General features: G+C 45.7%; 2 protein-coding genes across 2 annotated transcripts; both read left to right on the top strand.

Moving 5' to 3' along the window:
* Nucleotides 1–10943: 10943 nt before the first annotated feature.
* Nucleotides 10944–21337, top strand: TMEM121B (transmembrane protein 121B). Its single transcript, XM_069228072.1, has one exon. The coding sequence runs from the start codon at nt 11097–11099 to the stop codon at nt 12549–12551; it is 1455 nt and encodes a 484-aa protein (XP_069084173.1). The 5' UTR covers nt 10944–11096; the 3' UTR covers nt 12552–21337.
* Nucleotides 21338–39076: 17739 nt separating this feature from the next.
* On the top strand, nt 39077–134656 carry HDHD5 (haloacid dehalogenase like hydrolase domain containing 5). The gene is made up of 8 exons (XM_069228070.1): nt 39077–39339; nt 76903–77106; nt 80435–80547; nt 83108–83201; nt 95239–95272; nt 124770–124944; nt 131149–131337; nt 133396–134656. The coding sequence occupies exons 1-8, from the start codon at nt 39196–39198 to the stop codon at nt 133772–133774; spliced, it is 1332 nt and encodes a 443-aa protein (XP_069084171.1). The 5' UTR covers nt 39077–39195; the 3' UTR covers nt 133775–134656.
* Nucleotides 134657–134871: the final 215 nt, after the last annotated feature.

Here is a 134871-nt window from a genome sequence, read left to right as displayed (position 1 = left end):
AGTTATGTGTTGAACTCATTACATTTGTTGGTGGTTCCAAGACTGAGATCAAATGTCAGGCTGCTTTATTCTTTGAATATGGTGTTAGACTCGACAGCCTTAGGGTGGTCTTCCCCCCCCCAAAAAACTTTTTGCCTGCCTTGCCTCACATTTGCTGATCTGTTTTTGTTAGCCTTAAGACTCTGGGCACTTTACCACTGCTAACCAGTGCTAAAGTGAATGTGCTCACTCCTCTAAAACATGGTAATATTGGTGTACCCACTGTTGACATATTTAATTTACTTATAAGTACCTAGTAAAGTGCACTATATGTGCCCAGTGCCGTTACTTAAATTCAACTAGTGGGGGTGCAGCACTGATTGTGCAACCTTCTACGTAGCCCTTTAAACATGTCTCAGGCCTGCCACTGCAGAGCGTATATGTGCAGTTTCATTGCCATGTGGACTTGGCATATAAAACCCCTTGTCACGCCTTGACACCTCCCCCTTTGTTATTACACATAAGACAACTCTAAGGTAGCCTCCTCTGTTCCTCACATCAGATCTTCGACGTCTGTGCAGCCCTTCACAAAAGGTACTGTTTCTGTGGGACAAGATTGGTCCCTGTAGCTGGCCTCTGCTCCATTGTGGCCGGCCTGAACATTTGGAAAAACCCTGGTCTAGCACGACCAGGTAGCCCCAGTTGGCGCTTTTAAGCACTACAATTGCAAATATGCTTCCAAATTAATATCTCGACTTCTGCTTATTAGATTTGTGTTGGTTTGTTCATTAAATTAAGATCTATTTTTCTAATTTGGTGTGGATTATTTTTTTGGTGGTGTATTCACTGCTTTACTGTTGTAAGTGTTGCACAAATACTTTACACATTGCCTTCTTAATCTTCTGAGTTATGCCTGTCTGCTATATGCCAAGCTACCAGCGGGTGAGCACAGGCTAAGTTAGGGTGTGTATGTGACTTACCTTGACTAGGATTTTGGTCCCTACTAGGACAGGGTGCATACATCTGCCAATTGAAGACACAATTTTAAACCTGGCCTTGGATGTTATGGGGGGTGGAATTGAGACCCATACAACATAGGGAGGCATTTTAAATAAGATAATACAGAGAGGGCTTGAGAACAACTATCAGAAAATACCAAACCTCTTGAAGGGTAATCACTAAGTAATATTCTGATCTGTAACCCGCAGGTTTAAGAATGGTCCCTACTTTCTGCTCCTTAGGCACCAGCTATCTGCACTATGAGGTGCGGCGTTCATCCCTTTTCAGAAGAACCTTATTAAATAAACTCCAGCCAAAGGCCTGTGTGCCGCCACACAAAAACTGCACAATTCAGCAAGATGGTGAAAACTGACCAAACACAGTCCAAGGTAACCTGTGAAAATAAACTTCACAACACCAATTGTGAATTTGGAGGAATGTGAGGCTACCAAAAATCCAGATGTAAACACTGGTACATAAGCTAGATGTCCTCTAAGCCATCCAACTCGAAACAGTTTGCAGAAAAATGAATACCAAAATAGATGTGTTGACAATGCTACTCAGGCTCCAGTGCTTAATTTGTGTTTGTGGTTTCCGGTGCGGAGCACCAGCACTTATTTTTTAGGGCTGGCACTTATTCTTCTGCCTCAAGCATTTACTGCGAGCAAAAGACACATATGGGAAAGACGGAGGAAGAGAAAAACGAAAAAGCACCACAAATGGAGAAAGCTGCACGAGTGAGCTGAAGGGGCAGGGAGTGGCTTTAAATGGATTGAAGCGCCCCAATATGGCTTCAGGTTTACGCTGCCTCAGTATTCAGTGTTCCACATTTAATTGCTGCAGCCGAGTGTTTCAGAGGAGCACTTTGGGCACTGGCACGTTTTTATTTACAAATTAAACACTGTACTCAGCCAAATGAAAGATTGCATTAGCAAACATGCCACCAGATTAGACACTACTGACAGAGCGGCATTGAGCAAATCATGGAACACATCAGCATTGCTAACCTTCAAGGCAGTCTTCTCTGCCTTTTCCATAGGCCAAAACCTAAGAGGGTCACAGCAAAATTCATAGATGTCACCCTGATACTAGCCAAACACGCTATAGCAATGTGTTGAAATAGATCTCTTTCCCCCCCCCACCCCCCAGGTACGAGCTCAGGTGCTGGGCACAAGCAGAAGGTACTGCTCAATAAACATGCCCTCTGCAAGCAACCAAGTGCAGGTAATTGGGAAACTTTGTTGCAAACACCTTCAAAGCATACTGGAAGCAACGCTAGACCCTCTTAAATGCTCTACACATGACTCTAGTACACCCATCTTCTCGCCTTGTTGAATTGTCCACCCTCCCCCTCAAGACCTGTAAGAGGATCTCAAGGATTTGGCAATAATATAAGCCTCTTCCTGGTTTTAGCTCAGTTACTCAGACCCACCCCACCCACGTTATTCCTCACTCTTTTTGTTCCTTTGATTATGCCTTCCACGGATCATCCGTAATATAATGTATGCTTTATTCATTCATGCTTAATTTGAAACAGTGGTTGCAGGTTGGAGCCACCAGCACTCATGTTTGGGGACCAGAGCCTATTTTTTTCCACATCAGACATTTACTGAGAGCTACAGAGGGGGAAACACAGCAAAGGGAACGACCGAGGAACGGAAAGACAAAGCCTCAATGAATCTCAACAGAATATTAAAACTATGGTTGAAGTACTGGCTTTAGTTAAGGCCAAAAATGAAGATCTAGAAGCGAGGTCTCAGCTCATCAACCAATTATTGGAATTCTTGAATTCACAATATGTGAGCAATCATGCTTGTTGACCTGTTTGGAAGAAATCACGTTTCTGAAGCCTTGACATGAGCTCCTAGTTTGCTTGGCTCGCGTTTATCCTCACTTGATAACTGCAAGGCTGTTAAAATATTGAGACAGATATTGTCTTGCGCATGACCAGAGCAAAAGTAACAAACTGTGGAGTCCAAGAAGTGCAATGCGCCTTCTAAGAGGTGAAGAAACAAACCCAACTCTTAGCTGTGACATTTAAATATTCTATGCTGCGCCCTGCCATACTGAAGGTAGACCACAAAGGTAAATCGTTCTTTACATAAATCCTGCAGACTTTATCTGAAAGCATGTTGCCAAACTGATACAGCATCTCACGAAGGCAATGAGCTCTGATGCCACAACAGTTCATCAAAATGAGGCGCCCCCAGCTATAATGACTAATCAAACCTCATATTGCCTGAAACCTTGCTGGAGCTCCATAGATCTGAAAATCAAATAAACATGCCGTTTGATCAGGGATATCATTTTCTAGCACTGTTACTGGTACGCCTACTTTCGGGGGATGACTGCCTTCCCACATGGGTAGTCTATTAAATGTATTTACTAAGTTTGTTAGAATTGTTTGGTATTATGCACTGATAGTTCAGAATGTCAATGGGGAGGGGAGATGGGTTGTTTTGAATTAAACTTGCCTTCATTACTTGAACAGTGAGACAGGGAACACGTTGCAACAATGAAAAAGTGGGAATATGCAGGACAGGATGATGGGTACGTCAAACGATATTTATGGAGAGTATCACTTTCACTCCCCAAAAAGCACACACTTAAATAGTCATCAAGAAATGCCAGAAGGCTTAAAAATGAGAAAAGGCTATGCTAGTGCTGGGCCTCCTGGATAAAATGGATATTAGATTCCTTCAAGGGACACATTTCTCCTGAACCCCCTCTCCAGTTTGCTACGACCTTGGGCCGCTTTACTACTTCTCGTTCAGTGCTCATGCTTGTGGTGTAGCAGGCCTCATCTGGAAGACAGTCTGCTTCTCCCCGGACATCATACATGCAGACCCAAACAGTTGGTTTGTACTAATAAAGGTCGCACTGTAATGATGTCCCGCTCGCAATGACGTATGTATAAGCCCCAAATACAGACTCTACAGACTTATTGACTACATATATGCACTATATGGAAAACAAGAGTTCAGAAGTCTAGTTTGGGAAGGCGATTCTGTCTATGCCCCGGATGCTAGGCTGGATGTATCTAAAGCCCAGGCACACAGTCTCTCAGAGCGTCTTATGCCTTAATACAAATTATAGATATGATGTTGCGTGTGGACATTTAGAAGGAGCATAGTGGGATAAAATGATCATGCTCGTTCTACCTAGCAGAACACGGTTCCTGATGGTGCATGGATTAGTGGCTATGTCCCAAACATATAGTAAACTGGACTGCTAATATTGTTTATCTCCTGAGGTTCCCCTTAGGTGATTTCCCTGTGAGAAGCTAACATTGAGAGATGGATAAAGCTTTTGAGGACGAGCTGTATCTCCATTGTAAACATTGAGATTCTCCCTCCATCTATCTTCATTAAAAATGTTATGTAATTATATTTTACAAAGTTTGCAAAAAAAAAATCCTATGGCACTTAAAATGTGAAATGTTATGTTTATGTCACTCCAAATACTGATAGCCCTCCTTGACCAGTCTGCATGAAATCTGAAATGCAGACATTGATCTGAGCGCTTCAAGTGACTGCAAATTTTGAGCAGATTTGTCAAAGTTGCTGAAGTTGTTAAACAAAAGCACCATTCCTATCAAAGTTTCAGGCTATTCATTACAACAGTCGCTGTTGTCAACTTTATAATATTTGTCAGTTAGACGTCTCTACACTGCCAAAAGGTTGCATTTTCATTTACTCCAAGACCGTCGATATCTACCCACGAAATTCATAGCTGTTGACTGAGGCAAGCTGAATTAGCTGTATGAGTATAGCAAACACATAACACTACACCTTGTCCCCCTAAAAGCAGCCTGTGAAGATAAGAGATCTAAACAAGCATTTGAACTGCAATGGGTCTCACGTTCGCTGAAGTTAGAGCTATTAGCGTCTTCTTGCCACACAAACTGAAAATAAAAAGTAAAACAGTTGACATCAGGGGCTGGTTCAAAGCGCTGCCATGAGCACGCAGAGACAGACAAAAGGAACAAGCATTTGCAATGCAAGAACAGAAAAGGCATGAAGGAGAGTAAGGAATTGTTGGAAGGTGGGTCATTACCTGTGTGGCCTTCACAAGTAACGAGTCCGCACACGACCGCGACTGGGAACCAACCACCCTTGACTCTCATAGGGTAGGGTTGCAGAGCAGTCCAAGGCTTACTCAAGGGAGGTGGTGTGGGCACGCAAGCATGACTCTTAATAAATGAATGTCCAGTCTGTGCTTTTTCTTTTGATAAAGTAAAAGTACATTTATTATTCACACACACTACTCAATACTATTCAACAATCTACAAATATATACAAAGTGATAGAATCACTCTGGGCAAACAGTATGTAATCTCTCAGGTCTCCTTAAGGGAGAATATAATCCAACAATCCACATGTCAAAACAATCCCAGTGCCCCCCCTTTCGACATTTGAACATTTTGACAGTATTCAACACTACAGTGCAATGATGACACCTACATTTGGGATTAAATACTTTCATCTTGCCACGAGATGACTGTCAGTATCATTATTCAAATTAGCATAATCAGGGAACATAAGAGACCAAATTCTAGCATTTTAACCATCAAGATTACTTTTAGATTACTTTTGGATTACTCCTATTTAACCATATAAGAACAGTAGAATACATGGGGCCATGCCACCCTACACCTATGGCAGGCCCCCTTGCACGAACAGGAACAAAAGTTCACTGAAGCTTCTGCTTCAAATATCCATCCAACCCTTGAGGGGTTATCTCTCTGGTGTCCCACCATACCTAGGGTGGGGACACCAATAGATGTTGGGGGGAGGCTGCGCTTCTCCTGCAGCTCCCCCTGTCTCCTCGTACTCCATTGGTGGTGGCCCCCATCTCCCTGGGACCACCACAGGCGTTTTAGGGGCTCAATAAGCAGCCCCGGCCCCGTAAAGCATGCTGGGGCGGCTGCATAAATGATTAGCGGCTCTCCTGCTGTGTTGTGGAGAGCCGCTGTGCCCGTTTTCCTGCTGATTTCCTTCTTGGGGGTGCCGGTCCCACCGGACACCCCGCACCACAAAGCGCATCCCTCGTTGGAGGGCGGCCCAGGGAGCCCACCCCTGTCCGGCTCCCCGCACGGCCAGCAGTATTGGAGTCTGCCTGCTCCAGCGGGCAGACTCAGGGATGCTCGGGGGAGTGCAGCGGCACTCCCCCCCCCTTCCTCCTCACATCTTCGGGGCCCCGGGATGGGGTCCGGGGCCCCTCCTCCTTCTGGCGGGGAGCGCGACGGCGCTCCCCAGAGTCGTCCTCTTCTCGGGGCCCCAGGATGGGGTCCGGGGCCCCTCTCCTCCTTGGTGGGGAGCGCGACGGCGCTCCCCCAGACCCTCTTCTGTTCGGGGCCCCGGGATGGGGTCCGGGGCCCCTCTGGCCACATTCACGGGGAGCGCGACGGCGCTCCCCGACTTCCCTTCTGCTGGGGGTGCGCGACGGCGCCCCCCCCCATTACTCCTTTCTTCGCAGGGAGCGCAACGGCGCTCCCCGGCTTGTCTTCGCCGCCGGGGGCCCCGTGATGGGATCCGGGGTCCCCTTTCCACAGCAGCAGGGGGTGCGCGACAGCGCCCCCCCATTTAATGTCCAACATGGGACCAGGCTTCATGGGGCCCCGGGATGGGGTCTGGGGCCCCTTCTTCTTCAGAGAGGGGGTGTGCGACAACACTCCCCTGTTCTCCTCTTCTTCCTGGGCAGCCCCCAGGCCCTGGCCCACCCTGGGGGCACAGTCGCAAACAGCTGCGGAGCTCCACGCGCTTCGTAGCTGCTTTCCTAAAGGTCGCCATCCTTTGTCTGGTGATATCGCGGGCCCCCAGGGGCCGATTTTCATCATTCTTGTGTCATTCCGCTCCTGGTGACAAGCCCTTGCCACCAGGAGCACTCTCCTCAGGCCTCCTGGCCTGGAAGGGTCCCAGACCATCAGAGAGCCAGTCCCACTGACTCCTGCGCCAATCTTTCCTCTGGGTTCCCTCTTTTCCTTCTGGGCAGCGCGCTCTCCTTGCACTAGCCCAGTCCTTCCCCCAACTAGTCCTCTGGGTGGGTAAGGGGGCCAGCTTGCCTGGCCCTGGCATTCGCCTCGCTGGCCTGGGATCCTTCAGGGGCAGAGTCCCTGCCCCAAGGGCAGTCAGGAGGTTCTTCCTTCCAGTTGTCCATGACGCCCGTCTGCAATCCCAGTGTCCAGCAGTGAAACACAGCCAAGAGAGAGAGCTCTCCCCTGTGCAGGACCTTTTAAGTGGGGGCGGAAGTGTCCAGCAGGTCTGCACCTTCTGGCCTATCCAGATGTGCCACATCACTTCCTTGCCCCCGTCCCCTCCTTCTTGCACAGTCTTATGGGATAGCTCAAGATGGCATCCTCCAGGAGTTAGTTGCCACATGTGCTCTGAAAGTCTCAGCCCCTCCTACCTGACATTCCTCGCAGGGCTTCTCCAGCCTGCTCCTGGCACGGAATGACAGCTGGCTGATTGATGCAAGGCCCTGCTCCAGCAACTGGACAGAGCAGTAATTGGCCCTAATCCTGAGCTGAGGCAGAGAAAGATGACATCCCTGGATGACCCCTAAGTTGTACAACTATGCTCTTGTAACCTACTGCAACATTCGTTTCTTACAGGTTACAGTGTAGTTTGGTATGACTCTGGTCTCGGTGGACCCCAGACAACTGGAGTTGCACCCTAGGCCCTCCTTTCCCATTGACACTTAATGGTGTATCCCCCCAATGCAAATATCTCAAGCACCCTGACATTGGCATTGAACTGGGTGTCCCTACAGTGAAAAGACAGTAAGCACACTGACTCTCCCTCACATGTATACACCCCTCTCATGAGACCTACTCCAGGTCACCACCCACTCTGCATAGTTCCTCCTGCACCAGGACTACCTAAGCGCAGTTCTTGGGCTGCGCACACTAGGAATCCTCCTCCCACAGCCCTCACATGGGTGCACATCCATGCGAACACATGATCACATGTAACCTGCCCGGGGCCTCCTGCCCTTGCTGCGCCACAGCAGCCTTTCCTTAGCACGGCGGCACCGGCGGTAAACACGCGCAGTCCATTTTACTGTGCATGAGTCCCCTCATAGGAGGCTTCCTCACAGTAAAAAGTCAAAATACAGGTGGTCAAAAAGTGAAAAATCAGGGCAGACCTGATGGTCAGAACCGTCCTCTAACAGGAACGGAATAAACAAAGTCACACATGACTGCAGATGAAAGTAAGTAAGTAATAGACTAGAGCCCTGTTAACATAAACAGATTGGAGCCACTGAAACATCCAGCTCTCTGGTTAAATGCTATTAGCCTAGGAAAAAAGTAATCCCTAAACACATGCTACATAGGCACAAGTGGAAGCTTACAAGTACTAGGGCCATGCTCCAGGGGAGTGTACAACTGTGGAAAAGGTGGGACAAAGAGCAAGGATTGACCACTAGCAAGCAAGGATTTTTTAAGGACACTTAAACAAACCAGTAAAAAACCTGAGACCCCACAAAGAAGTATATGCTAAAGTATATACAAGAGGTCTTGAATGCTCGACCTAAAAATCAGGGTGCTCCCCTAGCTCACAGATTGTGTCATCAATCAATCAATCATGGGGTCTCAAGGTGCTGTCTTGCAATGATAAGCATGCTCAGGAGGAGCCCGTTTTAGAATTTTTCACTTTCTATGCAGAAAGCTGAAAATGTAAATTGGACAGTGTCTCCTTTGCTACATATTAATGAAATAATTCAGTCTTAAAAAAAAGACCTATCACTCCACGTTATATAGTTCAAGTGATCCCAGTTTGTACAAATAGTGCATTCAGTGATCATTTAAAAAAAAAACTGCTTCCTGATTCTGCCCGATTTACAGTGTTATTTTAAAATGTTTAATTGCCTTTAAATCTAATCATTTGTAAGGTACTCAAAGACAATAAATATATATTTTTAAACATGTTTTTTATTTTTTATATATTAAACTTGCATTAAAAAATATAATTGTCAGCTCATGTTCATCCACAGTGATGCAACAACTGACAAAAGTAAGTGGAAGATGTGAAAAAAGATATGAAATGTTCAAACAGCAGCTCATTAACCAACAGTAAGGGTGGTTTGAGAAAACAAGTGTGGGAAGGGGATGTCAGACATAATTAGGGGTCTCTCCCGTTACTGCTATTACCACTTTAAAATATATTAGACCATAAAGAACCAAAAGCACTTCAACATATATTATGGCAGAAAAGACTAAAATCCCATATTTCCCTTCAAATTTTTGAAACGCTTGTTTTTTATTTTTTTACATATGCATTTTATAGCCAGTCATGCCTCAATGCTATATTACCTAAGCCTGCTTGATAAGCGAGGTTTTAAATTCTAAATCTCCTATTCCAGCAACCTGACATTCGTGAGTGCCTTACTTGTGTCATAGTTGTATAATGTTAACACTTTGTGTACTAGAGCTCTGAGTATCAGCTGTATAAGAATACAGGGGAATCGACGGTCCGGCTGTTGCAGCTTTTGGAAGTACGATTCACTCAGCATGCCGGGCGCCTTTTCTCATATGAAAAGGGGCGATATTTGAGAATGTATAGAATGAGTATCCTCAATGAACTTTCTGGAGCACTAGCCGTAATTCCTGTTACGAAACTAATCGAATCCGCTAATTTTGTTCGCCTGTAGTTGTCTCCTCTGCAGGGAATGCTTTAAAATCTAAATATCCTGTTCCAGCTACATGGTGATCAGGTGTACTTCAGGTTTGTCATGAATACAGATTGTTGCCCCTCTGGTGCCTTGATTACAAACTCAGGGTTAAATTTGATCCCTGTGTAAAGAGTAATTTTCACATGGACTGGAGTCACAACTTTGTGTGATAATGATCATAATCTTGCGGTATCACCCTGGTGAATTCTAGCAGGCGGAACCTGCCGCAATTTATTGGGGGGATGGGGGGGGACAAAGCCTGGGGAAAAAAGGCAGACGTGCAATTCAGTTTTAAATGCTGGTGTTGCATTTTATGTCTCATGTCCAGATTGGAAAAAAAAACCACACAGAGGAAGTACTTATAACATGACAAATACCTCCCTCCGAGGTAATAGCAATATTATCCACGGGGAGAAAACTCCCAAGCAGTAATTGCCCAGGCCTGAGGCGAACTAGCCGAGAGTGACCTCCCCAAGACAATGGTTTCAAATAAGTAAAATGCATCATGGCGCCTCAGTCTGCCCCTTAATCTGACCAACCGCATAAACAATATTCAACAGAGGCAGTGGGAGGCGAGCATGACATGGAGTGAAGCTGAAACCGTACAAATGCAAAAGCATTCTAGTGTCCGGGATCTGCATGTGAATACAATATGTGTAGGTAGGGAACAAAAAAGTCAAATGGACTGGCTTGAGGAGCATGTAGAGGCGAAGCGGGAGTCAAATTGACAGCAAGACCTGCAATAAAGGGGAGCAGGGGCTTTCATGCGTGCACCGATCTACATGCATGCAACAGTATATCATTTGGGAATAAAAGCACTTTACATTTGGCGCCACGAATTTTGCCACTGCGACGATTGGGAAAACGGCTAAAGAATGGCAAATGTTTTCTACCTTTGCGTTAGCGCTGGGAAACCTCTGTGCCACGCACTTGTTACGCATGCAAATACACACTGGTAAATGCAAAGACGCTTCCAGTTGCATGCAGTTTAAACTGGGTTTTGAGCATCATCCCCTTTATCTTGGTAATGTCCATCTTCCCAAAGACATCTCCCTGCTCTCTGTCTCTCTTCCTCGTCTCTCTCCTCTCGCTCTGTCTCTCTTTGCTCCTGTATCCAGGCTACCGTGGTACCAGATTTTTCTTCTCTGGCTCACGATGCGTGTCCTTTTCTTCCTGTCGCAAGGGCTCCGTGCCTGGTTTTCATTCCCGATCCAGCACCGGCTTGACTTCTTTGAAGCCCCGCATACTCGAACCGGTGCCAGGTTTTGCTTTTCGCCGCTGGTCCTGTCAGCATCTCGGTGGATGCTGTCAAGCATCCCTGTCTCCGGCATCCTCCTCTCGCCAGTCTGGGTGCGCGGGGGCTCCTGCAGGGGCTGGAGTAGGGGGGCACGCGGACAGGGAGCCCCCGCAGCCCGCTCTCCTAGGCGGGGGGCGCAGCGAGGACCATGAACCGAGCGCCCCTCCATCAGCCTCAGCACCCGCGGCCCCCGTCTGTGGTGTCCGGCTCCTTCCAGCCCTCCTCCACGGCGGCTGCTGCGGCCATCCCCCCAGACCTCCAGCCCTTGTTCCTGCGCATCTCTTTCCGGAGGGGGTCGCACACTTCCAGCACCGGGGACCCGGCCGGGGGCGAGGAGGAGAAGCGGAGCCTGAGCCAGCCCCTGGTGCCCCCTCACACCCCAGCGCCGCCGCTTCCCTCCACGCCCGGCGCCTCCTCCAGCACCTCCACCTCCTGCAGCATGACGGCCGGGGAGTTCGGGCCAGGAGCCCCGCCGCTGTACGTGTCAGGCCGGGGCGGCCGCGGTGGTGGCCGTGCCGGGGGTCCTGGAGGGATGGCGGGGGCTGCAGCCTGCCGCAGCGGCTTATACAAGGCCCTGGCCCTGGTGCTGCTGCTGGCCCAAGGTGGCCTCCTGGACCTCTACCTCATCGCCGTCACCGACCTGTACTGGTGCTCCTGGGTGGCCACCGACCTGGTGGTGCTCATCGGATGGGGCATCTTTTTTGCCAAGAACAGTCGAGGCCTCAAGAAGAAGCAGCGGGAGAAGGAGGCAGCTGGGGAGAGCCTGGAGCTCCCACAACACAGCCCCTCTTCTCAGGACACCGAGGGCCCCTGCGAGGAGAAGGATCTGGGCCCCCGCCCGGGCAGCGAATGGGCCTACACCCACCTTGCTTGGTTGATCTACTCCATTGCCTTCACACCCAAGGTGGCGCTGCTGGTGGGAACGTCCCTGCTGGAGCAGGTGGAGCTCAGGATCCCCTTTGGAGGTGGAGGCCTGAGGGTCACTGTGGCCCTCTCTGCCCCCTTGCTCTACGCCCTGGTGCGATCCCTCAGCACGGAGGAGGACGCGGGGGCCTCTGCCTTGCACCAGCGAGCCCGGGCCTGCTTCCTGGGCACCTGCCTTGACTTGCTGGATGCTTTTGTGCTGATGGAACAGCTCCTCATGCCAGAAGCAGGGCCGCTCTCCCCACACCTCCGCTACACCCTGTTGGCCGTCTACTTTGTGGCCTTGGCCTCACCAGTACTCTGGCTCTATGAGCTCAACAAGGCCGCCTCCTCTTCCAAGAGGCTCCAGTGTGGGCGCTCGGTCCTGAGGTTCCTTGGCAGCGGGGCCCTGGTTGATGGACCTCTACTGGCGGTCCGCGGTTTCCTGTGCTTTGGTCCCCACCAGCAGCCTGTCTCTGTCTTCCTGCTTAAGAATGTCTTTTTCTTGAGCTGCCGGGGGCTGGAGGCCTTGGAGGGTTGTTGCTGCTGCTGCTGTGGCTGCTGTCGCGACAGCCGCTCCGCTAGGGGGCGGCCCCGGGCACCGCCCCACTGCACGGGTCACTTCAGCCACTGCATCTCTGAGAACGACATGGGCCCTCACGGCTATGTCAACACCCTGGCAGTTACTGCACAGAACTAGCCCTTTCTTGACACATCTGAGTCTCTTTAGTGGCTCTAAATTCTCTGCATCCTCTCAAAATTCCATGCAAACTGATCTCATCTTACAAATAACTTTCAAAACATCACGTGTCTTAGACAATGCCAGGTGAGGTAGGGTCTGCACATTTTCATTGAATGGGGGTCAGCGAACTGGAGACCTGAGGCCGGGTGGTCCTCTTGCTCTGGTTTCCATGAGCATGCACTCCATTTTGGCTTGAATTGTGACTTGTTTTGTGTTTTGTTCCTGTAAAAATCCCATTATTTCTCATGAATATGGCAACCACCATGGAATTTAAATGAGGGATACTTAAAGGTTTAGAGCAAGTCCTATTCCTCTGCGGAATGCATTCCAGCCTATTCGACTTTGAGGGGGACCGAGGCATGAAACACCCAAACAAGGCAATTTACAATAGTTTTACGGAGCTGCTTCCCTTAAGAATTTGTCTTTCTCAAAATAAATTGTAGATGACCTCAACTGCCTTTAACAAAACATTACCAGCACCATCTGGAGAATATCTGAAGCCAATGAAAAAATATAACATAGTAGCAGAAACGTGTCAATTAGTATGCTGATTTTACCAAACTAACCTGTAAGCAGATTCACTGAAGGGTTTTCCTTCTCAATATCGACTCCTCTGTGACTCGTATTTGAGAAAGCGTGCCATAGTTTTTTTGTTTTAAAACTCTTACTGAAAAAACACGTTGCACAATTTGCATATTTTCTTACTTATCAAATTTATAAACTACACTGAAAATACAGAGGCACAAAGCACTGTACAACTATTTGTGTATTTCCCCATTTCCATTTATTATTTATTTGCTGTTTAAGGGAGTTGCCCTAAGTAGTGGGTATGCTTAGGCATAGGCTCTGTGTCCCCTGTGTGTCACTGGGACTTAAGCTGCAACTCTGTATTGAAGCCTAACACAACTACAACGTGGTCATACCCTGACAGAGCTGCACCGTTCCCACTGGAGCAAGGTCAAGGTTTTGTTACTTGTGGTTCCACACATACGGGCCAACAAGCGGTTTTATGGAAGGCGGCCCCAGCAATAACTAATGGGTCAGGTTCATTCAAGGATTTCCCTTCATCGCTTTTTTGCTGCACCTTCAAATGCACCTCCAATCTGTTGGTCATTGGTTGCCACACCTGCAGAGTCACATAGCAACAATTTGGGTCTGCTTGAGGGGTAAACTTCGCCATCGCCCTAAAAGACATTTGACGCAGTGGATCACTGAAAGTGACACTGCTGAGAAGTACACAACTACCATAGTTAAACTCTTAGATATGTGCTGCCATCTGTTGCTATCGCTCATTTTAATTCTTTAAAGACATTAGCAAGTTCTTGCCAAATGAAGGCTACTGGTCTACAAGAAAGATAGACTATATGCCAACATGTGGTGGGAGGCTGAAAGGCCACTAGGTTTGTGACAGAATCACTTAATTGCAATTAACGTGCAACTAATGTGCTTACTGTCCTTTTGGCGACCTGCCAAGCTAATATTAAATCTACTGCAATACCTGCATGTCCCAGTATTGAAAACAATGTAACTATTTGCTGTGCAAGACCCAGAAAAAAAGAACTATTTAGCATGTTAACAGTGGGGTTTGCACGTCTAGCAAAATGTCAACATGTATTTCCCCTATGAATTTAAAACTTTTGAGTATTGCTAAATGATGTTGGCTGCTTCTTCAATTTTGGTGAGTGAACTAACGCTGGCAGTGCCAGTCCAGCACAGAGAGCAAACAAAGCCAGCTTGGTGGCAACTCCAGCCAGCTCTCCTGGTTTAGCATAATATTCCAGTGTGGATGTTTCCTTACAATCTCCTACAGTTGCATCTCTCAATGTGCAGTTCTGTGCTTTGAGCCTATAACTGAGAGTGGTGAAAGGAAACAAGTGTGGAATTTCCCCAATGACCAGAGTTAGGCTGCACCACATGCCAGGGAATAGTGCGAGCAATTAAACCTATGTATGTGACTACAAAGGGTTGTAGCTAATTATAATTTTTCTAGTTTTCCCTGAAAAATAAATAGCTTCCTGACACTGCCAATGTTAGCATGAATGGAAATATAGGATCACAGAAATAAAGAAATTTGCCTGGGATAAGCCAGTTGGTTCAATGGGAAAAATCTTGATTGGGACCTACGTCTGGGCACCAACTTGAATACTGAACAATATCGTTTCTCTGTTCCTGTTTCATCTCCGAGGTCAACAAACGTACCTGTTGTAGAGTGTGCTGTACAGTTTGTACAGTTTTACCTTAACTTCAAACACTATTTTACAGTCGTTCCTTGGAAGAAATAGTCATTTTAATAAGCAGCTTAGAGGTTTTGACATCACCAGCTGGCTTCTGTTTTAGCCACACAGGGCACAAGGTTTCCTGCCCTCAGGCTACACAAAATAAATAAAGAATAGACCAATGTTTTCAGGTTATGCTTTCGACCAGAAAAACACTTTCCAGTTTAATGTCTAGACCCTTGTTATTGGCCATGTGCACTCTCTACCCTCTGACAAATGAAATAAGAGGTACTGGCAGCCAAGCCGATTGTTTTATTGCTTGAAAATTTAGAGGCAGCAGGGCTGTGGTTAATATTCTCCAAGCCTTTTAAAACCCTACTTTTGAAGGCAGTATGTAAATGTTTCCAGAACACATTCTTTTCCGAACTGCACAATGAAATCCCACTGAGTGTTTTAAATGTACATGCACATAAAACATGTAACAGTGGTAATATTACTTTTTACTTTATTTCAGAGTTTTCCAGATGAATAATATTAGCCCTTAAGGACACCGAAACACTGTGCCGTATTTGAATATACTGTAAAATGACCATAAACCTATGGTAATATAGTCAGATAACTGATAAAAGCTACATTAAAGAACACAGCTGTTGAGAATGGCAGGGCTTTCATCCTTTTACAAAACGAGAACAATGGAATGTCAACAAGGAGTAGTTTCCAAGGGTGTTTGAAATTAAAATTCCGGTGGTAAAAATTGTACAAAGCCGAACACATCACAACTTAGGACATTTTGTGAAGTTTCTGAGCGTCATACAGCCTCACACGCAGGCAAATATTTTCCTATGTATTATTTTTTATTGCCTGAATCCTCACACAAAACGCAAGTCTGCATCGCCCTTCTACCACAAGACCAACTTTTTGTAGTACTTTTTCACCTAATTTTGCCAAACTCTCCCAACAAATTCCATTGCACTGAACACATGTAACCCCTTCTGTTTACGTTTTACTGATAAATGACTATTCACCAGCACAGTTTGTGCCAGCCACGTGCATTGCAACATTTTTCTTGACGTAGTTGCCAAGAGTTGAACATTGTGTGGTCCGAAATGACCAATGATAGGCCTGTGATTGGCAAGTCAACCACAGTGCAGATGTTTCATAAAAGAAACTGCTATTCACTGAGAAAACGCCTAAGTTACAGACATGTTGCTCATAAGTGGTCATGGGGAATGCTTCTTGGCTAAAGCACAGTGCAGGCAGCATTTTGTTCCCATTTCTCACATTCAAATTATTGTGTCAAAGCACGTCAACATCACACGTACACCCCTCCACTCCCTATAGGACCTATCATGTCTGTGATTCTTAAACATCTTTGAGTGAAGATTATCAATGGCAGCAAAGTTCTGTATTAAGTGGAGCAGCCTTTAGTTTGTGCTTATATTGGGAGGTTCTGCTTGGAACATTTGCATGTAAAATACAATTGGTCGGGGGTCTAGGCATAGCATGTGAAAACAGCCTGCAAAAACATATTCTCCAGAATATAAACTACAACAATCTCGACCTTTCATAGCGCCTCGCTACAGAAATATGATCAATTAACCAATCCTAATATGAACTTGTCACCAGTTATGATAGAACTACAATTAGAAAAGAGAGTTAAACTAATTCTGATATATTTGTGGAAGTGAATTTGGCTGCATTTATGAATTAAAGATAGCCATTTGTATGCAAGGTCTAGCTTTTGACAGAATATTTTGGAGTCTTTATTTTTGCAGTCTTTGTTTCACATGCAACTGACCAACATAGCTGTGGCTCCGGATACCCTCTCCTCCTCTTTGTATCCTGTCATCACCAATCCTGAATTGATTAGTATTTATTGCCCAATAGAGTCGATGGGTTATTCACGCTTTCTTTATTCATTGTAACAGTTTTATATTTGTTGAAAAAAGCTTTCTGAAATTCAGTCTTTAGGAGAAAAATATTAAGATGTGCTCTTGTCTGTCTGGAGAGCACTGAGGGAGGGTCTTGGGGAAGAGTAAAAAGTTATATATTGTAATGTTACCAGCAATGTATAGTATATTTCTACCACTAGTATGATCTAGCAACACTTTTGCTGCCCTTTGCACGTGGTTCTGGGATTCGATTTAGGGGTCAAGGCGGTTTCTGGCTTCATTGAGCTCTGACAGAAAAGTCGATATTGTGATGTAACAATAGCTGCTAAATGGTTTTTGTGTGGTAAAGCTGACTTTCAGCCAATCCTATCTTTTCAGCGAATAGGTCTAAGCATGCTGGGACATGTAGTTTCATTCCTCCCCCTCCCCCTTTTATAAGTGGGAGCCTACAACTGCCAGCATGCTTGGTGCACTGGCTGAAAGTCCTCCTCATGCTATCGGCTGAGTTGAAGGGTATGATTATACAATTTAATTTATACATAGTGCATAACTGTTGGTTTCTGGTCATAACAATGTGCCAAATTAAGTCTGTCCGGTGTTGACAAGTAGGATAGTGCATGGCCGCCACCCATCTGTTGGTGATTTCAAGAGGTCACGTGTGCCGCCCTCTTGAAATTCAAGGCTGAAAGACTTGCTTAAACATTTCAGAACTACCTGCGCAAGTACTGTTCCTGCTTGGATCCTCATTAGATTTCGAACATTTTCTGAATCATATTGTGACAGTATTATTAGGTGGGACAATTTGTACGAACTGTTTTCCACGGTGGGACACTACCTCTGTATTTACTCTGTGGCACGTGAAATTCTTCTGCTAAAGTGATGAGGAAATTCCGCCCGGGCGGCGCAGCTGCTGCCTTCAGGAAATGTTCAGATCAAACCATTTTATTTCATACTCGGGGGTGGGAAGGGGAGGATGGACACACTGTACTGTTCTGACGTAAACATGTTTGCCTGCCTGTTTTCTCCGCTGTGCAGAATTTGCATGCTACGGTACACGCTAGCCTCGGTGCTATTTTATACCCGCCCGTGACTGAAACAGCACTGTCGACCTGCAGGGTGCTGGGCCCCCGCCGCCGCCTTTGGGCAAGTCCCTGGAGCCACGTGCTGTCGCGCTCACACTCAGGAAGCCAGGCGACACTATTCTTTGTAACCATTTGTAGTGTGGACTACTTTGCGCACTCCTACAGAATAAGGGGTTGGTGCTACGACTACCCACCAATGGCTGCAATCACCCCACAAGGCGCCGGAAGAGGGGCATCCTTTGCCTTTACCCAGAAAAAAATCTTTGTCACTGTGATCCCTAGTTCATATGCTTCAGATACCGGTGCATGGTCACCTCTCCACCACTGGCTTTTTTAGAACATTGAAGAATCAGTGAAGAAATAATGGTACATATCTGCCTAGAGCCCTAGACTATGGTGCCAAGGCCTAGGGAGCCATACCACGTATGATGACATTTTATACCGACTGTCAGCCAGATATTCTTATTTAAGGTATGAAAGTTTAATATATATTAATATAGATATCTCACAGGACATTATTGTATTCCGTTGTCAGGCACAGAGCCTGACAATCAACTCAAGCATAGCACTGAACATAAGCACTCCTATATTCACCGAACAAGGCCACACCTTCAAAAGACCCCCCAAAACAGCCACTTCGTTGCGGCTTGTTGCACAGGTAGGCTTTGGGGCACACAAAACGCGCATTCAAAGCTAATAGTGGTGAGTTCAGTGCATCTACCATTTTGTCTTAGTCTCAAATTTGAGGTTAACATTCAAAGTTTGAAGACTTAGGTGTACAGGAAGAAGATGAAAATATATCAGTTTACATAAACTTATTTATAACAACACTTTCAGTGGTGCTTGGGGTTATTCCAGGAAAAAAGGGATGTTGTCTCCTTTTAATGGTAGACACTTTGCAAAGTGCTAAATTTGTACTTTATTATCAAACACACTCCTCAGTGGCCTTTAGCAATGTCCTACAGCAGAGGGTACCCTTATGGCTGCGCTTAAATGAAACACAACAGCAATAGCGGTACCGGGAAACAACACAAAAAGTATCTTTGCAATTATATATGGAACCGGTACAGCAACTGGCATGGTGAGATGTAATTGACTGTCAATGGTTATATTTCCTGGTAACCAAGCTTACACCATATTTTCTGTCTAGACAATGACCTTGGTAAGGTTCTCAATAGAAAGGGGTGGTCTGTGGCACATCCCTTGCACAAGAGATGTGCTATTTGTTAGTCATACTACACTTTTACCCACCTCTAGATGCTATTTAGTATGTGACTTAGTGGTCATGAAAGAACAAGGCTGGAAGCACTGAAAGCTTATTCTGCACAGCATGAGGAGGACACCACATTTTATCATTTAGGTGGTATGTTTGCAGAATCTTCGACAAACCAGGAAGCGTCATGCATGTTTGATCTCCCTTCTCTCATAAGTGTGGTCAGAAATGAAGACTCAGGCCTTCAGTAACTATGTGCAAACATATCTGGCAACCTGAGTGGTCAAGTGATTTATTTTTTAGAGATTGCTTTTTAACCACATTCATTTTCATTTTGTTATGACTAACCTTTGAAATGGCCAAAGGAGTGATTCTCGGGAGCCTGGGTTAGACAGCCTTGATTGGCTCACCAATGTTTTGGTCTACCCTTGAATAGTCTGTCTTAGGCTACTACTGTCTTAAAGTAGTTTTGATTGGTATTTGCATTTGATACACAGTCGTAAAAAGTGGAATTATCAGAAGTGAGGTATAGCTTATCTCTCCTCCCCCTTAAGCTGCTGTAATGTGCATGACAGTGGTTTTCAGCTAAGGACATGTCTCTTGAAGCAAGGAGCAGGTATTCCAATGTCTGGTATTTCAGAGGACCATGGACCATCCAGTGGGAAGCTGGGGTAACTGTGTGCTTCTGAAAGTTAGGTTGGGGAATGTGTTAGGGTGCTAGTGCACACAACACCACTCAGCTCATCAGGTAACATAAGCCAGACAGACATAGTATGATGTTAGTAGTGTGCATAACGCTTCACCGCCCACCAGTCTACACAAACCAGCCGGAGAATATCGTAAGATGTTCATGGTGCGTATAGCACCTCAGTGTCTATCGGTAAGCACAAGCCAGTCGTAGAAGATTGTCTGAAGTTAGTAGTGTTCGTAACACCTCAATGTCCAATCGTGAACAGAACCCAGACCAAGAACAATCTCTACTATTAGCAGTGGACATTACACTTCAGTGGCTAATGGTGGGCACAAGCCAGGCATAGAGCATTGCCTGATGCTAGTGATTCACATTGCACCTTGATGTTCACGTCTTAGCACAAGCCAGGCAAAAAAATGCACAGTCAATGATGATTTTTTTAAAAAAATCCCACCCAAATATTTTCAGGCATGACCATTTCTGACTCCAGTTAACAATTTAGCACGGAGGTGTCCATGTTGGCCCTTCAATGGCTAAAACTACTCCAGGTTTTCAGGATTGCCCTTTTCTACTTAGATTCTGTATGTGCATCATGCATGGATCCTGGCATGAGTTTAGCTCTTGGGGGCCAGAGAGGGACACATTAGTAGAGAAATTAGACTGTATCATCATGACAGGCTAAACTCGGCCATCAGATATATTTACAACCTAGGACCTAGTAACTAAGTGGTATTAAACACATTCAGCACAGCACATCCACAACCTGAACGACTCAAACCGGTCTCCCAGCAACTTACCAAAAAAATCACAGATGCAAAAAAAATGCTCCCAGTTGAAATAGGGGGTAAAGAGTTGATGACCTAAAGTGTGTCAGTCGAACTTCAAGAAGAGCTAAAAGCTAGGCCTTGTTGAATCCTTGTGCCACATTTTGACACTTATTCACAACTTGCCAACAAGCTTTCAACTTAAAGCAGGTTCCTCTGAAACCTGTTTGCTCACAGGAGGATCTCACGGTGAGAAAGTGTCAAATGTTTTCTAGCCGCTGTTGCACTATACCCTCTGGTGCTCCCACGTTGATCAATGCAATTATCCAAGGACTGTGGACTCTTACTACTCAAACATACAGAAGAATGGAAGCAAAACACTACTCGCAAAGAAAAAATAACCACCTAGCAAGATACATTTTGTACCTAGATGTGAATATTTATTTTATCTTTTACTGTTGATGTGCCATAGAAACATTCAAACGTTTAAATATCAAGTCTATGAACTGAAGGCAGGTTCCTATGACCTTTTCCTGTCGACAATCTTGACACTGTGTGTGCCTGTATTTGGAGAGCTGCAATGTTTTGGAGTATAAATATATATGCATACACTGAAAATAAGAGAGGACTTCTCTCTTCTTCCTTTAAAATGTGTTTGTGTTGTGCATGAATACCAAGGTGGAGAGCCGGGCCTGGGAGAAGCACTGAAACTTCTTGGCAGGCTTGCACTGATAAAAGTGTCTTTGTGTAAATTAATTCTTGACTTGCTTCTTATTTTAAGCTACAGATTTAAAAAAATGTTCTCTCTTTTGTGTACTGTGTTGCTGGTTCACATGGCTATGATAGTGCCTCATCACATGATGCTTTCACTTCCTGGGACCCTCTGGACACCCACTTGCAAGAACTACAGAGCTCTCAGGTTTTGCAGGTTGATGTATGAGTAGCAGATCTAGTTCAGGTTTTTTGCATTCTGGGAGTTGCAGTGACGTAGATCCTATCATAAAATTAGGCCTACAAGTCCCAGAATGAAAGGATATGACGTGGACTGGATGAGCTAATTTCACATGGACCCGAGAAACGTGAGAGCTCAGGGACCACCATTCAAGGGAAAGAGACGGACTGGGAATCCAAAGCAGCCCTGGCAAATCTTGTCAGACCAGCTCCCATATGGTGCATAGTGAGCCAGAAAAGCAAGAAAGCTTGACCACTTCAAGGGGACTTGAGGGCTGGGGGTCCCCCCCCCCCCCCCCCCCCAAGAAAATTTGGCGAAAAATTGCAAAAATGGTGCATTTTATAACATGTTCTAGTATATATTCAATTGTATTCGTTTTTAAACACAGTAAATGATGACTTTACAGCACACCAGGATGCAGTAATCTCTATTGGGGCTCTTCAGTGATTCCCCAGTGGCGGTTCCTCCTAAAGGGTGGAGGAGCGTTGCCCCGCCAGCTGCAAGCACAGCGGGTAAACACAAATTAATAAAATGGTCATTACAATTTTATTATGTCTGTGTGTTGTGGGCATGCTATTATAGTGTGAGTGTGATGGCAGAGGGCTAATTCCTGCGGATTGCAGGGCTACTGCTGCCACTTTAGAATGCACATTTCAGATTGGCCGGCTGTCTTGCGACGGCCAGCACAACATTTGCACTTCAGACCAGGCAATTCCAGCGCTGTGTAACAGCTGTGGGATTAAAGGCACAGGCCCCCAGCCTCAAACTGAGCGCTGGGTTAGCCTGCTCCAACCAGTCCTGGCACTTCTCTCATGCGGAAACTAGCCCCAGGATTGGTTGGATTCGCGTTGGCTTCTTTCTCTTTCCTGCACGTCACTCTCATGATCCGAGTAGAGGGGAGACACTGGCTGGAGGGCCAGCAGCATCTTGGTGAGTTTTTCAGCATCGCGCCCCACCATTTTTTAATGTTACAAGCCACCTCCGTGATTCCCTCACTGTCACATTTCAACATTGCCTCTCATTTCTCCATAACCCCTCTCTTACATGTATTTCATTTATTTTACAGCACCTCTCATACCAGTGTAGGGTGTCCGAGCACTTTACAGAGTCACATACAGAGACAATGAATCATACATGCGTAAATCAGTGTATAGAAAATGTTACATTAGACAGTGGGGACTACAAGGTGTAGGATTCACATGTCATTCATACTGGTAGGAATTTTTAAGAGTGCTTGGTTTGGGGAAACACAGACTCAGGATTCAGAACATAACACAGTGATTAGAGTTGACTTTACCAATAAGAACTGTATTTCCACTCAAACAAACCCTTTTTAGCAAACTTAGGATAATGAAATGCTGGGAAAAACATAACTTTCTAACCTGTATTGTGCAATTTTCATGCAGCTCTTTGATGGCAGTTCATAGCTCACTGTGCTAGGTTACTATTATAACTTATGAACTGCACAGTAACAAAAGGATCTTTGTAGCAAAAGCAGTATCCTACTGTGCTATGCACATAACATACTGTTTTGTGATCTGCATGGTACATGTTACTTGCAGCAGGCATATTAACCCTCTGTGCTACCTTAGATGAGTCAAAACAGCCAGTAGACAAAACTCCGATCTCTCCCCAGCAGGTACATTAATCATCAGAGTTATCTTGGCACCTTTATTGTTGCCTGAAAACTGTTGACTACACAAGGAACTCTGAGGTGCTTTTAAAACCATAAAACCGCCTCCAAGTTCCGGAAAACTATGTAACCTTGATTTCTCCACTTGTCATTGTCGATTTGCTTCCTGAACCTGAACCTGCCCCGCCATTGAATGCTATGCTTTGATTCCTGTATCTGCATGTATTCTTAAAGCTTTTGTTCCCTTGAGGCCTATACTAATGGACTGTAGTGTTATATGCACATAAAATTGGGTACTCTGTTTTGTATTGCCCTTCTTGAAAACTCATAAATAAAGTAAAAAAAAACACAAAACCAGCCCCCAGAAACAAAAGCGGCCCCCCACCATTCCAGCGGGAAATCAAATGAAATGTAGATTTATATAGCGCAACTTATCACTCGTGAGGGTCTCAAAGCGCTGCCCATGGGCACGGAGAGATTAAGGTGATCATTTTGACTTTGGCAGTTAAAACCGCCTACCGCCACGGTGACAGCCGCCAAAATACTGCCACTGTGGCTACCATCCGTCCACCATATTATGAGCACTGCCAGACTTCCGCCACAAGAAGGGCGGAAATCCGGCAGTGTTCATGTTGGCGGATGGTGGTAAGGTGGCACTGCTACCACCAGTACCGCCACGCCAGTAGAACGCCGCCAGCCATATCATGACCTGTGGCCTGGCCGTGCTCTGCTGGCGGTGCGCTGCTGGCGGTAGCAGCCCCCCCTTCTCTGGCGGAAGACCTCCTCGACAAAGGTAAGTTGGGCTTCCGACAGGGGAGGCGTTGGGAGGGTGTGGGGTGTGAGTGAGTGTGTGAATGCGTCTGTGTGTGTTCTGTTGTTTGCGTGGTTGTATGTGTGATTGAATGCGTGTAAGAATGGTGAAGTGAGTGCGTGTCTGCATGTCAGTGTAATTGTGTGTAAGAATGTGTGCGAGCATTCTTGAAGTATGCGTGTATGAATGTGTGTATGCCAGTGTGTGTATGAATGCATGTATGCCAGTGTGTGTATAAATGCGTGTATGCCAGTGTGAGTGATTGGGTGTATGCGTGCTGCGTGTCTGCAGGTGAGTGCGTGTATGGGGGAGGGTGGGTGAGTGAGAGGATCGGAGGGGGTGTGAGGTGTGTGTTTGGATCGGGTTTGGGGGGGTGTATGTGAATGTCAGGGTGTGGGGGCTTAGTGTGTGTATGGGGGGTGGGTCTTTGGATAGAGGGTTGTGGGGGGTGTCAGGTGTGTGTTGGGGGTGCTGCCTACCGGTGACAGGGAAGTAATTCCCTGTCACCGGTAGGGCCTACCGCTAAGGTTTTCGTGGCATTGCTAACGTCACGAAAACCATGGTGGTAGGCAGGCTCATAATGCTGCCGGTGGTACTGTGCCAGCCGCTGGGCTGGAGATTGATATCTCCGGCCCGGCAGCTGATACCGCCGTGGCGGTATGAGTGGAGAAGTGGCGGGTTGACTGCAGCCAACCCACCATTCTCATAATGTGGCGGTATGTACCGCCAGCCTGTTGGCGGTTCTGCCGCCACATTTACACTCACCGCCGGGGTCATAATGACCCCCTAAGTGATTTGCCCAAAATCACAGGACGTTACGCCAAGGCTTGAACCCAGACCTCCAGCTCCCGAGGCAGTCGCTCTGACCTCTGCATTACATCCTCTCCCTCCCATGCCTGATACGCCCAGTCCGGCCTTGCCAAAGGTATAGAAAGTCTCTCTTTCTCAGAAATTCTGCCAATGTGGAATATCACACTCTAAGAATACCAGTTCACTAGTGCAACTCACTTTTCGGTACAGAAGCAAACAGCTTTTATCCCTAACCTGCGCTTATTTTGTTTTATTTATTTAGTGTCAATAGCATTTCAAACAGAATTGTAAATAGAAACGTATGGAAGGACAAAAAAGGTATATAGCATGCTAGGCAGATTAGGTGGTTAACATTTACCAAAGTGAGTGACTGAGGAAAGGTGTGCTGTTGTGTGACAGATTAAAAGTTACAACAAAAAATGCAGTATACACGTGTAACTAAAAAGAAACAAAATGTGCAAAATAATCACTGGGGGAAGGTGCTCACTGTTTGCCTTCTCGTGGCACAGGAGGGGATTTAAGGATTGTTCTAAACTGGGGGCTGGAGGAGATGATCAATTGGTCCTAGTGAGACGCAGGGTGGAAATGCTCCTCAGCCACCAACCCACATTGTTGACCAGCTTGACACAATATAAGGATATTCAGCTAAATAAACCTGCTGCTCACTGTTGGGCAGGTCCAGAGTTCCGAATGACTGCTCAGGCTTGAAGATTTAGCCCAGTATTTCTTGAACTGCTCGATCTAGTGCTCATCAGGGAAAATGGTGGCCTTTGTGGAAGCGAAACCAAGGGTTCAGCACAGCAAAACCACCTGCAGTGCATGGTGGATATAAGCCTTCTGCCTTCATCTTCTGAACATGCACTATGGGAGAAGACGACTCTTACTGTCAGCATTTAGGTTGTGTAGCTGGAGGTGAGTTTCTGTTGGAGAATGAATGCGCTTGTCCTGGTATGGGCCCGTGTGGCTTCCTGCAGTGGTGAGGCATATGAGCTGTTGCCAAAGTTCCACTGCCTACCTTGGGATCAATATTTGTAAGGTATCTTCAGAGCTACTTACAAAGGGCAGATTATTTCTTCCCTTTTCCTCCTGTCCTATCCCAAGCAGAGCAAAGTACTGCCTTCACGGTCTTTGACAATGCATCAAATCCAGCTGTTTTAACCATCTGTCTAAATCCAATCCTGGTTCTTGCACATAGGAAGTATCCTAATCAGAAAAGGCACTGTGACTAACTTGCTTTATGCTCAGAACTACAAGAACATGCATGCAATATACCCTAAATGACTGTTAACTAATCCCTTATTACAGTAGCTGGTACAGGGAGACCAAGCATTTTGTGTGCTGCAGGTTTGATGTGAACAAGTTTGCTCACAGCTGGAGACACCAAGGTAGACATTCTGACCATGTTATTACAGATGCAAGTGGAGCTGGTTTGATGTATTTCCAAATAGCCTTCTCCAGTATTAATAGCTCAGTTTCTCATATTTGTTAAGAGAAATACGTAATTTTAAAGCATTTATGTATATGCTTACCAAAGATTAGAGTATCATTTGTCCCCTGAGATGTCATCTTTGAAATCAAACACACAAATATACATGTTAATTTGGGTTGAACGTTTTAATTTCCATAGCCAGTTTTATACAGCGATCAGGACTTCCTTCAAAACTGGAAAAGATAGCCACTGTCAGGAAATGTACAACTCCCAAAGCCTGCTTTATTTCCAAACTACGGTGATAGATTAGACCAACAATATAATGAACGATTGTGAAACAAATCATTCTCGGTTCTAGTTAACGATTTAACTACCTGCACTGATAGTGAGACTTGGTGGTTTGGGAACTCAGCTCCTGCTTAGAACACACTTGTTCACAGTTAAACCAGTTAAACCAGAGCCCCTCAATTAACTTATGGCTTGCACATTTGCTACATACATTTTGCTAGCAACTCCCCTTCCCGTCAAAAGTCATAGAGAAAATTATCAACAAACAACTGACCCAGTTTCGCAGCAACCACAGTACCGAAATCGCCCTCATCGTCACCACTGATGACATCAGGACCATACTTGACAACGGCGAAGCCGCAGCCCTCATCCTCCTGGACCTCTCAGCCGCATTCGACACTGTCTACCACCACACCCTATGCACACGCCTCAACAACACAGGAATCTGCGACCGAGCCCTGGGCTGGATCACCTCCTTCCTCACCGGCAGAACTCAGAGAGTTTGCCTCCCTCCATTCCGCTCTGAAGCCACCAGAATCATCTGCGGTGTACCCCAGGGATCGTCCCTCAGCCCGACCCTCTTTAATGTCTACATAGCTCCTCTCGCTAACATCGCCCGATCGCACCACCTCAACATCGTCTCATTCGCCGATGACTCCCAGCTGATTCTCTCCCTCACCAAGGACCCCGCCATCACCAAGACCAGCCTCCACAAAGGAATGAAGGCCATTGCCGAATGGATGAAGAACAGCTGCCTGAAACTGAATTCCGACAAGACTGAGGTCCTCATCTTCGGCTCCAGCCCCTCCACATGGGATGACTCCTGCAGGCCTACCACACTGGGAACCGCACCGACACCCACCGACCACACACACAACCTGGGATTTATCCTGGACTCATCACTATCGATGACCCAGCAAGTCAACGCCATCTCCTCCTCCTGCTTCAGCACCCTCCTCATGCTTTTTAAGATCTACAAATAGATCCCCACTGAAACCAGAAGGACGGTCACCAAACCCTCGTAAGCAGCAAATTGGGCTACGGCAATGCCCTCTACGCAGGAATCACGGCCAAGCTCCAGAAAAGACTGCAACGCATGCATAACGCCTCTGCACGCCTCATTCTGGACATACCCCGCCACAGCACAGCCCACCTGAGAGACCTACACTGGCTCCCCGTCAACAAGAGAATCACGTTCAAACTGCTCACCCACGCTCACAAGGCACTGCACAACACCGGGCCAGAATACCTCAACAGACGGCTCTCCTTCTACACCCCGACCCAACATCTTCGCTCCGTGAAACCCATTGGTACATCTGGCCCCTGATCCTTTGTGAATTGAGTCCTATGTCCAGTAGAGTGAAAGAATATTGGGAGCAGCCCACTACCATACTGTTGCACTAGTGCAATTTGCTAACTATTAGCAAATTAATTGGTGCTTTGGCTATGATGGAAAGAGTGAAAGGGCCATTCTTTCTCATGCTTAGTTGACAATACAGTCCTGCAGTGGTACTATTAGTAATGAAAGTAATGATTAGTAAGGAAACAATTCATTTGTAGCGAGCGACTGAATAAAAGTTGAAGATTTGCAGAGGAAGAAGTGCAGGTCCAGATGCCAAATGGAAGACTAAGTGCTGATGGAGAAGGACAGTAAAGTGCCCCAGTTTTTGGAAATGTAATAGGCGAGTCCAAAATCCCATCAAGAAATGTATAGCAGCGATGCATTCAAGAAGCCTTAATTAAAATGTGGGAAAGAAGTTTTGAAATGAGAAAATATTTTCAACGTCTACCTAAAAATGGCAAAATAATCCAAAGTGAGGAGTTAATGTCAGCAAGGGGTGACACCAACAGAGGTGGTGCAGAGCAAAAAAGTGTGTGTACCTGGCAGTGAGTCTTGGGACGGTGGTGTGGATGGAGGGTACTTGGAGGCTCAAGCAACACAAAAAAGGAGATGGGAAAGGTAAGAGCAGAACCATTATATTTCAGTGATGCCAATGGAGTTTAGGAAGGAGAGTACAAGAAGGTGATGAACTATGTGAACTACCATTGATGCACCTCAGCACCCAGGAGAATGAAGACGGAGGGAAGCTGATTGTGATGACCCGTTGTGATGAAGTTGGCTATATGGATGTGCTTTCTGCTCAAACCAAAGGCCTGAACGCATTATTGAAGGTACCATGTGACTGATAAGAGAAAGATATGAGGTAAGTCAGTTATAAACTAGGCGTTCCAATATATTGGAGAGAAACAGGGCCTGAAGTACTGGGTGATAGGATTTGAAAGGTCTGTGCTGAGCTATTTTAGTAAAAGTATTATGACTTTAGATTTGAAATATTCTGAATAGGTAATACGGAGAGGTTAGGCAGAGAAGAGCCTTAGATGAAAGAGCCAACATTTGATAGCCTGTTGGCTGAAGGGATAATCTAGATAGCACAATGGATTTGCAGATTTACATATGAGGATGAGCTCACTATAAGGTGTGGTTGTAAAGTCTGAGACTAAGGCAGAGTGAGGTCAGGGGGTCATAGGGATGAAAAAGTTTGGAAAAGGGAAAGCAAATTGCAAGGGTTTCTCTAATATTGATGATCATGGAAGAAAAGTATGATGCAGACCTAAGTACCAGTGTTCTGACCCTATACAAATTGCATGTCGAATTGGATACTCCCAATTGGCAAGGGCTGGCTTACTTATAAGACGCTAGTATATGGTACCCAGGGCATGTACAGCAGAGCGTCCACGCAGAGCTGCAGCACTGTTTGTGCCACCCTGTGTGTGACAAGTTACAAAATGGCCCCCAGCCTGCCACTGCAGACTGGAAGGACAGTGTAATCACTGCCAGTTCGACTTCGCCATTCACTCCAATAGCAAAGCCACCCTATTCCTTAACACTGTATGTAAATCTCCCCTAAGGAAGGCCTTTACAGCCTGTGGCAGGTAGCTGTATTTTGGTAAATGTAGGAAGGTGGCTCTGTATATACTATATCAAAATGATATATAGTGTGCAGAGTCCAGGGGTTCCCCAGAGGCTTAACAGAGGCTAAAGTAGATAATACTAATGCTCTCTTTTGTGGCAGTTAGGCTTATCAGAGGGTAGTCCAAAGCATTTGTTGTACACCTACAGACAATAGAAGAAGCACATACTCAATGACTTAACTAACTCCAGACCAATTGATTTTATAAAGAAAAATATATATTTTGTTAATTTATGTCTAGAACCACAGGATTCAAGTTGCAGGTAAGTACATCAATAAGTAAGTATTTCACATATGTATCAATAATACTTTGATTCAAGTTGGTAAGTTGTACAGTTTTGAATAGATGACAATAATCTGTTTTAAAAGTTGACAGTACAATTTTCAGAACAGTTCCTGGGAGGAAGAAAAGGTAGTACGTTTTACAGGTAAGTACAACACTTACAGTTCCAGTTTCCTGGGGGTAGGAAGTCCACAGGTTGGGGTTCAAGGTAACCCCAAACACCCACCACCAACAACAAAGGGCCGGCCGGGTGCAGAGGTCAAAGATGAGGTAATTTAACATGGGCTCCTATGGAAACTGGGGGCACTTGGTTTCAGATCTGTTTGCAGGTAAGTACCCGCATCTTGATAGGGCAGACCTGGGGTGTTTAGAGGAGCACCGGGGGGGCCACAGGTGAGCACCAAACACACACCCTCAGCAGCACAGAGTCGGCCGGGTGCAGGGTGCAAACACAGCATCGGGCTTCCAATGCTTTCCTTTGAGGAGGGCCTGGGGGTCACTTAGAGGCTCCAGGTTGGTTCCAGGGGGTTGGTTCCAGAAAACCACAGGCTTGTCAAGTAGGATGGCTGCCTGCTGAACGTTGCTGCACCAGAAGTCAGGTTCCCCAAGGCCAGCAGGCTGCGGGTGCAGTGTACCTTTTGACCATGGGTATCTTTGTCCGATGCTGTTGCGGTGTGGGGAGTCCTCTGGATTCACATTGCAGGAATCATCGTGGTGGACAGGAGAGGTCAACCCAGTGTGGGCACGTGCTCAGAATCGCCTGGGGATCCTCTCTAGTCAGTTGGGCCACCTGTACACGGGCCGTGGGCGTCAGGTGCAGAGTGGTCAGGACTCGCAGATCCGGGCAGGCTTAGATGTCGATTCTTCTTGGACAGGGCTGCTGTCCACGGGAGTTCTTGGTCCTATGTGATGCAGGCAGTCCTCTGGAAGCTTGGCAGAGGTTGCGGGACCTGAGGATGCGTCACTTTCTCTTTGAAGCAGGAGACAGGCCGGTAGGGCTGAAGTCAAGTCATTTGTCATCTTCCTTCTTCTCTGCTGGGGTTTCAGCTTAGCAGTCCTTCTTCTTTCTTGTGAGGTCACCAGGAATTTAATGAACTGTGTTCAGGGGAGCCCCTAAATCATGGATTTAGGGGCTTTACTGGGGTCAGAGGGCAGTAGCCAATGGCCACTGTCCCTGAGGGTGGCTACACCCTTCTTGTGTCCACTCCCTTTGGGGAGGGGAACACAGACCTAACCCTATTGGTCCCTGTCCTCCAAACTAAGATGGAGGATTTTGCAAGGAGGGGGGTCACCTCAGCTCCAGACACCTTAGGGGTGGTCCCAGCGGAGGTGGTCTCTCCTCCCTGCTTTCCCTAATTTTCCTGCTGTACTTGCCGCCAAAAGTGGGGCTCTGTCTGGGGGGTGGGGGGGGCGAGAGATGGGCAACTCCACTAGCTGGAGTTCCCTGGGGGCACTGTAAAAAAAGGCTTGAGCCTCACAAAGGCCCTGGCACACAGGTTTCTGACTGCCTGGGGAGACGTGTGAAGGATTCCCAAGCACAGGAGGAAAGGCAGTTGCCACAGAGAGAGGTGTCACCTACTCCCACAGGATGACCACTCAGGTAGTTAGCCCATACGACAGCTTTTGTGAAGGAAGTAGCTCCAACACCCCTGAGCAGGATTCCTCCCCGGCGCAGGAACAAAGGCTATACTTCTACTGTCCTCCACGCCCTCAACCCTAGATGTCGCTACGAACACTGCCACCTCGCCGCATCACACTCCACGGTAGGATCTTTCACATGCACCCTCTGCCACTTTACTTGCCACAACACACACGCTCTCACCCCTCTCAGCAACACCCAGCCTACTCAGCATGTAAAAACCAGCTGCCCACCACCAGCTCACATGCACACTCTCGTCCACAACATCATCTTCCTAACTGAGGCCTGGCTCAACTCCATTGTCAGCCCCCGACATCCGCACCGCCATATCAGCAGGATACAGATTCCACTACCGCAACCAAATTCACAGGCCAGGTGGAGGAATCGCCATCATCCACAGAGACTCCAACAAACGCGCCACCGCCACGGATGACACCATCCCAGCAATGGAATACCTCAACTTCGCTATCCAAATGGGTGATAAACACAACATTAGAGGAACTCTTGGCCATACTGTCCACTGGGATTTCGAAACACCGTCTGAAACCTCATCATGATTTCATTGCCCCTATCATCATTGTCTCAAAAGACTACATGTTCCTGGGCGACCTCAACTTCCATCTCAAGGACAGAACTGACCCTGACCCTGCCAACCTCATTGATAGCCTAAACAACATCAGCCTCACGCAACTCGTACATGACCCCATGCATATCGTAAGACACAAGGTAACCCCATATTCTCCTCCAGCAACTACATCAAATACATCTATTTCACCAAACTTACATGAACAGACCACTCAATTGTTCACTTCATCATCACGACTCCCATGCCCTCCTCACCGACGCAACCCAGCACCACCTGTCGCAGCTGGAACAAGGTCTCAGTGACCGACTAGACCGACACTATTATCCTCAACCCACCTAAACACCACAACACTGTGAAACAGGATATCAGATGCTTCAACACCTGAATCACTGACAGTGCTTACATCTTTGCCCCCATCAAGATCAAGAAACACAGTAGATTCCCCAAGCAAGCCAGCTGGTACACTGAGGACCTCAGGACAGCCAAGCCCCACTGCAAACACCCCAGGAGAAGGTGAAACACCAACAAAGACTCAGCCAACAGTACCACCTACAAATCAGCACTCAACCTATACCACTGCCAACTAAGCGAGGGGAAAAAGAAAGCCATGGCATCATGCATCGAAGATAACCCCAACAACAGTAAGGAGCTCCTCTGCATAGTCAAGGAATACCAACAACAGTAAGGAGCTCCTCTGCATAGTCAAGGAATTCACCAATCCCTCAATGGTGACAAGCAGCATCTCTCCCTCTCTGGCCCATGTAACAGCCTTGCAGATTTCTTCCACTACAAAATTGCCAAATTCTACAACCCCCAATTCAAGCCTGAAGACTTTTTCAGCAGCCGTACCTTCACACCCACGATCATCCCAAGGCTAGCCACCTGGAACCAATTTACTACTCTGGACACCATCACCATCATGAAATCCATCCACTCAGGGAACCCATCCGACCCATGCCCCCATCACATCTTCAGTCTAGGAGCATTCAAGATCAGCCTTGAACATTCCACCCTTTTCAACACCTCAGTGGATTCTGCCACCTTCTCAGACGTCTGGAAACATGTAGGAATTAAGCCCCTCTGAAGAAACCTTCAGCAGACCCCAACAAACTCAGCAACTACAGACCCATCTCCCTGCTCCCTTTCCCAACTAAAGGCAACAAAAAAGCCATCAACCAACAACTTACCATCTACCTGGAACACTATTACCTGCTGGATGACTCCCAGTCTGAATTCCCCAACAACCAGAGCACCGAGACATCCCTGATCATGGCCACAGGTGACATCTGGGCCCTCCTTGACAAAGAAGAGACAGTCACCACTATCCTCCCTGATCTCTCAGCAGCCCTCCACTGTCTCCTACCATATGCTCGTCGCCAGACTTCACGACTTAGGCATCCAAGGAGCCGCCTTCAGATGGCTCGCCTCCTTCCTCACCAACGGAACACAATGGGTCCACCTTCCACCCTTCTCCTCCGAACCCCAAAAAATCATACACCCTCATAGCTCATCACTCAGCCCTATGCTCTTCAACATCTACATGCCCCCCCTTGCCAACATAGTCAGATCCCATGGGCTCAACATTATATCCTATGCCGACGACATGCAACTCATCCTCTCCCTCTCTGAAATCTCCACTGCCGCCAGAACTAACTTTCAGCAGTGCATGACCAGTGCTGCCAATTTGATATGGTCTAACTGCCTCAAGTTCAACACAGACAAGATGGACATCTTCATCTTTGGCAGTGAAAACTCCCCCTGGGACACCTCCTGGTGGCCCACAGAAATGGGGCCCACTCCAACCCCACCTAAGCACTCACCATGAGGTCCAAAGTAAACGCAGTGTCATCATCTTGCTCCTTCACCCTGTGCATGTTATATAAGATTTTCAAGTGGCATCCCCAAAACGCGAGAGGCACCATCAACCAAGGCCTCGTCAGAAGTCGACTGGACTACAGAAACACCCTCTTGAATTGAGGCCCACCTATTTCAAAGACTACAGACCATCCAGAACGCCACAGCAAGACTCATCCTGGATCTCTCTTGTCGCCCCAACATCACCACCACCTCAACAAAAACTCCACTGGCTTCCAGTTCAGAAGAGATGCCAGTTCAAGCTCCTTACCCATGCGTTCAAGGCCCACCTACATTAACCACTGTAGGAAAGTACCCTCTTTTGGGCATGGTTACACCCACTTTTTGCCTGCTGTCAGTATGTTTTGACTGTGTTCACTGGGATCCTGCTAACCAGCACCCCAGTGACTTTGCTCTCTCCCTCTAAATTTGGTTGCTTAGGACTTTGCACACCCCACATTTGACACACTGGTAGCCGCATAAAAGTTCCTATTATATGGTACTTAGGTACACAGGGCATTGGGGCACCAGGGGTTCCCCATGGGCTGTAGCATGTATTGTGCCACCCCTGGGGGCCCATGCAAAATGTGTCTGCAGGCCTGCCATTGCAGCCTGCCCGAAAAGGTGCATGCACCCTTTCACTACAGGTCACTGCACCAGGTCACTGTAAGTCACCCCTATGGTAGGCCCCCTATGCCAGAGGGCAGGGTGCAGGTACCTGTGTGTTAGGTCACCCCTGCATGAGCGGAGGTGCCCCTACAAACTCCAGCTCCATTTTCCTGGACTTTGTAAGTGAGGGGAAGACATTTTACCTATGTACTGGACACCTGTGTCCAGCTACATAACGGTAACTGGGCATGTTTAGTATTAGACATTTCGGAATCATACACCAATACTGTTGCCAGTATTTGTTGTATTATTCCATGCACTCTGGGGGCTCCTTTGAGGACCGCCTGCATTGCTCCTGCTAGTCTTCTGGGGTTTTCCGAGCAGCCTGCGCTACTGCCACCCCTCAGAGAGGTTTTTGCTCTCCTGCTGCTTGACCAGCTCAGGCGGAGGAAGGCAGAACAAAGGATTTTCTGTGGAGAGAGAGGTAACCCCTCTCCCTTGGAAATAGGTGTTACATGGCTTGGGAGGGGTAGCCTCCCCAAGCCACAGGTATGCTTTGAAGGGCACATTTGGTGCCCTCCTTGCATAAACTGGTTTGCAGCAGCCCAGGGACCCCCAGTCCCTGCTCTGACGCGAAACTGGACAATGGAAAGGGGAGTAACTGCTCCCCTGTCCATCACCACCCCAGGGGTGGTGCACAGAGCTCCTCTAGGTGGCCACTTGATTCTGCCATCTTGAATCCAAGGTGGGCAGAGGACCCGAGGAGATTCTGAGTGGCCAGGTCAGGCAGTTGACGTCACAGCCCCCTCCTGATAGGTGGTCACTTTGCTAGTTGACCAATCCCCCTTCCTGGGCTATTTAGGGTCTCCCTCTTGGGTGGGTCTTCAGATTTGGCATGCAAGATTCCAGCAGGACTCCTCTGCATTGTTTACTTCATCTTCTGGCTGGGACTGGACCTGGACCCTCCAGGAACCAACAATCTGAAACTTCAGTGATGACTCCGCTCTACAACATTGTTTCTCCGGCTCCTTCCAGCAACTGCAAACATTTCCCTGGCTATATATCCTCTGGGGGTGACGAGTCTTCAGCCTGCACAGGAAGTAAGAAGCAATCTCCTTGGAGTGAAGGAGTCACTCCTCTACATTCGCAGGCACAAACTGCAACGATGACCGGCTGCGTGGATCTTCTCTCCTCCGGAACTGCGTGGATCCTACATCACAGGTGATGGTCTTGAGTGGTCCTCTCTACTAGCTGTCCAACTTGGGAGACTGTAAGCCCTTGCCTTTCCATGCAGGACAGTACCCCTGTGCACTGAGACTCTTGCAGCTGCCAAGGCTTGTTTGTTCTTCCTCCAAGGGATCTTCAGGCTCCGTGTAGCCCCAGCCCCAGCACCTCTTCCAGTGATGCACAGTCTCCTTCCTGCTGCTCCAGCGACGTGGGACACTCCTCCACATGTGCTGAGTGGGCCTCACCGCGACTCCTGCTAATGGGTTGTCTGTGGGGGCTGCCTCATCTTCTTGTGACTCTCCCAGCTGCTGATGGTTACCCTGGACTCCAATCCTTGGGTCTAGTCCCTGGGTTCTTGCTGGTCCTCTTCAGCCTTGCAAAACCTTCTTCTCTGACACTTGGAATTGCCAAGGCTTGTTAGTGGGATTCCAGTACCACTGACTGACTGCATCACGACCACTGACGTGGGACATCCCTTTCATCACTCCTGGAACTCCTCTTCTGCTCCTGTGCGGCACTGCTGACCTTCTTGGTCCACTGTCGACCTGGTCCTGCATCCACAGAAGGGTGGGTAGTGGCTCCTGCCACAACCGGACACTCCATTATGAACTGGACTTGGTCCCCTTCCTTTGCAGGTCCTCATCTGTCAGCATCCACCTTTGGGTTCTTCCAGTCTTGTCTGGGTCTTGCACAATCCTCTCCCAAAATCCTCCTGTTGGTTTTGAGGAAAACCAGGTACTTACCTCTGCTGTCCTGGTTGCGGGGGGGCACTCTGGTACTCACCTCTTGGGGTTCCTAGTTCCTCCAGCTCCCTTCTACTGATTACACTTCCTTGGGTGGGGGACTGCCTTTTACATTCCTCTTGTTTTAGCATATGGGGTGGCCCTCCCCTAGGGCCCTCACTATTTACTATTGTTTTTACCAATGCCTATTGCTTTCTATGCTATTTACCGATTGCTAATGTGTATATAATAGTGTGTTTACCTACCACCAATATACAGTATTTTAGTATTTGTTTTACTATAATACAATACCTTTATTTTTGTAACAATGTGTGGTTCTTTCATGTGTGTAAGTGCTGTGTCACTATAGTGGTATTGCATAAGCTTTGCATGTCTCCTAGCTAAGTCTTGGCTGCTCATCCACAGCTACCTCTAGAGAGCCCTGGCTTCCTAGACACTGCCTACACTTCACTAATTGGGGATACCTGGGCCTGGTATAAGGTGGTAACACCATAGGTGCTCACTACACACCAGGCCAGCTTCCTACAACCACTGCCTGAGATTCCAGGCGTCTCTGCTCCTCCTCCCTCATGCTGGCCCTCCATATACAACGAAGCAGAGCAGGAGGACGTACCTTCTCCATCCTTGCAGCCAAAGCCTCTAATGTCCTCCCCCTGCACCAGAGGACTTCCGTTACTCTACAGGAATTCCGTAGGATGCTGAAAACCTGGCTCTTCGACTGAGACCCTGCCAGCGCCTGGATACCCTCGTGGGTGACAAGTCACACTCTAAAAGTCGACTGATTGATCAATTGACACTGTTTCACCCATACTGTTGCTGTAGAGTAGTTTGCTTCTTTTCCACAATTTGGCTTAACGCCTCTAGAGAGATATGAAGGGCTATATGAACGCACCTACAATACAATACAATCCCATTGGTATCCAATTGTGGGAAACAGGTGGGCACAGGACTCAGTGTAAATTTGGAAGTAGAGGCCAGATCACGATGAAAGGGATGAGAGCATTGAATGGAATGGGCACTAGAAACAAAAATTAGCACTTAGGTACAAGGGAATAGTCATTAGAAATGTTAAAGAACCATTCACTGTACTCTGCCAGAGCTTCTCTCTCCAAAATGGCCATGCTTTGGACATTTAACATCATGGCTTGATGAAACTATATCTCAATATATGTTCTTGATGGAAAACATTCTTGGCCATTACCAAGATGGTAAATCAATATTGAGAAGAGTACGTTTTTAGAAGAATGTAATTTGATTGCCAGGACGTAGTATCACATTATTTCCCTGAACATCTCTAGTTGACACTCAATCATAATATTTCTGTACATAATTATCATCCGCCCATGTTGCTAGTTATAAACCACCATTTGGCAGCAGTAAAAACAATACTGGCACCCACCAATAGCCTTCAACTGTGGTTTTGCGTGTGAAACACAACTCAGTGGCCCTCCCAGTGCAGTCGGGTCTGTGTGGTGCATTGTTTGCAAAGTTGCAGTTCAGCTAGCGAAGCAAAGCTGGATAACTTAATGTGTTCCAATAATTGTAATTTCTTAGTCATGATAACTATTAATTTCTTCATATCTTTCAATTGTTTAGCCCTTACCACGTTTTGCTCTTCGGTGGAGCAAAGCAGGTATTAGGAGCCTAACCTGTTTGCGCCATAACATTTAGAGGCTGGTACCTTCTTAACTGCTCACCAAGCAATGTTACTGCAAGGGTCATCTCCCTCTGCTACACTGCCATTAACTCCAGGAAACATTTTATGCAAAAAGCAGAAACCTCCATGTTGCCAGTTATCTATCACCATGCCACTGACTAATTACTCCTACCTTCAAGAGAAGAATGTTTGTTTTAACTTTCATAGGAAGTTTTAAGCAGGTGAGAAAGCCAACATTGCTTGCCTTATAGATTTTGAGAGTTGCCATATATGCCTAATCTGAGCCCAAATAGTATCAGTTACTTTTAATAGAGAGTTGCTCCAGAAAGTAAAAGTTTCCCCCAAATAGTCCAGGAGACGTAATATTTTAACTCCATTGCTGGAATATTTTTGCACACACCAACATATCTAACATAGACGAGAGATCCAAATGTTTTTAAAGAAAAAACGTCTTGATTGTTTGTTTTCTCCTGCTTAAAAACCCCCCTTTTCAATTCAAGCTATGGGGAAAGTAAATTAACCTGTTTATTTTCAATGTTGGCTATTATATTTTTGTGAATGTTAAAAATAACCAAATATTGTAAAAAAACATTTGAAATGTAATTTAAGATGATAGGGCAGTCGTGTCGGCTGCTTGCACTGAGGGGGTCACTGAAGACAAAAACTCAGAATACCATTTATGCCAATCATTTTAGATAATTACAGGAAACCTGCTTGTAATTCTGTTTCTAGCCAGTACCTGGTTTCTCTGGATGTCACTCTGTGTTACACTGAAAAAGAGGAAGGACTAGACTGTAAACACATATGTTTCCATGTAATCATAACAGCCATCTGGGTGTAGAGTGCTTTTTAGTTTCGCAGGAAAAGGTAAATTGAGTACTATAGCACACTTGCGTTTTGTTTTCCGTATTCTTAGAACCAAAGCGCATTTTAAACAGCTCAAACAGCTGGACATATATATCTAGTGAACTGTGTTTGAACGAGTTGATCTTATAACATTTTGGGGTGATGAGTTAAAGATGTTTTTAGAATAATTTCAAGTTATATTGTTTTACTAATGAAAAGGAAAAACGCGGAATTTCGGGGCACTGACGGCCATGAAATGCCGAAGTTTCCCGTCCAAGATGGCTGCGGTGGTTCGTACGGACTCGCGCGGAGCTGTCATCAGAGCGTTGCCAGCTGTCAAGGACGAGCTCGGACTCCAGCAGTAGCGCCGTTGCTAAGCGCAGGCTTCCCTCGCCTGGAGATCCAATGGCTCTGCTCAAAAATACCGGCTCCCTGCTCTCCGCAACATACAGAGCAGTAACTAGGGGACGCCCGTCCGTCTGGGCTCCTTGGAGTACCAGGGAGAGGCTGTTCACAGGGATCAGAAGGCTCGGCGGGGTGTCCATTGAGGTAATGAAAGCGCCGCCCTTTTTAAAGTAGCGTATATGCCAGGTAGCTGCCATGCATTGAGGTGGCGTTTAATCTTCGCCACTAACACAGTTTCAGCTGTATTTTGTAGTTTCGGCTTTCCCTGTATATGAATGGGGGTACAGTTCCCAGCATGCTTTTTTGCAGTTTTATATAGCGCAGACTCGACTATTTTGGAGCGCTTTAAACGGTCACCAGTTACATTTCACGAGAATCGCGTGCTTAATGATCTTGACTGATAGACAGGACTGACAGTAAGTCACCCTCATGACTTGTTGTAGCTGGTTGGCAGACATGCTGGATGCTCCCTCATCTGCCTGTCAGGCGCTGGCACCATGGGGCAGCCAGGAATATACACATAGCAGTATGCCGGCTGGTGACCAAAATTCGTTTGAACAATCACAAACCTATAAAAGCAGATCATTCTCATCAACTATAGAACGGTTGCTTGTCGTTGTGACCAATAATCATGCTGAACATTCTGGCCTTTATCATCCTGTCTGTATGATGCTTTGTGTACGTCTTGCTTTGGGGTTTTGTGTGCTCACCTCCTTTCACCAGTTCATAAAAATGTGCTCGTAATTCCTGAACACACTTCAACATTTACGCTCGTCCCTTTATGTAGATAACTCTTACTGATCAGTTTATGCACAGTGCTGTCACAACTAAAATAGGCAGACTGCCTGATTAACGGCGGTGAACGGTCTTAGTTCACTTTCTTCACTGTAAAATGACTGATGATTTTTCAGTAGATGTATAGCAAAAGTCATTATACCACATTATGTTTTCTGTTTCATTATTGGGTAGCGCAATGTGTCTTTTACATTTTACCACAGCGACTGTACGATTTCTCTGTGTAAAATCATATAAAGACTGCATTAGGGAGATGAGCTGGGTTTCTCCCTTACAGACAGACTCCACGTTAGTCTTCTTATTGAGTGAATACTTTTTTATGGTTCTACTCTCCTGGTAAGCTGAGCAGGCTCTCTGACAGAATACTCATTATTTGCTTTGTACTAGACCATATTCGGTTTTGGCTGTTAGCTAGTTTAGGGCTCAGTTTCCATTTCAATTGTTGATTTGCATTTATTTGCATTTTGAGTATTTGAATTGATCCACTAACCATACATTTTTCGTTTTCTGTAATAATTTTTAAATTTTAATAAACCTTCATGGTTTGTACTTTGAACCTTGTCTTGTGTGGACTTCCAGTGTTAATTTTCCTATGTGGATTCTCTGGGTTTACATGAAATATTGAATTTGCGAATAGTGCTCTCATCTTTAAAGTCCCACACAAATCGCTGATCCATCATCACCTCTTTTAATGCTGACAAGGGCTGACATCCTAAATTCTGTAATATCTCAACAAGACGTGAGGAGTTGCCCAGATCCCTGCACAACAGATGTCAGATAAGGAAACACTATTATATTCATCCTAGAGAGTGCTATGCCTCTTGTTGATATTCCCTGAGTTTTATCAGTACGAGGAACCTTAGATGTTTCACAAGCTAAAGGGATGGTTTCTCTGATCTACCTAGTTTTAGAATTCACAATGCTTTGCTACCCTGGTGATGAAACGTAACAAAGAAATGAACTGCCTTTTTGAAATTCTTAGTAATATCTAAATAAACTAAAAACACTTTCCTCTCCAAATATTGAAGCAAGTTTTCCTGTTATGAAGATAATTGAAGTAGCTGCTGCTCGATGAAAGCACAGGAATCGCAGGTGGATTAACTCTTCTTTTATTCAAAGATTAGTGGTACAAAGGAAACAGGTCCGTACCGTAACACACTGAGGCTCAACTGACACAGGGAGACTCCGCACGTCATAGACCTTGGAATCCCCTTGTGTCACCGGCCATAACATTCCACCCCAAGAATAAGAATAAGCACACACAACACATCCCCCCCCCCTTTATTCTAAAAAAAAGAAGTTGAATAGAAAACCAAAACTACACAGTTTAATAATATCCCAGACACACCTAAGAGAGATAATCACCCACTAGGTATTCGGAGTAACTGCTAGGTGTCCTAACACAAAATCTTTCAACCAACAAGGATTTATCACCTTCCTTTTCCCTTCACGCAACACACCATCTGAACGCCCCATCTCATGATCTGATGCTTGCTTCTCACCTCCTTCACACTCATTAACACCAGCCTCACAATCATTGACGCAATTACCCTGATCAAGGGTAGAAAAACCATCCTCCTCCCCTGATACTCTATGTCCATCCACTTCATCCTCTAACCAATCAGCAGTTCCTTTCCCATCCATTGTTCCATCCATACCGTCATCATTACACATAAGACTTTTCCCATTGTTAAGCAAAGCCACACGTTTAAGATTCCAAACTCTACCATCACTCAATCTGACAGCATTATGTAACACTTCCATCACCTGCTCCGGTCCGAAATACTGACTCTCGCCCTTCCTAACCTTATAAGGCTTCTTAACACAAACCCAATCTCCTACATTGATCTTGACCAGCTTCACATGATGAAGTTTATCATAATAGAACTTAGTTTTTTCTAGTGACTTGTCCAAACAATCTTTCACCAACTCCATAGACCAGTGTCTAATTCCAGTATCAACTAACACGCAGGGTTATGTTTGCTTCTAGGATTTACTCCTCTCATAATAACAAAGGGATTTAATCCTGTTGCTCTGTTCTCAGTGATTCTATATGCCCACATCGCCTTGAAAACAGCTGTATGCCAATCCTCACACTTTTCCATAGCTCCCTGAATGACACCCTTGATGACTCTATTTAATCTTTCTACTGTGCCATTACCACTTGGATTATACAGGGATGTCGTTTTGTGTTTGATCCCCACTCCCTCAAAATACTTTCTTGCAGCATCAGAAACAAATTGCACACCATTGTCACTCAATAATTTTGCTGGAATACCTTCAGATAAAAATGCTTTGTCCAAGAACTCCAGAACTGTAGTGGTGTCGGCCCTCTCAACTATTCCAATTTCCGGCCATTTTAAAAACAAGTCAATTAGTACAACCACGTACTCCTGAGCATCGCCAACTGGTCCAAGCAAATCCACAGCAACACATTCCCATGGTTGCTTGGGTAAAAGCATTTGCTCCATAGATGGTCTCAGGGTACACAAACTCTTATCAGCTGAGGAACACACTCTACAAGATCTAACAAATCTTTCCACTGCCTTGTCCACACCCGGCCACCAAAATAAATCCTTAACCACAGATTTGGCCCTGACGATGCCAAAACGGCCATCGTGACACAATTCCAAAATCACTTCCCTCACACCACACAGAGGAACGATTTTATCTCCTCTCAAAACAACATCCTTCACTACAGAAAGCTCATATCTAACTTCCCAGAAGTACCTACATGGCTCTGTTAGCTGGTCCTTCCTATGCCACCCTTCTAAAACATACTTCAAAACAGATTGCAACAGAGCATCCCCATGCATTTCTTTCCCCCAAAAATCTTTATTCAGGGCGGATTTACCAGAATCATGTACAAGGGCAACACTGAATTCACTCCACGGATCGTCTACACACCTTTCTAACGGACTTGGCAATCTGGATATGCAACCCGCCATTAAGTTGTTTTTTCCAGGTACATACACCATGCGGTACGTGAAATCCTTCATGCGCATGGACAACCTTAGTATTATCGCTGATGCCAACACACTACTTTCACACGTAAGTAACTTGATCAAAGGTTTATGATCACACTGAATTGTAATATTCTTACCCCACACAAACGCACGGAAATGTTCCAATGCCCAAGCACAAGCTAAGGCCTCTTTTTCAATAACAGAATACCTCTCCTCAGATGGTGACAAAGATCTGGAAGCAAACAATATGATCCTCTCCCTTCCATCCCTGTCTCTGAGATAAAACTGCACCCAGTCCTTTGTTACTTGCATCTGTGGTTACAAAAGTGTCTAATTCTGGGTCGAAACTCTCTAAATTAGCTACTTTTCTCAAATCCTTTTATATTTTTTTCAAACTCACGTTCACATACATCATTCCACACAAACCGTGTATTTCTCTTAAGTAGAAGTTTCAAGTTATAAACTTTTCCTGCAAAATTTGAGATAAATTTCGCGCAAAATTCCGCCATTCCCAAGAATGACCCTACCTCATCCTTGGTTGTAGGAGTTGATGCATTAACAATAGCATCAACAAATGACACCTTAGGTTTTACCCCCTCTCCATTGATCTCATGTCCCAAATACTCCACACTTCTCTCAGCAAATTTACACTTGCTTAATTCTACAGTTAAACCCTTGCTTTTCAACACCTCCAACACATGTCCAACCTTCCATCATGTACATTCCTATCTTCCTCGAACACCAAAATGTCATCCTGGAAACACATTACCCCCATGGACTTTCCAAACAACTTACGCATTAAATGTTGAAAAACTGACACAGCTGATGCTAGTCCAAACGGCATCCTCTTATATTGGAAACACCCAAAAGGTGTAATGAAGGCTGTAAGTTTCCTTGATTCTACTGACAGAGGAATCTGATGATAGGCTGCTGATAAGTCAATCGTTGAAAACCAACAGGCACCCTTAAGACTGGAAACCATTTCAGTGATCTTCGGTAACAGAAAGCGATCAATAACAATGTTGTCGTTCAAATATCTTAAGTCAACGCATAAGCGAATCTCCCCGTTGCTGGGCCATGCAATTTCCACAGGTAAAATCCATTCCGAACTTTCTATCGGTTCAATCACATCCATTAACATAAATTTTTCCAATTCCTTTGAAACCTCCTCTCTTATCATTATAGGCACCGATCTCACTTTATGGATTTTTGGTATAGCGCTTTTTTTAAATACAATTTCGTGTTCAAAACCTATTAGTTCCCCCAGTTGTTTATGAAAAACTTTAGGAAATTTTCTTTCCATTTCCGTGGCCAATGAATACCCTTCACCCACCACCATAATTTTTTCCTTGCCGTTTTGATCTAAAACCATTTGTACTGTCCTTGATCTTTCCAACCGAGTATTGACGGTCCTCTTTTCGACACATATAGCTTTCCTCTGGTACTTTTTGAAAGAGAGCAAAAGCCATCTGAAACCTAATAAGTCAGTTTTTTCCCTAGTATAACTTTCAGTTTGAATATCTGGTTGTAATAATTGTGTGCCTATTTTATCCACAAATGTTTTGTTCCACACTTCCTCATTTATTATGGTGAATGGTGAACCAGAGTCTGCATACATTGTAATAGGAATCCCACCAATTTCCATGTCGCACATAGGTTTTCCTTTGGTATTCACATCAGTTATATTCAAAATAAAGTTTCCATTCTCCACAATTCCTCTGGACTCGACGTTTTTTTCTTCAATATCACTTCCTATTTGATCACTGCCTTCATATATGCATTTAACTATCTTCTTTTTATTTCTGCATACCCTTGCAAAGTGGCCCACAATACCACATTTACTACACTTAAGTTTTAAGGCTGGGCATGTTTTAGCGTACGCCAGATGTTCCTTGCTATCACATCCGTAACATCTTCTCCCACCAACCCCACTTTGTGGAGTTTTCTGCTCCTTCATCACTTTACGATTCACCACTTTATAAACGCTATCAGCACTTTTCTCTGTTGACCTTAACTCAGAAACACACCTTTCAGAAATGTCTGCCTTCCGTACTATGACTAGGATATCCTCAAGTGGAGAATCACCAGTTATCCATAATCTTTCTTGGATGGATTGATTGTTACCATACATAACTACTTGATCCCTTATTAGGTCATCATGGATTGAGCCGAACTTGCAGTCAAGGGCTAATTTCTTTAAGTCTGCAACGTAGTCATCCACGGACTCCCCTTTCTCTTGTTTCCTTTGGAAAAACATGTATCTAACAATTCCAACGCAAACTTTAGGCGCAAAGTATTTATCAAGATCTTGCATCGCTGCATTAAAAACACATATGTCCCCACTCATAGGACATTTTGGCATTTTATTGTATGTATGTATCCAATAGGCCCCAACAAATGTAACAAGATTCTTATCTTCTGTTCTGCAGCCATTTTATTCTCTACATCAATGGCACCTAGGTAATTTAGAAAATAGTATTTCCATTCCACCCCCTTGACAGGTGGCGCACTTCCTGCAGCCTAAAATGCTTGCAGGGGAATAATTGTAAAATTTGTTTGTGCCATACTGCACCACGCCCCAGTGTACAGTTCAAGTGAAAATACACAGCTTCCGTGTAGCTACCAGTGATTGTCTTAATGATCAAATGCTCCGGACCTGTTTCCACTTGCCATTAATTTCTAGAAATATGCATTGTAAAAAAAAAAAAAATCCGAAAGCGTCCCAGTTATCAAGGTGGCGCTACAGACGAAAGGAGAGAAGAGGAAAAAAAATAAAAATACATGTACTTGTGCGTCCATGAGGGCAGGGAGTTCAACGTTTTCCGCTTGCACGTTTCTTTTTGATATTGCGTGTGCGCCGATAACCACTCCGACGCCCTAATGCAGGAGTCCACAGATTTGCCAAAAATGTATTTAATTAAAAAAAATAAACAATCACCTAGGTAGCTGAAAGCCGCAGACAGCATGGTCGTCTCTGTGCGTGACTCCATGTGCGCCGGCCGGGGTCCAGGAAATACCGCTCCAAGCGTGGTTGTCTCTGTTGGAGTACGCCGGCCGGTACACCGTCAACATCCTCGTCGCCAAATTGAAGTAGCTGCTGCTCTATGAAAGCACAGGAATCGCAGGTGGATTAACTCTTCTTTTATTCAGAGATTAGTGGTACAAAGGAAACAGGTCCGTACTGTAACACACCGAGGCTCAACTGGCACGGGGAGACTCCGCATGTCATAGACCTTGGAACCCCCTTGTGTCACCAGCCATAGCATTCCACCCCAAGAATAAGAATAAGCACACACAACAATGAATTATGAAAATTAATGGAAAAACGATTTCCTGCTCTCTATAAACAAATGAGTCTTAGTCAGAAAAGCTTGGTTCAGTCCTTAATCCAATTTCATCCTCCACAATACTTAACCCTTAGCATTTACAAAATAATGCACCCAGTTGTCCATGTCTCCTGGCCGAAGTGATTGCAACGGGAAAGATCACCTTCAAAGTAAACCATTTAAGCTCCACCATGGATAAAAACTCAAAGGGAAAGCCTTGCAGTCTATTAACCCCTTCGCTACCAGGCCTTTTCCTCTCCTGTGCCAAGCCTTTTTTTGGCTATTTGGGGCAGTTTGCGCTTAGGCCCTCATAACTTTTTGTTCACATAAGCTACCCACGCGAAATGTGCGTCCTTTTTTTTTTTCCAACATCCTAGGAATTCTAGAGGTACCCAGACTTTGTGGGTTCCCCTGAAGGAGACCAAGAAATTAGCCAAAACACAGCAAAAAGTTTTTTAAAAAAGGGCTGCAGAAGAAGGCTTGTGTTTTTTTCCCTGAAAATGGCATCAACAAAGGGTTTGCGGTGGTAAAATCACCATCTTCCCAGCTTTCAGGAACAGGCAGACTTGAATTAGAACTCCCCATTTTTCAACACAATTTTGACATTTTACTGGGACATACCCCATTTTTACAATTTTTTGTGCTTTCAGCCTCCTTCCAGTTAGTGACCGAAATGGGTGAGAAACCAATGCTGGATCCCCGAAAGCTAAACATTTCTGGAAAGTAGACAAAATTCTGAATTCAGCAAGGGGTCATTTGTGTAGATCCTACAAGTGTTTCCTACAGAAAATAACAGCTGACATAAAAGAATATTGAAATTGAGGTGAAAAAAACAGCAGTTTTCTCCCCGTTTTACTCTGTACCTTTTCCTGCGATGTCAGATTTTTTAAAGCAATATACCGTTACGTCAGCTGGAATCTTCTACTTGCGGGGATATATAGGGCTTGTAGGTTCATCAAGAACCCTAGGTACCCAGAGCCAATAGATGAGCTGCACCTTGCAATGGGTTTTCATTCTACACAAGGTATATGGCAATTCATCTGCTGGAATATAAAAAGTGAAAAATAGTTATCAAGAAAACCTTTGTATTTCAAAAATGGCCACAAGATAAGGTGTTGAAAAGCAGTGGTTATTTGCACATCTCTTAATTCCGGGGTGCCCATACTAGCAAGTGAATTACAGGGCATTTCTCAAATAGACTGTTTTTTTTTTTACACACTGTCTTACATTTGGAAGGAAAAAATGTATAGAAAGACAAGGGGCAATAACACTTGTTTTGCTATTCTGTGTTCCCCCATGTCTCCCGATAAAAATGGCACCTCACTTGCGTGGGTAGGCCTAGTGCCCACGACAGGAACTGCCCCAAAACACAATGTGGACACATCACATTTTCACAAAGAAAACAGAGCTGTGTTTTGCAAAGTGGCTAGCTGTGGATTTGACCTCTAGCTCAGCCGGCACCTAGGGAACCCTAGCAAACCTGTGGAGTTTTGAAAACTAGACACCTAGGGGAATCCAAGAGGGGATGGCTTGTGGGTCTATGACCAGGTTCTGTTACCCAGAATCCTTTTCAAACCTTAACATTTGGCCCAAAAACACTTTTCCCTCTCATTTCGGTGACAGAAAGTTCTGGTAACAGAGAGGAGCCACACATTTCCTTCCACCCAGCGTTCCCCCAAGTCTCCCGATAAAAATGGTACCTCACTTGTGGGTAGGCCTACTGCCCGTGAAAGGAAATGCCCCAAAACCCGATCTGGACACATCAGAATTATCAAATACAAAACTACCAGTTTTTGCGGGGGCACCTGCATTTTTGGTCCTGGGCTCAGCAGCCTTCTAGGGAAACCTACCAAACCCAGACATTTCTGAAAACTAGACGCCCGAGGGAGTCCAGTGAGGTGTGACTTGCGGGGATCCCCTAATGTTTTCTTACCCAGAATCCTCAGCAAACCTCAAATTTAGCTAAAAAATCACATTATTCCCATATTTCTGTGTGGGATCACCGCACTGGGACAAACTTCATACCACCCAATGTTCCCCTCAGTCTCCCGGTAAAAATGATACCTCATTTGTGTAGGTGGGCCAAATGCTTGTGAAAGGGAAGAGCCAAAAACATGTTGATATTGAGGGGGAACCGAAGGTGGTCCAAAAAGGCAGTTTGCAAAAAAACATTTTTAGGCTGACAAGTGCAGCAGAATTTTTATCGGTATAGATGAGACAATGCTGGGTGGTAGGAATTTTGTGGATTCCTGCAGATTCCGGAAGGTTCCATCACAAAAATGTGGGAAAAATGTGTGATTTCCAGCAAAGTTGGAGGTTTGCAGGGCATTGTGGGTACAAAAATGGTGTGGGGTGCATGTGAAACACACCACCCTGGAATCACCCAGATGTTTAGTTTTCAGATGTGTCTAGGTCTTGTGGATTTTTCTACATGGCAGCGTCCCAAAGTCCATAAAGTGCAGCCCTCACCATTCCAAGTGGGACGATTTTGAGAGTTAGCCAAGCTCTCATGGCCCAAATGTAAAACCAAACCCCAAAATAATCAAATGTCTTCTTGCTTGGTGTGGGATAAAATGTTTTAGAGTGCAGGGGAGAGCCGAAAGACTGTTACCCCCTTCAGTTGGGGTGGGGCATAACTAGTCCTATACTGGTTGGTAGCCACCACCCCAATATATATATATATATTTTTAATTCTCTGGCATCTAGTAGACTTTCTGCACTCCCGGGGTGTGGATCAGGGGTAATTGCCCCATCTGCCCACTGGTGGGCAGAACAACTTTGGCCCCATTAATTTAGGGTGGGGGTTATGGCCATACCCCTACTCTCTAATTTTTGAAAAAAAACTTCCCTGGTGGGCTTTCTTCCCCCCCCCTTTAGGGGCAGATGGGCCTTCCAAAAATAGGCCCATCTGCCCCCAAGGGGGCAGATATGGCCAACAGTAATGTGCCCCATCGGGAGCGACCCTTACCCAAGGGGCTGCCCTCCTAAAGAAAACACACGCATACACACACACCAATCCCTGGTGCCTAAGTGGTTTCTGCCCCCCTTGGGGACAGATTGGCCTAACAAAAATCAGCCGAAATGGTCTTAATACAATTTGCCCCCCAGGGGAGCGACCCTTATCTAATGGGTCGCTCCCCACCTCTAAAAAAACAAACCAATTTAAGTTATCCCTGGTTCCTAGAGGTTTCTGCCACCCCTGGGGGCAGATCGGCCTAATAACAATAGGCCGATCTGCCCCCAGTGGGGGCAGAAATGGCCTAAATATAATTTGCCCCCTACGGAGCGACCCTTGCCTAAGGGGTCGCTCCCCAACTCTAACAAAACCAAAAAAAAACAGACCCCCCCCCCCAAAAAAAAAGAGCCCTGGCGCCTAGTGGATTCTAATCCCCCCCCCCCCCCCGGGCAGATCAGCCTAACAGCAATAGGCCGATCTGCCCCCAGGGGGGACTGAAAAGGCCTTACAAAATATTGCCCCCCTGGGGAGCGACCCTTCCCAAGGGGTCGCTCCCCTTGTGCAAGTTTCCTTTTTAGAAAATATCCCTGGTGTCTAATTGGCATTTCAAAAGCCGGACCGCTTTACAATCCGGCTTTTGAAATGCTCTGAGAGACTTCAAAGGGAAGGAAATTCCTTTCCTTCCCTTTGAAGCCTCTCAGGGTCCCCACCACATGATCGGACGTCACTTAGGGGTTCAGGGGTGGAAGGGCTTCCCCTTCCGTCCCTGCCTTGGGGGGGTGGGAGGGAAGCCCACAGAGGGAGCGCTAGTGCTCCCTCTGAGCTCAGTGCCAAGGACGTAATGGTTACGTCCTCGGCACATGACCACTGTGCCAGTGGACGTAACCATTACGTCCCCAGCACAGAAGGGGTTAAGGACCAAAGGTTAATCCCACAGAGACAAAAAATGTTCCCAGCGGGTCTGGAAATGGAGAACCTTCTCGGAAATGTAAGTCCTAGATTTCCTTTCTTTGGAAAACCACAAGGCTCTCTAAAGGCCCTTATCGCTACCCCTTACTCTCAATGTTTCTACTGATAAGCCTTTATTGTAAGCATACAACAAAAATTGCAGAACCACACCAATCTCACTATTCATAAGAGAACATTGTTTCTGTAGACACCACTTCTAGAAATTCTTCTAATGTGTAGTGTTAGAAATGGGGTCTTTGGTTGACAGTCAGGTTACCCCCGTTCAAGCAAGGGCCCTCACTCTAGTCAGGGTAAAAGAGAATCACCTTCAGCAAACCCCTCCTTACACCCTTGTAGCTTGGCAGAGGAGTAGACTTAACTTCAGAGTGCTAGGTGTAAAGTATTTGTACCGGCACACACAGTAACTTAACGAAAACACTACAAAATGACACAACACAGGTTTAGAAAAATAGGAAATATTTATCTAAACAAAACAAGACCAAAACGGCAAAAATCCACAAGTCAAGTTATCAATTAAAAAGCAAAAAGAGTCTTTCTGTAGTTTAAAACACACACTAACACTGTTAGCGTGAAAATGTACCTCGGGTGCGTCAAAAATAACCCCGCATGGGCGAGTGTGCATGTCGATCCGGTCAGCACTCTCGGGTCCTGGCAGGCCTTGCGTTGTTTTTACACGCCTGCATCGGAAATCCAGCCGCCCGATGATCCAAAAACCATGCAGCGTGGGTTGCGATCTCCTAGCCTCAGTCAGCGATGCTGCGCGTCGTTTCTCCAGCTCCATGCGTTGAATCTTTGGTTACGTTTCCGGCGAGTGTTGATTTTTAGCCGCGTCGTTTCTTCAGCCGCAGATTGGAGTCGCGTCGATCTTTTCCCTGCACGGCGCTCTGTGCGTGGATTTCTTCCTCTTAGGTTGCCAGCTTCTCCTTTCAGGGACTCAGGAACTGGATGTGCACCACTTGGCAGAGTAGGAGTCTCTCCAGAAACTCCAGGCATTTGCAGAGAGAAGTCTTTGCTGTCCCTGAGATTTCACACAATAAGAGGCAAACTCTAAATCAAGCCCTTGGAGAGTTCTTCTCAAGATGGAAGGCACGCAAAGTCCAGTCTTTGCCCTCTTACTCTGGCAGAAGCAGCAACTGCAGGATAGCTCCACAGAGCACAGTCACAGGCAGGCCAGCTCTTCTTCCTCAGCTCTTCAGTGCTTCTCCAGGCAGAGGTTCCTCTTGGTTTACAGACGTGTTCTAAAGTCTGTGGTTTTGGGTCCCCTTCTTATACCCAATTTCTCCTTTGAAGTAGGCCTACTACAAAGTAAAGTCTCTTTTGAATGTGAAATTCGGCCCAGGCCAGGCCCCAGACACTCACCAGGGGGTTGGAGACTGCATTGTGTGAGGACAGGCACAGCCCTTTCAGGTGTGAGTGACCACTACTCCCCTCCCTCCTAGCACAGATGGCTCATCAGAAAATGCAGACTACACCCCAGCTCCCTTTGTGTCACTGTCTAGTGTGAGGTGTAACCAGCCCAACTGTCAAACTGACCCAGACAGGGACTCCACAAACAGGCAGAGTCACAGAAATGGTACAAGCAAGAAAATGCTCACTTTCTAAAAGTGGCATTTTCAAACACACAATCTTAAAATCAATTTTACTAAAATATGTATTTTTAAATTGTGAGCTCAGAGACCCCAAACTCCACATGTTCACCCGCTCTCAAAGGGAATCTACACTTTAATCAGATTTAAAGGTAGCTCCCATGTTAACCTATGAGAGGGACAGGCCTTGCAACAGTGGAAAACACATTTAGCAATATTTCACTGTCAGGACATATAAAACACATTACTATATGTCCTACCTTAACCATGCACTGCACCCTGACCTTGGGGCTACCTAGGGCTTACATTAGGAGTGTCTGATATGTAAGAAAAGGGAAGGTTTAGGCTTGGCAAGTGGGTACACTTGCCAAGTTGAATTTATAGTTAAACCTGCACCCACAGACACTGCAGTGGCAGATCTGAGACACGATTACAGAGCTACTTATGTAGGTGGCACAACCAGTGCTGCAGGTCCACTTGTAGCATTTGATTTACAGGCCCTGGCACTTCTAGTACACCGTAATAGGGACTTTAGTAAATCAAATATGCCAATCATGGATAAGCCAATTACATACACATTTTGTAAAGGAGCACTGCACTTTAGCAGTGGTTAGCAGTGGTAAAGTGCCCAGAGTAACAAAATTAGCAAAATCAGAGTCTAGCACACATCAACAACCTGGGAAACAGAGGCAAAAAGTTAAGGGAGACCATACCAAGGATGAAAAGTCTAACATGTGCCCCCCCCCCCCCACCCCAGCTGAAAGTGGGGAGCAACTACCCAACCTCATGGCAGTTCTCATCACTTAGGCGGAAGAACCTGGACAGACCATCAGCATTAGCGTGCTCTGTAGAAGGACGGTATTCCACCGTAAAGTCCATCACCTGTAGGGAAATGGACCACCTCAACAGTTTTGGATTCTCACTCCTCATCTGCATTAACCTTCTGAGGGGCCTGTGGTCCTGCCCCAAATGTCCAGCTAAAGGCACATCATGAGCCAACCCCAGTAGGAAGGCCTTGAAGCACTGGAGTACCACCAGCAAACGGGCTGACCCAGGCCCAGGAACCTCAGGCTCGCTATACAGGAGGTTATCCTCCCAATAAATCAGGTGTGATCCTGGCTCCTTGCCAACCGCCTGTCTGCAGCCTGCTGCCGCAAACCCTCCAGAGTAGGGCATATCTTCTGTGCTGCACAGAATGCTTCCCTGGTGGGCCCCCCTTCCTGCTGCCACTGCGACAGCTCAGGGACCTCCCCCAGTTCAGCCACCTGCTCCCCTGTAGGCTCCGGGGCATCACCCTCAGGCTCTGCCTCCTCCCAGACCGTGGGAACTTCTGGGGCCTGTTTCCCACGCACCCTGCCTTTCCTCTTCTTGGCAATCCCCTGGGTCACTGTTTCAGGCTCCAGGGGCTCTTGATTACCATGACAGGCTGCCATTGACCAGGTGGATACGCATACCCACCCAGGCAGACCCAACATCTCCAAGTGAGACCTGTGTTCCACCTTCTTCCAAGGGGTATCCTCCAGGTCATTGCCTAGCAAACAATCAGCAGGAATGGTTGGACTCACAGCTACCTTCAAGGAACCTGAAATCCCCCCCCCCCCCCCCAATTCAAAGGGAATCGGCACCACTCTGCACATGCGCTCTGAGTTGTCCACTGCAACTACGTGGTGAAGTACCCGGGGATCAGTCTGCTCTACAGACCCCAGCTGACTCCTCACTGTAGTCACACTGGCTCCTGTGTCTCTCAGAGCCTCCACCCTCTGTCCATTAATGGTCACCCACTGCCTGTACCTCCTAGTGTTTTCACTCACAAGGGTTCTCACAAGGGTTCTCTTGACCATCTCACTGTGAGACAAGGGTCATCTCAGCTGGTTCTCACCCACCTGAAACCAACTCCTCCCCCAGCGCTACACTGGCCAAAGCCTGGGACGGCGCACCAGTGGATGCCGGTGTACTCTTGGGGCATTTGGGGTTCCCCCCCTCACATGACCCACCTGGTCACATGCATAGCACTTACGTGGGGGACCACCTACCACTGGCTTCCCTTTGGAGAACTATGGCTTCTTCTCACTGGGGGGGGGGTTGGGAATCCTTACCCTGGGAATCAGTTTGGGGCCCTTTAGAGAACTCCCCCTGTTTACCCTTACCCCCCTTTTCTTCTGAGAGGGACCCTGCCCACCCTTGGCGTGATCTCCCCATACCTAATTTGGACCCTGGTGCTCTCCCAGCGGTTCGCTTCCTGCGCAAGCTTCCTAGGGTCAGTCAGCTTGCTGTCAATAAGGTGCTGGCGCAGCTTTGGAAAACATAAACTGTACAAGTGCTCCCAAGCAATCAGGTTGTAAAGCCCCTCATACGTAGTTACCTTACTGCCCTTCACTCATCCATCCAGTGACCTGCAATAAAAATCAATACATTCCAACCATGTTTGGGATTCCTTCTTGTTGTAGGAACTAAACGTATCCTTGTACTGCTCAGGGGTGAGACCATACCTTGTGAACAAGGCATCCTTCATGCTAGAGTAGGTGAGATTCTGAGCATCCCCTAAGACTGTCAGTGTATCCCTCCCCTCTACTTCAAAGTGCTTCCACAGACCTGCCCCCCAATGAGCTTCAGGGACCAGATTCATGTGGAGAGCAGACTCATACCCCTTGAACCACAAGTATATGTCATCCTCCCTTTTGTAATCCTTCAAAGGTCTTTAGGAATGTGCTGCCTCCACTCAGGCTGCACTGTAAGATTGCTGTCACCATCTCTACTGGACTGGCTTCTATGATCCATCTTTCTCAAGCTGAGTTCACGAGCCATTGCTAACTTCCTCTCCTCAATGGCCAGCCTTCTCTGCTCCAATTGGTACTCCCTTTCTGCCTCTCTGTCCTGTAACTCTTCAGGTGTCAGACCCTTAGATGAGACACTGCTACCTGCCCTGGAGACCTTCTCCCTGGACATAACAGGCCCACCCACAATACCATTGTGTATGGAACACTCTTCCTCCTCCTCCTCATCTCCCTCATCCTCTGTGTGCCCTTCAGTGCTCTTGGCTATCACCCAGGCCCTCCGCGCCTTTTGCAGCTCCTCCTTCCTGGGTGAGCTCTTAATGGGACAGTCAAAACTTTTACAGAATTGCTTCAACTGAGCCTTGGTATAACTCTCCAATTTCTCTAGGTCAGAGTCAGCTCCAACTGATGCCAATTTTATCCTCTTCTTGTCTTTTTTCTTTCCTCTTTTTCGGACCCACATGTGGTTCCGCGGCTTCATCATTAACTAAAAGATCTCCGGCAAAGAGCCCCCCTTCGGGGGGTGCCCGTCAGGCATTGCAGTGCCGGCCTGACGAGGAGCTGTCCTATGATGAAGCATGACACCAAATGTGGTGTGTGAGGACTTGTGCTCCTGATTATCAGGACTTCTCCCCTTTCCCGTTCACCAGTTTTGGAACAGTGTATTATATTATATTATCAGTTTGACTGGAGGGTGTACACTGGACCATAAAATCCTCCGATCCCTTCTCTTTATTTGAAGTACCCCCTGTTCAAGCAAGAACCCTCACTCTAGTCAGGGTAAAAGAGAATCATCCTCAGCAAACCCTTGCTTACCCTCTTGGTACCTTGGCAGAGCGATAGGCTTAACTTCAGAGTGCTAGGTGTAAAGTATTTGTACCAACACACACACAGTAACTTAATGAAAACACTACAAAATGACACAACACAGGTTTAGAACAATAGGAAGTATTTATCTAAACAAAACAAGACCAAAACGACAAAAATCCACAATACACAAGTCAAGTTATCAATTAAAAAGCAAAAAGAGTCTTTATGAAGTTTAAAACACACACTAACACTGTTAACGTGAAAATATACCTTGAGTGCATCAAAAATAACCCCGCATGGGCGAGTGTGCGTCAAAAAGGTTTAGCGATGCGTCAATTTCACTCACAAGCAAGACATTGCGTAATTTCTCCTTTTGTCGTTTTGCAGGAGAGTGATGTGTCGATCCGGTCAGCACTCTCGGTTCCGGGCAGTCTTTCTGTTGTTTTTACACACCCAGCAGTGCTTGCGTCGGAAATCCAGCCGCCCTGCTATCAGTGTGGAGGGATGACCTAACCCCTTTCGACCTCCAAACCAAAAGAGTCAAATGATCTAGAGGACGAGACCCCTGGTTTACTAGAAGAGATGAAATCTCAAGAATCTTCCAGGGAGGCAAAGAATTCATAGACAGAATCAGATAAAACTATAATTCCTTGGCTAGTAAGGACTACTACTACCACATCTGCCCTTTTCCTCTGGATCATTAACAAAAGCTTGGGAATTAGAGGGAAGGGACTAAAAACAAAAAGATGTTTCTGAGGTCGTTGGATCACCAGGGCATCCGCCCTCATTACCCCAAGAACAGTTTTCTCAATCTGTGACCTATCTCCTTGAATACGCTTTGTGAGAGACTCAAATATTGGGATGGTAGAAACATCCAACTCAAGGACTCCGTTTGGACATTGTCCTTTCCCCGATATATGTGGCTGTCAAAGACAAGAGGAGCTTCTCTGCCCAGTCTCCTACCTCGGCTGGCACCAGATTTAAGTAAGATTTAGATTTTCCCCTTGTCTGTTGATGTATGCCATTGCTACACAATTGTCTGTCTGAACAAGAGCATACCAGTGTTTAAAAATCTTCCGAAAGGGCTTTATGGCTTTCTAGACTACCAACAGTTCTCTCTAGTTTGAGGACTGCAGTTTCTGCGCTTGATAGTGCCTTTTGCCTGAGCTTTGTGATTTTACAGAGTCCCCCATCCCCAAACTTCTAGACTCGCATTAGTTGTTAGGAAATAGGGAGGTTTGGGATTCAACTGAAACCACTTGGGTTTAAGAGGCAATCCTGAGCCACCAAAAAGGTTGCATTAAGTTCTGCGTTGTCACCGGAATTTTTTTTTCGCACTCCATTGTCAATGGTTTTCAGAACTTCAGAAGATGAGCTACTCAAGTTCTCATGTGCAACCTTGCCAGTTTACTAGAAATACGCAAAATGCTGTGTCCTAGTAAACTCATCCATAGTCTTGCTGATGCTTTTTCCTGTTTGAGCAAATGTCTCAAGTTCTCCACCCTGAAGGTAGACCATCCCCTTGAATGTGTCGAAGACAGCATCCATAAAAATCCCATCTTGAACAGAAATCAACTGACCCTGCCATAGTTCTGCATGAGACCATATGCCTTTAGACAGTTCAATTTTCATTGATCTTTACCCCCTCCAGAGTCTCTTTGTTTGTTTTGGCCACCAAAAGTCAATGTCTAGGTATGGTATTCTCTCTTGTACTGTCCCCATTTTGGAGTGTATATTCTTGATCCATCTTTTAACATTCTTTGAATGTATCTTTAGACAGAAGCCTCTCTCCACCCTTGAAACCATAAACATCATCTGTGATTCAGCCACATATTTAGGAATTATGATTAAAGAGGGGCCCTGTTGTGCTACTTTTGGCTAATTATGGGTGGCATTTGAGAAGTGCAAGTGTCAAATAAGTAGATGGAATACATTTCCCCTTACTCTGCTGGGTAGAATTTCCCTGATGAAAATAGTTGTGGTTTCTAACCTCTGGTGCACTTTTTCAAATATTTCTACTTCCTTCACCAATAATATCTTCAGAAACGTGTGTTCTGTGCCAAGCTTATTTGGACAAGTATGAGTTAAATGTAATACAATGCAGTATGACAGAGTAGGTGTTGCAAATGTAGAACAATACTATTATCGAGAGAACATTGGCACTATTGCCTATAATATCCATGCCTATTGGAAAGTCTAGGAACTGAGATTTGGATATTAGTATTTGGAGAATGGTTGGCATAGTCAGTAGGAGTCTAGCTAATATGTCTGGTTGGCATTGTGAATTCCACTTGCTTTTATCAATGAGGGATGTAGGTAAGCTCTCTGTGTCTTTTCACAAAATGGTATATAAGTTTGATTATAAGATCTTTGTGCACTGGTTTCGTGAGAACTTGTGTCTTAGTTTGTCAGCTTTTAAGAAATATGGTCCATCCAACGTGTTTATTTATTTTTTCTCTTGGCTTAGAACTTAACAAGAACGTAAGGCATATATTTTGACTTTCTAGATGACTCAGGTGGATTTTGTTTAGTACACTGTTCCTGCTTTTCTCTTGGTTGGGAGGGGGTTTAGTTTAAATCGTACATGCCACATTGGCATCTGAGAGGAGTCATAGGTCTAAAGTGGGGGAGCAGAGATGGCAGGTAGCCTTAGTTATGGTGATCACTGATAAACAATGGTCTTGTACATGCATTCATAAGAAGTTGAATTGTGCTATAAGTACACATTGGTACACCTCAAATTCTTTCATCAGTTCAACTAAACCATTTATAGGTTTAATGCATTTTATCCAGAAGTCTCAAAATTCTGTCCCTGAAGTATCTCAATACATCTTACATCATACACTTAACATGGTCGTGTCCACTTATGTAGGGGTTGTAGGTGTAAAATTATAGGCCTCCCCCTGATCCACATCTCCTGCGGGCTACACAAAAAAAATAGCTAAGAATTTGAGGAAAATACTTTCGCTTGCGGTTCATGGAAAGGTTTGTTGGCCATGGTTTTCTGTCACAATCCTTCCCTCACTTATGAGACACAGCCATGTTTTAACCACAGCTGCACCATTCTTGTCTGGATTCACCACAATCTTCAAGCCAGATACAGAGGTGTGCAATTTAATAAAATATCTACTTGTCCATGGGACAGGTTGCTTTTGTCCCTTAGGTGCCATGTAGTGCGGTGGCAAATTATGGCAGCAATATCATTATATAACAGTTCTTATAACAGCCTCTCTGATTATGCCAGGGCTAATACTATAATAGGGTTTGAATACTAACAATCTTCTTATTTTCCCACTTTTCCGCAGATCTACATACTAGAGTTGAAGGAAGCAGTAAGCAATAGTTCCAGGGTTGGAATGCCTTTGAGTCTATGCAAACCTACTAACTTGCATTTTTGTAAGGATTTTCACAAGCTCATCTTTAGTCTTTTCCCATACTGAGAAAGGTTGGAAATTTACTGGTGATGAGGGCAGAAGTAGAAGTTCTTCCACAATTGGGGAAAAAAGTGGCTGGAAGGAAAGTGAACTTGTAAACATTCAATAGATTTTTGTTAGAGGAAATCTACGCATGCATATTTGCTCATGCTAAAATATAGTTCACAAATATATTCTAGTAGTATGATTTCCTGGTCTACTTCTCTAAATTCTTGTGAATTCATTAAAGCCATAATTATGCACTAATGCAAAGAAATATGCCATGGGTGCACTTTTGTGACTTTAAGAATTGGGACCGTAATTAGGTCTGACCTTTTGTTTTTATTAAAATCATATTTCTCTCTATCCATCTATCGGCTGGCTTTACTGTGACTTATAGCATTCTGCTCTTTAACAAGTAGCATACTGGTACACAAAGTAGTTTTATTCAGTGCCGGGAACTACTGTAGCAATATGTGCTTTTTGAGACCAAAAAATGTTTTTGCTTTTTGCCAATATTTGTTACAATGGTGAGAGCCTGGCAGCTCTCACAACAATATCATTTTACAAAAGCTGTGTCTAAACAAGACACACATTGACAAAACCAAAAGACTGACCGTCAATTTCGGATTAGTTGGCTTTGCCAATGCTTGTTTATTTATACGTTTCCCATAATGTTGTTGAAACCGGTTACAATGGTTTTCTATTATGAATATTTTTTGGAAATACTAGCATGCACCAACACATTTTACTAAATGATGCTTCAAAGAAATGGTACCTAAAATTTCACAGTAATTTAGCAAAACATTTTTTTCCTAGTTGCTCTGTTTTTCTAAACGTTTCATTTTTAGAGAAGAGAATGATCAGCCCTGCTTATGAGCTTCTGCAAACATTTGCATCTAATCAGAGAGCATCCTGGAGGCATTATACGTAGCCTCACATTGTTAAACATTTCAAACATATATACACATTTTTTTAATAGAACCACTCAGTAACAACATTTATTTACATCGCTCACCATAATAATAAAGGCTTTGCATTAATGAACCTTAATTACAGGTTTAAACAGTATTAACATAGAATCACAAATATTACCTCAAATGCAGACAGTTCCCTTCCCTGTAAACTGGCAGCTAATGGGTCTGTGCTGCAGAGGAGTTCCACATCCCTGCTAGGCCACTGCAGCTAGCATTGATTTTCTCAATTCTCCCACACTTCTCGTTCTTTGGGTTCAAATCTGTGAAAAGAAGGACCCTCCATTCTCTGTATCCCATCTCTTCAAGCTTTGCAGTCTGTTTCAGAAAGCATCCCATGTAGAAGCCTCCTGGATCTCTGAAATAACAAATCATAGGCTCCAGCCACAGTCTACCCTTAAGGGTGACAGCCATGCGTATAGTCACACCTGTATCATTCCTTTCAGAATTCACCACACTTATGAGGAGGTCTTTCAATACTTTATGGAGATTTTCAGTATAATAAAGAAAAGCAACCCCAGAATCATGAAGAACACAGCTCTACATTGATTCTCCAGTCTGTCCACTTTATTCTGTAAGCACATCATGGATGGTACAGCGTACTACTAGAAATGATTTGGTTCAGTATGGGCTGCCACAGATTGAAACATCTCAGATTGTAATACCCTAGATTGTAACTCTTTTTCTGTAGCCTCTTGTGTGCTAAGCCTCATCTTAGCTTGTACAAGCATCTAATTCTTAACATTTTCACTCTGTACTCACAAGGCCTCTATATTTAGCATCCTAGGCTTCTTGTGGAGTCAGTTCACTGTCAGTGAGACCCAACGTACCTAAATGGCCGGAGTGTTGTGAGCAAGGGTCTGTTTTCCCTGGTGCTTCTTTAACTTCTGCCTCATTTAGACATTGGCTATTCATAGCTATTGCTTCTACATGGGGTACATTCTGAAACAGACTACAAAGCTTGAGATGAGATACAGAGATTTGAACCAAAAGAAGGGGAAATCTTCGAGAACTGAGAAAATCACTGCTGGTCGCAGCAGCCTCAGCCTCTGTCAAGTATACAGCTTGAAGATTGTGAGAATTGTCAAGCATTGATATGTAGGGCCAGATGTACTAAAACGCAATTTTGCATTTCCTAAGTAGCGACTTCATAGAAATCGCTATTTAGAAATGCAAAATGCTATGTACAGAGATACCGATTTCCTAATAGCAATTCCTACGAAGTAGGAATTACTGTAAGGGAATCGCAAATAAGGAATCGCATTGCATTTGTGTCAATGGCCCGGTTTTGCATCCCATTAAGAAATTTCTATTTGGGTAATGCAAAACCAAGGATGGCAAAGGGCAAAAGGCCCCTCTTTGTGCACCCTAAAAATAGTGGTGCACATGTAGAGCACACATGTGTGTGCTCTATTGCAATAAAAGAAAAAACATTTTGGGGTTCTTCTTTTAAAATTACACATGGTTACCATCAACTTCAATTCGATGGTAATTGCATTTCATAAATGCCCAAATCGCATTAAGGAAATGCTTCGTACATCAGAATAGGAATCACAAATAGGTAATCCCTGTTTGTGAATTCCTATTCTGGGGTTCGCAAATGTGCGATTTCTATAGGGTAGAAATCTCAATTTGCGATTTCCTAAAGGCCTTTGTACATCAGAAAAGGCTGTTTTGCATTTCTTAATGGGCCGAAATACTGATTCAGACTGTTAAGAAATGCAAAATGATTTGTACATCTGGCCCGTAATCCCTGTTTGGGCTTTGGAGCCTTACTCGATTTGTCTCTCCCCACACGTATTTGCCCAGTTCTTTCGAGAACAGAATTTATCCATACTTTTGTGTTTTGGTGGCCAGTTTTAGGCTGCATTGTAATGCGTTTGATCCCCCTCTCTATCTCCCATGGTGGCTTTTAGGAATGTGCTGTTGTGGGATTGTATGCACCAAGTGAACATTCATATGTTTCCCTGGAAATTTTGAAATATGATTTCGTATTCTGTTTTTACTTCTATGTTACAGGGTCTAAATACTAAGGATAAAAAACATTCTTCTCATTCATCCATTTTTGATTCTTCCCTCCATCCTTATGTTGCTTATTTCCTTGCTGTATTTCAGATATGGTTACCTTCATGTTTTACTTGACGTGCTCCATTTCTGGAAAATAAAGTGAGGCATGCTGCATGCTAAAAGACCTCTGGAAGCTCCTAGCTTACACTTCTGAAGTCGTTCGTCATTTCTTCTTCCACCTTCCTCAAGGACAGTCTCATCTCCTTTTCCCCATATTCTGTGGGGGTAGGAAGTAATCAACCTGTTTTATTTTGTGTCTGTTGACACACCCTCTGCAGAAGTAGTTTGGAAGACATTGTTGTCTGGGGCTGGATTCCCTAGTCAGCCTGTTGAAAACCTCCTACTGCTTGACAGTGGAGTCAGGGGTGATGTTTATTCCTTGTTTGAGGTTTCTCAACCAATGGGTTTTAGCTCCGGTGCAGAAGAATAGTGAATTTCTGTTCCTCATAGTTTACTGGGTCTTTGGGTTCCACTAAGTAATCTTTGATGTGCCATAAGTGTTCAGTGAATTAGGGTTGGTGCTAGATGTAAAATTGTTGAATGCACACTGTATAGAAAGGTAGCTGTGGTGTAAAAATCACTGCACTTCCTGTCAGTATAAAATATAACAATAACCCTAAACAATCTGCTCAACAGGAAAAGACACTATGCTACCTAAACAGTGTCAAAAAGTGTGAGAAATACATTTTCCACAATTATATCTGAGACGAAACACGTGTCGGCTGGCAACTTGTCATGGAATAAAGAATTTATTTGAACTATTCCGGTTCTGTATACTAATTGGATGTATTATCTTATTGTAATAATGTATTGAAACTGTCCTTTGCTCTGGGTAATATTTAGGTGGTCATTACAACCTGGCGGACGGTGTTAAAGCGGTGGTAAGACCGCCAACAGGCTGGCGGTAAAATTTTTGCAATTACGACCGTGGCTGAAACTGCCAACAAAGACAGCCACTTTAACACTCAGACCGCCACTTTAACACTCAGACCGCCATAGCGGTACAAACAAACAGCTCGGCGGACACCGCCAACAGACAGGCGGAGGACAATGTACCGCCCACACTATTATGACAGGCCAATCCGCCACCTTTTCCGGGGCGGATTCACAGCGGATAAAAACACGGCAGAAACAGGCATTTCGAAGGAAAAACGCTCACCTCTACACGCTCCACGAGGAACGATGACACCATGGAGCCGGAACTCCATATTCTTCCAGCGCTAGTCTTCCTGCTCCTGTACCAGGAGCACCAACGCCGGCGGCGAAGACCACGGTGAGTACTGCACCTACGACATAGGGGAGGCAAAAAACAGGGACACACACACACGCAACACCCCAACCCCCACCCTCACCCACTACAACACACACACCAATGCATATCCAAACATTACAGTAACACCCCCCCGGAAGAATGCAAAGACAAAAGGAAATGAGTGTAACCATTGTAATATATAAAAATTCAGTTAGCAAATATATACATATATACACTATTAACAAAATATACACCACGATTAGTAGTCCAGATATTGCACCATTCATAGTCTGTGGACCACTGGGCCCAAAATGCATGGGCGATGCCACACAAGATACCCGAACATGACGGAGAGAACACTGCTGGGGCATCAGATAGAAATACAACAGGCACCTCAGGGGGAAGGGAAGGGGGGGGGCACCTCAGTCGGATGAGTGCACGACGCCAGATCCACGAGGGGGCTCCATGCCCATTGGTGTATCCTGGGGAGTGCAAAGCCACTGTCTCTCAAGTCTCTACAGTGGGTGGTTTGCCCACTGTACCATCCTGGGGAGTGCAAAGCCACTGTCTCTCAAGTCTCTGCAGTGGGTGGTTTGCCCACTGTACCATCCTGGGGAGTGCAAAGCCACAGTCTCTCCAGTCTCTCCAGTGGGTGGTTTGTCCACTGTACCATCCTGGGGAGTGCAAAGCCACAGTCTCTCCAGTGGGTGGTTTGCCCACTGTACCATCCTGGGGAGTGCAAAGCCACAGTCTCTCAAGTCTCTCCAGTGGGTGGTTTGCCCACTGTACCATCCTGGGGAGTGCAAAGCCACAGTCTCTCAAGTCTCTACAGTGGGTGGGTTGCCCACTGTACCATCCTGGGGAGTGCAAAGCCACAGTCTCTCAAGTGGATAACAGTCTCCACTGGTTCTGGAGGGGGACTGGTGCCCAGAGTGCTTCATCCTGTGCAGGACAGACGGAGTGGATGCATGTCTCCACTGGTTCTGGAGGGGGACTGGTGCCCAGAGTGCTTCATCCTGCCAAGGACAGACGGAGTGGATGCATGTCTCCACTGGTTCTGGAGGGGGACTGGTGCCCAGAGTGCTTCATCCTGCCAAGGACAGACGGAGTGGATGCATGTCTCCACTGGTTCTGGAGGGGGACTGGTGCCCAGAGTGCTTCATCCTGCCAAGGACAGACGGAGTGGGTGCATGTCTCCACTGGTTCTGGAGGGGGACTGGTGCCCAGAGTGCTTCATCCTGTGCAGGACAGATGGAGTGGATGCATGTCTCCACTGGTTCTGGAGGGGGACTGGTGCCCAGAGTGCTTCATCCTGCCAAGGACAAAGGTAGTGGATGCATGTCTCCATTGGTTCTGGAGGGGGACTGGTGCCCAGAGTCCATCACTCACCCCGTGACGGTCCCAGTTGCGTCACTGCTCCTGCCGCTCATGGGCTAGTGGTGCTTGAGTTGGCGGTGCTTGCCCGGTTCAGCGGTGCTTGATTTGGCATGCTTGCTCTGTTCAGCGGTGCTTGAGTTGGCGGTCCTTGTCCTGTTCAGCGGTGCTTGCCCTGTTCAGCGGTGCTTGACTTGGCGGTCCTTGCCCTGTTCAGCGGTGCTTGACTTGGCGGTCCTTGCCCTGTTCAGCGGTGCTTGACTTGGCGGTCCTTGCCCTGTTCAGCGGTGCTTGACTTGGCGGTCCTTGCCCTGTTCAGCGGTGCTTGCCCTGTTCAGCGGTGCTTGACTTGGCGGTCCTTGCCCTGTTCAGCGGTGCTTGACTTGGCGGTCCTGTTCAGCGGTGCTTGCCCTGTGGAGCGGTGCTGGACTTGGTGGTCCTTCATTGCCCAGCTGGGCTGGGGCTGGCGGTCCTTCATTGGTCCGATGGGCTGTGGCTGGCGGGGTCCTCCTGGGCAGCTGGGCTGTGGCTGGCGGGGTCCTCCTGGGCTGCTGGGCTATGGCTGGCGGGGCCCTCCTGGGTAGGTGGGCTGTGGCTGGCGGGGCCCTCCCGGGGCAGCGACGATGGGGCTGGCGGGGCCCTCCTGGGTTGCGATGATGGGGCTAGCAGGGCACTCCTGGGCAGCGACGATGGGGCTGGCGGTGGCCTCCTGGCTAGCGGGGATGGTGGCGGTCTTCTCCGCCGTGCTGCTCCTACCAGACTTTGCGGGTTTCTTCTGCCCCTTCCCCACCTTGGGAGGAGTCACAGCTGAGTCCACACTCCCCCCGGGACCCCTGTGAGCGGCTTGGGTGGCTGGAGTCTTCCCCCTCTCCTTCCGGGCACTGGCCAACTTCTGGTGCTTCACAGGGGGGAGACTGGCTGTGCTCTGGCTCCGTGATACACTGGCTGGCCTGGTGGCCGGTGCACTCCACATACCTGTGACAACAGGTACCACTGGTCCCGGAGATTTTGTGGCTGAGGTGCTAGTACGGGACCTATGAGTTGGACGGGGGGCGGGGTGGTGGCAAATAGGTTAAGGGTGGACAGGAAAAGTTGTTTGGAGACGGGTAGCTGGAGGGGGTTTGGGAGTGGAGGAAGAGGTGGTGGTTGTAGGAAGTGTAACTTTTGTGGCTTTGGGTGCAGGTGCATGCGCTGGAGGCTGTTGTGAGGTGGATGTATGTTGGGTGGGTGTGTGCCTACGTTTGTGTATCTTGGGAGGGGGCGTCACAGACACACTGGGAGTGGACACAGGGGACGTGTGAATGGTAGTGGGGGTGGTGACTGCACGTGAGCGGGGTGTGGTGGTGGGTGTGCTGGTGCGGGATGTAGTGGCTGTAGATGTAGTGCATGCAGGTGTGAGTGTAGACGAGACTGGGAGGGAGGAGGGAGACGAGGAGGAGGGGGACACAGTGGAGGCAGTGGATGTTGGTGTGTCTGTATGTGTGTGATGCTTGCGTGAGTGCCTGTGGGATGTGTGGTGCTTATGTTTGCCTGAGCTTCCCTTGTGTGGTGAGGTGTGTGCAGGCTGGTCTGATGGTGTGCTTGGGATAGGCAGAGGTACATGGGATTGGGCCTGGGTGGAGGAAGTTGGAGGGGGGAGTCTAGACACAGGGACAATGGCTGCCATCAGTGCTGAGGCCAGAGTTTGAAAGGTTCGATGAAGGGCAGCCTGACCAGAATGAATGCCCTCCAGGAATGCATTGGTTTGTTGCAACTCCCTTTCTACACCCTGGATGGCATTCAAAATGGTAGACTGCCCAACAGTGAGGGACCTCAGGAGGTCAATGGCCTCCTCACTGACGTCAGCAGAGGTGTCAGGGGCAGGGGCTGAGGTGCCTGGGGCGAAGGTGATGCCCACCCTCCTGGGTGAGCGGGCACGGGGCACACGCTGAGGGGCTGCTGGGAGGGCGGTGCTGGTAGGGGGGGCAGATGTTGCCGCCACCACCAGGGAGCTCCCATCGGAGGACGAGTCCGTGTCGCTGGTTTCAGCTCCTGTCACCGCCGTGGTGCTCCCCTCGCCCTCCGTCCCACTGGTGTATTCAGAGTCCGTAGTGTGGCCCTCCATGGCCATGTGGGACGCAGCTCCCTCGTGCTCCAGTGCCACTGCTCCTCCGCCTGATGATGCTAAGGCACACAAGAACATGGAGAACGAAAAAAAGGGGGGAGGACAGAAGAAAGAGAGCTTGAGTGCATGGATTACCGCTACAGTTGGCGGACAAGACCGACACAGCAGCCCCATGCACTACGTCGCGCTGTTGGGCTCTACAGTGCAATTCCTGGGAAATGGCCTACAAGGCTATGGACGACATCTGTACACATAGATGACACAGGTGCATGAATACCTGTACTTGGCACTCTACAGAGGTGGGGTTGGGGGGCCACAGGGCCATTTCTTACGAAGGGGCCTAGCCTACGGAACTTGCCCTGGCCTAGGGAAACCCACAGCCCTCCTCCCCCACCCAGACCCCTCCACTGCGCACAAGGTCAGCAGAATGAGAGTGTACTCACCCCCTTGTGTCTGCTGTGATGCCCTCAAGCGCCCATCCAACTCCGGGTAGGCCACCGCCAGGATCCGGAACATCAGGGGGGTCATGGTTCGACGGGCACCCCTCCCACGTTGGGAGGCCATCCCCAGCTGAGCCTCCGCCGTCTTCTTGCTCCAGCGGCGAATGTCCTCCCATCTCTTCCGGCAGTGGGTGCTCCGTCTGTGGTGGACCCCCAGGGTCCGGACGTCCTTGGCGATGGCACACCAAATATCCTTTTTCTGGTGGGCGCTGACCTACATGAAATGTACAGGGGAAGAAGAGAAGTCATTACCAACTGCGCCTTCAAAGTGAGTGGACCCCATCCCTACCCTTGCCATGTGGCACATGCACCCACCGTCTTTCATGCACTCAGAACTCTGGCCCCTTCCTTCTTACAACCAGCCCTCTCCACACAGGCATAGCCCATACAACATGCCCCCTGTGTACTACCTGTTAGTCTGGAGGACCGTAGAGTAGCGTGTACTGGGGGAGGACCCCGTCGACGAGCTTCTCCAACTCCTCCGATGTGAAGGCAGGGGCCCTTTCCCCAGTTGCACGAGCCATTGTCTCTTCCAGACCGAGGTCACAGCAGCACTTGCAGTGTAGGTCCTCTCCTGACGAAGATCAGGTATCGAGTGATTTAACAGCTAGAAAATGGCGGTCACGTCCGCTGTGATGCGTACCATCACCGCCGGCGTACATCTTCATTGGCTCCTGGGACCCATAGGGTCCAATGTTAACCAATGCAGCATTGCGCCGCGGTCTTCGACCGCCTACCGCGACGGTGTACAACGCCAGCGCAGTTACCTCACATCCCATTGTCCCACTTTAGAGGTCAGGCAGCCGCCATTTCAGGGGCCCACATGGCCTAATTACCAACTTCGTCACACATACCTAGGCCTACTCTCAACACACATACAGGCCAGATTTTGTGTATGAATCGTGTTCTGTGTAGACAGTGGGTACATACCTCTGACTTGTTTGACTCTCTGGTCGCTGTTGTCCTTCATAGGCACCGTCCGCTGGGACATGTGAGGAGATGGCGGAATCCTCCGGTGTACCGACCGCTGGTGGACCTGTCGACAATGGAGGAAAGAAATCTGATAATCACCTACAGGTTTGACTGTGCCACAATCCAGGAACTGTGTACCCAGTTGGAGCCAGACCTGATGTCAGCAATCCGCCATCCCACAGGAATCCCCCCTCAAGTGCCGGTGCTATCAGTGCTCCATTTCCTTGCAAGTGGGTCTTTTCAAACAACTGTGGCCATGGCATCAGGGATGTCCCAGCCTATGTTTTCCAACGTATTGTCCAGAGTGTTGTCTGCCCTGCTGAAACACTTGCAGAGCTACATTGTTTTCCCTCAGGTGGAGGACTTGCCTACAGTGAAAGGTGACTTCTATGCCCTTGGACATATCCCCAACATCATAGGTGCCATTGATGGGACCCATGTGGCTTTGGTCTCCCCCCACAGGAGTGAACAGGTGTACAGGAACCGGAAGAGGTATCATTCCATGAATGTACAGATAGTATGTTTGGCCGACCAGTACATCTCCCATGTGAATGCCATGTTCCCAGGCTCAGTGCATGACGCCTACATCCTGCAGAATAGCAGCATCCCTTATGTGATGGGTCAACTCCAGAGGCACCGTGTGTGGCTATTAGGTGACTCTGGTTACCCCAACCTGTCATGGCTACTGACCCCAGTGAGGAATCCCAGGGCAGAGGAACGCTACAATGAGGCCCATGGGCGTACGAGGAGGGTGATCGAGCGGACCTACGGCCTCCTGAAGGCCAGGTTCCGGTGCCTCCATATGACAGGTGGATCCCTTTTCTACTCACCAAAGAAGGTGTGCCAGATCATCATGGCCTGCTGTATGCTTCACAACTTGGCTTTGCGACGACATGTGCCTTTTCTGCAGGAGGATGGTCCAGATGGTCCAGATGGCGGTGTTGTGGCAGCTGTGGAGCCTGTGGACAGTGATGAGGAGGAAGCAGAGGAAGAAGACATTGACAACAGGGACTCAGTCATCCAGCAATATTTCCAGTGAAACACAGGTGAGAATACATTCCTGCCTACTACAAGTACTTTTACACTTCTACCTCTATCCTGTCTGTCAATTTCACCCAGTGTATGGTCACTGAGTTGTCACTTTCCCTTCCGGTTTCACAGGTTTGGGTCCCAACGTGTGTCATCTGCTTAGATTCCTCAGGGACTAGAGCTGTGTGACATAGGTATGTTGACATTACTATTTCCTGAAACTTTTGTCACTGTAATTGCAAATAAACTATTTCAAAATCACAGACAGACTCCAGATCTTTTGGTGCTTTAGGTGTGTTTATTTACATAAAAAATATTGGAGGGGGAAGTTAAATGGTGAGGGGTGATGGCGGAGGAGTGTCCATGGCAGAGTCCAGTCTATTTGCCTCATAGGTGCATTGCCCATATGGGCATAGGAAGTGGAGCTGGGGCAGTTTCAATATGGACAGGGTGACAAAGTGGGACAGTGGGTTGACAATCAGGGTGGTCTCATTTCTTGGCGGGGGTCTTGGCATCGTGCTCTGTCTTGTTCCTGGATCTCAGGGACCGTTTGCGGGGTGGTTCTCCGTCTGCAGGGGGTGGGGTGCTGGTGTGGTGGTCCTGTGGCGGTGCCTCCTGTCCACTAGCGCTGGCGGAGGTGGTGGACAGTTCATCGTCCATGCTAGTGTCAGGGGCCCCTTGTAGTGCCACAGTGTCCCTCCTGGTGTTGAGTAGTTCCTTCAGCACCCCTACGATGGTGCCCAGGGCGGAGCTGATGGTTCTGAGTTCCTCCCTGAACCCCAAATACTGTTCCTCCTGCATGCGCTGGGTCTCCTGAAACTTGGCCAGGACCGTTGCCATCGTCTCCTGGGAGTGGTGGTATGCTCCCATGATGGAGGAGAGGGCCTCGTGGAGAGTTGGTTCCCTTGGCCTGTCCGCCCCCTGTCGCACAGCAGGCCTCCCAGTTCCCCTGTGTTCCTGGGCCTCCGTCCCCTGGACGTGTGCCCACTACCCCTGCCCCCAGGTCCCTGTTGTTGTTGGGGTGGTGGGTTATCCTGGGTTCCCTGTAGTGGTGGACACACAGCTGATTGACGTGTCCTGGGGACGGAGGTATGGGCCCGCTGGGTGGGTGCTGTGCTGGGGTTACCAGAGGGGGGAAGGTCTGTGGTGGCCTGTGCCTGTGTGAGGGGAACAGACTGTCCCAAGGCCCACGATGGTCCGGGCTGGTCATCTAGAGCCACTTGGACAGAGCTGCTGTCATCACTGTGGGCCTCTTCTGTGGGTGGGATGGAGATGTCTGGACCCTCCTGTCTGGTGACATTGGGTAGTGGTCCTGCAGGGGTGGAAAAGCATGATTATTGCATCTGTGTGTGTCATGGTGTGCAATGGGTGGGTGACCATGTACCCCAGTGCTGGCATTCCTGTGTGGGGGCTTGTGTGATAATGGTTTAGGGGGGTGTATGGGTATGTGCAGTGGGCATGCTTTAGTGATGGGTGTCCTTGCTTTGTTGTTGCATGCAGGGCTTGGTGTTGGGATGGGTGGTTTGTGATATTGGTACATTTGTGAGGAGATGGAGTGATAGGGGTGGGGGCGAGAGTGGGGGTATGTGATAGCATGCAGGTAGGGTGGGGGATGTAATTGTAAAGCTTTGACTTACCAGAGTCCATTCCTCTCCCGACTCCTGCGAGGCCCTCAGGATGCAGTATAGCCAAGACCTGCTCCTCCCATGTTGTTAGTTGTGGGGGAGGAGGTGGGGGTCCGCCGCCAGTCCGCTGAACCGCCTGGTGGTGTCTTGAGACCACGGAACGCACCTTTCCCCCGTAGGTCGTTCCACCTCGTCCCGATTTCTTGGGTGCTGTCCCACTGCGTTGACCCTGTCGACTATTCTTCGCCATAGCTCCATCTTCCTTGCAATGGAGGTGTGCTGCACCTGTGCTCCAAATAGCTGTGGCTTTACCTGGATGATTTCCTCCACCATGACCCTGAGCTCCTCTGCCATGGGGTGGTGTAGGTGATGTGTGGGGTGGTGTGTGTGGTGATAAGTGTGGTGATATGTAGTGGTGTGTGGTTTTTGTGCGTGGAAGTTGTGTGGGTGATGGTGTTGTGTGCTTGTGGTTGCTAGTTTGTGGATGGTGGTGTCTCTCTCTGGCCTTCTCTCTGTAATAGTGGTCGTAGGGGTTTGTGGGTGAGATGGGTGTGTGTTTTATATTGTATTGGGTGTGTGGGAGTGGTGTGTGTATGTGTATCAGGTGTGTATCAGGTGTGTGTATTTCGAATTGTCCAATGTGGTGGTGTTTTGTAGAAGTGTGTGTATTTTGAGCGCAGCGGTGTGTACTGCCAATGGAATACTGCGGTTGAAAGACCGCCGCGTGGATTCGTGTGTCGTGATAGTGTGGGCGTATTTCTGTTGGCGTGATGGTGGAGGTTTTGTTATCGCCAGTTTATCACTGACCTTTGGTGTGGCGGACTTGTGTGGGTGTCTGATTTTTGACGGATTTCGAGATGTGGGTCATAATAGCTGTGGCGGAATTCCGCTGCCGCGGCGGTGTATTGGCGGTCTTCTGCGCGGCGGTAAGCAGCTTTTACCGCCAATGTTGTAATGACCCCCGTAGTCTAAAAATGTTGAATGATTGGATTACTTATTGAAATTTGGAGTCAAGACACTGCCCAGGTATTGTGGATGATGAAGCCTCAGGAGTTGCTCCCTACATCTGTTCGCCAGGATGCATTCAGCATGTCTCGATCCGCAGTCCTCACCAGACGTTTCCCTGATTCTGCAACTCCAGCCATCATTACCAATGTGTTCTGTTGACTTTCATGCTCAAGACTACCCTGAGGGTGTTTACCCAGCTATTGGCTCCACTGGTAGCTCTCCTGCATGGATAGGGCATCACACTACATTATACTGCCTGTATAACTAAGCAACATTGGTTGACCTATACTTCATCTTTCCATCTAGCTGTCATTCATACCTGAGGTAGTGGCATTAACAGATGCATGGATTCCTACTTGCTCTCTCCAGGTCACATCTGGATCCTTCCCAATCAATGGGGTTCATTTGGGTCAACTTCCAGACAGCAGCAGGCAGGGTTTTTGTTCTGGACCGCTGGAGCCTGTCTCATGTAAGAGCACTTGGAGAGAAAAGTGCCTTACCATTGAAGGGCTGATTACAGATTTAATTGTGTTCTTAATGCTCACTTTCACCTGATACCCTTGTTATATCATCTGCTGGAAGTGTGATTCCATGTGTGGTGACAACAGATTCCAGTGCCTTAGACTGGGGGCTGCTTTGGAAGGACCTGGAAGTACAAAGGAGGAGGTCGGCACTTTCACCTGATACCCTTGTTATATCATCTGCTGGAAGTGTGATTCCATGTGTGGTGACAACAGATTCCAGTGCCTTAGACTGGGGGCTGCTTTGGAAGGACCTGGAAGTACAAAGGAGGAGGTCGGCAGTCTCAAGTCAGTGGTGGTACTACCGGAGGAAACTTCAAGCTTTCAAGGGGGATTCTTAGCATTCACACATTTGGTTCCTGGACATTGTGTGTTGATTTAAGAGTATACAGACAGTACTTTGGCCAAGATGTATATATCAGTAGGCAGCGGGCATCAAGTCAAGGCTGTTGGCCCACATATCAGACAGCATCTTCTAGTGGGTGGAGACTTGCATTCCTTCCTTGATGGCTGCCCATCTGAAAGGGAGGGATGAAAATCAGCAGAAAGATCATCTCAGGGTGGTCCAGTTTTCCCAGTGATATTGCCTGTCCAAGGCAATGTTCTAGTCCATCTCTTTGAAGTTCAGCCTAATAGAGATGGACCTCTTTAGCATTTAGGAAAATTGTTGAGCGAACCATTGCTCTACGCAGTTTTATGACTCTCTAGCATGGGTAGTGGATGGACTGGTGGCTTCCTGGCCTCGGGTGGGCATCTTTGTGTCTTTCCCTCTATTTTTGTAATACCTTACATATTCCAGAAACTATAAATGAAAAGGGTGGACGGGATCCTACCTTAGTTGGTGTCAAAGGGGAAAGTTTCCCATGGTGTTGGTTTTGGCAATGAATCCGGTGTGGCTACTCCAGGTAGTTCCAAGTGCTTTGAGCTTTCTAGTTCTGTTCAGCCTGCAGCTGGCCCATTTGAGGGTGGGGTATGGAGGCTGGAAGGCTATGCCTGCACTATCTGAGAATTTCAGAGACAGGTACCTTGGCAGTTGAGTAGTCCGACAGCCTGTTAACTAGTCATTTTTATACACATTGCTGGGTTTCCTTTCAAACCTGGTGTTTGACTGCTGGGGTTCACCCCTTTTCTTGTCCATATCCCATAAATCTTGATTTTCTACTTCTTTCTAACTGTCTGCTGGTGACTACTGTCAAAGTCCAATGGGCTTCTTTTAAGGTAGGTACTATGGAGGGTGTGAATTCCCTGCTGCCTCGTCATTTGAACGGTTTCCTCTTGTTGAACCCCACTGGGAAGATGCTGGTGTTCCCATGGTAGTTGCTCTTGGTTTTGCGACTGTTGTAGGCTTCTCCCATTAAGACTTTAGTGTTAATTCCCATAGGTCTCCTGTCCTATAAAGTTGTTTTTCTGACGGCCATAATGTCTTTGGGAGTCTTGAGGGTGTTTGGTTTTTTTGGAATGTTCTGAGCCCTACTTTGCCTATCTCACCAGATGCATGGGTCTTTCATATCCAGAGTGCTCTGCCATTCCATTTTGATCAAGAAGTGGTTCTCCCTGGCTCTGTCTGGGGGGGATATATTTCTGACCCTTTTTAGAGTATTAGGTGTGCTGTTGTGATTTAACTGACACAGACGTAGGATGTCCGTGACTGTTAAGCATTTGACAACTTTAGTCTTGCAGAAAAGGGCTGAGATCAACTATATCTACCCTAAGTTGGCAGGTGAATGCACTCATTTTCAAAGTTTATGAGGTGTCTGGGGATTTGCTTCTTTCTATAGGGCGGGGGAGGTGGCTGCTTCCTGTCTTCTGCTTCAAGCAGTTTGATGTTTTTCTTGCTGCCCGTTGGGCTGTGATGTCTACTTTTGTGCAGCTTCTCCTCTTCTGATGTCAGTTGCTTCAGCAGTTGCTATTGGTAAGGTTGTTCTGACCGCGGGCTCTTACGTCACGCTACATTTGATAGTCGATAAAGTTTGTTGTGCATTCCATCACCAGTTGATGGGGGTTGTTGTGCGTTCATGTATTTGGCCATGCTTCATCCTGTTTTGTGTTTCTTTAGTCCTCATTACATCAGGAATAGAACAAAGATGGTTAAGATGTGGAGGTAATGTTTAGATTACCTCTAGTCTCCTAGTCATTACTCCATTACTGACTGCCCTACCTCTAGAGTCATTAGTGGTATGACAGTTCGATCACTTCCTCTCCCCACAGGATATCGGATGAGACGAGGTGGGGCCAACCTGAAGGAAGGAGCAATATGAATAGAAGAAAGACTCTTCTCCTTGCTCCCTCCTCTAGGTTGGCCCCACCTCTAGGGACTTCCAGAGCTCCGTTATCCAGGCAGCGTGCCTTGTATTCCAGAAACGGGGAGACTAGGAGTAATAAACAGCCCCCCAAGTAAATCGGAGTCATAACGTATTTTTAATGTTATTTCTTCGATGTGCCAGCATTCCTTCATTTTAAATGATGTATTCACCCTCACTAACTGAAATGTCAGAACTGCCATTGACAGACGTTATTTTTAACATCCCACTGGCCATTAGATGCATGTGCAGAGTTTACCTCTGCAGCATACAATTTTTATCTGATGGCCTAAGATTTCTCAATTTTACTTTTTAATGATCCTTTGACATGTCTACGTACATTAAGCACAAAGCAGCAGTTTTGCAGTAGCTTAGGCCATCATCTAGGTATACTTCATACCAATGAAAAAAATATTCTTAGTTAATGTAATTTCCCAAATGTTCTCACAAGTGAAATATCTAATTGTGAAGTAGGACAACTGTCTTTCTGACGAATAGTATCCAAACCTATTATTTTACACCTGGGGGCCTGTTAGACTTTTCCATCCTTGGTGTGGTCTCCCCTAACTGTTTGCCTCTGTTTCCCAAGTTGTTGATGTGTGCTGGATTTTTTGCTGCTTCTGTTACTCTGGGCACTTTACCACTGCTATCCAGTGCTAAAGTGCAAGTGCTGCTATATGAAATGTGTATGTAATTGGCTTTCCATGATTGGCATATTTGATTTACTGGTGAGTTCCTAATACAGTACACTAGAGGTGCCAAGGGCCTATACATCAAATGCTACTAGTGAGCCTGCAGCACTGGTTGTGCCACCCACACTAGTAGCTCTGTAAACATGTCTCAGACCTGCCACTGCAGTGTCTGTGTGTGCAGTTTTAACTGCCAATTCGACTTGGCAAATGTACCCACTTGCCAGGCCTAAACCTTCCCTTCTCTTACATGTAAGACACCCCTAAGGTAGGCCCTAGGTAGCCCCATGGGCAGGGTGCAGTGTATGTTTAAGGTAGGACATATACTAATGTGTTTTATGTGTCCTGACAGTGAAATACTGCCAAATTCGGTTTTCACTGTTGCAAGGCCTATCTTTCTCATACGTTAACATGGGGGCTACCTTTAAAAATGATTAATGCGTAGATTCCCTTTGGGAGCAGAGAGACATGTGGAGTTTGGGGTCTCTGAGCTCACAATTTAAAAATAAATCTTTTAGTAAAGTTGGTTTTGAGGTTGTGTGTTTGCAAATGCCACTTTTAGAAAGTGGGCATTTTGTTGCTTAAACCATTCTGTGACTCTGCCTGTTTGTGGATTCCCTGCCTGGGTCAGTTTGACAGTTGGGCTGTTTGCACCTCTCTCTAGACAGTGACACAAAGGGAGATGTGGTGTAGCCTGCATATCCTGATGAGCCATCTGTGCTAGGAGGAAGAGGAGGAGTGGTCACTTACACATGAGTCTTGTTTTGTTTAGATAAATATTTTCTATTTTTTTAAACCTGTGTTTTGTCATTTTGTAGTGTTTTCATTGAGTTACTGTGTGTGTTGTTACAAATACTCTACACCGAGATCTCTGAGGTTAAGCCTGCCTGCATGTGCCAAGCTACCAAGGGGGTAAGCAGAGGTTAACTGAGGGCGATTCTCCTTTACCCTGACTAGAGTGAGGGTCCTTGCTTGGACAGGAGGTAACCTGACTGCCAACCAAAGACCACATGTCTAACAGGGCACAATAACTAAATGAAAAAAAAACGTGAAAAACAATTGAAAGCTTTCTTATCATTAGTTAGAACATATCAGAGCCATGCACCACAACATCAGTCCGGTTGATACTCCATCTCTTTGATGCTCCCTGCACTACTTGCTGTGCAGCATCACTTAAGCACAACAAAACATATTGAAAAACAACATCCATGCATTCTTCATTAAGGACATACTAACAAAACAGAGAACTCATTTACAAGAAACTTTGATATTTGCATCACTGTCATGAAGAGCACACTAATTGGAACAGTATGCATACATAAAGCACCACTCGTGCCAGGTTTAGCAAACAAATTGTAAGCAATCAACCGAACCCTCCAGCCACACATCAGTCGCTCCAGAATCGTGAACACACAGCTCAATGATGTCGACATGGCTACCCAGCTTGGAGATAACCAGAACACAACACACAAGACTCCGGTCTGCGATGGAAGCCTCAGACTGTGTGGAAATGCACCTCTGATAACAGACAGCGCTATAACTCTACAGCAGTCTATCTTCTTTACAAACACGAATGACCTTATATTAGAATGTTTTTTGGTACATTTTGAGAGCAAGATATAAAAATATTGTGTAAAAAGACTTGCTCAACATAAACTAAAATTGGCCTACTGCCTCAATTCATTGTTTTGCTACAGAATCAACCATCTTTTGGCTTCCTCTTTGACATTGATGGAGTCCTGGTCAGAGGTCGAAGCCCTATACCTGCTGCAGTCAAGGCTTTTAAGAAACTGTCTGACTGCCATGGGAAGCTCCAGGTGCCAGTGGTTTTCGTTACAAATTCTGGAAACTGCCTGCGCAAGACTAGAGCTGAGGAGCTGTCTGCTGTGCTGCAAGTGGAGGTAAGAAGATGTGGACCATGGAGGTGCTTGCTGTGCTATGAATGGTGGCGAAGGGTTCAGACGATGGATGATCTGGCCAATGTGCTTTGAGTGGAGACATACTTGGCAACATTCAGTAACCAATAAGATGTAGGATTTCTCTTTTTCTTGTAACTGTATCTTTATCCCACTCTTGGTACAATCACATTATACATGCACTAGAGAAAGTAAGTCCCAAATTTATGCATATAGAATGCAACAAATGACCGCAGTGGATCTACACATATTCTTTGTATGCCACAATATGTCTCTGGGTCTTTCAACTATAAAATATTGACGTGAAATAATATCGAATGCAAGATAACAACATACACAATACCATAAAAGTGAGTAGAGATGGACGTAAAATAGTAAATCCATACTCCCCTAAGTATGCTTCCATTGACTATGTATTGCAAGTCGATATTGTGTTTCCACTTTTTGTGGCCCTCATTTAGACATCCAACCATATATGGTGTTTTCCACCGAAACTGATGTTTGGGGGGAGAGGGGTCATAGTTCTCTGAGCCCTCAAGTCCCCAAGCCCTAATAGGAAGGGTGCTAAAATCACTCATGTAAGGAAGCTGCAAGGATGCCAAACTTCTAGTGAGGAAATGCAGGTAAACAGAAGTGAATGAATGGGACTGGTGAAGAGAAAGTGGATAGTTACGGGATAGGGATGGTAGGAAAACCATTCTCTGTTGTAAGGTTTTGAACTTATCATGCATCTTTCCTACAGAGGCTATGAGTACCTATCATATTCCCCCTTAGTGAAGCCAGACAGGACCTGTTGTATTTCTCCTGGTAGCCCTTCCAACACTGAGGTACGCCGCTGAAATAACTACTCAGACTGTTCACCTACTTCAGTGCTGGGACCATGGCTGAAGCAGTGCCTCTTTCTGTGTTTCCCCATAACCTTTGTAGGAACCCAGGTCGGATGCCCTCTGTTTTATCTGTGAACGTAAATCACCACAGACCTAGTGTCAAACCCGGTATGCTGGTTGAAGGAAAATCCATAGGTGCCACAAAGTCTCTTGATCTATCGGCAGTGCATAGATTCTCTCTTTTATCGAAGAATAACAGCTCCCATCCCAGGTTAGTGCAGTCCCACAGGCAAAAGCAAAAAATACTCAGAGGCAGAAGAGAATAGGGAGAAATTTCCACTTCTTTCTTCCAGCCTACTCTCCATAGCCCAGCCACTGCGTGTATTTACTGTAGCTTCTGGTGTGATGCTAGAACCTTGCTGTAAAGAGCCGCTCTCCATCAGCACTCACCAGCTAGGCCTCGCTCTCTCATCATTGGAAGTCCCAGGCACCAGCACACATTAAGATGGTTGTTGACATATTTTCCCTGATCAGACTTGGAAGAGCCGCTGTCCCTTGCATTGTTCTTGGTGCCGCGCTCACAGTAGCCTTCCACAGTGTTCTAATTGAAGCAACAGGTATTCAAGTGCTTCCTCTGGCTAGTGTCACCCCAACCTCCTTCTCAGGCCAGGCAGGAAGGCCAGCACAGACGATCACTCATATAGAGCTCAGAGAAATGAGTGTCATGACATAAAAGAGTGAACTTTGAGCACTGTTTGGCCAGTTTTACAGTCTGGGTGTCTGGAAATCCTCCTTTTTGCTCAGGACCAGCTGGGCTGCAAAGACTTCATGTTGCCTTGGTTCACTTCCTTGAGGAATCTTCTTCGTAAGGCTTTAGTCAACGGAGCCGTGCTCTTTGGCTTCCTGGTCAGGTATTCTCCACTCCTCACTGGGCAGTCCAGGAGCTTTTCTTCTATGGCGGGCAAAGCAGCAGAAGGATCCAGTATCCCAGGCTTGGTCCCATTATTGGAAGACACTCCGCAGTATGAGGTTGATGCGCAGAGCGTTTCTTTGAGCACAGCTACAGACTTCCTTTCAAGACCAAACTGAATACAAGAACAGGCTCTCTGAATAGGCTGTTTTTGTTCAAGTCTGGAAGGCAAAGCCATTGCCAATTAAATAGTCTGCCAACGTAAAAAATGACAGCTTCCACTATTCATGAGAGTTCTGATCTTGCATGATTTGGCTACTGCAGTGTCATCTTAACAGTACTTCCAAACCATCTCATTGATAAGCTGCAAGAGCCACAAGATCAGTTAGCAAGAAAATGTTTTAAAGATATATCTATATATAGATGTATAGATATAGGAATTGTAGAGCAAGCTCAATATTGTTCACTAAGCCTACTTCAAAAGAGCGTTGAACAAACTTGGTGACTGCTGTGCACTTAATTAACCAACAAAATATGAGCGGACTGAAACTTTGAGGCAAATCCCTGGCAACCTAAAGCCCAGACTTTGTAATACCTAAAGCCGAAATCATAGAGCTGAGTTAAACTACATGTGATTCAGGAACCCCCTGGAAATTTACCATTTCAAGCACTCTTTCAATTGATCGACACACAGAATAGTGGTCATGAGTGAAGAGCCATGAGTGGGGACACTGGGTGTCACTGAAGTGCAGAAGAATCTAACAATATGCTGAAGAGCAACAAAATAATCATCAAACCTAACCTTATTGGCTTTACGATTAGAGAGCAGAAAAATCACAGCTAGGCTGAAACACACCAGATGGCAGCAGGATTTAAGATTTGACTATCGATGAGAAACCAAACAGGCTATGAATATGAAGGCCGGGACTAGGGACCAGACTGATCTATCTGGAGTTGGAGGTAAGAAGAAGTAACATGGATAAGGAGTCATCTCTTGTTATACAAAGGAAGGAAGGTTAGAGTAACAGTATGCTGCTGTAACAGGAGTAGAAGCTAGTGGGAAGGCCAGCTAGGGAGCCATCTGTTGTGCTTGGAATGGGGTTCTCTGGAAATACTAGGGGTAAGCGATGATCTGTTGTGCTCGAGGTGGACATAAAATGGAAGGGAGCTATTTGGTGTCTTAGAGTGAAATTAAAAGAAAGGACAGGGCAATCTGCTGTGCTAGAGGTGGTGGTCAGGACACATTTTAAGTGGCTCTGCACTGAGTGAACCATTATTCTCGCCCCTCATTGAAAAATATAAACTCCTCAAGGGAAGTTGCTGGGGTAGTTCATACAGTGCAGCATAAAGCCTTCTGAGTGAAGCTAAATAGTGGAAAGGAAAAGTAGGGGGAGGGAAGAAGATGTAACTCTCATTTTTATCAATTAAATTGGTTTAAGTCCATATATATTATTATTGACAACCTTTTTCGGAGCCCATTTAATGGTGGCATCCTCCACTTGTACCAGACAAGACACAGCAGACTGCTAGCAGAACGCTCTTTGAATTCGCCTTGATTATATCCTTTGTCTTGCAGATTTCCCAGGACCAGGTGGTTTTGTCGCACAGTCCCCTGTGTATGCTCCCTCAGTTCCACAAGAAGCGCGTTCTTGTGTCTGGACAAGGGCCTGTGCATGAGATTGCTAACAAGTATCCTTTAACTGGTTTCGGAACATGTCATTGGAGTCAGTGTTTTTTGTGGTTGGGGTATTGAAATTGACTACATAATATGGAAATTAATAGTCATTTATCTAGGATGGAATTAAGGAGCGCACATTGAGCCGGAAGTGAAAAGTTTGTTTACTATCAGTTTGTTACTGTGATTGATTAAGCTGGTAATGTACTTTTTTTTTTCAGCTAATATGAAAATAAATATTATGTGTCAATAATAGAAAAACAGTCTTAATAAGCTTGATATTCTGTTACAAAGACGCCATCCATCCCACCAACAGTAACATAACTTTGCATTTTTTTTAATTGGCGGGGAGACATGGCAGCATAAGCTCTTTGCAACTTAGCCCTCATTACAGTTTGCCTGGAGCGGGATCCCCGTGAGAGCGCAGGTCACGGTGTGAGGGGGAAGGGGTTCTTGGAGGTAGGGGTTGGTGATACAGGCAACTACAAGTTTTCTGGTGAGTCCAGGCCCAGAGACTTGTGAGCATTTACATTGGGTATAGGCAACTGCTCCCTGCCCACCCTCATACTTCTGCATTAGAGTAGCAGAAAAAGCACCCTGAGCTGAAGTAAAATAAACTGCCCCCTAGCCCGCCTCTGCCATCCTCTATTCCCCCAGTCAAGAAAAAAGAACACCTGCAGCATTACCACCTGCTCCATGTAGTTGGTAAATGTGTGACAATTTGGCCCGCTATTTATTTTCGGATGGGGAAGAAAGAGCATAAGGAAGACCCAGCATTCCCAGATCCATGTGTTCTCCCACATTGCGGGGAAAATAACATGTAATCCTCCTTACTCCGGGGGAGATTCTAGCCTGGGTATCATAAAGAGGAACTAAGTACAGTACAAATACACAGTCACAGCAATTAAAGGCGTGTACAGAGGAAGCTGGAGTAAGGCCAAGGAGCTCAGGATTATGTATAGACTGTGAGGTGAGAAGAAGTACATTGTGAGTAGTTCCAGTGCCATGGCAGGTTCATGAAATTTAGTTTGGGTAGATGTTAGCCATTAGAAGTTGTAGAATGGTATGACATTTGCAGTTATAATGTAATGCAACTTGGAAGGTGATCAAAAGGTATTGTTTTTGGCTAGTACTAAAAATTGAATAAAGGATGGTAGAAATGGGTGCTGATAAGTAATGAAGCAATTGTGGGGAGAGGGGTATTTTGGAAGAGATAGGATTTGAGCAGTATCAGTAGAAGGATATCAGCAGCAGTGGAACTTTGCTGTGGAAAGTGTTAGCTTGTTGCTAATATAAAGATTCAAGGTGTGTGAAATGAAGGTTGTACTAGCACAGAGGAGTATTTGGATCATCATAGTAGGTAGCTGTATGAGTTTTGTTGTGATATGATTTGAGCCCTCTAATACGGTGGTAGAAATTTGCATGTAGTGAAAAGATTTTCTTCAGTTACAGTAAAACTCACAGACATTATGGCAGGAAAGGTGCAACACATGCAGTGTAGGCAGCAGTAGTATGAGATATACTTATCAGAGAGGTCTATAGGAAGCATTTTGGACTTGTATAGCGTATGTAGCAACAATGCAAGCTGCACTATCAAAGTATAGGTGTCAACAGTGCTGGATATACACTTACAGGTAGCAAGAGTACACAACACTCCTCCTCCCTCCTCCTCCCTCCTCCTCCCTCCTCCTCCCTCCTCCTCCTCCCTCCTCCTCCTCCTCCCTCCTCCTCCTCCCTCCTCCTCCTCCCTCCTCCTCCTCCTCCTCCCTTCTCCTCCTCCCTCCTCCTCCTCCCTCCTCCTCCTCCCTCCTCCTCCTCCCTCCTCCTCCTCCTCCTCCTGATGCATACCTATGTAAAGATACAAGGTTGGCGTTTTAATTTTTAAAGTTGTCCAAGACCTTCAGAGGACTTCATGGGTGAACAGTATGTTGCTTGGTTGGTAGAATGATAACTATTTGTTTTGTTTGTTAGGTCAATAACAGATGTACTGGTGTCTAAGGTTACTTTGGTTTACAAAAGGAGCAGCATCCAGTCACTTACTCTGGGCTTTCAAGCTCATCGTGTACATCACTGGCTCTCCCAGTCTTTCATCATCCTTCCAGATGGAATAGATTACTAGTCTTTCAGGTTCCTTAGAACTATTGCACACCTCTAGCTCATGCTAACTTTAGACAGAACCTGTTGACACTACTGGTGGGTTGAAAGGCATCCCAAGTTAACTACATTTCTTAGCATTCCCTTATCATGGGTCTTACGTAAATATGTAAAATGGCCGCACCAAGCACAGAAAAAAGGCATAGCATGACTTGGGTCTACTGTTCCTGTTTTGTATAGGGATTGGATAGGAACTTTAGGGTTGCCGAAGCTAAACGATTAATCAAGTTGTAAGAGGTCCATGTTACTGGCTTATTATAATGTTTAGCTATTTATAAAGGTTACAGATATATCTACATGAGAAAAAAAATGATGTATTGTTAGTATGATCCTTCTCACTGCTATTCGGTAAATGGATAAAATGCTGCCTTACATGATCTAAAAGATGCTTTTCCTTTACTACCCCTTCCTACTTTATAGTCTAGGTTTCCAGGACATTGTGACCATCGATGCCCTGAGGGAGGCATTTCCCCTGCTAGATATGGTTGACCACAACCGCAGGCCGAAGGAGAAGGTAAACAAACTGCTAATACCTTGAACAAGAGACTGGGTTATTCTTTTAGCTATCCTCCATTTTATAATCCTGGCCACAGAATTCCATGAGTCTTTTTCTAACGTGCCCTCTTTTGGGTGCTACTAAGTACAGAATGTTAATGCTCCTGTTATTCATTAGAGCACTGGGGAATTAACTGACCAGTGGCTTCTGCTGTTTGAAGTACGTTTTGCTCAGAATGTAAGACTTTTTTTCTCCAATGACTGAGGAAGATAGTGTAAGTTTATAGAAAATGTGCTCTCATTTTAGCTTCTGGGACACCTTCAATAACAGAGAAAATCATGAGAGAAAACCATTTTCCCTCAAACATGATTCATCAAATCCCAGTAGAGGACCAGTGTTTTTCACTGGGTCAAATCCCTTAGAATATGCCACAATTTCTACAATTAGTATGGTACCGCCAGTAAATGATTGACACATACTTCTTCGGGTCAGAGTGTGCTCGCCCTGACCACTTACATGTGTTTTTAGTTCATTTTCAGTGTGCAGGGATCATCTCCTTTAGCCTTGTAATGGCTACGACAAAATGTTGCTCAGTTTGTGGGCAACCAATCAGGATTGACTGCTCCCCTTTAAAGTGGTTAATCAGAGCCTATTTGGACACCAACAGTCAAGATATACATGTTTTTTAATTCCTTGATGATCATTCCACACAAACGCGAATGTCTGAAAAACAGCTGAACTGATACACACCAGGTAGCTAAAAGCATGCTTCTTGGGTAAAGATCTAGCTTTCTGTCAAATTTGGTGTAATTCTGTTGAGCGGACTTTTCTTTATTGTTGTTTAAAATTCCCTATGGAAATTGCATGGGTAAAAAGTGTTTTTCTTGCCCCCTGCTTACAGCACCAAAGTTATTAACAATATAAAAATCAACCTTCCTATATGTTTGGACCCCTGTACTCTTGTGGGTCTCAAAACAAGATTTATATGATAGGAAAATGTAGGGTGGGGGCCTGTGGCCAGTTGGGTGCTCAATGGGGATTTGCTGCTCGCGGGGTGGCAGTCTTGGCTGCAAGGTGGGGTTTGGCTGTAGGGCCTGTCTACATTTGAGGCTTGGTGGCCAGTGCCACACATGGCCAACAGTGATTTGTAGCAGGGATTTGGCACCCTGCATTGAATCCTCTACTGTGGATGGTCAAAAAGTACGCTCAGTAAGGGAATGTGATAAAAAAAAACTCAGAAATTCACTGAAAAAATGGAATTAAAGTGATGTTATAAAAAGGTATGGCAATAAGATTTCACTTTGTGTTAAAAAACAGCAATTCACGGAAAAAAAGGTAAAGTGACATTATAGTTAAGTATGGTAATAATATTTGACAATCGTCCGTTGCGTCAGGCCTGCTCTTTGCGCTACATTGATGGCATAATTTATGACATCATTGATGACATCTCAAATGACATCATTGATGCCATTACTGATGACATCTTCCAGTGAGTGTGCTGGTTTGTTTGACAGTTTACGTGGGGGCGGGTCACTACCATATTGTTTTTCTACCTAATTTTGTACAGCCTGTGTAAAGCTAATTGGTATAAGTGTTTACAAAACGTATGCACTCCTAGTGCAGCATAGGTGCATAGACGTATTGAACACATTATAAATCCTTTTATTGAAGGGTAACTCTCAGTTCAGGTGACAGTTGACTTGTGTTCATTATGGTCCATACAGGTGTTTTGCTACTGCAGAGAAAAGTTTACAACAGGGCAAAGATTCTACGTGCTACATACTAATTATTGTAAGCAGCCTTGAGTTATCAGACCGAATCTTCTCAGCATGACGATTTCTACTTAACACAGAAGACTGTGTGCACCAGGTACTAACCTATGCACATGTGATTGTTTTACTTCAGAAGATGGGATACCTGTAAACTTTTCACCACAATATGAAGGCTTCGGGTAGTATTATCTTTAGAACCTCCACAACGTGGTTATTTTAAGTGAGTAGTCTCTTTTTGGACAAGTCTCACATAGGGTAAACACTGCCCTTAGTAGATACTTTTAAATACTCTGTAGTGTTTTTTCTCATTTGATTTTCACTGTCTGCAAACAGTTTGCTACAGAGTAAACTCTCTTCATAGAGTAAACACTGTTGACAGTGCCCATCTTTCTATGTATATCCTCTTAATTTCTCAATGTAGGTTTAACAACTGTGAGGGGTTTGATATAGGTAAATATTGTCTGCAGGAGGGGGCGTAGTCAGCCAACATGGCCAGGTGGATGTAATCCACTGTGGCTCTGCTTCGTATTCCATGGTACAATTGATAGCTGGAACCATCGGGTGCTAGAAAGGAGCTTACCAGATCGCCAAAAACCAACAGAATGCCTGGAAGATAGAAGTGAGGAGCCAGCTGCTTTGTAAAGAGCAGTTCATTGAGGGACAGCACAGAGAAGGGAGGCCTTAAATCAATATGGTGGGCACCGAAACGAGGGTTGAGCGGGGACAGTGGAGACTAAAGCTGCCTGTGAAGTTGAGGGGTGCAAGATTCACCATGATACAGGTGGTCCAGAGGACCCAACCCTGGAGATCCATCGGCAACAGAGGTGGGGGGACGGCAGGCTCCCTCCTGGGGCAGTGCTCACCAGGCACTCGGCATTGTGGAAAGGCAGCGGATCGCTGCCTCACCAGTCTTAACAAGACGAGAGTCCCCTGAGTGTAGACAGCAGGTACATTGAAGAGGGGCTAATTTGGGGGCCTGATTGCCAAAGGACAGGAATTCTAGGACTTGCACATGCAGAGTAGAGAGTAAACATCGGTCTGCCTGACCTTAAGATGGCACCCGAAGCCAGGACGGTTCAAGCTGACTGAAGCAACCTGTGCGCTCAGAGGGAAGACGTAGGGCCAAGACGGCCTCTCTACGAATGCAAAGGTGGTGGTAGATTAGTGCTCAGCAGGGGGATGAAAACAAGCTAACCGTAACAAGAGTTAAAACACCAGCAGGCTGGCTGAGATTTTCCGTACGTGGGAAAGCATTAGCAAGCAATCCATGGGGGGTTCCTCTAGCATCAAACTGACCTCTTTTTACAGTGGAGAAAGCCGATAGCAGAGATTCTCCTAATGCAACCTACGGGACAACAGCATATTAACCTCCACAGCAAGGTGCAGAGTCATAGTACCCTCGGGGAAAGACTTAAGGATGTGGCATTGTGGAGCCTGGACAGGGTGCAGCACCTGTTCTCCACCCTATCACAACAGTGACTTATCAGTATCTATGTGGCACGACAAGACAAGACACAGACTAATAGGGTATCAAGCTACTTGACCCTGCCAAGACGTGGCTCGCTCAACGGAAGTACCAATGGCGTTCACAAAAGAGGATCTCCTAGCCTCTGTACATGAATTCAAAACTGAGTTGAGAGAGGAACTCAAGACCGACATTAAAGCCACTTTTGAGACTTTTAAAGACGAGATTAACTCCAGTTTGACCACCTTCCAGGCAGACATAGATTTGGTGGTCGCATGCACAGTGAAGCTCAAGACTAATGTTCAGGATCTGGAGCGAAAAATTCTTCCAGTGACAGGAGAAATAGAAGTTCTCCACTCCCAACTACAATCTACGCTACTAAAGTGTGAAGACCTAGAGAACTGCTCACACTGGGACAGTATAAGGGTGCAGGGCTTGGAGGAGGGCAGTGAGGGCCCCGATCTCGATGCTTTTATATGGGGTTGTTCTCGGAGATCCTGGGTGACAATCACCAGAGGTGCAGATGGAATGGGTGCACAGAGTGGATATAAGCACCCCCGGAGATGGAAAGAAGTATAGAGACATCCTAACTAAGGTGAGCTCATTTAAGGTCAAGGAATTGATACTCCAAAAGGTCTGAAAACAGGGCTCTGTTAGTTTTCAAGGAGAAACCTGTTCCTTATTTCAAGATGTTGCTCCGGCTACCCTGGCACGCAGACAAAAGTTTTGTCCCATTACGGGGGCCCTCTGGTCTAAGAACATCAAATATAGATGGACATTCCCATTTGGGATCGCATTTGAGATGAACATCATATCATACCATTGTGTGGATTTTGATGAGGCTGCCTCACTGTTGGGAATTCCCGGAGGCGACTCATCGAATACTGTGAGACAAAAGAATGCACCGCCGGGGAGATCCGGGGAAGGCTGGGTCACCAATCAGTGGCTCCAACAGAAGAGGGTAAAGAGAGCCCACAAAACATAAGAGGGTGGAGGGTCCTTCTTCCCATGACCTTATTAGTACTTGGACTGGTTGGACGGCTACTGAGGCCCAACAATCGATAGTTTTGGATACCCAGTATGGCCCTAAATACATTAACATGGAATGTAAAGGTGCCAGGTTTGCCAAATAAACGCTCCCAACTGTGGCAATATATCAGTGACCACCATGATATCATAGCCCTCCAAGAAGCACATCTTAAGCGAGGGGATGACAGGCGCCTCCTCCATAGGTGACACCCGCTTATTTACCACTCTTTGGCTACCACAAAACATAATGGGGTAGCGTGCTTTTCCACATCTCGGTCCCCTTCCAGATACAGGGTAGTAAGACCGACTGGGGTATTTAATAGTCAAAGGTCTTCTTAGAGGGGAAACTATGTGCTATAGCTAAGCTGTATGCCACCAAGTCTGGTCAGTCCTCATTCTTACGATCCATTTTGGCAACACTAGGAAAATTTGCGGAAGGGGACATAATTTTGCTGGGGGACTTTAATGTCATCTGGGACCCAGTATTATACTCCACTCATCCCCAGAGATCTTCAGAGGGGGTTTTCTACAATTCCTTAAATTCCGTGCCTCCTGGACGTGTGGCGCACCCATAATACTACCACAAGGGACTTAACCTTTTTTCTCACACACATAGATCATAGTCCAGGAATGATCATGTCCTTTTTAGCCAACGCCTCCAACCTATGGTCAAGTCGGCAAACATCCACCCCATCATCCTATCCAACCATGCTCCCCTCGAGGTTATTTTCGAATGGCCGGCTCCGAAGACCAAGTTTAGTAGATGGTATTTTTCCAATGCTCTTTCGAGAGATAGAAAATTCAGAGACAAACTAAGAAAGACGATAATGGCATTATTTTCTTTTAATGACCCCAAAGACACTTCCGATACCACAACTTGGGACGCTTTCAAGGCGGTTGTATGGGTTAAATGTATCTCACTAATGACTACATTGCATAGACAAAGAATTAGTGAACGGTACGCTAGGGAAAGCAAATTACTCTTGGCTGGGAAAGCCTCTAAAACTACACCTTCACTGCCGTTTTAAAGGAAATTAGCATCCTTAAAAGGTAAACTTAATACGATCTATGCCAATAGGGTTGAACGCACATTTACGTCTGAAGCAAACAACTTACGAAGAAGGCAACAAGATACGCCCTCTTTGAGCAAGGCAATTACGGATTAAGCAAGAAAAGGGATGTATAGGACTGATCAGAGACGAAGAGGTTGGGATGCAATACCAGGAGGTAGGGAAAGCCTGAGCTTTTAGAGTATTTTATAAGGGGTTATATACTGCTGACCATGTCCATGGGGTTGATGAAAAGTCCTGTCTCCACTTAGTTGATCTGCCACAGGTTCCCCAGGACATTGTCAATGATTTGAACAACCCCATCACGAGAGAGGAGTTACAAGTAGCCATTGACTCTGTCAGACTTAATAAATCTCCTGGTCCTGACGGGCTCAATGTACAGTTTTACAAAACCTTTAGCTCTGACTTGACGCTGTATTTGACCACATTATTTAACCATATAGTGGACGTAGTAGCAATATCTCCCTCCATGAGCGAAGCTTTGGTCACTGTCCTCCCCAAGCCATTAAAGGACCCCAACGGTGTGTCGCATGTAGGCCAATTGTTCTTCTTAACTTAGATGCAACAACCTATACCAAAATTCTGGCCACCTGATCTGATCTATCCAGATCAGTCAGGCTTTATTAAAGGCAGCCAAATACATGATAATTTGAGGCGTCTGACCCATCTGATCGATAAGGTGAGTACGAAAAATATCCCTGCAATTTTATTGCCATTAGTCACAAAGAAAGCCTTTGACCGGGTGGATTGGTGCAGCAGTTTGGCGAACGGTTCATTGATAGGATAATGGCCATTTATGCACGTCCTTGTTCCTAGGTCATCTTAAACGGTACTGCCTCGGAATTCTTTTTTCTGACACAGGGGACGAGGCAGGGCTGCCCTTTATCCCCCTTGCTGTTTACGCTTAGTATAGAGCCATTGGCAGCTAGGATCAGAGCCAATCTAGGTATTCAGAGGATTTATTTTGAGGCTGATGAACATAAACTCTGCCTATTTACGGATGACGTCTTACTAGCTCTCAAGTCCCCCCGCAGCGCGCTTCCTGCTCTCCAAAGGGAGCTGCAAGATGACGAGGTGGTTTTGAGAGGAAGATTACTTATTTGGAGGTGAAGCTCACCCCAAAAGTAGAAACCCTTCATAAAGCAAACTTTATCCTTTACTGCATCGCCTGAAGGCCGGTATTAAATGATGCATGTTGAGTTATCTCACCTGAACAAGATGCATAAACGTGATCAAAATGACAGTGTTACTATGCATTTTATATTTGTTTCAAGGGCTCCCAATTGTGGTACCTAGAGATTTTATATGAAATTACGCTCCCTGATAGCGAGGTTCGTGTAGGCGGGCCACAGGGCTCAAATCTCCTGTAGAGTTCTGACTCGCTCAAGAGATTCGGGGGGCCTAGCATTAACCAGATGCTGAAAATTACCATAGAGCGGCACAACTCAGAGAAATATCTGAATGGTCACTCAAAGAGTCAGAAAAATTATGGCTCCACATGGATAGAGCAGTGACGGGGTGGAAATATGGGATGTGTTGTGGAATCCTCGGCAAGATCGTCCGCGCAATGTTTACCTGAGTATACTCACGGCCTCCAGACTTAAAGGTTGGGACACAGTGACTAAGTCATATCTTTGGGAAACCTTTCCTTCTCCACATATCCCTATTCACTACAATGCGGACTTCTCCCGGGTCCCTTTGATGGATGGTGGGAAGGAGGCTGCTTAACGATTTCCAACTTATTACTTGGGACAGATCTCCTAACGTTTCAGAATTGCTGCAGAGACTTTAGGTTGTTGGCCTCTGAGTTTTTTCATTATACTCAGCTGAAATGCTGGGTGACGCAACCTTGCGTTCGTTTTGCAGCTTAAGGGACTTGCTACCAGTGGAGCAATTTGTTCTACAGGCTGGGACTTCCTGGGGCCTTATCTCTGTTCTCTATGCCTTATTACAGGCAGCAGACTGGCCCCCACCCCCTACCATGTTACATTTTGGGATCGAGTCCTTGACACTACCATAAGTGAAAAGCTTTGGACCAAGTTATACAGAGACATTCCTATTGATAATAGATCCATGGGGCTCCAGGAGGCTCATTATAAACTTCTTTATGATTGGTACTTGCACCCTGAGGAACTTAAAAAGATTCACCCTGGCACTCACGGGTGATGTGGGAGGCTGGGAAATTTCCGCCACATATGGTGGGATTGCCCCACAATTTGCCCCTAATGGAACAAAATATTGGCACAAATGAAAGACATTTTAGGCTTTCCCATCCCCTAATAAACTAGAGTGTGTGCTATTGGGTCTCCGCAACCCCGCCTTGAAACATCAGACAATAGGAGATCAGTCAATCATGTGGCTCTGTTTAGGGGCAACTAAGATGGCTCTCTTGGCAGCGTGGAAGAAGCCAGAGGCCCCGTCCATGTCACAATGGCATACTAGGCTCTGGTAGGCTCTCTCCATGGAGCATTGTGTTGACAGACAACAGGTTACGTTTTGACAATATCTGGAGAACCCTGGTGCAGTTCCTCTCCAGGGGGGCTTCCGCTTTTCTCTTGCCATCGCATAAGGGTGCTTCATCTATTCCAGATTCAAGAATTCCTGCCTACTGTCTCCGCATTTGAGCTCTGCGACCCCTGGTGTAAAATTCCCCCTCAATAGATCCCCATAGATGGAAGTCCATTCTTAATCTGGCCTCTCCATGCCAATTGGTTAGGTGTTTTGTTTGAAATGTTATTGCACTCATTGTTAGGAGGTTTAATTATACCGTGGTACTATATTTAATGCTTATAACTCACTGACAGATGGACAAGATGCTTTCTACCAAATTGTTCTTCATGATAGTGGACAACCTTTTTGAGATACTGTAACTACCTATAGCATCAGTTTGAAGTTGGCCCGTGGCCCTATTGTCAATGTACTGATGTCTGTACCACTTAAGTTCTAATAAAGAAAGTTTAACAAAGATTGTCCATAGTAGGGCATTAGTCATGTAACAGGCCTTGAGTATCTGGAGGAACTTGGATTTCCCTGAACAGTTGTGGTAAATTGCAGTGCAGTACAGGTTAGCCTTTTATCTGTGGTTGATAGTATGAACTTGATTACCCATTAAGTGTATGCTGTAGGGTCAATGTTGCACATGGCAAAAGCTTGCTTTACCTATGGGGGTTGTATGTATGGTAGCAGTAATGATGATCCATATTATCATGAGCTATGTTACACTTACTTTCTCAGCTGTAATGCCAGACCCGTTTATAGAGCAATGTGTACAAAAAAACCTTGGATGATGTAATCAGTGATGTCAGCAACAATGTCATTTGTATTCACAGAAAAAACGGTGGCAATTGCAACTAAGTAGTAATAGTTAGCTTTGTGTTTCCATAGGAAAGGCATTTTTTTGTTGTGGTAATAGCTTTGGCTCTGTTTGACGAATCTTCATGAAACATTCCATAAACAATGTCTCATACACCTCAGCTCCTTCCTGGAAAGTTTCAGGGTGATCTGCCAAGTGTGTTTTCCCCATTCAGTTTGCTGTAGAAACTTTAAACACAGCTACAGCCCAAGCGTGTGCAGAGAATTACACAAAATGTGGCTGAAAGCTAGGTCTTGGTCCAGAAAGAGTGAGATTTGTTATTTGGTGTAATTTTGTTCACTAGTTTTTGAGTAATAAAGGCTCAAAGAAAATGTACATATCACACAGCAGAGGCTCCACAGACTGGACAGATCTCATGTTGAAATCTGAGAGACTCCCACCACATCAACAAGGATCTTAGGACTTGGAGTCCAGTCCCAGAAAAAAGATGTAAAAAAACAGACCCCAGCTCTCCCCATCACAACCCACTACCCCCATGAGGACATAAACTTTTTTTTTTATGTATATGTGGAGGATCCATGAATTCAAAGCAAAATGTAAAAAAGCAAAAATAAAAACCACCCTGGGGTAGGCCAGGCCCAGGGGGTGTGGGAAAGCAGCAAACTATAATATTTAGGGTACCCCTCCCCCCCAACACCACCCCCAGCCTACAGGGGCTCCCCTTGCACCTCTCAGCATAATGTGTTGTGGGTGCCCCAGGTGGGCAGCGAGGCATCCACAGAAGGCCCTGGGGAATTGGGGTTCCCAGGGTCGCCATTGGCTCGGGCAGGAGCTCCCCACCCCGTTAACAAAGAAAACAGCACTGGGGAATGAGTTTCGCTGGCCTGTAATGGCTCAGGGATGGGAGGGGCCTCCCACTGTACTCCCTGAATTAAAAGTAAAGACCCTAGGTGATGGGATTCTCCAGGCCCTAATGGCTCAGGGAGGGGGGCTGTGCACCTCCTTCCCCTGAATAAAAAAAAATGTGGCACAGGAAAATGGTGTCCCGGGGGGTTCATATTGTGTCAGGGGCGGGTGCCTTGTGTCCTCTTCCTCTTAGCAAAAAAAAAGATCCTCAATGGTTTTGTTTGTTTAAAACGGTAAGTTTTAACTGATATTTTCACTAAACTATAATGTCCTTTTACCTTTTTGGTTCTTCAGTGAATTTATGTATGATATATACACTAAGGGAGTCAATAAGAGTTTGTCGGGCGGAAAAGGCCGCCTGCCAATCTCCCGTGGTCAGGTTGCCGCCATTGCGGCCGCCTTCCCGCAGGCTCCATTAAGAGTTCCCCTCTGGCCCAGCAGGGAACAGCCCACAACATTGACGCCGGCTCATATTGAGCAGGTGGCAATGTTGCGGTGCGTAGGGTGCAACAGCACGTGCCACGCTTTTTACTGTCCGTGGGGGCCCCTGCACTGCCCATGCCAAGTGGGGGCCCCTGAATCCCCATGATGGCGCTGCATGCAGCGCTGCCCTGGTGGATTAGAACCGCCAGTCCCTCCAGTGGAGGGAAACTGGCAGTGCTGGCGGTACGACCGTAGCCCAACCGTCATAATGTGGCGGTCTGCCCACCACCAAATCACCTTGGCGTGGTCAGACTGCCACTGCGGCACTGACGGTCTGAAGACCACCAGGGTCGTAATAAGGGCCTAAGCGTAACCGTGAGATAATATTCATGAGGGTCAACATTGGCTATTATTCAAAACCTAATAAATAAAAAGGCCACCCTCTCGGATATCAGAAACATTGAAGGCTTCAGCACTAATTTAATCTGTTCTGTATGAGGGAAGGCTGTTTGCTATAAGGTGGATGAGATGTTAAACGTGTGAGCACTTTCCTGTGCTGTGGTGAAGGACTTAGTAAACGTTCATGCACTTGGGTACATAGGCCTGCTTTTATGTTTAGTTTCCTGACCTATTTGTAACAAATGTTTTGTCATGTAATTTTTGTGTACTGATCCCATCCTTTTTGAGAGCCAACTCTCTGAGAACTGTGCTGTAGCCATATGTCTTCCATACAAGGATATATGAATATTATGTGATGATGAAAGTGCCACATACTTCAAATGGACATAGGAACAAAGCTTTGAAATATTGTTAACCCACTACATTTCACCATTACATTTGAAGGAAAATAAATCTGCCTTTGTTTTGGATTTGATCAGATTGCTTGTGTGGCTAACATAAGGATTGTGGTTAAATGAGTATGAGATATGAGAGTTAAGAAGAGTGGATTGAAGTGGAATTTTTGTGTATAGAGCATTAGGAAAGTTTTTTTCATGTTGGTATATTTATCCTTTTCAAGTTTCTGATTTTTTTTTAAAGAATGGTTTCCCTGCGTCTTCAATGGGTATGGATTATAAGATACGTTCGGCATGTGAGCATTTCCATAAATTTCACATTGAATAGATAAGGAATGGGGCAATTTATTAGCATGCAGTTACATGTGGCTGGACAGTATCAAGAATCCCAAAAAAGACCAAGTGATTTCATTGGCTATAATAAGATATATAGCTAACCCTCTTCTTGATGATTGGGCCCCCTCTTTTTGGTGTATTTGCTTCCCAATCCATTGGCACCCAAGTCACCAGCCCCGGAAAGCCAGAAGTCTGAGTCTGCCCTCCGTGTAACCAGTGCATGTGATCCGTGTGCCAAGAAAATGTTCCAAACAATTGTCCAGGGTACCCAGTTATCTCATTGGGATTTATATAGAATAGCAGGAATATATATCACAAGGTGGAATCCTTGCAATCTACAGAACCGTGTGCTTCTAAGACTCAGTGAAGTGAAAGGAACACTGAGACCTGTGTGTCCCAGTCAGCACTCCTAGGGAGGCCACATCTTCAGGATCTGTTACCCTGCTTGGCAAGGCTCATCCCAACTAACCAATCTAGTTTCTGGGCGTGTGTACCAAGGTATGCCCACAAGCATAGCAAAGGAAACAAACAATGAGGTACAGAGAAAAAGAAGAAGGACTTAATTAGAGGCAGTTTGGCACTTTAATCAGGGGAAATAGAGAAAAGGGATTTCCAGTTGAGCCAAGGGCTACAGTGGTTGTCTGTTTTCTTGACATGGCTGACCCTCATACTCTATGGACTAGGACTAGAAGGGACAAAGCAATTTCGAGCCTCCTTTCCTCAAGCTGCTCTCTGTATTCTCCATGGTCCAAAGTGAACTATGTTTGCTGTTCCTGATTGCTAATGTATGTCTGGCTAGAAGGAGCAAGCGTTCAACAAGCAACTTTCATTGAGAGTACATGAGCTGAGATAGAACGTATAACAGTAAACAAGATCTTTTGTTGATGAACAGATAAGGTGAGCCATGACAGGAGCAGTGATGTGTTCCTCTATGTGTTTTTCATCAGCCTCCTTTGACTGTGGACTTCTCCCCCATTGAAGGTAAGTGTGGGAAAAGGTATGATACATCTAACCCACAACTGATAATTAAAACACTGTACCTATTAAGACATTTCACTGTTCATTATGCATATGTTTGGCTTTGTTACCTTATTCTATTTGCTCACATGCTTCACAAATCAAACAGAAGTTTGCTTAGGGATTGGAATTAAGAGTTGTGTGATAATTGCCACATCCTCACAGTTTCTCCCATCAAAAAATGAGATCCTAACATGCGGGATGTGGGCACATTACCACAGTATGACTGTCTAAGTCAGGAGCCTGAACCACCTCTGAATTCTGCCAAAAGACCTTATCTTGGAGCTGAAAAATACAGACAATTCAGAATGTGGCTGCCGCACAATTACTAGATACCCACAGCAACATTAATCCTGCCATAAAAGCTCTTAACTATTTACTCAAAATCAGATACTCCTCTATCACACTCACCTCCTTTATCACACTCTGCTTTGCTCACAGGGCCATCCACAGCTTTGAACCAACATTCATTCAAGATAAACTTTAGCAATGCAGGGACAATAAGTCCCTCCACTAAAGACTGGCACCACTCTTGTGCAGCCCCCACCCTACAAGAAAAGGCACATTGGCAGTATGTCTTTCCTAAAAGCTCTGTAACTCGCTGCCAGCAATGCCAGCAAAGATACTGAACATTTCTTCTTTTCAGATTTCCAGATACAGTGAGGCTCAGTGAGGGCGTTTAATGTGATGAGCTTGCACTTTCTTGTGTGAGGTTAGCCCCTAGAACAGTGGTCTTTGTGCTATGGGTGTGCACCGCCCGCCTCTGAGCTGGGTGTCTTACCAAGCAGGGCTCACTGTGCTCATAGCATTGAGCCCATACTGCATGCTCTGCGGAATCTGCTCCCTGGACCGCTCCTTTGAGCTGTAATACAGATAAAGATAAGTGAAAGCAAAGAGAGACCAACTCCCACAGTAGTTTGTGAATGTCCTTGTACAGGTCATAGGCAGCACAGGTGAACACACACACCATAGACCAAGATAAGTTAGGACAACATACAGCCTATGGACCGCACCGTCCAAGCGTTCCTTTGTTAATCGTTGTTGCTCACCCCCAAAAGCTGGTTTCCCTCAGCCCCAACCTTCGAATTGATACACTAAAGAGAATCACCAGCTCATAGCAACAAAGTTCAGAGATTTTTTTCATGAGAGTTCATCTGTATCATCAAAAAACTCCTCATGCAGTCCAAACCACAGGATGCCTTGACTCTTGCAGCCCTGAAGAAGCTCTTCTTTGCAAGAGTGAAACGTGTTGGCTGTAACCTGTTGTGTGCTGAGGAAAGTAATGTATACATGAAGAGCATTCCTGTAAAGAACTACTGCATCAGGAGCTTTTTATTGATTCCACCTGAACTTTCATGAAAGAATCTAAGTGAACACTCACTCTAAATAGCCATACTCCAAAGGCCACCAGGGGAAACAGAGTCACATTCTGGTTCAATATGGATATGGAAGCATTCTGATATTAAACATCAGACTAAGGATTCACAAAGAGGATATAACAATGCTTGTGATGAGGCTACGAACACGGAGAGGAAAAAGACCTGCTGCACCCTGCCTTGATCATAATCAAATCGCACATCCATTCAATAACACGTAATGTGTCACGTAGTGGGGTGCATATGTTTAATAATAATGGCCATGTACACTGCAAACAGAACAAAATGAATTGGGTTTTTGACACTCAATAATACTGCTACTCGCTCAGTAGAATTCATCTTATCAGTATCAGAGGAATTCATAATTATATAAACATGCAGGAACATATTCCAAACATATCACTTGCAGCCGGCACATAACCCAATGAACTATTTCCAGGAGTAGAACTTACTTGTGAGTTGTACAATGATCACAGATGCCGCTAGTGCTATGCAGAAGGTGCATTAACATGACTACTAAATTGCGAGACTGTGGTAACAAGTGGCATGTTAAGAAAGGACAATGCATGTAGGACATGCATGCGCTTATGCAGGTATACATATATTGTGTGTGATGACGCTTGCTGGTACAGGCATGTCTCCTTCTCCAGATGCTGCTTGAAGCAAAGGTGGTGCAGTAGAAATAGTAATGAAGTGTCTGGTTGCACAGTCAGTGCAGGTGCCTGGATACTCAGTGAGCTGTGGTGCAGAAAGGAGGCTGGCAGTGAGTTTCATGGATTATGAAGGACAAGAAAGAGGAAGAGGCCCTGGGGGCTACAGGGGAGTATCAAAAGGGCTCCGATGGCCACAGCAGAGGGACAGAGGGTCTTTTGGATCTCAAGTAAGGGTCAGAGAACCAGAGGTGCTTGCGCCTAATTGAGGCCTGGCTGAGGCATGGGTCAGCTAGGTGCTTCTGATTGTCAGGTAACAGTCTCTGTGGGCAGCTAAGGGTCTCTTTCATCCTCTGAGAGTCATCCGAGGGTGAAGTCTGGTGGGCTGATGCCAGATTGAAGATACCCATAGAGGCATTCAGGGTGACTAAATGAGGTTTGACAGACTTGAGTGCTGGCTGAGAGTGTCATTGTACAAAGGACCAGAATAAAGATAACCCGTTTACGACCAGAAGGAAGAGGACATAGGATCAAAAAAAGAACTGAAGGAAGAGAGGAGTTACCATAGCCAAGGGAACTAGGACCGTAAGGATCAGAGCCAGGAGAACGAGGATCAGATCTAGGAGGAACAGGACCGAGGGCAGAGGACTAGGCATTTAAGGGTATTAAGGAGGAAAGCCAAAAATAGCAGGAGTAGGATGAAGAGGAGGAGAAAGACCAGAAGTGGTGGAGACCAGGAAGATGGTGAAGACAAAGGTCAGAATGACCACGGGGAGGATAAGGACCAAAAGGAGGAGGACCAGGGAGAGGAGGAAACCCATATTTTCGGCCACATCTATAAGAACATGCCCTTCGTTACAGAGCCACACCTCTTAAACGGATCTTAGGGCCAGATGTAGCAAAGGTTTTTACCCATTCTGTGTCTATGGGGGAAAAGTGTTCGTACATATGGCCCTAAGTTCCTCTTCTTGGACCACAGACCTATTAGTGACCATCACCTTTTTCAGTCTATTTAAAAGACTGCTGCTGCTTAGCCACCTCAGCTTTCTTAAGATGCGTTTTGTTTTTGACTAATTAATTTTTTCTTGTTACCAGTTTCTTTGAGAGCAGAGTTTGTCACAAATAGTGCATGGACTGTCATTGGCTCTGTTCCACATGACTCCGCCCAAGGGATCCCACCCGAAGGACAAACTTTACATTTAAGGTTTGGAGAGAGAGGGACGTACAGGCATGTAATACTAAATAGTATGTCTGTTCCCCTATTTTTGAAAGTGGCCACCAATAAAGAACCCACAACATTTAATATGCTTTGCCGTCAGTATTTATTTGGGACTCCGGAAACATCTTTTTTTCTTTACTCCGTGGTGGCTATGCATATAAACGTTTGAAAACTACTTCTCTGAAACCCGTTATCTGTTTCACCAACACTGAATCCATAGCACGTGAGACTTACGTATACTCTTATTGGCGAATTGGTACCTTTCCATGCTATAAAGCTCTATGAACCCTTTTGTGATTAATACTGCAATGTGATATTACAGCTGTACTTGGATCCTAGATTCGTCCTTTCCCATCGACCAGGATCCCATGAAGTGAACCCCCACGAGAGCCTCCATCCTCTGGACATGTTGGTGCACTTTAATTCACCCTCGTTTGTGCAGTTGTTGGTCAGTCTAAGTGCCCCCATCTCCCTGGGTCAGACCTGCGTGTGAGGCAGGTGCGGCTCACTCAGCACTGCAGAGCCTGGGCACATTCACGATTCATTCTTCAGGCACTGAACCAGGAAAGAATGAACAAATACAGCCCTGCCAAGGACTTCGCGTCAGGCGTTAGACTAACGCATTTTAATGTCTGCTTCCACGGGTTAAAATGTATTAACACACTTTTTTACGTCTTCACAAGCTGCATGCCCTGAGCCGGGGTGAACTAAAATCAGGTAGTGTATAAGTAGTTACTGCGGTTGCACTGCAGCAGCGTGGTGTCCGAGACTCTCAGTGTGGGAGAGTCAATGTCGGGGCAGGTAGGGAGGGCTGGGGCAGAGCCGTGACAGGGCTGCACGGTGACAGTCAGCCCGCTCAGAGTTCTGGTGGCTATACACTGTGGGAGAGGCGGCTCAGACAGGACTGTCAGGAGTGTCGTCTGCACACTGGCAGGCAGGGAGGGCTGAGCCGTGACAGGGCGGCACGGTGACAGTCAGCCCGCTCAGAGTTCTGCGTGGCTATACACTGTGGGAGAGGCGGCTCTGACAGGACTGTCAGGAGGAGTATGTCATGAGTGTCGTCTGCACACTGGCAGGCAGGGAGGGCTGAGCCGTGGTGGGGCTGCAGTGCAACCGGCTCAGAGTCCTGCGTGGCCATACGCTGCAGGAGAGGCAGCTCTGACATATGCACTGGCATCGCCAAAGCCTGTTGCCAGGAAAAAAAACCTTTCCCATTGCCACCATAACCCCCCCCTTCTCAGACCATGTTACACCCAGCATGACAATACTTCACCTTTAACAACGACAACTCATTGGAATTGGGAGTCGTTAACTACTGGCCGTATTTTATTTAATAAAACAAAATTCGTAAACCAAACTTTACGCAGTAACCTCCCATTATTTACACTGTATGTACATTGTCAAGATGCCTAGTCTTAACATAGTCCGCTAATACATCAAAATTCCTGCCACTGACTAAATCTGTCCCTGGGCATCCCAAATATCAAACATCAATGGCTGCGAATGAGATCATGACTGGCTGGTGTGTCACTCGTCCCCAGACCTCTGGCTTTAAGGCCCCAGAGGTAGTATCCCCATATGGGATTGGTTTTCTCCATCCCCTTCTCCAAAACCCTTCTAGTTCCATGTAAGCCATGTGGAAGGGGCCCTCCTGCCCCCCAGGATACCCTTCCACCCACAGACTCTTGTGCGCTACCCTTCCACCCCCCAGGGGCCTGTGCTAACTTCAAGTCCCTGTATATGTGCGGCCTTGGGACCAGATGCCAGCGACAGCTTGCAACCCGCCAGCTTCCCTTGTTGTCATTCTCCCTTCCCGCCGGCACCCCCTGGAGGGTCGAATTACCTTGCCGTCCTACTGAAGTAATAAAAAAAGGCATCCAATTGTCCTCCCAGTCATGATCTCACCACGTCAATCCTAACCACAAAATACGACAAAATACCTTACGTTGGATGCTTCGATGCTGTACGGAGAAAATGTTAGCACTATCACAAAAACATAATAAAACTTTTTTTTTAAAAACACAACGAGGATCAAATAGGTCACAGCAGAGCAGAATAAAATGTAGCAAGGACAAGTATATGCCATGTGGGGAGGTGGGTGGGTGTTCGTTCAATGCTCCTCGTCCTGAGTAGCACTGTAACCGGATGGCGAGCAGTGTTCAAGAGGCCCGCTCAATTATTTTGTTACTTTCTCATTTTTCATTTCTGCCAGCCAGACCTCAGTGTGAGGGTGCGCTCATTGGTGCAGATTGTCAGCAGGGAGGAGTGGTGCCCACTCCAGTTTGAAGTGTAAATGTCAGTTTAGCAGGCGGTCTTACGATGGTAAGTCTGACGTGCACACTTTAAATATCTCCAACCCGAGCTGTGTTAGACAGCCTGGTGAAGAGGAGACACAGCCTCCAGTGTCAAAAGGAGTGGCAAACCAATCCTGGCACTTTTCTCATGTTAGTTAACATTATTAACTGCACAAGAGCAGCATCTGGATTGGTTATGAGAGTTGGCTCTGGGACCCCGTGCTTGGATTGGCTGGAGAAAAACACAGAGGATCATAGGATGTGCAGACTGTGGGCAAGTTAACATTTCATTTTTAATTTCTATAAGCAATCTAAGCAATACCTAAATCACTGATATGCATTACATTAATGTATTAAAGTTACAATTATTAACTTTAAAACATTAAATTTATGCATGTCAGCGATTTTAGTTGCTGTTTATATTGCATGCATTTTATTCCCTGAGTCAGATCAATGTTTTAACATCATTTTGACCCACGCATAGGCACTGTGAGAAACCCGCCTTTCCTTCAGCTTCAGTTCCAGAGCTCTCAGTCATAGTCTGCTATAAACACTGTTTATAACAAGGCACATTTGAGAGCTTTGGCATTGAGCCTAAAGGCATTGCTGGTATTTCACAGTGATAGTTTACGCACCCCACCACTTTCATATGTTGGCAGACTGGTGCTAGGGTAAGATGTGAGTAGAGCTATCCATGTTTAGGTCCCCCTACATGAATGTAGCCCCTTAAAGTTGTAGTTTATTCTTTAGGGTTAGTGATAGTTACAGTTGACTATTTGCCCTCTTTCTGCATGTTCCTGGGATTATCCTCCTTCTTTTATTTGTGAAGTCAAGTACAGTCTGTTGCTTGAATCATCATAAGGGATGACCAGGGCAGAGACAATAGCTGAGCCATAGAGCAAGGCCATGGAGCACACCCTTTACAGAACTGCATGGCAGCCAGCGCATCCTATGCTAAGTGTTGTTAAAAGAGAAACTGCCTAGATTCCATAACCGGATAGTTTCAGTTTCATCAGAAGATGACTGGATTGGAGCTGTGGTCCACTGAAAAGAAAATGAACAATGATTCCTAACTTTCCCAACCCCAAATTTAAAATCTCACTGGAAAGTTGGTTTGTTAGGGATATGAACTAGATGCTTAGGACTCAGGAGAAGATCTTTGCTGCAGTGCTCTGCTGATATTGGTGCATAGGTCTGTCCCCTTTTCTATTTCTGTGAGGTTAGTGATGCTAAGTCGGAACAGGGCTAGAAGTGATACTCCACTTCCAATCCTGGCTTGACACAACTGGATGACTCAAGGGACTTGGTATGAAGCGGACTTATGATTGCGAAACACCATCCTGATTTGATGCCCCGTCACTATTGCAAGAACCTGCATTTGCAATGTGTGAGGATTTGGGTCTACTATATGATATGGCTGCATGGCCCTATTGTGCAGTAAGTACAATCTCAAATACTCGCTTAGGTCCAGTCAGGCTCGTTTACTCAACCTTAAGCTCAACCCTGGGTAGCTGTGGCTAAGATCAATAAGGCTTGGCAAAGGAACTTAGTGTAAACAATTTAACAGCACCAAACAACGAAATAAAGTCACATGACACCACTTTGTAAAAATAGATGATATTTTAATGAATTTTTAAAGACCTTAATGAACATAATCCATCAGATTTTAGAAGATTTTATAATTTCTAAATGCAACCACAAACAAGCATTGGTCAACAAAGTTTGTAAACTTTTGAAAAGTTAGACTACTGGGGCCTGGGTTGGGCCATCAATTCCGACTTGACAAAGGTCTTGGGGGCCAGAGTGGATACTTTGGACAGTTACCTGGCCACCTGAGCGTTTTTAAGGTAAGTTACATACTTTACAGGATGACCGCCGTAGACCTCAATGGAGTGGTCATGATGCCCAGGATACAGGTAAAAGATGCTCAAAGGATGTTCTGGTTGTGGTGCGGCCGGCGGAGTTGTCTTTGTGGGTGCTCCTCAGTCCAAGGGTGAAGGGGGGGCTACTTTGCCCACAGAGATCGGGGGCCCTCAAAGTCCTCTAAGTTGCAGTAGCAGGCTAGCCAATGTTGGATGACTGGTCTCTTTGCACTGCGGTTGGGGAAGAATTCCTAGATGGGGGCTAGTGTCCCTTGGGTGAGACGAATCCGGTCTTGGATGGCACTCCTGGGTCAGGCACACTTGAGGGCAGCCTTTGGCTATCTCGGATTTATCCTTTTGGGTGCCTGGCGACTGGTAGCTCTAGAAATTATTTGGCTGGCTACCAACTTGTCAGTTTGGGCTTCTTCAGCTCTTGTGTCCCTAGAGCTGATTCCAGGAGATTAGCCAACTGATTCTTGAAGTCACTGCTTGGATCTGGGTTTGGGAACCAACTGTTTCCCAAGCCAGGAGACACAGGGACAGTCCATTCTTCACTAGCCCAAAGTGAGTTCAGGTGCATTTCTTCCGATGGTGCAGCCTCTCTTTGTGCAATTTCAAGGGCAGCTTGGCAGTCTTTCTTCATTCCTCTCACCAAATTGAACAGGACCTGAGAGGCAGGGTGCCAGGGGTGCCATATTTATCCCAGGAAAGAGACCTGAGGGAACAATGCAGTTACTAACCGATTGGCTACTGGGTCCCTTCTTACGTAGGGATGTGTCACAGCTGGCTATCCCAGAGTGCAACATTCTTGCCCCTTTCAAGATAGCACTACCCATCTTTGGTTGTCAGCACCTTGGTAGCCCAACCTAGAGGTGTGGCTACCAGAGGGCTACACGCCCATATAAAAAATGGTTTGGGGATGAGTTTTCCCTCTCTGGCCCTGTCTCCAGTTTGGCTGCTGGAAAAAAGGTATCCTGCTCAGGCGTGTTATTTCTACTTCCCTTACAAAGGCCACTTCCCATTTGAAGCTCATCTTTTGGGCTAACACCTCGAGTAGCCATCCTGGGAGAGAAGGTATCACCTCAATCTGTGGCAGCTGCCTTTGTTCCTGAGCCTGGGAGTCATTCACATGTTTTCCTAGGCAGGCAGAAAGCTGTTCGTGTGCCAGGCCCTTTGTGAGGCCGGTGGGCTAGCTGGAGTACAGAGCAGCAACTTTCTAAAAGTTGTTAAAAATTAATTGTGGTATTAAGTTCTGGGGATCAAGTCAGGTTTAATGCCACGAATAATTTGATACCTTACGTGACCCAGTTAGGAAGTCCCATTCACACGTTAGCCAGGCTGGGGTGCCAACTGGGAAAGCTGTGTTAGCTAATGGGGCTATTAACTTATCTACAGCAAAATGACAGTTTAGAAGTGCTGCTGTTAAAACATTAGTACATTATGGGGGTCATTCTGACCCCGGCGGTCTAAGACCGCCGGGGCCAGGGTCGGCGGGAGCACCGCCGACAGGACGGCGGTGCCCCGCAGGGCATTCTGACCGCGGCGGTAAAGCCGCGGTCGGACCGGCAACACTGGCGGTCTCCCGCCAGTGTACCGCCGCCCTTTGGAATCTTCCAAGGCGGCGCAGCTAGCTGCGCCGCCAAGGGGATTCCGACCCCCCCTACCGCCATCCAGTTCCCGGCGGTCCGCCCGCCGGGAACCGGATGGCGGTAGGGGGGGTCGCGGGGCCCCTGGGGGCCCCTGCAGTGCCCATGCCACTGGCATGGGCACTGCAGGGGCCCCCGTAAGAGGGCCCCTACAAGTATTTCACTGTCTGCTTGGCAGACAGTGAAATACGCGACGGGTGCAACAGCACCCGTCGCACATTCCCACTCTGCCGGCTCGATTACGAGCCGGCATCCTCGTGGGAAGGGAGTTTTTCCCTGGGCTGGCGGGCGGTCTTTTGGCGACCGCCCGCCAGCCCAGGGAAAAACTTAGAATACCCTCCGTGGTCTTTTGACCGCGGAGCGGTATTTCGGAGGGGGGAAGGCGGGCGGCCTCCGCCGCCCGCCAGACTTGGAATGACCCCCTATATGTCCTGCTTAACAATACACATCTCCCTTTACACATCTTTGAAGCAAGAGCCCTCACTCACCATTCAGTGACATGCTTCATCATAGGGCACTGTCCTCGTCAGGCCGGCGCTGCAATGCCTGACGGGCCCCACTAGGGGGCTCTTTGCCGGAGATCTTTTGCCTATGATAACAAGCCGGTCAAAAACGAGTACTGGATTGGTATGAAAAAAGAAGAAAAACAGTTAAAAATGACTAGAGGTACAATGTAGTTTAATTAGATGTTTGACCTCTGACATGATTAAAAGCATAGATCGGGGAGAAAATGGAACAATGTTCCCGCCTGACGAGGAGCTGAGCCCTATGATGAAGCTTGTCACCGAATGGTGAGTGAAGGCTCTTGCTTCAAACATTTTTGACTCCTAGGGATCTGCGATTTATGGTTACAATTTGTGTGATGGAACTGTGTATATAAAGTTTTTGATTTATAACCATTACCCGTGTCCTAAGGTAACTATAAGTCTCACCATGCACTGCTAATTAAACCAAACATTATGGCACTCGTGACATCTTTGATAACATCACTGATAATATCAATGTAATATTTGCAGTTATAGTTACCTTAGGGCGCGGCCTAGTTATTCATTTTTTTGTGGGGGGAGGGGGCTGCGTGACCCCCATCCCACGGGCATGGTCTTAATATTATATTTTTGGGGGATGGGGGCCTCCCCCAGTCTTGGCCCCGGGGACCTCATCCCCAGGGCCTGGCCATGTGTCGTGGGTGTCTCCCAGGGTACGCAGACACAATGTTGGGGATCGTGGGGGGAGAGCCTGAAGGCCTCCATGGTCCCAGCTGGCTCCCGCCTCCTGCTGGAGCCAGCATTGCTGTCACAGCGAGGGAGCGGCTGAAGCACCTCCCTCTCTGTGAGAGCAGTTGTTTCCTCTGTTTCCCTGCCTGCATCGCTGCGAACAGAGAGACAGAGGAAACCTCTGCTCGCAGCAAGGGGGAGCTGATTGTTTGTGTTTGCTGTTATTTGGCTGCAGCTGTCAAACCTGCGCCCAAGCCATGGCAAACAGCTATGCCCCAGGGGTGGGCATCCCGGGGCACAGCAGGAGCCGGCCCTGAGGGGTGGTGGTCCCCAGGACCATCTGTTGTTCCTCGAGGGGGGCCGAGCATGTAATTTCAGAAATGTCTGAGGAGGTGGTGATCCCCAGGGCTGCGGGGGAGAGGGGTGCACAGCCCCCTGCATACAATTACATATTTGCACCAGGGCTGTGGGAGGGGGAGTGGTGACTGCGTGGCCCTCCCCCTGCATACTATTACAGAAATGGCCTGGAGAGGAGGCATTCCCTGGCGCTGCGGGAGGGGGGAAGGGGCCCATGGCCCGCATAAAATTACTGCAATTCCATGGGGAGGTGGCAGTTCCAGGGCTATTGGGGGGGTAGGGGCAGGAATTTAATAATCTTTTACCCTTGGGGAAGGGGCGGTCCTTAGGGTTTGGGGGGGCAGGCAGCCCTGCATTTAAACATAAAATAAACCCCAGGGAGGTGGCTGTCCACAGGGCAGTACAAAGCCCAAGAGGAGGGCCCCATGCACCCCCCCCCTTCTTATTCATCACAAGCCCCAGGATCTGGTCCATCCCGGTGGGCTTTAAAAAAAAAAAAAACAAGCGCAGGAGCTTGGTGGTTGGTGTTATTTTTAATTGCCTCAAATTCACAGATTTCGAGATTTTGTGGCAAAAACATTTAAAAAAAAATGCTTTTTTTGCCCTGGCGAGGTCCTTCTGGCACCATAACACCATAGCTAAGAGGTCATGGTGTCTCTACCCTGGCCCTCTTTCTTTTACACTTTTTTTATTTTTTTTTAGGGACTCAGCTGAGTCCCAAGATGGCTATCAACATTTCCTGGTTGAAGTGTTGCCAGCCAATCAGAGCTGTGCATTTCCCTGCATGAGTTCTTAAACTTCACAAAGTGGGCGCAAAGAGTTTGCGACTTCAGAAATACAAATTTGTTTTCCCTTTATTATCTCGAAAACTACTGAACAGATTTACACCAAATATCATAATCTGCGTACCAAAAGCTAGCTTTCTTGCAAATTTGGTGTAATTCCATCCAGTGGTTCAGGCTGTAGCCTTGTCTGAAGATCCTTTGAAAATTAACATGGGAAACACAACTTTTTTTTACCCCCCCCACCACCACCTGCGCCCTCCTCTTTTTCTCAGCCCTGCTTGACGGATCACCCCAAAACTTTCAGTGCACAACAAGAATCACTGTGGCACTTTAAGGGGAAAATTACATGAATATTTGTCAAACGGTGCCAGAGATATAGGTATGTGCTTTTTTCTGTGGAAATATGGTCCTAACTATAACTGCCTAGTGGTGACCGCCAGTAGTTTTTTTTTATATATATATATATATATATATATATATATATATATATATATATATATATATATATAATTATTATTATTATATTAAAAAAAATTGGATTGCATAACCTGGGCTATTCTCGTTCACCGTACCTATGGCTGAACGGAGAAGGCTGCGGGAACAAGCAGCAGCCGAATTGTTTAACAACACCAAGATCAGCAATGGACCTCCAGGGGCTCAGATTCACACTACCTCCAGCATTATCAATCAGTTAGAGAAAGCACGCATTTCTGAACTCAAAAAATGGTGGGAGATGACATCATTGACTAAGTACATTGAAAGTGGCAGAGTGCCAAGGGGCCTTCGTATTCTAATACTGCCCACCTTAGGCGATATGGATCCGCATTTGCTGGAGGAGTGGAGAACCCAAACAGCGGATTGTTCCACCAAACTTATGGGAACTTTAATTACCCAGGCTAAAAGGCGAATGGACGAACAAATCATTAAAATTGAGCAACTAACTAAAGACTTAGAGAAAATAGCCAATCAACAAGAAGTCTCTAATCAGCTAACCAAAATGGAAGAACGAATTAAAAACAAGGAAGAGGAAATCAAATTACGTAAAGCACACAAGCTTAATAGAGATATACTTGATTATGAACATGGAAGAATCTACACGTTTGCTTGGAAATATGACAGTGTAAGAACAAAAGATGTGTCAAAGAGTGGAGCAGAAGCTGCCGTACATCACATGTCTGCTGATGAAAGCTCATAGATAGGCTCCTCTGCAGATGAGGCACCACGCAATAAATTGGATTTTCAGGGGGAAATGCATCTTATGCAAATGGTCACGCCACCCCCTGGCCAAAATCGCAGACTAGGCCGAGGAAGCGGAAGACGAGGCGGGGTAAAAGGAAGAAGCAATCAATACAAGGAATAGGATTAAATCCTCATTCCTCCAGCAGTTGGAATCACTCGAGTACTGTTGTTAACATCTCTAACAGCATCCTTACAGATAATCAAATACGGATACTTGATTTAGGATTAAGCTTCTGTCCCAATGTTCAATGGGACTATGTCAGTACACGGATTGAGCTCTATAAATTTGTTCGTAAATTACGTTTAATGAAACATTTTTCAAACAAGGATAAAAACTTTGTTGTAGATAACAAACAGGGCTCCAGTCTCAGGATTTAATATTGCTGACAGTACAGAATTGATGGCTATTAATGATCTAGCTAAGGAAAGCAATGAATTTGAATGCGTGACATATGATCAAACTGACATCAACACCTCTACGCTTAATGTGATGGGGTTTGCTACTAACTTTCACAATACCAGTCATCTAAAATCATCGAGCAGATTCAATCCTCCATTACCAAGTGAAAATTTGATTGATACTTTTCATGAGCTGGTAATAGGCTACATTGATAAATTCCGCATGAAAGTTCCATTCAAAACAACAAACAGATCCAATTTTACACAACAAGACTGGAAAGACCTAAATGTACTGAGAACCAACACGTCCATCATCATTAAGCCCTCTGATAAGGGCGGTAACATCGTTATTATGGACACATGTGAATACACTAAAGAAGCTTACCGACAATTGATGAATATAGATCATTATGATAAGCTGCAGACTAATCCCATAATTCAATATCAAGTGACGTATCATGAGATGCTCAAAGAATGGCACACAAAACAACTTATTGATTGTGATGAGTTTACATATTTGAAGATTGATTACCCCAAAATTCCCTGTATTTACTTTCTGCCAAAAACCCATAAGAATAAATCACATCCCCCAGGCAGACCTATAGTCAGTATGAACCAGTCGCTGCTAGAAAATACTTCGAGATATTTGGACCTGTTTCTATGCACCTTTGTTACTGAATTACCATCCTATCTACGTGACACCAATGATTTTCTGGCTAAGATACATAACATTCCATGGCATAAAGATTGTTTAATGGTCACCATGATGTGGCCTCTTTGTATACCTCTATTAAACATCAATATGGGTTACAAGCATGTAGATACTTTCTACAAACACGACCTATTGAATTCCTTGAACACACAGACATGCTTCTATCCATGTTGCAATTTTGTTTAACCCATAACCTGTTCGTATTTGACAATGATTGTTTTTTTACAAAAACAAGGGATGGCTATGGGGGCTTCCTTTGCTCCCACATATGCCAATCTATATATGGGCTGGTGGGAGAAAGAGGTGGCATGGTCTGAAAATAACAACATCTATATGAACAGGGTTGTGTTGTGGGTGCGATATATTGATGATCTTTTCATTATTTGGGATGGCACTGACCAGTCATTGTTGGAATGGAAAATGTCACTTACCCAGTGTACATCTGTTCGTGGCATGAGACGCTGCAGATTCACATGCTGTGCACATCCCGCCATCTAGTGTTGGGCTCGGAGTGTGACAAGTTGTTTTTCTTCGAAGAAGTCTTTTCGAGTCACGAGATCGAGGGACTCCTCCCCTTTCGGCTCCATTACGCATGGGCGTCGACTCCATCTTAGATTGTTTTCCCCGTAGAGGGTGAGGTAGGAGTTGTGTATATAGTAATAGTGCCCATGCAATGGAGTAAGTATGTATGTACATAATGTGACTAAAAGTGATATATTTACAGATTTACAAATGTACAAGTTTAATTTTTTGTCAACTTCTAACGGCTTCAGGCTCCCGGGGAGGTGGGAGGGCGCATGTGAATCTGCAGCGTCTCATGCCACGAACAGATGTACACTGGGTAAGTGACATTTTCCGTTCGATGGCATGTGTAGCTGCAGATACACATGCTGTGCATAGACTAGTAAGCAGTTATCTCCCCAAAAGCGGTGGATTAGCCTGTAGGGGTTGAAGTTGTTTGAAATAATGTTCTTAATACTGCTTGTCCTACTGTGGCTTGTTGTGTTGTTAACACATCCACGCAGTAATGCTTGGTAAATGTATGAGGCGTAGACCATGTGGCTGCCTTACAGATTTCAGTCATTGGTATGTTTCCTAGAAAAGCCTTGGTGGCACCTTTCTTCCTAGTTGAATGTGCCTTTGGTGTTATAGGCACTTCTCTTTTTGCTTTTATATAACAGGTTTGAATGCATTTAACTATCCATCTGGCAATGCCTTTGTTTGGATATTGGATTCCCTGTATGAGGGTTTTGGAAAGCAACAAACAATTGTTTTGTTTTGCGAATTTGTTTGGTTCTATCAATGTAGTACATTAGTGCCCTTTTGATGTCTAATGTATGTAATGCTCTTTCAGCTACATAATCTGGTTCTGGAAAGAACACTGGGAGTTCCACTGTTTGATTTAAGTGGAACGACGAAATGACTTTAGGTAAGAATTTTGGATTTGTGCGTAGACCAACTTTATGTTTGTGTATTTGTATAAAGGGTTCTTGTATGGTAAATGTCTCACTTACTCTTCTGAGAGATGTGATAGCTATTAGAAAGGCTACTTTCCATGTTAAGTACTGTATTTCACATGAGTGCATGGGTTCAAATGGTGGACCCATGAGTCGTGTTAATACGATGTTGAGGTTCCACGAAGGAAGTGGTGGTGTTCTTGGTGGGATAATCCTTTTCAGACCCTCCATAAATGCTTTTATGACTGGGATTCTGAATAATGAAGTTGAGTGCGTAATTTGCAGATAAGCCGAAATTGCAGTCAGATGTATTTTAATGGATGAAAAAGCTAACTTGGACTTTTGTAAGTGTAATAGGTAGCTTACGATGTTTTTAGCAGAGGCGTGTAATGGTTGAATTTGATTATTATGGCAGTAATAAACAAATCTTTTCCACTTATTTGCGTAGCAATGTCTTGTGGTTGGTTTCCTAGCTTGTTTTATGACCTCCATGCATTCTTGTGTAAGGTCTAGGTGTCCGAATTCTAAGATTTCAGGAGCCAAATTGCTAGATTGAGCGATTCTGGATTCGGGTGTCTGATCTGCTGTTTGTGTTGAGTTAACAGATCTGGTCTGTTTGGCATTTTGATATGAGGCACTACTGACAGGTCTAGTAGTGTTGTCTACCAAGGTTGTCGTGCCCAAGTTGGTTCTATCAGTATGAGTTTGAGTTTGTTTTAACTCAGTTTGTTTACTAGATACGGAAGAAGTGGGAGAGGGGGAAAAGCGTATGCAAATATCCCTGACGAACTCATCCATAACGCATTGCCTTGAGAGTGAGCTTGTGGGTACCTGGATGCGAAGTTTTGGCATTTTGCGTTTTCTTTTGTTGCAAATAGGTTTATTTGCGGTGTTCCCCATCTTTGGAAGTAAGTTTTTAGTATTTGGGGATGAATTTCCCATTCGTGGATCTGTTGGTGATCCCGAGAGAGATTGTCGGCTAACTGATTTTGAATTCCTGATATGAACTGCGCTATTAGGCGAATGTGGTTGTGAATCGCCCAATGCCATATCTTTTGAGCTAAGAGACACAATTGTGTTGAGTGTGTCCCTCCCTGTTTTTTCAGATAATACATTGTTGTCATGTTGTCTGTTTTGACAAGAATGTGTTTGTGGGTTATTAGAGGTTGAAATGCTTTCAACGCTAGAAATACTGCTAGTAGTTCTAAGTGATTTATATGAAGCTGTTTCTGCTGAGTGTCCCATTGTCCTTGTATGTTGTGTTGGTTGAGGTGTGCTCCCCACCCTACCATGGAAGCATCTGTTGTGATTACGTATTGAGGCACTGGGTCTTGGAAAGGCCGCCCTTTGTTTAAATTTATAGTATTCCACCATTGAAGCGAGGTGTATGTTAGGCGGTCTATCAACACTAGATCTTGAAGTTGACCCTGTGTTTGTGACCATTGTGATGCTAGGCTCTGTTGTAAGGGCTGCATGTGTAATCTTGTGTTTGGGACAATGGCTATGCATGAGGACATCATGCCTAGTAGTTTCATTACAAATTTTACCTGGAACCTTTGGTTTGGGTACATGGTTTGTATTACGTTTTGGAATGCTTGTACCCTTTGTGGACTTGGAGTGGCAATCCCTTTTTTTGTGTTGATTGTTGCTCCTAAGTACTGTTGTATTTGACACGGCTGTAGGTGTGATTTGTTGTAGTTGAGTGAGAACCCTAGCTTTGAAGGGTTTCTATAATGTACTTTGTGTGTTGTGAACACCGTTCTTGCGTATTGGTTTTGATTAACCAATCGTCTAGATACGGGAACACATGTATTTGCTGTCTTCTGATATGGGCTGCCACTACGGCAAGGCATTTTGTAAAAACTCTTGGTGCTGTTATTATTCCGAACGGCAACACTTTGAACTGGTAATGTACTCCTTGGCTTACAAACCTTAAGTACTTTCTGTGGGAAGGATGTATGGGTATATGGAAATACGCATCCTTGAAGTCTAGTGTTGTCATGTAGTCTTGTTGTTTGAGCAATGGGATCACGTCTTGCAGTGTCACCATATAAAAGTGATATGATTTGATGTAAATGTTTAATGTTCTGAGATCCAGGATGGGTCTTAGAGTTTTGTCTTTTTTGGGTATGAGAAAGTAAAGGGAGTAAACACCCGTTCCTTTCTGATGAATTGGTACTAGTTCTATTGCGTCTTTTTGCAACAACGCTTGGACCTCCAGTTGTAATAGATCCATGTGTTGTTTGGACATGTTGTGTGTTTTCGGTGGGACATTTGGAGGGAATTGTAGGAATTCTATGCAATAACCATGTTGGATAATGGCTAGGACCCACGTGTCTGTTGTTATTTCCTCCCAGTTTTGGTAAAAATTTGTTAGTCTCCCCTCCACTGGTGTTATGTGTTGGGGATTTGTGACACTGGAGTCACTGTTTATTTTGCAGTGTCTTGGGACTTTGGAACTTCCCTCTAGTTTTAGGGAACTGTCCCCCTCTGTATTGTCCCTGAAAACTTCCCCTCTGAAACTGGCTCTGGTATGTGGGCCTTGTTTGTGAGGTTGAGGGTTCTGTGCTCTGCCCTCGAAACCCCCCGCTAAACTGTGTTTTGCGAAATGTGCCTCTGCTCTGTGGGGAGTAGAGTGCGCCCATGGCTTTGGCCGTATCTGTGTCCTTTTTAAGTTTCTCAATAGCAGTGTCCACTTCCGGCCCAAACAACTGCTGTCAGTTAAAAGGCATGTTCAGCACCGCCTGTTGAATTTCTGGCTTGAATCCTGAGGTGCATAGCCATGCGTGTCTCCGTATGGTGACCGCTGTATTTACAGTTCTTGCCGCTGTGTCTGCTGCGTCCATTGCCGACCGTATCTGGTTATTAGAGATACTCTGGCCTTCTTCCACCATTTGTTGCACACGCTTTTGGAACTCTTTGGGTAAATGCTCGATGAAGTGTTGCATTTCGTCCCAATGAGCTCTATCGTATCTTGATAGCAAGGCCTGTGAATTGGCAATGCTCCATTGGTTGGCTGCCTGTGCCGCAACTCTTTTCTCCGCTGCGTCGAACTTGCGACTTTCCTTGTCGGGTGGTGGTGCATCCCCCGATGTGTGTGAGTTCGCCCTTTTGCAAGCTGCACCTACTACCACTGAGTCCGGTGTTAATTGCTGCGTGATGTACACAGGGTCTGTCGGTGGTGGTTTGTACTTTTTTTCCACCCTCGGAGTGATGGCCCTGCCTTTCACAGGCTCTTGAAAGACTCGTTTGGAGTGTTTCAACATTCCCGGTAACATAAGGAGACTCTGGTACTGACTATGTGTGGACGACAGAGTATTAAACAAAAAGTCATCTTCAGTTGGTTCTGCGTGCAGGGTGACATTGTGAAATGCGGCTGCTCTGGACACCACCTGTGTGTAAGCAGTACTGTCCTCAGGTGGTGATGGCCTCGCTGGGTAGCAGTCGGGACTGTTATCTGATACGGGCGCATCATAAAGATCCCATGCGTCAGGGTCATCTTGGCTCATCCCTGTATGCGTTGGGGACTGCATCATTGGTGGAGTGGCCATTGGTGATGGTTGTGGTGAGCGATGTGGTGATGGTGGCGGAGTTACATGTCTTGCCACCTTTGCTTGTGGCTGTTTGTCTTTCTCTTGGAAAGAAAGTTTCCTTTTCATTCGGATTGGAGGGAGAGTTCTTATTCTCCCTGTTTCTTTTTGAATGTGGAGCCTTCTTTGCGTGTAATCTGGCTCCCCAGCTTCTAACTCTTGGCCAAATATGTGTCCTTGCAATTGTGAGGACAGTCCCTGCTCCTCAGTGTAGGAACTTGGTTTCGGCTCCGAAGCGGGATGTTTTGGTATCGAAACTTTTTCAACCGTCTTTTTCGGCTCCGAAGACACTTTTTTGGCTTTCGGTGTTCCGATTTCTCAGTGCCGATCTTTTTCGGTGCCGGTTTCTTGATGTCGAGATTGCTCTGACCCGGTGTCTCAGAGTCGAGCCTGTTCTGTGCCAGTATCTCGACCGGAGTCGGAAGACTTCGACACGTGCGTGCCCTTTTTCGGTGCTGATGGCCGGTCACCTAATTTTCGGGTTAAGCCATGGCCTGCTGGCGGTGGCGTCCCCTGGGCTTTTATGTATTTTCCGTGAGTTTTGGCCAGGGGTGTTCTACTCACGGTTTTCGGCGTCTGTTCGGTTTCGGCCTCGTCCTCGTCCGAATCCACGATGGAGAAGGTTTCCTCTTCTTCCAAGTGTTGGTGTCCTGCCGGCACGACGTCATTTGAAGTCTTCTTGCTCTCCGGTCTCTTAGCGTTTTCCTCGACCGAAACGCTCGACAGGCCTCGCAGGTATCCTCTTTGTGTTCGGGAGACAAACACAAATTACAGACCAGATTCTGATCTGTGTAAGGATACTTGTGGCATTCGGGGCAGAAGCGGAATGAGGTCTGTTCCATTAGCCTTGAAGACGCACGAGGTCGGGCCGACCAGGCCCCGCCGGGGAATCGAAACCCTGAAGGGCCACCGGAGCTCTTCAAAATTCGGTGTCGATCTGTTTTAACTAACCCGATCCCGAACGCAAACAGTACCGTCGAATTTTCCGAGATTTAACTAACTTTCTGAACCGAAACACGGAGCGAAGAGGAACACGTCCGAACCCGATGGCGGAAAGAAAACAATCTAAGATGGAGTCGACGCCCATGCGCAATGGAGCCGAAAGGGGAGGAGTCCCTCGATCTCGTGACTCGAAAAGACTTCTTCGAAGAAAAACAACTTGTAACACTCCGAGCCCAAAACTAGATGGCGGGATGTGCACAGCATGTGTATCTGCAGCTACACATGCCATTGAACATATAAATATATTAAATGATAATCCATTTACCATCTATTTGGAAGCCACCTTCAGTAGTAAGACCATTGAATTTCTAGATGTCTTACTAGAAGTGAGGAATGATCGGTTAGAGACCACCATATATCGCAAACCCACGGCATGCAATTCTATTCTGCATGCCAATAGTGGGCATGCCACAACATTAAAATGGAGTATACCTTATAGCCAGTTTCTGTGGGCTCGCAGAATTTGTTCAGATGAGAGTAGATATGATTTGGACATCAGGAATTTGATGGAAAGATTTCTAAATAGAGGATGTCCTCTCAACATTTTGGTGGATGCACAGAACAGAGTCAGAAGTAAAAGCAGAGATGAGTTTTCAACAACACACCTAAAAACAGTGAGACAAAACAATCGTCCCCTAGAATATTCTTGCAATATAACCAACAGCATGGCTCCTTAAAAACTATACTTCAGAAAAACTGGCACATCCTACAGAATGATCCCAATATCAGGGATAGCATTGGTCCACATCCATCCATAACTTTTCGCAAGGCTCACTCACTAGGGGATCATCTAACTAGAAGCTTTTTCTCTATAAAAGAAAAGACATCCTGGTTGAGCAAAAAAAGTTTGGGATTTTGGAAGTGTGGCCACTGTAAGGCATGCAAGTATGCACAAAATATGCAAAGATATCAAACGTTTGATGGTCGCTATTGTGACATCAAGGATCGCATTACGTGTGACACTGAATTTGTGGTTTATGTTGTTGAATGTGGATGTCATAAAAAATACATTGGCAGTACCATCCACAAGCTAAAAGTTTGATTTTTATAACATTTTAGAGCCATTAAAAATCAAGACAGAACATATCCCCTGGCCAAACACTTCTGGGACACACATAAAGGGGATTCCAGCACATTATCTTTTTACGGTATTAAGTCTATTAAGAATAATCCTAGGGCTGGTGATAGAACATCGGAGCTTAGGCAAATGGAATCCAAGATGATTTTATTACTTGGTTCTGAATCTCCCTGGGGGCATAATCTTGATGCTGAATTACATGTTCATCTAAGATAAAGCATAGATTGTTTATTGCATTTATGAAACACCAGTAGAGGGATCTGATGTGTTGTGAAATTTTGCTTATACTAAACTGTGTATATAATTTGATCCTTACAACTGCCGTTTATAAGGGATAATTTTAACGATATAGATGATATATGCGATTTTGCAGAATCTATAGGAATATGTATTTGTCCCCGATTGAAACTTGTTTAGATTTTTCCAAATTCTTACCTTTTTAGATTTTCTCTTCCTTTTGAAATCAATATTTATAGAAGAGTTGACATATAGATATATGTATTTATCACTGTTCTTCACCAGGTATAGACACATAATTTGATATAGAAGTAGTTTTTTCTAATTAGCACTTTGCACTTTAGCCTGCGGCCTTTTTCCATTTCCATCTTATATACATGCATTAATTACAATTATACAATATAGATTAAAATAGAATAGATTAACCTCACACAATAAATTCATCCTTTCCATGACGTCAATGCATGACATTATGAAAGAAGAAGGTAAATCTAAGGTCCAATGAACTAAATGATTACATATAAGGGGCTAAATTATAGGTTGACATTAAATACATAGACTATACAGAAGACAAAATTTCAGTATGGTTTAGCTAGATATTACAATTGGTTGTGTATATATATTGCATTTGTCACTTTATAATTGGTTTTAGATTTTGAATTCAGTGATTATTGAGATCTTATTTATTGAGAGAATTGTAAATATGATGGTTGTCATTTTTTCTTTTACACTAAATTGTACAACAACAGTTATTTTGCTGATTGGTCTGTATGTATGAATCATTTATAATATTTTATGATATTTTACATTATTCACAATATTTAAAATATTTAGAATATTTAAAATATTTGAGATATTTATACTTAAATTGTTCGAAATATTTAAAATATTTATATACAAAAACCAATATCGGAGAATATACTTTACCAATATTTGATAAACTAGATTGAAAATTGGTGACTAAAAGAAATTGATGATATTGGCCAAATAAGTGCATTAATGCAAGTTCCTCATAATACTAATTTTGGCATGATACATAGATAATGATGACATAATTACTTATAAGGACACAGCCACATATTAGGCAAATATATCAATGAGATACACAATTGATTGTCAATTATTATTCTTAAATTTCAAATTTTTAATTCTTAATCAATTTTTTGTCAAGTCTCCTTTACATCAAATTATATATATGTTTCATGCAATCATGAAATATGTGAGGAATATATAATGTTTCAATGTTTAAAACATCGAAAGTAGTTTATGTTAACATTGCTGTGTCAAAATTGGGCACAAATATATTGATTGTATTTATATTGTTGCATGTTCCAAGATGGCCGCTGAGGTAGATCACACTACAATGCAATGAAAACAAATGATGGATCTTATTTTGTATATATATGGTGCCGGTTTCTTGACCGGATTTGTCCAGTAGAAGGCACTTTGCCGAAACGCGTCGACATTTCACTGCAGGACTCTGTGTAACTATTATAAGGGATACATTCTAAATAATTCAATTTAGCATTGTTGAATCTGACTTCACTTTAATGGTCGGGATTTAACCAAGGAATTGGTGCAGCCGTCGGATGGTTATCGTTCCATCTGTTGAGGATTATATATATATATATATATATATATATATATATATATATATATATATATATATATATATATATGGAAAATGTCACTTACCCAGTGTTCATCTGTTCGTGGCATGAGTCGCTGCAGATTCACATGCTGTGCACAGTCCGCCGAGTGTTACAAGTTGTTTTTTCTTCGAAGAAGTCTTTTCGAGTCACGAGACCGAGGGACTCCTCCCCTTTCGGTTCCATTGCGCATGGGCGTCGACTCCATCTTAGATTGTTTTCCCCACAGAGGGTGAGGTAGGAGTTGTGTATATTAGTAATAGTGCGCCCATGCAATGGAATGAATACTTATGTACATAATAAAGGTTTAAAGTAATATATTTACAAATGTACAATTGTTTAAGATCTACTTCTAAACGGCTACAGGCTCCCGGGGAGGCGGGTGGGCGCATGTGAATCTGCAGCGACTCATGCCACGAACAGATGTACACTGGGTAAGTGACATTTTCCGTTCAATGGCATGTGTAGCTGCAGATACACATGCTGTGCATAGACTAGTAAGCAGGTATCTCCCCAAAAGCGGTGGTTCAGCCTGTAGGAGTTGAAGTAGTTTGAAATAATGTTCTCAGTACAGCCTGCCCTACTGTGGCTTGTTGTGCAGTTAACACATCTACACAGTAGTGCTTGGTAAATGTATGAGGCGTAGACCAGGTTGCTGCCTTACATATTTCATTCATTGGAATATTCCCTAGAAAGGCCATGGTAGCTCCTTTCTTTCTGGTTGAGTGTGCCTTTGGTGTAATAGGCAGCTCTCTTTTTGCCTTAAGATAGCAGGTTTGAATACACTTAACTATCCACCTAGCAATGCCTTGTTTTGAAATTGGATTCCCTGAATGAGGTTTTTGAAAGGCAATAAATAGTTGTTTTGTCTTCCTAATTTGTTTTGTTCTGTCAATGTAGTACATTAGTGCTCTCTTGATGTCTAATGTATGTAGTGCTCTTTCAGCTACCGAATCTGGCTGTGGGAAGAACACTGGTAATTCTACTGTTTGATTCAAGTGGAACGGTGAGATAACCTTTGGTAAGAATTTTGGATTTGTTCTTAGAACTACCTTATTCTTGTGTATTTGAATAAATGGTTCTTGTATGGTAAATGCCTGAATCTCACTCACTCTTCTTAGGGATGTGATGGCAAAGAGAAATGCAACTTTCCACGTTAAGTATTGCATTTCACAGGAATGCATGGGTTCGAAAGGTGGACCCATGAGCCTTGTTAAGACAATGTTGAGGTTCCATGAAGGAACAGGTGGTGTCCTTGGTGGTATAAGTCTCTTTAGGCCTTCCATAAACGCTTTAATGACAGGTATTCTAAATAGGGAAGTTGAATGAGTAGTCTGCAGGTAAGCAGATATTGCGGTGAGATGTATCTTTATGGAAGAGAAAGCTAGATTTGATTTTTGCAAATGTAGTAAATATCCTACTACATTTTTTGGAGATGCGTGCAATGGTTGAATTTGATTATCATGGCAGTAACAAACAAATCTTTTCCATTTATTTGCATAGCAGTGTCTAGTGGAAGGTTTTCTAGCTTGTTTTATGACCTCCATACACTCTTGTGTGAGGTCTAAGTGCCGAATTCTAGGATTTCAGGAGCCAAATTGCTAGATTCAGCGATGCTGGGTTTGGATGCCTGATCAGTTGTTTGTGTTGTGTTAACAGATCTGGTCTGTTGGGTAGCTTGACATGAGGTACTACTGACAGGTCTAGTAGTGTCGTGTACCAAGGTTGTCTTGCCCATGTTGGTGCTATTAGTATGAGTTTGAGTTTGTTTTGACTCAATCTGTTTACTAGATATGGAAGGAGAGGGAGAGGGGGAAAAGCGTACGCAAATATCCCTGACCAGTTCATCCATAGAGCATTGCCTTGGGATCACTGGTGTGGGTACCTGGATGCGAAGTTTTGGCATTCTGAGTTTTCTTCTGTTGCAAATAGGTCTATTTGGGGTGTTCCCCAAATTTGAAAGTAAGTGTTCAGTATTTGGGGGTGAATTTCCCATTCGTGGATTTGTTGGTGATCTCGAGAGAGATTGTCTGCTAGCTGGTTTTGGATCCCTGGAATAAATTGTGCTATTAGGCGAATGTGGTTGTGAATCGCCCAATGCCATATTTTTTGTGTTAGGAGACACAACTGTGTTGAGTGTGTCCCCCGCTGTTTGTTTAAGTAATACATTGTTGTCATGTTGTCTGTTTGACAAGAATGTATTTGTGGGTTATCATGGGCTGAAATGCTTTCAGCGCTAGAAATACTGCTAACAGTTCTAGGTGATTTATGTGAAACTGTCTTTGATGTATGTCCCATTGTCCTTGGATGCTGTGTTGATTGAGGTGTGCTCCCCACCCTGTCATGGAAGCATCGGTTGTTATGACGTATTGTGGCACTGGGTCTTGGAAAGGCCGCCCTTTGTTTAAATTTGTACTGTTCCACCATAGAAGCGAGATGTATGTTTGGCGGTCTATCAACACCAGATCTAGAAGTTGACCCTGTGCATGTGACCATTGTGATGCTAGGCACTGTTGTAAGGGCCGCATGTGTAACCTTGCGTTTGGGACAATGGCTATGCATGAAGACATCATGCCTAGGAGTTTTAATACCATTTTTGCTTGTATCTTTTGTGTTGGATACATGGCCTGTATTACCTTGTGAAATGTTTGAACCCTTTGTGGACTTGGAGTGGCTATCCCTTCTGTTGTGTTGATTGTCGCTCCTAAGTATTGCTGTGTTTGGCACCGCAAAAGGTGTGACTTTGCATAGTTGATGGAGAAACCTAGCTTGTGAAGGGTCTGTATGACATACTTTGTGTGATCTGAACACTTTGTTAGCGTGTTGGTTTTGATTAACCAGTCGTCTAAGTAAGGGAACACGTGTATTTGCTGCCTTCTGATATGTGCAGCTACTACTGCTAGGCATTTTGTAAAGACTCTTGGCGCGGTTGTTATTCCGAATGGCAACACTTTGAATTGGTAATGTATTCCTTTGAATACGAACCTTAGGTATTTCCTGTGTGAAGGATGTATCGGTATATGGAAATACGCATCTTTTAGGTCTAATGTTGTCATGTAGTCTTGTTGTTTGAGCAGTGGGATCACGTCTTGTAATGTGACCATGTGAAAGTGGTCTGATTTGATGTAGGTATTTAGTGTTCTGAGATCTAAAATTGGTCTTAGTGTTTTGTCCTTTTTCGGTATTAGAAAGTACAGTGAGTAAACTCCTGTGTTTTTCTGTGGACTTGGTACTAATTCTATTGCGTCCTTTTGCAGTAATGCTTGAACTTCTAGTCCTAGAAGATCTATATGCTGTTTTGACATATTGTGTATTTTCGGTGGGACGTTTGGAGGGAATTGGAGAAATTCTATGCAATAACCATGCTGGATAATTGCTAAGACCCAAGTGTCTGTTGTTATTTCCTCCCAAGATTTGTAGAACTGGCTTAGTCTTCCCCCCCACTGGTGTTGTGTGAAGGGGTTGTGTGACTTGTGAGTCACTGTTTATTTTGAGGGGTTTTGGGACCTTGACATTTTCCCCGATTTCTTGGGAATTGGCCTCCTCTGTATTGTCCCCGAAAACCTCCCCTTTGATATTGTCCCTGGTAGGGAGGTGGTCTTGTTTGTGAGGTGTTGGTTTCTGTGGGTTGACCACGAAACCCTCCCCTAAAAGGTGTTTTCTGAAATGTGCCTCTGCTCTGCGGGGAGTACAGTGCGCCTATGGCTTTGGCTGTATCGGTGTCCTTTTTTAGTTTTTCAATGGCAGTGTCCACCTCTGGCCCAAACAATTGCTGTTCATTAAACGGCATATTGAGCACAGCCTGTTGTATTTCAGGTTTGAACCCAGATGTGCGCAGCCATGCGTATCTCCTAATTGTGACTGCAGTGTTTATTGTCCGTGCAGCTGTATCCGCTGCGTCCATGGAAGACCGTATCTGATTGTTCGAGATACTTTGTCCCTCTTCCACCACCTGTTGTGCTCTTTTTTGGAGCTCTTTGGGTAGGTGTTCGATGAGATGTTGCATTTCATCCCAATGAGCCCTGTCGTATCTCGCCCAGAGTGCTTGCGAGTTGGCGATACGCCACTGATTTGCTGCTTGTGCTGCAACCCTTTTTCCCGCCGCATCAAATTTGCGGCTCTCCTTGTCCGGAGGTGGTGCGTCGCCTGATGTATGCGAGTTGGCTCTCTTACGAGCTGCCCCCACAACTACTGAGTCCGGTGTCAGTTGTGTCGTAATAAATATAGGGTCTGTGGGTGGCGCCTTATATTTTTTCTCCACCCTTGGAGTTATAGGTCTGCCTTTAACTGGCTCCTGAAATATTTGTTTTGAGTGCCTTAGCATTCCCGGGAGCATGAGAAGGCTTTGATAATGGCTATGGGTGGAGGACAGGGTGTTAAAGAGGAAGTCATCCTCAATAGGCTCCGAATGTAGTGATACATTATGGAATTCGGCTGCCCTAGCGACCACCTGTGCATATGAGGTACTGTCCTCAGGTGGTGACGGTTTAGTTGGGTACGACTCTGGGCTATTGTCTGATACTGGGGCGTCGTAGAGGTCCCATGCATCTGGATCATCCTGGCTCATTGTGGTATGAGCTGGCGAGTGTGTTAATGGTGGAGTTTGCGCCGGTGATGCATGAGTTGATGGTGGTGGAGAAGGTGGTGGAGTTACTTTTTTCACCACCTTTGCTTGTGGTTGCTTGTCTCCTTGTTGGAAGGCAAGTTTCCTTTTGAGTTTGATTGGGGGAAGAGTGCTGATCCTCCCAGTATCTTTTTGAATAAAGAGCCTCTTTTGCGTGTGATCTGGCTCTATTGTTTGTAATTCCTCTTCAAATCTGTGTTTTTTCATTTGAGAGGACAGTCCTTGTTCCTCTGAGTAGGAACTGCTTCTCGGTTCGGATGCCGGTGGTTTCGGCACCGAAACCCTTTCTAATGATTTTTTCGGCTCCGACAAAATCTTTTTTCTTTTCTGCGTCGTGCCCTCTCGGTGCCGACCAATCTCGGTGCCGCTGTCTCGGTGCCGAATGTTGTCTGCGCCACTCTCTCGGGCCCGAGAGTGCTGCGTGCCTGTATCTCGACCGGAGTCGGATGACTTCGGCAGCAGCCCGCCCTTTTTCGGTGCCGATGGACGGTCACCTACTTTTTGGGTTAAGCCATGGCCTGTTGGCGGTGGCGTCCCCTGGGCTTTGTCAGTCTTTTCGTGAGCTTTTTGTTTCGACGTCTTACTCACGGTTGACGTTTCTTCGGCGTCGAGTTCTTCGGAATCCGACTCTTGGATGGAGAAAGTTTCTTCTTCTTCCTCCTCGAACCGTTGTTGTCCTGTCGGCGTGGACGCCATCTGCAATCTCCTGGCTCTTCGGTCTCTGAGCGTTTTCCTCGACCGAAACGCGCGACAGGCCTCGCACGTATTCTCCTTGTGCTCGGGGGACAGGCACAAGTTACAGACCAAATGTTGATCCGTATAAGGATATTTAATATGGCATTTAGGACAGAATCGGAACGGGGTCCGTTCCATCAGTCTTGAAGTCGCACGCGGTCGGGCCGACCAGGCCCCGACGGGGGATCGAAATTACCCAGAAGGGCCACCGGAGCTCTTCAAGATTCGGTGTCGATGTGTGCTAACTAACCCGATACCGAACGAAACAATACCGACGATTTTTTCCGAGATTCTAACTAACTTTCTGACCCGAAACACGGAGCGAAAAGGAACACGTCCGAACCCGATGGCGGAAAAAAAACAATCTAAGATGGAGTCGACGCCCATGCGCAATGGAACCGAAAGGGGAGGAGTCCCTCGGTCTTGTGACTCGAAAAGACTTCTTCGAAGAAAAACAACTTGTAACACTCCGAGCCCAACACCAGACGGCGGACTGTGCACAGCATGTGTATCTGCAGCTACACATGCCATCGAACATATATATATATATATATACTGAGCAGACACTTTGCTTTAGTAATTCCAGGTTAATTGCAAGTGTGTGTGATGCTAACGCGAATTTGACTCTACTATGTAAAATATTAAGTGGCATAAAATATTTTAAAGTTAAGACCTAACAAATATATAAATCGTTTTCAAAAGAATAATACTGTTTCAATACTGTATGTGCTGCTAGTGGTACACATGCAGCCTAAACTAGTCCTTCTATGCAACACCGCCCTCCAAGAGTAAACCTTGACTGTTTGAGCTCGCTGCCCTGCAGACGTGAAAACCTGAAGAGGGGGTACTTTACAGTTCAGTGAGCTTGCAACAATATATGGGTGCAAGAACAGCTGCAGTGCTTGTTACCAGGATTGCCTAACTAGTCAAAGGCCCAAACAACTGACAGGACACTGCTCATTTGTCAGATTTATTGGTTGGTCGTATTTCTCCAAATCTATTTGAACATTGCAGCAGTAAAATAAGACATTGTCTGTATTGTTGTACAGTTGAATTTGAACCATATAAACCATAAAGCGGACTTTCTTCACTGCCCTGCTTAGTTTAAATAACGTTTGCAAAATCTTCTACAGAGAAGTACAAGTATGCTTCAACAGATCCAACAGTATATATGTGACATTGGTATAGTGTTAACCTAACTAAAAGGCAGCCTAGCAGTGGTACTACGGAAGTGGAGATCTGATTTGCAGTTCATACATGTTTGCATGCAATTGGTACCAATATTAAATGGATGTTTTTTGAAGTGATCAAATGGCCATGTTTCTATTTTTCTAAGCGGTGGTCCTGTTTGGAGAGCCCATCCGTTGGGAAACCAGCCTGCAGTTAATTACAGATGTCCTCCTGAGTGGGGGGAACCCTGTAACCTGGCTTTCGCCACCACCATATCCCCATATCCCAGTCCTGGCATGTAACATGGATCTCATGTGGATGGCAGAAGCCAAGATGCCAAGGTAGGAAAGAACATCAAAGGTCTGCTTTTCTGAAGTTTGCAGTGTAGCCAAAATAAATGCTGTGATCAGATTGGTTTGTTCTATGACTTAGCCTCCTTTATCCCTAAAGATAGGTTTGCCGAAGAAGTAAGGAGCAAACAAAAAGTTTGTGATGGTACAAAGCTTTCACTGAACCACTTACTGTTAGCATTGTCAACACTGTCCTACTGCAGAATCACGCAGGACAAAGCAACAGGTTCAACATTGTAGAATAGAAGTTCCGCAGAATGGGGTTTCCTGGTCTGATTGCCTTCAATTTTGAGCTTGCTAAAAGACCACGAATTTCTTCTTGATGCAATAGGCATGCTTCCCACATGGACCACACTCATAACCCACAAAATTCCAACCACACACATCAATAAATTAATAAGAAACTCAAGCCTTCTATTCCTAACTCATCTTTGTTTGCACCGGTTGCTACAACAACCGATGTTGGGACATTAACACTACTCTGCTCATCATGCATGACACCAAAACAATTCCAAATAGAACACTCTGCAATTCATTATTCTTCAAACCAAGTACTCACTACGGTGTGGCTACATGCCTGATAAGGCACCTTGCTACCATGTGAAGGGTAAGAAGCATGATATGTATATGCAATTTGTTGGACCTGGCTTTTTGACAGGGTCATCCTTCCTCCTATTTTTCTGACCTGTTGTTGTTGGCTTTTGACCGCTGGGCACTTTACCACTGCTAACCAGTGCTAAAGTGCATATGCTCTCTGTGTAAATTGTACTATTGATTGGTTTATCCATGAATGGCTATTTAATTTACTTTTAAGTCCCTAGTAGAGTGCACTATATTGTAGATTAAATGCTACTAGTGGGTCTGCAGCACTGGTTGTGCCACCCACTTCAGTAGCCCCTTAACCTTGTCTCAGGCCTGCCATTGCAAGGCCTGTGTGTGCAGTTTCACTGCCACTTCAACTTGGCATTTAAAAGTACTTGCCAAGCCTAGAACTCCCCTTTTTCTACATATAAGTCATCCCTAATGTGTGCCCTAGGTAACCCCTAGAGCAGGGTGCTGTGTGGGTAAAAGGCAGGACATGTACCTGTGTAGTTATATGTCCTGGTAGTGTAAAACTCCTAAATTAGTTTTTACACTACTGTGAGGCCCACTCCCTTCATAGGCTAACATTGAGGCTGCCCTCATACACTGTTGAAGTGGCAGCTGCTGATCTGAAAGGAGCAGGAAGGTCATATTTAGTATGGCCAGAATGGTAATATAAAAACCTGCTGACTGGTGAAGTCGGATTTAATATTACTATTCTAGAAATGGCACTTTTAGAAAGTGAGCATTTCTTTGCACTTAAATCTTTCTGTGCCCTTCAATCCACGTCTGGCTAGGTTTAGTTGACAGCTCCTTGTGCATTCACTCAGACACACCCCAAACACAGGGTACTCAGCCTCACTTACATATATCTGCATTTTTAATGGGTCTTCCTGGGCTGGGAGGGTGGAGGGCCTGCCCTCACACAAAGGACTGCCACACCCCCTACTGGGACTCTGGCAGACAGGATTGAACTGAAAGGGGGCTTGGTGCATTTCTTAGACACTCTTTGAAGTCACCCCCACTTCAAAGGCACAACATAGTATAAAACAGGGCCTCTGCCCTACCTCATCAGACACTTGCTGGAGAAGAAACCTCAACCAGAAACTACATCCTGCCAAGAAGAACTGCCTGGCTGCTCAAAGGACTCACCTGTCTGCTTTTCTACAAAGGACTGCTGCCTTGCTGTTGGCCTGCTGCCTTGCTGAACTGCCTGGCTGCTTAAAGGACTCACCTGTCTGCTTTTCTACGAAGGACTGCTGCCTTGCTGTTGACCTGCTTCCATGCTGACCTCTTGTCTGGCTGTAAAAGTGCTCTCCAAGGGCTTGGATAGAGCTTGCCTCCTGTTCCCTGAAGTCTCAGGACCAAAAAGACTTCTCTCTTTCACTTGGACGCTTCGTGCGCCAAAATTTTCGATGCACAGCTTTTTCCGCGGCGAGAAAAACACCGCACACCGATGCTGATCGACACGACGTCTTAGGGACGACCGGAACTTCGACGCACGGCCTCGCAAGGACAATGCCGCCCGACTTCCAGAGGAGAAATCGACACGACGCCTGCCGTGAGATCGAAACTTCGACGCACAGCCCCGCGGAACGACGCGCAGCCGGAAAACTAGCAGAAAAATCCACGCACAGACCCAGGACATCTGGTAATCCCCGTGACCCATAGAAGGAGATGGTCCGCGTGCCGGAAAACGACGCACGTCTTCCCCGATGAAAAATAACAACGCAAGTCCGTGTGTGAAGGGGTGCAACCGACGCACACACCATTTTTCCTCCCGTAGAACGACGCACGTCTCCCCGCGTGAAAAATAACGATGCAAGTCCGTGTGTGAAGGGGCGTAACCGACGCACACACCATTTTTTTCCACGCATCTCCTCTTCTGCGGCCCTCTGTGGAGATTTTCAACTCCAAACCAGGTACTTTGTGCTTGAAAGAGACTTTGTTTACTTTTTAAAGACTGAAGACACTTTATATCACTTTTTAGTGATATCTTTACAAATTCATATTGCAACTTTGATCGTTTTGACCTGCAAATACCCAGATAAATATTATATATTTTTCTAAACACTGTGTGGTGTATTTTTGTGGTGTTATATTATGGTATTGTATTATTTATTGCACAAAGCTTTACACATTGCTTTCTAAGTTAAGCCTGACTGCTTGTGCCAAGCTACCAGAGAGTGGGCACAGGCTGATTTTGGATTGTGTGTGACTTACCCTGACTAGAGTGAGGGTTCTTGCTTGGACAGAGGGCAACCTGACTGCCAACCAAAAAACCCATTTCTAACACAATTAAAAAACAATACAATATAATTTTCACCTGGAAACCACCCACGACTGCAACACCACAGCCCTGCTGGACAACCTCACAAACCTCGGCCTCAAGCAGCTGGTCACCTCACCCACCCACCCACTCAGCAAGACACACGCTAGACGCCATCTTCACCTCCAGCAGCCACATCACCGTCACTCACACAACCAAACTCCACTGGACTGACCACCACTGCGTCCACTTCTCCTTCATGAAACCCACCACCAACAACACACTACACCCTACCGCAAGTGGAACAAGATCTCCAAGGAACACCTGATCTCCAACCTCGCACAAGATCCACCTCCCATCACCCTCGACCCCAACACCGCCGCCCACAACCTCACACAATGGCTAGAAACCTGCGCAGACTCCCTCGCCCCTTTGAAAACAAACAACAACACCCGCACCATCAAGACCACCCCCTGGTTCACCATAGAACTTCAATCTTCCAAATGAGAATGCCGAAAAATTGAGAAAGCCTGGCGCCAAGAACTCTCAATGAGCAACTTCTCCGCCCTCAAAACAGCCATACGCAAACACCACCAACTCATCTGGACCACCAAACGGTCCTTCTACAAAGAACGCATAGACAACAACGCGCACAACAGCAAGGAACTCTTTGCCATCATGAAAGAACTCACCAAACACAAATCCTGCACCATCGACCCTCCACACTCCCAAGACCTCTGCAACTCCCTCTCCAACTATTTCCACTGCAAAATCGCAAACATACACGACAGCTTCACATCATCAGCACCCACCACCACTACCACCGACACACCCAACACTACAACACCCTGCCGCACCAACCGACTGAATACCTGGACCCCCACCAACAACGAAGAAATCGGCAAAACCATGAACTCCATCCACTCAGGCTCCCCAACAGACCCGTGCCCCCACCACATTTTCAACAAAGCCAGCCAAATCATCGCTCCCCAGCTCCGTGCCGTCATCAACAGTTCCTTTGACACCGCAACCTTCCCAGATATTTGGAAGCACGCCGAAGTCAACGCTCTTCTAAAAAAAAAAAAAAAAGCAGACCTGGAAGACCTCACAAACTACCGGCTCATTTCTCTTCTCCCCTTCCCCGCAAAGGTCGCTGAGAAGATAGTTAACGCACAACTGTCTCGCTTCCTAGAAGAAAACAACATACTCAACACCTCCCAGTCTGGATTCCGCAAGAACCACAGCACTGAGACCACCCTCATCGCCTGCACAGTCGACATCAGGACCAGAGTGGACAAGAGCGAGACCGTCGCCCTCATCCTCCTAGATCTCTCTGCAGCTTTTGACACGGTATGCCACCAAACCCTCGGCGCACGCCTTTTCGACGCCGGAATTTGCCACAGGGCCCTGGACTGGCTCACCTCCTTCCTCTCCGAAAGAACCCAAAGAGTTTGCCTCCCTCCTTTCCGGTCTACAGCCATCAAGATCATCTGATGGGTCCCCCAAGGATCCTCCCTCAGCCCCACCCTCTTCAACATCTACATAGCTTCTCTCGCCAACATCCTCAGTCATCACAGCATCACTATCATTTCATACGCTGACGACACCCAGCTCATCATTTCCCTCACCAGGAACCCAGCCACCGCCAAGATAAACCTGTACGCCGAACTCCTCGACATCACCAAATGGATGACAACAAGCCACCTCAAATTGAACTCAAACAAAACAGAGATCATCATCTTCGGCCCCAACAAGACAGCACTGAACAACTCCTGGTGGGCCACCACCCTCGGACCACCCCCAACACCCACCACCCAAGCACGCAACCTTGGAATCATACTGGACTCATCCCTCTCCATGACCCAGCAAATCAACGCCATATCATCCTCTTGCTTCAACACCATTTGCATGCTACACAAAACTTTCAAATGGATACCTTTAGAAACAAGAAGAACAGTCACCCACGCCAACATTAGCAGTAGACTGGACTACGGCAACGCCCTCTACGCAGGGACCACAGCCAAGCTTCAAAGAAAACTCCAGCGAATCCAGAACGCAGCCGCACGTCTCATCCTCAACCTCCCTCGCCACGAACACATATCCACCCACTGCAGATCCCTACACTGGTTGCCCATCAACAAAAGGATCATTTTCAAAGTCCTCGTCCACGCTCACAAAGCCCTCCATGACACTGGACCGGCCTACATCAACGAACGAGTAAACTTCCACATACCAACTCACCAGCTCCGCTCCGCGGACCTCACGTTCGCTACAGTCCCCCGCATCCAACGCACCACCTCTGGTGGTAGAACCTTCTTTCACCTCGCCGCCAAGACCTGGAACTCCCGCCCCACCAACCTACGCAAGACCTAGGACCTCCTAACCTTCAGAAAGCACCTAAAAACATGGCTTTTCGAGCAGTAGCCGCCCCCCCCTCCCAGTGCCTTGAGACCGTCCGTGTGAGTAGTGGGCTTAAGAAATCATTTGATTGATTGATTGATATAATCCCTTCAAAGGGTCTTCTGTTGGTCTGCCTGCAGGAAGGCCTGGAAAGTCTAAAGACAACAGTGCTCGAAAAGCCACCTTGAGACATGACAAATAAAATTGTGTTTAGAGGATATTAGACATCATTCAAGAGACTTTGACCCCTATGTCACTGACCCATGCCTGTCCAGGTTCAGCTGCGGTTAGAGGTCATTATTATGTGGCCTCCTGTTCATCATACTATAAGAAATGAGTAATTAGTTTCAGTGCAGTTTCTGGTCATCAAGCCTCCACGTTACTAAATAAGACCTAATTGACACTCATTAGTAGTCAAGCTGGAAAAAGGTGGAAATATTAATTAAAAGTACAATTGTAGTTTATACCAGAAAAGGTATAGTTTTGACTTTCTGATGTGTCCCTGTTCTTACAAGGCGCAATTGTGGCTTTACCTCCCTTAATGACCTCCAAACTGGTGGAGGATTTGAAAAGTCGTTCTTTGCAATATAATTGTCACAATTGATCCACCGGCCGGATGAAGATGGGGTGAAATGCTAAGGAGATACAGTGTTTCAACCTCTTGCCGCTTCTCTTGCATGGGTATTTAGAAAGGGTAGTAAGGGTAGCCCAGAACTTTGCATTTAAGGCAGCTTAGCGGGTAAAATCAACTCTGATGCCTGCATTAGTACTTCCATGCCAGATTTCAGCCTCCCATAGTCGAGTAAGGAGTGAAAGAAAATAAACAAGCTCCTTTCTTGCCCATGAAATTTGAGGTGATGACTTCTTGGTTTATGTGGCCTTGTGATTGCCAGAAGTAGGTACTAAACTTTAATTAATTTCTCTTATTCATTCTATCGGAGCAGGTTCGGACATGGCACCTTTCTCATCTGCTTAGAACACATTTACAAGAAGATGACAGGCCGTGAACTGAAGTATGAAGCCCTTGTAGGCAAACCCAGCATTGTCACGTACAGCTATGCCGAGCACCTGATCAGGCAGCAGTCGGAGCAGCATGGATGGGCACTTCCTATCCAAAGACTCTATGCCATTGGGTAAGACATTAGTCAATGTGCAGATAAAGATATTGCAAAGGTGGTGGATCCATGCTGTTTGTGCTGCGGGGAGAACCAGGTTACCTTCTTTCACACCATTTGGTCATGCCCTGTGATATACCCTTACTGGCAACAAATGCTCACGGCCATATTAGAGGTGATCACCAGGCATATTATGAGTGATGGGGGGAACGAAGATATAGAAGGCACTTTGTCGCTATGGGTTTCTTGGTAGCCAAACGTGATCTTACCCGGCAGTGGCGATCAGAAGTCATACCAACCATGGAAGAATGTGCATGTGGCACGGGCTACTGTGTCAACAAGGAGGAGCGTATACCTCCAGGGGTTCCCCACACAAAAATGTGGGACCAGTGGGGGACTTATAATTAAGATTTTAACCCGCTGTGGAGGGCACTGTGATGTGGTTAATTTCTCTCTGCTTGTATTGGAAACATCTTGGAATAATTGTATGTAGTTATATTTCACTGCTATGCATTGTTGTATAAAAAGTTATAGTACTGGAAATGTTTAGTGTGAAGGGGTGAAAACACTTTTACTTCAGCCTCCGCTTATCTTCATTCTTGAGGATCTATCTCCATGCTCTCCTGCTGATTCATGTACACCTGCTGTTCACATGCTTTATTTTTATACTCCACACATGTGGGCCGTTTGTATGCTTCGGAATGCAAAACCAACAAGCACCCATGACCTGCATCTCGTGCTATCGCCACGCCTCTACCTACAAGTGTAACCACCTTCAACCAGGTTTCTGAGACCTCCACTAACTGCTGGTGAATCACAAGATCAAATCGAAAATTCTTTGCACCATCTTTAGAGACCTTTCATAAGATGCCTCCACTTTACATACTAGTCGTATTACTGCTCTTTGCACCATGTCACGGGTACAATTTGTGACCCTTGAAGTAGCTGAAACACAGGTGCAGACCCCTGAGAGCCCAACACACTAGTCTGTGGAATTACCCGAGGTCTGAAACCTAAACTCTGAAAACTGACCTATTGTGGTTTCCTTTCAGCTGACCTCCATGAAGAATGCACTTAGTGATTTAAGAATATTGAACAGGGACCGCACATGTATCTTGTTGGGCTGTAGTTTCTCAATCATATCTTCACATTACCTGCTCAGTGCTCCCAGTTTAACAGAAGGTGACATGTAGCACTTTTAAAAAATAGTAACAGCAGGCCCCATGTGGCTGGAGGGCCTCATATATATATATATATATATATATATATATATATATATATATATATATATTTTTAACTCTAATATGCAAATAGATTTTTTGAGTGCAAAAAAAGGAGCAATGTATCAAAGGCGCATTGCGATTTGCAAGCATCTGCAAGTTACTGTTTACACTACGCAAGTTACTACGAATTGTTAGGAAAAGGAGGCATGAAATTGGCACCCCTCCCCCAACTATTCTCCTAATAAACTAACAGCGGCTCGTGGCAGCAGTAGCAAACCATTGATTGAATCCTGACATCCGAAAGGGGCTGCTACCCATGATCAATCGGGAAGCTGTCAATAGGTGACAGCTTCCCCTTGTGAATGTGGGCTGTAGGCAATGGGAAAAGCACATCAATCCAGGGGGACAGCAGCATGCTCCACTTATTCTCTTTGCATCAGTCAATTTTTTAAATTGCTTTTCCTGTTGCTTTGTGGAGCAGGGGGTTTATTGTCTACAGTTTGTGAATGCCACTGTAAGCATCTTTGCAGAGAATCCGGCCCCATAGATCTGCATAAGCCAGTTTTTTTTTCTGAATGCTCCCAAATGTCAGTTTGTATAATGTGATAGATTAGTCCCAGCACACATCCATTGTGTTTATGTCCTTAACCTACATTCACCCACGAACCTGCTGACAAAATGTGTCATTCTCCATTTTCTATGGACCAATTATGTGTGTTTCTCTCTAATTTACTGCAGCACTGTTTTTTTGGAATTTGCCTTCCCACCTCATTCACAAGCCATAATGAGTAACATAATCTATTGACATTTTTTGGGAAGTTACTATGTTTTTCTCTTATCTGCCTTATTACAGAGATAATCCCATGGCTGATATCTATGGTGCCAACCTATACAACCAGCACCTTAAAACCATCCACCAAGAAGGTTTACAGGCAAAGGGCGGCCATGCAGATGTGGAAGCCATGAATCATGCGCATCCCAGCTTTGGATGCTTGGAGAATTTCTCTGGGAACCATGCGCAGAGCTGCACCTCCATCCTGGTCTGCACTGGTGTTTACCGGAACCATGGCGATGTGCCTAGTGACCCCAACGAGAGTGTGACGGAGACAGTGTTCCATGGACATCGGGACTTCCACTTTGATCCCAGCCTAGTGGAGGCTTCCTCCATTGTGCAAGATGTCAGCGAGGCTGTGGACCTGGTTTTTCAGAAGGAGAACTGGTGCCCTGTATGAGAAATACAGAGATCACATGTATGTGATGCAACTACTGTGTTTTGATCAGTAGAACTTGAACAATTTACCTAAGATGGCACTGATTTTCAAGTTGTGTTTTTAAGTGAATACAAGGTGCACTTTGTCTGATACTATTTACATTGTCAGCTCTGCCAGATGTGAACGAGGATGATTTCAATGGGCGAATCTTCTCACAAGAGCACCATATCCACCATTCGCCAGAAATCTACATCTCAACCTCTTTATTTCAAACTTGGTAGAGGTAACACTGTTTTTAAAACTTTTTTATTGTGTTTTATGTAATGAAATGTTATTTTGTATCGTGCGGTGCTTACCAAAGCTTTAGGTTGCCTGCTTTTAATGAACTGGAACCTGAATGCTTTGATATTTCATTCAAACCTCCTACAGAGATCTGGGTGCATTTCCTCTTACATAGAACAGGGTATATTTCTGTATCATGTAGGGATGAAGGAGACAAATTGAGAGCCCAGCAGCTGAGGCAGAATGGCTGTGCCTCTGTCAATGCCCATTTTCTAATGGTCCTGGAGAAACATGCGGGAAGACTAGTATTGTTTTGGGACCAGAGAACCAGCATATTTAAACATTAAGGTTTATAGAAACCATTCATAGAATGATTCGTTGATGGAGCCGGGTAGGTGTATATCCTTTCGGCAAGGTTGACATCACCTCACTTCAGCCTCATGTCAACATTAATTTACACAGTTCTTCTTACTGAAAGTAGAAATAAGGTCTCTTCTGTTTTCCTGCTTTCATGGGCATCAATCTGGCAAGCTTAGTACTAGAGGAAGGTAACACAAGCTCCGTTTCTATGCTTAAAAATGTTTCTTCTAAAGAAGTATAAATAAAATCTTTTTGACCTCAGATATTAAGATTTTAAACCAAAAATATATTGGTTCTGTATTAAAAAAAAAAAGTCAAAAAAGTTTTGTGCATTTAAAATTATGTACTCATCTTAGCAGGGGCGGCTCCTCCGTTAAGGCGGAGGAGCGTTGCTCCACTGGATTGTGGGGAAAGGAAAAACAAAATGATAATAACGTGATGTTATTATCATTTTATTTTCCCTGGGAGTAAGGGGC

The sequence above is a fragment of the Pleurodeles waltl genome, chromosome 4_1 (genome assembly GCF_031143425.1).
Source record: "Pleurodeles waltl isolate 20211129_DDA chromosome 4_1, aPleWal1.hap1.20221129, whole genome shotgun sequence".
Lineage (NCBI taxonomy): Eukaryota > Metazoa > Chordata > Amphibia > Caudata > Salamandridae > Pleurodeles > Pleurodeles waltl.
The sequence above is the reverse complement of the archived record's forward strand: the minus strand, read 5'-3'. Positions and strand labels throughout refer to the sequence as shown.

What these genes read in the sequence shown, in the direction of transcription:
- TMEM121B (XM_069228072.1), top strand. Translation starts at nt 11,097, where the DNA reads ATGAACCGAGCGCCCCTCCATCAGCCTCAGCACCCGCGGCCCCCGTCT.
- HDHD5 (XM_069228070.1), top strand. Translation starts at nt 39,196, where the DNA reads ATGGCTCTGCTCAAAAATACCGGCTCCCTGCTCTCCGCAACATACAGA. An exon ending in ACCGCAGGCCGAAGGAGAAG is followed by an intron (nt 83,202 to 95,238) that starts GTAAACAAACTG and finishes GTTTTTCATCAG; the next exon opens with CCTCCTTTGACTGTGGACTT. An exon ending in GGACTTCTCCCCCATTGAAG is followed by an intron (nt 95,273 to 124,769) that starts GTAAGTGTGGGA and finishes TATTTTTCTAAG; the next exon opens with CGGTGGTCCTGTTTGGAGAG.